The following is a 144,179-nucleotide window of genomic DNA, read 5'->3' on the forward strand; positions in this document are numbered from 1 at the left end:
ACACGACCTTTAAAGAAGTGTTCACAGCAGGCTCTACAGTTATTTGTTTTACACCTTTCTATAAATTCTGCCCCGGTTCGAAAGAGTAGAATGACCGATGCACTTGAACATCCAAGGCTACTTCAACAATCAAGTACCATTAAAAATAATTATGCTTTTAAGCTTCTATTGATGAACACCACAAATTATGAAACAAATGCGTCCCCTGTGCACCTTGGCTTCGTGACTGTTTGTTTCCGTCATGTATGTCTTAACGGACGCCTCTTTCTCTCCTCTTGTCGGCTCAAGCGATAGCGAGGGTCTTCCTTCAGGCAATCTTCATGCCATATGCGGAATAAGAACGTTCTCGCAGAGCTTGTGCTCTCACCATTCGATAACATTCCTACGTGGCACTCGCGGTAATACAGCACGTACTACGTCCGCTGCTATGGACGAGGGTGGCGCTGGTGAACGCTCTCAAGGTTGGGTTACACTACACACAAACACTCCCAAAAGCACGATACTGGACATCCTTCACCATCTTTCTTTTTTAAACTCCGCACTTCGACTTTGCCCATCAAGGTCTGAATTCGCGCGAAGGGGATTTTTGTGCCATGGTAGGTGAGCCGTTGCCTCTGCGACGAACCACACACGACCGATTATTGCTTTGTGTAATGTCAGATGTACTGTTCTTCTGAGATATTACTACAGCGAACAATCAGAAAGGACATTAAGATCTCGCCTTAGAGTATAAGGTTCTTGCCTGTGCTGAAAGACTCCGGGATTCCGTGTGATCTGTTATTGCTTATTGAACTTTTTAGACTGTGGAACAGCCGGATGATGGATCGACTCGCAGAGCCACCTCGTTGATCTAGCTCTGTGTTCAGTGAATAGTGCGCCTTGATGCCTGGGGTTTTTGGTGAGCAGGATCGGCTGCCTGAATCGTTGCCGATTCTTAACGCATGAATATGTCTGCCGCAAGTTTGATGTGCTGGTGGTGTGCTCTGTAAAAGACATGGGAATGTGTTTCTGCATCGCGGAATTGTATGCGTGCACGTAAAGTATTTGGTAGCTTATCGGGTTTGATTTCCATGCAATAAACAAAAAAAATCCGCCGTAGCTCAGTTGATAGAGCACCGGATGCGAAATTCGGAAGTCATGTGTTCGGATCCCAATGGCGACATGTGGTTTTTCCTTCTTACTGCTAACCAATTATATTTAAAAATAATTACCCTGTTAAGCTCCCATTAACGAACGGCACAGATTATTGTTAAAACTCCATCCCGTATGCTCCTTGGTTTCGGTGGCTGTTGGCTTCCGTCATCTATGTCATAACGAGCGCCTCTTTTCCGTCCCCTTTGCTCAAAATCTCTGTGCAGCTCTTTTTGGTAACACTCGTTAAATATTCTTTTGATAATCAGGTGCACATGAAATGAGTTACGTGGACAATTCCAGGACAATAAGCATCCACTCCACCACTGATAGGGCAAGCAGTTTAAACAAGAACATTGGCGAACCTCTTGCAACGCGCACCTCACAAATGGCGCCTAGAAAGACCTCCTCCACCCCTGGTAAGAAGTTCAACCGCTTAAGAACTAGACGCATAAATAAGTCCGACAAAGGGAGAGCACGAGAACCTACATAACGGAAAGAGTTCGATCGACTTGTTTTCTGTTATGATGAGGCCGCAGTAAAAACTGCAAAAATTCTGCGTAGCTTTTTTACATCCATCCTTCAACAGTGGGGAACCGGCAGCACATATTATACTTTGCTGCAAAAAAAAAAAAACATGTGGGTGCGTATGCAAACAAACACAGATATTTCTTTTGCTCAAGCCCACCCATTTGTCTGCTTTGTTCCTCAGCTCCTCTGTCTGCCATCTCCAATATGCATCATTGTCCCTGTAGTTTTCTAGCCAGAATCCGGTATAATTGTCGATAACCTGGTCCATTTTCAAATATTCGATGCTTTCTTTCCCGGCTTCCACGCCAAAACCCGAAACATTTTTGCCATTTGAGAGTGCTTTTCCTTAGCGTGCAAAAATTCTCCGTATTTACCGCCTGACTAACGCCTTCCTTGTCAACGCAGAATGTGACTATATCATCGGCATACACTAGAACACGTACTTCACATGACTGCAACATGAACCCACAAATAAATATTTATTTATTTATTTCATTTATGAGCCCTTCGGGCCATAGGCATTAAAGAGGGGAGTGGTTACAAAAAGAAATACATAAAAAATAAAATGAATGTCACAAAACCTTTCTGCTATTCGTACAATGTTAGCTAGTGCGTTGCAAAAATGCTGGTCATCATTGCTGTCGACGATTTGAGCTGGAAGATGGTTTCATTCACGTGAAGCTGGAGGCCGGACGAAGAAAACAGCTCATAAGGTGTTAAATGATCAGATTCTAACCTGGTGGCGATGATCGGTGCGGTTTCAAAAGTAGCTTGAAGGGCCATTGAGTCTCCCCGCAGAGTGGAATGATAGTACAATTTATGTAGAAGACTGAGGCGAATTATTTTTCTGCGGCACGCTAAATGCAGTAGACAGAGATAAGTTTTCATGCTGGGTACACTTGCGCCACGATTAATGTTAGGTAAAACAATTAAATCGCGGGGGCATTATTTCGAACCAACTCTAGCTCAGTAATTTTTTTAGTGCTGAGGATCTCATATATCACAGCTGCCTATTCAATTTTTGAACAGATAACATTTTAAAGCAGCTATCTAAGAGAAGATAGAATTTTCTTAAAGATGTGGCGCACATAGCCCAACATGCGGTTAGGAGTGTGCATATTGTACTATCTGTGGTGTGACCAGGAGGAGAGGTATGCAGAACTGTGACGCCCAAGTATTTATATTTATTAACAGATCTTAAGAGGACGTTTTTTTTTAAATAGTGCCTGGGAGGAGTGTTATCGCGTCGGGATACTCGCATAACTTTGCATTTCTCAGTGTTTAGGTCCAGGAGTCAGTCGTTGCACTTGTAGAAATATAAGTAAGCTCGCTCTGAATAACGTTAGTACCACTCGGTGATTTTATTTCCGAAAAAACACCGCAATCTTTAGCAAACAGATGAATATTAGATGCTGCTTTGGAAGGAAGATTATTGACGTCAATGAGAAACAGAAGCGGTCCAATGATAGTAACCAACATGAAAAGTGAATCGTAGTTGTTAGCGGAAACAAACTGCGGTCGATTATGAAGAAAATATTCGATCCATTTCCAAATGCTATGACCAATGTTCAGTTGATTTAGTTTAAACAGTAACAGGCGGTGACGTACCTTGGCGAAACCTTTACAGAAGTCGAAGAAAATGCAGTCAGCCTCTAAGACACAGTATAAAAAAAGGTGAAGCTTGTTAGTGAAGCATACAAGTTACGATTGCATACAAGTTACGAAGCATACAAGTTACGATCACATGAATACGATTTTCGAAAACAGTGCTGTGCGGGTGAGAATAAAGAATTAGTGTCGAGAAAATTAACAAGGTTTGTGAAAATTACGTGTTCTACTACTTTGCAGCATGTACTGCTAAGCGAGATGGGGCGATAATTTGCCGGTGACGTTGTTATTCGTGATTTGAAGAATGGAAGCCTATTCCCGATTTTTCACTGCGTGGGAAATGTTAAGGTATCAAGAGATTGCTTAAAAATTCTGGTTGTTAATATAGAAGCACAAGCAAAGACATTTTTTCTTAAATTTGGCATTAATGCAGTTGTAGCCGGGTGACGAATGTAAATTAAAAGCGTCAGTAAGATTTGTAATGCCTGTTGGGACAATATATACAGCAGGCATAACTACATAACTATACTGGTGGGTAGCAGGTAGGTTAACACCTGAAGTATACGAAAAATTCATCACAATGATTTTGTTGAAGACCGAAGCACGTGAATTGCTGGCAGTTCGGTCCCCTGACTTGTCTATCAAAGGGATAGATTGGCCAGTTGGTGGGTATAATGCGCCAGAATTTACTAATTTTTGATAAAAACATGGATGATAAAGTGGTAGAAACAAACTTTTTTTTCTTGTTTTAGTGCTGTTACGTAGGCGTCAGCCGCTGCTTTATGCGCACCCCAATACGAATTGCTGGAAGTTTGTTTAGCGATGCGATATCGGCGCTTTTTTTTTGTTCAGTAGGTATTTGATATGGGCTGTGTGCCATGTGGCCTGAGGGTTAGAAATGATGGTACGGTAGGGATGTATTTATCAATTAAGTCATGAATTCTGGCTGCAAACATATTCCAGTTGGCTTGAACAAACGATCATCCAAATTTTTGAATGTTTAAATGAATGCTGATTATTTGTTATTATTGCATTAAAGTTGGCTCTGTTATGTCGCAAATGGCCTTTTCTTTTCTCGGACTTAGGGAATACGCGTTAATATTGAAATTCATCAAAGAGTGATCACTTATGTTATGAAAGTAAGTAATGGCTCAAGCAATATCTTGCCGATTGGTTAGAACCAATTCCAAGATATTAGCGGTATAAACGGGCGATCTGGTAACGTGGGTGACTAATCATGTAAGTGAAAAAATAGTGCATAAATCTAGGAATTCACTGCCGTCAGGAGAAATTGATATGCGGAAGGAGGTCGGAAATCCCACGTCACGCCTGGAAGGTTAACATCTCATAGTAAAGGCAATGAACCTGAGGGAAAGTTGGTGCTCATTATGTTAATCTCATCATGAAGGTCACTATTGAATGTGCGCTCAGCGGAGGGAGGGCGACAGCATACTCCGATTATAAATTTCTTATGGTCATGAGTAATCGCAGCCCAAACAGTTTTGAAAAGGTTATTAATAGGGACGCACGTTGATGGTATATTCCTCTGCGTCCGTAAGTGCGATCACATCGATATATTGCAAGCTGGTTTGCGTTGGAAAAGACTTCGTTATCACGAACCTGTTACGATAGCCAAAGTTCAATTAGTTCGATTATTTGCGCAGAGCAGTTGTCGATTGACGATGAAAGAGTCGTTTGCTTAATTTAGATACTTCCTATGTATGTGTACAGAATGAATACGACAAATGGTGAGATAAGACCTGTGCCCCTCACGCCCCTATAGGGTGTGGCATATGTCGAATTTTCAAATCCATGCTTAAAGCGATCGCTTTGTGGTGCGATTTCTACGACGCTGTCTGCAGTTGATTTTGTACATGAATGATTTTTGCTTAATACTTACTTGTTGAACAAGATATGAAATTTGGGTGATCCTGGACCAGAACTCTCCTAAAAAAGGACTCGATATACTACAGATGAGAAATGGGGACAATGAATACCCTTGCCACACCGATCGTTGAACCGAAAAGCTGTCACTAATACGGCGTTCACGATTAGACTAGTATTACACATCTTTTACGCCATGCGCATGTTCGCTAGAATGAATCATATAACATTTATGTTCTCTAGCATCGTAAAAAATTATGATGTGAGCCTTGCTCAAATGCCTCTCCACATCAGTCTGGAACAATGCTACTCATGTATGCTCGCCACGGCTACTCAAGCACCTAAGTGTGCTCCTTGTTACCTGTATATTATTAACAATTGGTCGACTTTCTGTGCGGCACCTCTAATGGCGACCGACATTATCTCTGATTTTGGTTTGCAGCCTCCTAGCCAATAGGTTCCTAAGTGTTCGATAATCTACACTTATCAAGCGTATTGGATGGTAACTCGACATTTTGTTTCATCTGTACACTACATCGGTCGTTGCTATAGCTATCGTGTGCGCGCACAGAAGGGGTGAGGGGAGCATGTCGCGATCATATGCTCCAGTAAAAACCTGAGATTAGATAGGACTTAGCATCTGTTTTAATATTTTCTAAAATGATGCTTTGAGACCACCACGGCCTGGCGACTTGATTTTGATCAAGTGGTCAGGAGCCGTAATGACTTCTTTTCTAGTAACTGTCATATACACCATTGTTAAATTGCTTCATCTTTAAATTGTGCTAATAATGAAAAGAAGTCACTGTCTTTCATTTCTGCTATTTTCACAACACTTATACACAAGAGGTTAAAACTCTTACACGGATGCGATAACTGTGAACTGATATTTTGTTTCAGTGTATAAAGAAAGTCACTCCTCAAATCCTTGAAGTCAACAGTATGGCTTTACTAGAGCCAAATTTCGCATAGGGCTGTTTTTATTTCTGGTCATCGCAACTCGTCCTTCTATTACATACGGTTTCATTGATCTGATCTTGACAAGCATACCTTTTTATGTACCCAGCGCCCTCTTCGTAGGTGCTTCATCGAACAACAGCTTCTCTATCTTTGCTCGTATAAGTACGCTCTGAAAGCGTTCGTTATCCGGCGCTTCCACTTATGATTTCGCGGTACATATGTTTTCGCTGCATGCCCTCGGTGACTTGACTTCCTGTTTTATTAGTTCACTGAAGTTATTTTGCAGGAGAGTCTGATCCATTCTTTTGTTGATTGCGTTTTCAACTGCTCTTTGAATTGCCTACATATTATTCAGCTATTTCGTCCATTGACATTTGATGCCGAATTTTATTTGTCAACCAATTTTAATCCCTCCTAATGCATCATTCTCAACCTATGTGGAATCCTCATCGTCCAAAAGCTTATCGTTTAGTTTTCAGAGGCCACAGCTGAACTTTGTTGTCGTCCGCTTTCCCCTCCCAATAGTGAGCCAAAGTGAACAATGGTCACTAAAGAACAGAGCAGTCACATTATCAGTTTGACAAAGGCGCAACAGTTCCAATGGAACATAAAATCGACCCAAACAGGCATGCCTAGTACCTTGAAAATCAGTATACAGAACAGTTTTAGATCAAAAGATAGTTTCACAAAGATCAACCAAGCCGAAGGGATTTATTATATAATTATATGCAATTTTACTGGCATCTCTGAAAGCTTCTTCTTTTCATGTATAGCGAACAGATAACAAGCACTTAAAATCATCAAGAAAGATAATCAGGCGTTCAATGTCATAAAATATTAAAAATACGTTAAAAAATGTGCATCTTGCGTACGGTTTTGTAGGTGCGTAAATTCAGACAATTCGTGATACCAGCAGTTGCAAGACACAGCCACATACAGAAAACTGTCCACCAGAGGACATAGTAACAGCTTTAATAACAACTCTAAAGTTCTGTCGCGCTAAAAAGACGTACCCGGACGCTCTTCTCAAGGCAAGGCTCACGCGAACGCTACATCGGTGTCGAAACAGTTGCACTATACGCTCGGTCAAAATCTCGTTTTCAACCTCCGTCCCCTGTAACGCCACAATATCGAGGTCACGGAGTACGAGATGATACAACTGGCTTTGGCCCCGTCTTCCTGACAACCCTCTAACAATTAGGATTGCTGCAAGCACTACGTCATGAATGGAACCAGCCATCTTCAATAAGCAGGATTAACAGACAGTGCTCTTCTCAAACGGCGCGCTGCTATGCGACCGAGGCACCGTAGAGCCTACTGGTGGAGTTAATCACCCTTCGTGCGGAACGACGACTACGGTTGGTTAAGGCCTCGCTTTTTTTAATTTGCATCTTCCATTCGCGTTCCATCGCAAACTCTGCTCCGTATTGGCATGTGTCATCTCATCGAAGCGTCTTCTGGCAGGCGCCGCCTCCGCATCCACCTTTAGGTACCTCGACCATCAAATAGGGCAGCTAGCAGATGGCAGGTCGAGAGCGAATCTACAACTCAAAGTGTGAATGATGTTAATGTTAGCTAGTGGAAATCCCCTAGCTTTAGTAGATTTTCAATAAAGTGGTAGTTACTCTATAGCATAATAACGAAACCAAAGCGGGAATAAACCCTATTCTTTAAGATGTGTTTTGAATCCTTTAGAGAGCTGTATTCAGTTAGACACTTATTAGCGTTTTTATTTTTACAGCTGAACATACCGTGGATACGGTTTGCGCCTCATCCTAAAATATTCACAGAAAAAGGAAGTCATGAATTGGCGTTAAAGCTGTACAAAAGGTTGATACGCGCCACATTGAAAATGCTCCTTGAGGAAGCGAATAATCCAATTTCCACGGAGGGCATTTCGGATCGGAATACGGTTTACTCTGAAGCCGATGAGGATGAAAATGGAGAAGCAGCTGCACTAAAGAAAATTACATCGGAAATACTTGAAGTCGAGGAAAAGCTTGCTCAAGTAAGTCGTCAGCTTGTTTCGCCTTAAACAGGCTGGTTCACTCTATGCAACCCGTAAAATGTATGCAACCTTAATGCCTGGTAGGGGTCTGAACTCTTGGAAATTATCGCATGCACGAAAGACCGGACATGAAAAAGCATATTGGCAAACGATATGACATGGCCGCATTTGGTTTTCAGCACGTGTGGCATTGGGTTTTTTGCATAAGTCATGCCTGAATAATCAATGTCATTGTGAAAACATCATTATATATTTCTGGCGATCACAATAAACGAGGTGGAAGATTGAGGCTGTGGGTCCCTTTTCATGTCTTGTTTCGTCTGTGCGCAATTCTTTCCGAAAGCATGAGGCACAAACTCGCCCAAAAATCAAAGCTTCTGAACCTTGTAAAAAATTTTAAGGCCAACGTGCAGTGGGTAACAAGTGCATGAATAAGTATTAGAGGTTTTAGTGAAAAGTTATCTCTACCGTTATTGCCCCGGTGACTGCATATCCATGACATCGTTGTGATCTGCAGAAGCAGGAAATACTTTCTTGACAACGAAACTTTCAAAGTTTACTGAAAACGAGGATTAGACCACTAGGTCAAGGTTTTCACAGTAATCAAAATTTTATTTCATACATTATTCCTGAAAAGAACGAGTTGTAATTATCCACTATTGTATTCCAAAAAATTTTTTCACTCCAAATCATCCATCATTTTGCGAAGTCTAAATGTTTTCAAGGTGCACTAGAATTTAATTGCTCAGAACCGACAACAGATGTCCTCTCTTCTCGAGCTACTCTGCGTGCTCCGAAATATTATTTCGTGTTGTCGCATTTGCCAGCGCCTGATTGATTTCAATGAATGCATGCACCAAGGAATCCGCCAGGGCCTCTCCTTGTACCTTTTCGCGGCTAGCCTTACCAAGCACATGCAGCTGCTCCTGGAGTTGCTCAAAGAGATTTAAGCCACAATTTTTCAGTTTTTGCAAGTTTTAAAACCGATACCTCTTTTCGATGTGCCTCATAAGATGGTGAAAATAATGTACTTTCATGTATGATTACTGAAAGGTGTACCAGATAGAGCCTAAGTTGGCACTACTGTATATGACAGTGTGGTGCGGTGATGCATATGACATATCTGAAAATTTAGCAAATGCATGGTGCATTTAGTTCCCACGTAGTTCTTGTCGTATGCGTCATAGAAAGCAGAAGGCGGGCTGTGAGGGTAAGGACGAAGAGGCTGTGAGCAGAAGATTGGTGAGCTAAAGTCGCGTCCAGCACCAGATCGATCGAAACGGGCGTAAAGAGCTGATTTTAAATTCGAGGAATACATTAAAAAGCTGCACATAGAGCATTTTCGCTCTCTGCACAACAATTACAGAACAGACATGTGGGATTGGGATAACATTACAAACAGAAATGAACATGAATGAAATACAAACAATACTTCCAGTACATAAAAAATTCCACCAGGTAGAAATTAGCCTCAGGGGCCAGTAAAAACAGCAACAAGAGATGACAATTTGCTATTGCAACCTAAACATCGAAGAGTGCCTTATCATTTTGTCTTCCAAGGCTTTGTAAGGAAATGTGAAGAACGGGCGCGGGGAGGTGCACTAGTATGTCACACCATACTAATGACAATAGAAACCTGAGCAAAAGTGAAAAGCGCGACGGCTCCAAATGGGACAAGACGTTGGACCCGGCGCGGTGGCTCAGTGGTTAAGGCGCTAGTCTACTGAGCCGGAGTACAAGGCTGCGAACCTGACCGCGGCGCGCGCGTTTCGACGCAGGGGAAAAGCAAAAGGCGCCCATGTGCTGTGCGATGTCAGTGCACGTTAAAGAACCCCAGATGGTCGAAATTATTCCGGAGACCACTACGGCCCCTTTCTTTCTTCTTTTAGACCTCCTTTATCCCTTCTCTTACGGCATAGTTCGGGTGTCCACAGAGATATGTTAGACAGTTACTGCTCAGTTTCTTTTCCTCACAACCAATGTTCCAGTTTTCATCACGCCTTGTCCGTGCGAGGAGCACGATTTGTTCGATAGATGGCTCATGCATACAGGATGGCGTCATGGCACCTACTCGGTGCGTGGGCGATCCCCTTCCAGCTCTAATTCGTGCTAGAGGCCGGAAGGTTAGATGGAAGTGCGAGTATATGGATGGATGGATGGATGGATGGATGGATGGATGGATGGATGGATGGATGGATGGATGGATGGATGGATGGATGGATGGATGGATGGATGGATGGATGGATGGATGGATGGATGGATGGATGGATGGATGGATGGATGGATGGATGGATGGATGGATGGATGGATGGATGGATGGATGGATGGATGGATGGATGGATGGATGGATGGATGGATGCATGTATGGATGCATGGACGGACGGACGGACGGACGGACGGACGAACGGACGGACGGACGGACGGACGGGCGGACGGACGGACGGACGGACGGGCGGACGGACGGATAGATGGATGGATGGGTGGATAGATGGATGGATAAAGCTGAACCCTTTAAATCGGACGGTGGTCCAGTCACCTAGCCATGACTTGGGAAATTTTACTCTTGTGCTGATTTTAGCCACCAATCAGATAACCTTCGCTTGGTTGCTTCTACGCGCTTAAAGTCTGTTTTCCCTTTACTGTCCTTAAACCTCAATGCCTTGGATAATTCCGCCCCGCTGCTTTCCAATGTAGAATGAAGCCCTTTGCAGAAAAGTATCAAGAGTTCAGACGTTTCCTCCTCCTCTCCGCACGCAAAGCACACCGTGTCTATCTCGTGGTACCTGACTCTATATGTCTCAGTCCGCAAGACTCCCGTCCTGGCCTCAAACAACAAAGAGCTTCCCCTACAATTATCATACATCTTTGGCAATTTCCTGCTTAAATATCCTGTATGTTCCCAATGCGAATTTCGTCAGCATCCCTGTTTTCCACAGAGCTCTCTCTGTTTCTTTAACCTTTTTCTTAACCGATATTTTTTATTTGCCCGTTTACTGCGGTCCATATTTGCTTGTAATTTTTCTTGTTCGCTTTCTCCATTATATGTCAACATTCCTTATGTACAGGTATCTGAAAACGTTCCTAGGCCACTTCATTTCCCCTATTTTTCTCAATGGCTGCTTAAATGCTGTCGTACTGCTAGCTTCTCTGCTCTCGAACGACGCCCATCCCATATCACCCTGTACCCCTGATTTGGTGTATTGCCATGGGCTCCCAAAGCTAGCCTCTCTACGCTGCGTTGTTTGATTTCTAACCGTGCTGGAACATCTGGTCTCATCCGCAGGACCGCATTGCCGAAAGTCAGGCTAAGAACCATCACCCCTTTCCAGATCCCTCTTACCACTTCATACCTATTCTAATCCACAGTGTCCTATATTTCATGACAGCTGCACTCCTACTTGCTTTATCCATTTCATATTTCTCATGCTCTGTCAGATACTCAGCACCGTTATTTATTGACACCCCAAGGTACTTGCACTCATCCACTACTTCTAGCGTGAACTTCTTTATTATATGCACGCCGCACTCATCATTAAACATCATGACTGCAGATATTTTCTTGCTAAATTTGAAACTAGTCTATCTGCCTCTGTACCACAAATGTCTATCAAATTCTGCAAATTTTCCTTGTTGCCAGGTATTATCAGTATATCACCCATGTTTTTTACTCGCGGTAATATCTGTTTAATTCATATTCCTTGCTTGGAAAAACAAAGGTTGAAGCCTAGTGCGCACTTCTCTCCTCTCTAGTTTTTTCGCTAACCCTTGCAGGTACAACATGAACAACAAAGCAGACAGGGGACATCCTTGCCTAATCCCCGCTGTATCTATATAGGCCCTGACGTATTTTTACCATTTTATAAGCACTCTTTTGCCTTGACATATATATAATATAAGACTGGCCTTCGGCTTTAGAATCTTCATAGGCTGGCGCTCAACGAAGAAGACGACGAGAAGCCCGAACGCTCTGAAGCTCGTGCGCCGAACGCTCGGTCCCTCGTGCATGCTCTCGACTGAACGCTGCCGCTTGTCTGTACCTGGACTGTACCGCTGGTTGTTCGCGACACTGTTTTGCAAGACGTTCCTTATTACAAGTGGTGGAGGTGCCAACGATCCCCTCGCCCTGGAGCTTCGCACCCGCGCATTGCCTACCGCCTCTACAATGCCTGGGACCGTCGCCCAAACCGCTACCGTCGGCTCTCTTCTGTTCCGGCGCCGCGCGGCAGCGTCACCCGGACATTTTCAGCGGTACAGATGACACGGATGTGGAGGATTGGTTGGCCTCCTATGAACGCCTAAGCACGTACAATAAGTGGGACGACACTGTCAAGCTCACCAGCATTATCTTTTATTTGAGCGACGTAGCCAATCTCTGGTTTAGAAACCACGAGGCTGACATCTCAAGCTGGACAGCTCTCAAAATCAGCCTGACAGAAGCCTTTGGCCGTCCCGCAATGCTTCGCGCCGAGCAACGCTTGAGTAGTCGGGCCCAGCAAATCGGTGAAAACTTCATCAGTTATATAGAATATGTCGACCTCTACAAGCGTGTCAATCCATCTATGAGCGAGGCCGACAAGATCAGAGATATTATGAAAGGCATTGAGGATGATGCCTTCCAGATGCTCGTCACCAAAGATCCCAAGACTGCCCCCGGTGTCATCGGCTACTGCCAAAGCTTCGATGAGCTGCGCAAACAGCGCAAACAGACAACCGCCCTATTTGCTACGCCTGTGGCGTCCCTGGCCACGTGGCTCGTTTGTGCCGCAGTCGTGACCACCGTCCCTGCGATTATAGACGTGAGCCGACGTACGACCTTCCACCGTCGTCCTCGCCTGCATCACACCAGCCGCCTCCGGATTCTTCCTCTCCTTCCTTCGACGCACCGCCACCAGCCCGCCGTCCACGCAGAAAACTAACGGCCGCAGTTGCGGAGGGATGAACTGCGTCGCCAGCGACTCACTGATGACCTGTTTCTGTCCTGCCAATATTATTACCGTGTTCTTTGAGGGAGTCGCCATCTAAGCACTTGTTGACACTGGCGCAGCCATTTCTGTTATCAGTCACACCCTCTGTAGCAGACTCAAAAAAGTGACCACGCCCCTTCCTCTCGTTTCTCTCCGCACCGCTAGCGCTCAGTACATTCGACCATTAGCCGCCTGCACCACCCGTCTGCTCATGGAGAACGTTCCCTACACAATCGAGTTCATCGTTCTCGCCCGCTCCTCTCACGACGTTATCCTTGGTTGGGACTTCCTCTCCTCACATCACGCAGTTATTGACTGCGCCCGTGCTCAGCTTGACTTGTCACCCTACAGTGACGCCCCCTTGGACATAACCAGTGCTGCTTCCGCTACTGTGGTCGTCTCAGAGGACACAGACGTTCCGCCTTTCTCCAGTGCTGGTGCCTCTTTCTTCTGCTGCTCTCTCGCATGCAATTATCACTTATACCCCCTCTTTACGATGCGCTGAGCAGAAGTCTGTTTTGCTGCCTCATGCCGTGCGGACAATTGCTGGTGCCTCAAGCGCTATTTGTGTGGTGAATCCGTTCTCCTGCTCTACCACTTTAGTCCGTGGCCAATCGCTTGGCAGTGTCGCCTTTCTCAATCCCGCCTCAGCATACCCCCTCGTCGATAGCAGGGCCGGCCTTCACGTCAGCGCCATTACGCCTGTTTCCTTCATCAATTATTCTTCTGTCGGTATTTTTCACAACTCCGTCGACGCCGCCCTCACGTCTACCCAATGAGACCAGCTTCTCGCCGTTCTGCAGCGTTTTCACGCTTCATTTGACTACCAGCAACCTTCCTTGAGCCGCATCACCACCGCTACCTATTGTATGGACACTGGAACTTATGCCCTTTGCGCCAACGTCCGTGCCGCGTGTCAGCCACTGAGCGCCGCATCATTGACGAGCAGGTGACCGACGTGCTCAAGCGCCACGTGATACAGCCGTCGCACAACCCGTAGGCATCGCCAGTGGTCCTGTTCAAGAAAAAAGACGGTTCCATCCGGTTCTCCGTGGACTACCGTCGTCTGAACAAGATTACAAGCAAGGGCGTTTACTCTCTCCCCCCGTATCGACGATGCCCTCGACTGCCCTGCAGGGCTCTGACTCCTTTTCTTCATTGGACTTGAGCTCCGGTTACTGGAAGGTGCCGATGGCGAAGGCCGATCGCCTAAAAACTGCATTCCTCATACCCGATGGGCTCTATGAATTTAATGTCATGCCCTACGGCCTCTGCAATGCACCCGCCACTTTCGAGCGCACGATGGACAACATACTCCGGGGGCTCAAATGGCACACATGCCTTTGTTATCTAGACGACGTTGTCATCTTTTCCCGGACTTTTCGTCTCACCTACAGCGCCTTCGGACTGCTCTTCGCTGCCTGGCTGACGCTGGCCTCCAACTCAATTTGTAAACGTACCACTTCGGAGCTCGGCAGCTCGCTATTCTCGGACATGTCGTGTCGAACGATGGCGTTCTCTCGGACCCGGCCAAATTGCGAGCTGTGGCCGAATTTCCCAAGCCCACTTCTATAAAAGATCTCCACAGCTTCGCCGGTCTCCGCTCCTATTTCCGCCGCTTTGTCCGCAATTTTGCCACTATCATCGACCCCCTGACCAAGCTCGTTTCCAACCACGACCTTTCGGCCTGGCTGCCAGCCTGTGATGAAGCGTTTACGACACTCCGTCGCCTCCTGACCGCTCCAGCAAATCTGCATCACTTCGACCCTCGTTCTCCGACGGAACTCCACGCCGACGCCAGTGGCATCGGCCTCGGTGCCGTACTCGCTCAGCGCAAGCAAGGCTTTGATGAATCCGTTGTCACTTACGCTAGCCGGACAATCACAAAAGCTGAAGCCAACTATTCTGTCACCGAGAACGAGTGTTCAGCCATCCTTTAAACAATCGTCAAATTTCGCCCGTACCTGTACGGGTGCCCTTTTGACGTTGTGACCGATCACCATGCTCTCTGCTGGTTGCCCTCTTTGAAAGATCGCTCTGGTCGACTGGCGCGCTGGGCTCTGCGACTCCAAGTGTACGAAATTCGCATTATCTGTCGTTCCGGCCGCAAACATGACGATGCTGATGCCCTCTCACGTTCTCCTGTACCATCTGAGGCAGTGCCTTGTATGTCCACCCTGCCTTCTTTGACGTTTGAGTCCACTGATATGGCTTCCGAGCAACGCAAAGACCCGTGGATCAATTGCCTCTTAGACCTCTTATCTGGCCAATTGTCTCAACCCGCCGCGGTGGCTCAGTGGTTAGGGCGCTCGACTACTGATCCGGAGTACCCGGGTTCGAACCCGACCGCGGCGACTGCGTTTTTATGGAGGAAAAACGCTAAGGCGCCCGTGTGCTGTGCGATGTCAGTGCACGTTAAAGATCCCCAGGTGGTCGAAATTATTCCGGAGCCCTCCACTACGGCACCTCTTCCTTTCTTCTTTCCCTCCCTCCTTTAACCCTTCCCTTACGGCGCGGTTCAGGTGTCCAACGATATATGAGACAGATACTGCGCCATTTCCTTTCCCCAAAAACCAATAAAAAACCAATTGTCTCGACCTCCTTCCCGTGCTCTCCGTCGTTAGTGCCACCAGTTCGCCATCCGAGACGAGCTTCTTTACCGCCGCAACTACCTACAGGATGGTCGCAAGTGGCTTCTCGTCATTCCGACACATCTGCACTCCTTCATTTGCTCTTACTACAACGATGGTCCCTAGTGTGCACATGCCGGATTCTTGAAGATCTTCACCCGTCTACGAGAGCGGTACTACTGGCATGGGATGACTCTTTAGGTCTTGATTTAGACAAAACCTAGCGCAAAAACATGCAACCACAAAGACAGAACAGACGAGACACAAGCGCTATCTCACAACTGGCTTTTTATTGAAGCAGGATGCAGTTTATATACGGTGAAGCTTCAAGGGGAGAGAAGGGTGACATGGAGGAGAAGGTGAACAACGGGAACATCGCTTCGCAAAAAACAGACAGGCAGCCAAAAAAAAGGCTCTTTATGTCCGCTGGTTCGTTCAGTCCTGCACAGCAGGCCAGTGACGAAAATATCCAAATCTCCGACCCGCCACTCCTATGCAGCCGCTGCCTTGCCCAGCGCAGCCCTTCGAGCGTGTTGGCATAGACCTCTACGGCACTCTTCCCAGCACATCAACCGGAAACCGCTGGATCATCGTTGCCATCAACCACCTTACACGTTACGCTGAAACATCGCCTTTACCATCCGCTACAGCCCACGACATGGCATCCTTCATTCTCCATCGCACCATTCTTCGCCATGGTGTGCCCAAAGAGCTGCTCAGTTATAGAGGTCCGGCCTTCCTCTCTGAAGTTGTAGAAGCTTTCCTTCAGGAATGCAACATCGTTCACCGCACCAGCTCCGCCTACCATCTTCCGACAAATGGCATGGTTGGGCTTTTAACCGCACCCTCGGCGACATGCTGGCCATGTATGTTGCTTCCGACCATTGTAACTGGGACCTTGTTCTCCCTTTTGTCACATATGCTTATAACTCCGCTGCTCAAGCCACCACCGGATTCTCTCCGTAATTTCTCCTGTACGGCCGTGAGCCTGCTTGCACAATGGACACCATTATACCTTACCGCCCTGATGCTTCCGAATTTACAACTCTTTCTCAAGCCGCAACTTATGCCGAAGAATGCCGACAGCTTGCCCGGTCCTCCACTTCTCACGCCCAACCGCAGCAGAAAAGCACCCGTGATCCCCTGCACTTCCTCCCGCTTACCTTCCTGACTCTTTGGTCTGACTCTGGGCACCCTCCTCAGGTCCTGGCCTTTCCTCCAAACTTGTTAGCAAGTACCAGGAACCCTACCGTATTCTTCAGCAGACATCCCCCTCAATTACCTCATCGAACCCCTTACGCCATCCCCTGATCACCGTCTCCGAGGCCGTGCCAATCTCCACACGGCCCGCCTCAAACCATACTATGAAACCACCGTCTTAACATCGCCCTAGGCCACCAGAATGGCGCGCCCTTTCGCCCGGCGGTAATTGTAAGACTGGCCTTCAGCTTTAGAATCTCCAGAGGCTGAAGCTCAACGAAGAAGACGACGAGAAGCGCCGAACGCTCCGAAGCTCGTGCGCCGAACGCTCGGTCCCTCGTGCGTGCTCTCTACCGAACGCTGCAGCTGGTGCGTGCCTGCACTGTAGCGCTGGTTGTTCGCGACACTGTGCTTTGCAAGACGTCCCTTACTAATATATATATATATATATATATATATATATATATATATATATATATATATATATATATATATATATATATATATATATATATATATATATATATATATATATATATGGTATATAAAATGAGGGACTCGTTTTGAGAAACTTCTGAAGGGAGCCAACAAACACCGAAACCAAGGTGCACAGAGGAATGTAATATCTTTTATTATATAGTGCTAATCAGTGGGATAAAAATACTTGGATTAATCTATCGCATATACACACACACACACACACACACACACACATATATATATATATATATATATATATATATATATATATATATATATATATATATATATATATATATATATATATATATATGCCCAGTAAGTCCCACATGTCTTGAATAACGTTGTTGTAGGCAACCCTGATATCCAGAAATGCTAGCCATAGGGGCCTGTGTTCCTTTTCTGCAACCTATATACCCTGCGTCAAGGAAAACAGATTGTCTTCCAACCTCTTTTGTTTCCGGAACCCATTGTGTAGCTTCAATAGCACCCCCTCGCTCACCACCAAGCCTGCAGTATCTTTATAGTCTGCATCACCACCCTGTAAAACACAGTTGTCACTGTTATGGGGCGGTAGTTCATTCTCCTTAATCGCCATTCATTTGGGGCTTTGCGATCCACTATCATTTGGTTCACTACCTGTATTAAAGTTTGCTTGTATTTTGGTCCCTGCTTCTTTATTAAAATAATCGGAACACAATCAGGTCCTGTCGACGTGCCACTAGGAACCTTCTTTCCTGCCCTTTCAATCTCTCTTTGCTCAAGTGAAGCAATTGCAGTAACCGGTCTATCCTTCTTTCATAAATTATGTGCAGCATTTCTTTCTTTAAATTTTTCTATCACCCTTATTGCTATGCGTTTTATCGCTTCAGCCTCTTCTAGTCAATTACCCTGATCTGTAAAAATAAGTTTCGTCTAGCATAGTCTTATTACTCATTGTATTTAGATGTATCCAGAATTTTTGAGCTTCTTTTCTATTTACGTTTGACATCCCTTGGGCACCCTTCCTTCTGAATTTCTCATTAATCAATTAGGCTGCTTCCCTTCACATTTTATGAAGGTATCCCATTTTCTGTCTACTTCAGTTTCTGGTCCCCCCTCTTGGAATACCTGTGTTCCCTCGACGCTGCCTGGCGTGTCTCTATCGCTTTCTTGAACTCCTCATCCAACCAGCCCTTGGGTTTCCGTCTTTTCCCTTTTGGTTTGACTCGCAGCTTAGCTAGCTGTGGCTTAAATAATCGGATTAATTTGGTATAAGTGCATTCTGTTCAATTATGCTCAAAAATTAGTTTCTCAATTTATTTGGCTGCTACTTGCAGCTGCTTTTCTGAGTAAAAATTGCCCTCTGATTGTTCATCTCGTTTAAGTTCTAGCTTGGTTTCACTTCGGAAACTCAACTTGATACGTTTGTGGTCACTCCCTAGACATCTTGAATCGTGTTCATCTATGCTCCTAGTCTATATAGATCCTCTGTAACATCAGTGTATAATCTATCTTTGAGTGCAGACTCTCGGCCTCCCACATTATCAGCCCTACAATTTTCTCGGATCTGTTGCATACGACTATATCAAGCCTGCCGCACATATCCAGCAGCATGCTTTCAGTCGAACCTGTGTACTCAGCTAGGTCTTATAAGTGTGCATTCATGTAGCCTAATATAATTATCTCGCCCTGTCCTCCTAGCTCATCGATGTCGCTTGCAATACATTCTAACATTTTCCTGTTTTCCTCTTTGGAATTAGCTCCTGTGCACCGGTATACAAAGGCAAGCAGGGTTTGCTCCCCTGCCACTTTTCCTTTTAGCCGTAAATGTTCTTTGCATCCCAGTTTAACCCTCTGAAAATTCATACCTTTATGAGAGAATGCCCCAATTCCACCTCCCTTTCTGCTGCCCTCTGTTCGATTGCACTATTCCCATGGGTGGTTTGGGTCTCAAGGTGGTTGCTCCATATCTCTATGATGCGTTTCCACTAAACCATAAAGTATTAATTCCTCCTGCCTTAAATGTTGTTCTATTCCCTCCCATTTCAGTCTATTCCTTCCAGCTTGCATGTTAATGCAACCTATATCTGAATTAACCTGGCCCTGGCGCTTGTGACTATTTCTCCTCCTATGGATTCATCCTAATACTCTCCTTGACCTTGGTTCTTCCTTGTCTACACTAGTTCACTCAGAAATCTGAATCCCCCAAAATGCTGTTGCCTGGCAACCTATCCAACTACGCACCGTCTTGCCAGGGGCACCACCGTAGTGATTGCCATCCTGTCCAAAAGGATGGGAGCTCACCTCATACATGTCCCTGTTAATTTCCATTCCATTACCCCGTATCTTAGTCGTCGAATGATTAACCTAATTACACGGTTAGCCTGAACGACCCTCCTTTCCGTTTAGGTAGACTGCCACTGGATCTCTGGCATTGTGCATATGGTCACATGCACACTCTCAGAGGCCTCACTAAGCCTACGCCTCCCCAATTCTAACTGCATCTCGAGATTGTCACTCCTCCCCTTCAGCACATCATTGGGACCACCATGGATAACGACAAGGTGTCCGCCATCCATTTTGTCCCCTACCACCTCCTGGGCTTTGGCCATTGCATCTACCATGCACTTCCCCGACTGGCCTCCACCTACACCCGCCTGTCCGCCTTCACTGTCATCAAAACGCCTCCCTCAACCGTCGCTACGTTCGAGTCACCGACTGCCATAACCCTTCTGCGCTCTAACCGTTCGCTTCCTGACTGCAACTGTTGCTCTACGGATTTCGATAGCTGTCGCTCCCGCCGCCATACGCTCCTGTCCCGCTTCACCGTGCCTGTTTTTACCGCTGCGTCGTCTCGACCCAAAGCCTGTTTCGCTAGACTGTAGGATCGACAAGCCTTGTTCCGCACCTGACACTGCTCCTAACCGGGGTGCTCTGCCGGGTGCAACTTGAGCGCTTTTCCCTGCTCTTCTAGCTCGGCCCGCTTTTCCCGCTCCTCTTTCAGCCCGCCCACAATTCGCTCCAACAGGTTGGTATTAGCCCCCTCAGTCTTAAGCGAGTTGGCGACCTGGGTTCCTAGCTTAATTCGTTCCTCTCGTTCCGCCTTCAGGTCTTCTATGAGGTCGTTAATCCTTGCTGCCCATTCCCGTTTCAACGTCCGAACGGCCTCCTCAAAATGCTTACATAGCTTGCACGCGAAGCTGGCCCCATCTGCCTCGGCTAAGCTCCCGAACTCGGTCTCGTCAAAATGGCATCCACGGTAGCACTCCTGGCACTGCACTTACTCCCTGTCCACCTTGACTTCCCTAGCTTGCCAACCCGTCGTCCGGCCGACTACGTAACTTAAAAGCCCGCCAAAATTCCTACACAAAAACCTTCAGCGCACACACTTCCACTAGCCTTTCTACCCTTAACACGTTTTAAAAATACCGCCCTACAGCATGTACAAGAGAAAATACCAAAATGCACTTAGCTTTGGACGAAGTCGCTAGAGCTCCGAAAAAAAGCGTCCTCTTCCGACGGCGTCACGAGCTAGAAGCGGATCTCCCAGATGCGGCTCGCGCATATTAACCCCATCTGTCGGTTCTCCCAGAATCTGAGACAAGATTGGATGGCCCGACCCCAAGGCACACTCTCATCTCTCAAGCGCGCTGCAGCGCACTTGGCCTCGTAAGTTCGTTGCCGCGGCTCTCCACCGACGGGACGCCATCTGCTCCTCCAGTAGTGCATTGGCCTTGACCACAGTCACTGTGTGCTGCTCGAAGTTCCGAACTTTTGCCGGTCCTCATGCACAGCAAACCACGGAGACGAGCCATCTCGCAGAAAGAACTTTATTAAGAAACTCGGCCGCGCAAGCACGAATGCATTCACTCACCTAATCAATCTTAAGTATATTTCCGCGAATCTTTGCAGTGTTTGTTCATCTTTCACTGCAGCCGGCACGCCGCTTTATCGCTTTGTACACCTCGTACACCTGCTACCGCGTATTTACGGCAGACACAAGGTTATTTCACATGTGGAATCGTGTCTGCAATCTTCGCCTTCGCAGTTTTACGCGCTCCCAGTTTATATGGTGTCGGCCGAGTAAGTGCACATACATTAAGTGCCCACCAGCGCCCTCTCCTGTTGCCACATATGATGGATCATTAATACTATTTTTTATTCGATACCGCAACGCGCGATACTGCACCGGTACTTCGCTTTGAACTATCCCTGCCACATGGGTAATTTCTGTTGACAGCACACACGGCAGTAAGCAAATCCGTAATTTCCGGGAAGCCCACAAGTCAAGCAAGACGCTTCCTCGCCTTCACGCAACCACAATGCCGCCTGCCACTTCGATCTGCGCGTAGAAACTGCCCACCAATGGATATAAACGGTGCACTGTGCGGTCGTTAGGCTGTTCTCGCATCCTCCGCGCTCGCGAGGAGACGGGCGGGAACACCCCGCGGAGAGTGAAAGCGCGCGTAGCACGCGAACACGGCCAGTCAGAGCGCCGTGACGCCATCACGCCCGATCGACGCTTCAGAATTCCGCCGCTACGGGAGGACCACTGGCACTGCTGTCATGCGGCAAACTATAGGTTCAGGCCCCTATAGGTCAGCCCTGTCACCTACTCATTTTATACATGCAGCTGTGCATGCGCAGTTATGCGCATCGCTAACAAGTGGGATCAACGTGCGTCATGTGCGGCCCCAGCGGCGAAGGCTGGCAGGCTGCTCCTCTCTGGTTGCCGCGCGTGCGCACAACTGCTCTTCCACGTTACGTCACGCATGACGCCTGGGGTGGAGTCGCCGCGCGGCGGCGGCGGCGTAGCTCTGATGTAGGCGCGGCGCACCTGCTGCAACTCTCCGGCAGCCGCTCATGCGCACAACTTTCCTCTCCAGACCACAGCCAGCGGAATGCTGTCGCTACAAAAAGGCTCGAGGGATGCGCCGGCGCTCGACGAATGCGGCCGGCGGCAGATACATCTGGAGGCCGTTATGAACACCGGGCAGAAGCTGCACCCTGGCGGCAAAGTTGTGTTACCGTAAATATATGTATAAGGATAAATTCTGGTGTAATCTGATATCTTCATTTCGCGGTGGTTCGGCTTTGATGGGAGGAGTGAAGAGACGAAAGGAACCTGCCTGAATGGCGCAGTCTACAGGATCTTCCGATAAGAAGCGGACTAGCTATGGGACTCATCGAGGCGTCAGCGAGAGACACAATGCTAATCGACCATCTCGGCAGTGGACCAGCAGGCCAAGCAATCTCCCAGAGTGAAGCAGGTTGCTGTCTTGTAGGTCCTTGCGCTGGGCAGTTGTGGGACAGAGCTTGAGCAGGGAAGGCGGGAACCGATGGGTAGGAGGTAGGCAGATGGAACTTGGAGTGAATACCCAGGTAGCACGTGTCAGCGGAGTGTCGGGGTTATCTTTCGCCGTTGAGGTGACGATGTTGAAATTGAATTTGAAAATTTGGGAAGCAGAATTAGCGGTGAAAAAATTGCGGTGCCAGAGAGAGGTCAGGGAAGTGGCGGCCGTTGTAAACAAAGAAGCGGTGCGTCCGGATAATGGGGCGGGCATCGCGGAGCATTTAGAGGTAGGCCAGAGAGCGGTAAACGCGGACCGCAGATAGGAAGGACCGCCTGGCGCCACTTAGGTCGCAGTTCTGAGAGAGGAGGTAGGCTGGAGAGGTGAAAAAGCAAGTTTGACAGTGAAAGTGTATGCGTTGCGACGAGTAGATTAGTGGCTAGTGTTGGGGCACTCGAAGCGCCTGATGAACATAATGACCCGTTAGAGGAAACAGTGTTAGAAGTGGCCGCTCTGGTTCACGGCGGTGACAACAGGGATTGTGTGGGCGCAGTTATGGCAACGAATGTCGCCATAGCATATCTGGGTGCATTGCAGAGGTTTGAAGCAAGGAACGGCCTGATTGAAACTCCCACCGAACTCGAAGGGTTCAAGCAAGCACAAATTGGCGACATCGTGCTGAGGAGTGGGGAAGAACAAGTGAGCGTAGGTGCGCATTTCACAAGCGAAGAAGGCGCACAGCTGAACTAGGGAGACCACGTAGGCGGCCGTTCGCACATTCAGCCAGCTTGGCCGGAAATTCGCCGCGCATAAATGATGCGGGCCGCGATTGGCTCTGTGAGAACAGGTAACATGGATGAAAAGGGACGCACAAGAAGCGAGCGTGCGCTAAATTGGTATAAAGCTGCCGACTAGAAAAGGCGCTTTCTTAAGAATTGCAACGAGTGTTATATGGTGTCCTGTCAAAGTTCGTACGAGGGGAGACGGTTGATTACACTAGCCTTCAGGCGGTACGCGCCTTTCCAGATGGGCAGTAAGGGCGATTGCTTTGCACCAACTGACAGCCCTCCTGCGTAGGGGTTGAGAGCACCCCATGTCATTTGAAATGACAATCGCATGCTGGACATAGTGATGCCAACGCTTGCGATAGGCCGAGGCTAGTATCACAAGCTCCATTAGTAGGGGGGGGGGGGCAAAAGGAGGTAACGATGTCTCCTTGCTCTATTTTTAATGTTGTCGTAGTGCCGGGGGAATAACGCCAACCGCGCACAGATGTTGTGAAGGGTATGATGCATTTCCTGGAGGCACGCCTCACGGTGCCGATGGAGGCGTCGTGCGCGCGGTAGCATCGCCCCGAAGCGCGGACGAAGGAGGCACCGCTCGTGTGTGTATGTGTGTGCGCGCGTGCGCTAGAGCGGCTGAGCTAGCATCCATTGCCACATGACGTTTCGAACTGGCGAGGAGGTCACAGGATGGCGACTGTTGGACGGTCAGCAAAAGGGAGCCGCTGGCTACAGGAAACGGAACCGTCGAAGAGACATCTTATTCCTAGGCAGTCATCGTCAGCAGAGCCAGCTCGTGTGCAGTGCGGGAAATGTGCGCAAGAGCCCCGCATTTTTAAGAATTCGCAGAGCCCGTTGAATCCCTGGCGCGAAGGAACATCTGCGGAGGCGGCGGCCACGAAGAACTCGCAGGGAAAGAAAGTGCTAATGGAGAGAGCGACCAAGAGCACGCTGGCTAGAGGGACACGGAGGGGTGAAAAAAAGGCACAAGAGACGCGGCCGGCGGGAGACACAACTGGAGAGTCGTTTTGAACAGCTGGTAGAGAGGCCGCGCCATGACAGCAATGGTTGCTACCGCAGTTGTATGGATATGTAAATAAATCCTGCTGTAATCTGAAAACTTCAATTCGCGGTGGTTCGGCTTTGTCGGGAGAAAGAGTGAAGAGAAATAAACCTGCCTGACCGCTGTGGTTACCTGACTGGGAATCTTAAACGTGCACGAACATCGAACAACACATGGCCGCTTTTTTCCGTTCTGCATCTATCGAAACGCTGCCGCCGCGGTCGGATTCCAACCTGGGGATTCCGGCTCAGTAGCCGAGCACCTTAACCACTGTGCCACTAATATAATTTCATATCGACCGCGTCATTACTTTCTCTATGACATTAAAGTACCATCGAGGCCAGCTACGTTCGCTAGGAAGACGAAGACGTCGTTCGACCTACTGTCGCCGCAGCTCTGGTTCTTACCTAATTTTGCCTAATTTACCTAGTTTTATTTGAATATTCGAGGACGGCTGCATCTTGAAAGCGGTACTATATGGGAAGAGCACGGCTGCTCTGGCGCCGGCAAGCCTAAAGGAACCACGCCAATCTAAGGAGGCTGGCTCGGAAGATGCGGCCATGGCTTCTCAGGCCATGGAGCGACCAGAACATGGAGACGCCCACCCGTCCGGTGAGACCCCATCGCTTAGTGGGGATAAATAAACGATCGTGGACGGTGACGAGTTAGTGGCCGATATCGCTGAAGTGGACAACGAGGGCTTCAGGTTGGTGAGTGGTCGCAAAGAACGAACGGTCGGGATCCCGGTAGTGGTTGAGCCCACAGAGAAAGGGGTAGATTTAACAGAGGGGAATCCCATCTTGATTTTCGCCGCCATTCAATCACGGCTGGGATCAGCTGCGATTCGTCGTCGGTTCACCATGCACGGGGCTCTTCAGCTGGATGTCTCGACGGAAGAGCAGGTTGAAAAGCTCCTGCACTGCTCTCAGAATGTTGACATCAAAGTTAATGTGCGGTTGCCCCATTCCTACAAGAACCACACCTGTGTTATTAAGGGTGTACAAAAGTGGTATTCAGAACGCGACATACTTGATTATTTGAAACCACAAGGTGTTCTGCACGTGATACGGCTCGTGCGTCGTGTGGAGTCCCCAGAAAAGCAACGGGCAGAAACCCACCAACTCTATTGTGCTGACATTCGCTCCCAACTCAGAGCGGCCGAAACATTTCATCAGGCATTCACAAAACACACAGCTGACGGTTTCAATGAAGCTCCTCAACAGTGTTTTAGATGCCAACGGTTTGGGCACGTGGCCAAAGTTAGCACAAAGGATCGACGCTGTAAGCGGTGCGGTGGAGACCACGACTTTAAAACCTGCAAGGCCGGTTTTGCTTGCGCCAATTGCGGTGGTGATCATCCAGCGAGTTTCGGAGACTGTCCCTTCCATGTGAGCGCTCTGCAACGTCGAATATCCTTTATTGCTGGTCCCAAAACCAAACCGACCGAGATGCCTGGGCCAGTATTAGACGAGTTCCTAGTGTTGGAGTCTGATGTTGTAGCGTTACCCAACAATGTCTCTAAGAGACCTGATTCCTGCAAGACGCCAAAGTTCATTGCGTACGATTCGGCTGTTCGACTTCCAGCAAAAAGTGTCCATGATCCGGTGCGAACGGATCAGAGCCAGACTCGGCGGCAAGGGGGACACTCGTTTGCAAAAGTGAACGAAAAAAATCGGCTACTGCGCCCATGAGTGTGTCATCGTCGGCATCTTTTGTCGATGTTTTAAGTGAGTGCGTTGCGCAACATAAAGAGCTCAAGAATCAAGGTGTGTCTGACCTTCTTCATGTTTTGTTTGGGGCCTTGCGTTCAGATGTTCCAGCGATGGCGCATGGTAGCCTGAAGAACTTCCTACAGCTTTAGCTTTCTTTTGAGTTCCTAAATATCACCTTCTAGCAACACAGCAAAGTGGGCGAGTTGGGACTGCATCATAAGGTACGAAACAACGCAACTAACACGAAGGACCAGAAAAAGAAGAAACACGGACAAGCGCTGACTTACAACTGTCTGCTTTAATCGGAAAACCACATATTTATGATCTAATCACCGCGTCAGAGCCTCAAGTCATCATCACAAACTACAACCTAAACAGAAAGACAAATAACAATTGCTCAAACGTAAGCACCTACAGGCTCCCACGTTGTTCCATCAGCCATATCTCGCGCTTAAACAATGCCATCGAAGTGCTGCTAACACACCAGTCAGCTTCTGTGAAGATATGATACGCCTCTACTACTTCTCGCACTAGTTGCTCTTTATGACGATACAGCACCTCAGTGTTATCAACGTACGGTGTGCACAGGCAGGATTTGCAATGTGCAACCAACTTTAATGAATACGAGCCTTCCAAAGAATTAGCATGTTCTAACAGGCTATCACTGAGGCACCTGCCATTTTGGCCCACGTATAAATGGCCGCACGAGAACGGAATCCTGTAAACCACTCCAACGCTGCACTGCGCAAACTGAGAGCCATGACGAACTCCACACCCTTCTTTGGTGTTACCAATTTATTTCTTGCGGTTCACTAACGCCGGAACCTTGCTCAATTTGTTTGGCGTAGTAAAACAGGATCTTTCTACCAAACTTCTCCACAATCTTCTTCCATCTGTGGCGATTGGCGATGAACATATGGGATCACCGCCCCTTTGTTCTTACTGCATTTGCGATCCTCAGCTCTTATTTCTTCTTTCCTTGCTTTCATTTTTTGAAGTAGCCTGCTGCACGCAGACACTAGTACACTTTCCGGAAAAACCTGCCGCTCTGCAACGAGACCATTGTGTGTCAAAGCTTGAACCAACTTCATGCAAGCACGACTTCCTAGTAGCCGCTCCCAGGCACGCCATGCCGATCCCATTCTTGACTAGCTTGGAATGATTGAACTCAAAATCGAGAAGTGGCTTTTGCGTTCTTGGGGCGTAGCGCCAAAAAACATGGTTCTTTTGAAACTTGAAGTTCCAGTCCGAAAACTGCAGACCGTCTTCAGAAGGCATCTCATAAGTGAACCTTAGTTCAGGCGCCGTGCTTCAAAATACTTTCATGATGTCATTCACCACTTGAGGGCTTGATTCTATCGCTAGCGCCACAACACAGTCATCCACATATCTAAGGATACTCGAAGTGCAATCCTTGAGTTCTTTTTTCAGTGCCCTGTCTACTGCGCTAAATATATATTGCTCTGAACAGGTGCTACGCTTGAGCCTACGCATATGCCGGACAGCTGGACTTATGTGCCACCTCGCCACGCCACCAACGTACTCTGCAGATACACGCTTAATAGCTCCAGGAATGAATCAACTGGAATTCTGCATTGCATCACAAACCGACTCTGGTCGTTGTCTCCTGTGATACATTCCTTGACATGCTTCATGACATTTAGATGTGGCAGCGAGTAATATAGATCTTCTATATCGATGCTGAACGCGGATACAACGCCCAATTCAGTATTCGGTAACATCTTGACAACCTTGACAGAATTTTCCACCCGGAACGGGTCCTTTATGACCAAAGAAGATAGGTGCCTTTTCAGGAATCCTGACACCAAGTACATCTATGTTCCGTGTTCATTTACTATTGCTCTGAAAGGGACATCCACTTTGTGGTTTTCGCGGAGAAAAACACTCCGAGCTGAAGGCCTTTTGTAATACGTACAGCTTTTTGAAGACCCTCTAAGTTTAGCTCTTGGAGTAGGGCGACTGCCTGTGTTTTGCACTTCTTCGGGCTAACTTGTACTTGCTTGAAGTGTTTGTTTACTGCTGCCTCTGTTTTTCCCCAAATAAGCTATCAGGTAAAACTACAAACTTGCCTTCTTTGTCAGCTAGTATAGCTCGAATGTTGTTGGCTAGCAAGTGTTCCACGACGTTTGAAATAGGTGTATGCCTCCTATGGTCCTATGAAGTGTCACTTGCATCCACACAGTCAGCGGCACACCGGAACCCAACTTCTTCCTTCACCTGTCGAGAGATAGCTCTCATAAGAGATAATTTTTATGGCATGCTCAGTCCTGGATCAACTGAGAACTTTGGTCCAAGGCTAAGCAATTTCTCATATTTTTTCTCCAATCATGCACAATCAAGCAGCAGGACGTTTCTTTTTTCACAGAAAAAATAGTTCTTACGAGAGCTATCTCTCCACAAGTGAAGGAAGAAGTTGGGTTCCGGTGTGCCGCTGACTGTGTGGATGCAAGTGACACTTCATAGGACCATAGGAAGCATACACCTATTTAAAAGGTCGTGGAACACTTGCTAGCCAACAACCTTCGAGCTATACTAGCTGACAAAGAAGGCAAGTTTGTAGTTTTACCTGATAGCTTTTTTGGGAAAAAAGCAGAGGCAGCAGTTATCAAACACTTCAATCATGTGCAAGTTAGCCCGAAGAAGTGCAAAACACAGGCAGTCGCCCTACTCCAAGAGCTAAAGCTAGAGGGTCTTCAAAAAGCTCTACGTAGTACAAAAGGCCTTCAGCTCGAAGTGTTTTTCTCCGCGAAAAGCCACTGTGTGGATGTCCCTTTCAGAGCAATAGTGAATGAACACGGAACATGGCAGTACTTGTTGTCAGGATTCCTGAAAAGGCACCTATTTTCTTGGACATAAAGGACCCGTTCCTTGTGGAAAATTCTATCATGGTTGTCAAGATGTTATCGAATACTGAACTGGACGTCATATCCGCGTTCAGAACCGATATAGAAGATCTATATTACTCGCTGCCACATCTAAATCTCATGAAACATGCCAAGGAATGCATCGCAGTAGACAACGACGAGAGTCGGTTTGTGATGCAATGCGGAATTCCAGTAGATTCATGCCTGGAGCTATTAAGCGTGTATCTGCAGAGTACGTTGGTGGCGTGGCGAGGTGGCACATACGTCCAGCGGTCCGGCATATGCATAGGCTCAAGCGTAGCACCTGTTCAGAGCAATATTTATTTAAGCGCAGTAGACAGGGCACTGGAAAAAGAACTCAATTATTGCACTTCGTGCATCTTTAGATATGTGGATGGCTATCTTATGGCACTACCGAAAGAAGCCAGCCCTCAAGTGGTGAATGACATCATGAATGTATTTTCAAGCACGGCGCCTGAACTAAGGTTCGCTTATGAGATGCCTTCTGAAGACTGCCTGCAGTTTTTGGAATGGAACTTCAAGTTTGAAAAAAACCATGTTTGTTAGCGCTACGCCCCAAGAACGCAAAAGCCACTTCTCGATTTTGACTCCAATCATTCCAAGCTGGCCAAGAATGGGATCGGCATGGCGTGCCTGGGAACGGCTATTAGGAAGTCGTGCTTGCATGAAGTTGGTTCAAGATTTGACACACAATGGTCTCGTTGCAGAGCGGCAGGTTTTTCCGGAAAGTGTACTAGTGTCTGCGTGCAGGAGGCTACTTCGAAAAATGAAAGCAATGAAAGAAGAAATAAGAGCTGAAGATCGCAAATGCAGTAAGAACAAAGGGGTGGTGATCCCATATGTCCATCGCTAATCACCACAGATGGAAGAAGATAGCGGAGAAGTTTGGTGGAAAGATCCTGTTTTCTGCGCCAAACAAATTGAGCAAGGTTCCGGCGTTAGGGAAACCCAAGAAAAAAATTGGTAACACCAAAGAAGGGTGTGGAGTTCGTCATGGCTCTCAGTTTGTGCAGTGCAGCGTTGGAGTGGTTTACAGGATTCCGTTCTCGTGCGGCCATTTCTACGTGGGCCGAACAGACAGGTGCCTCAACGATCGCCTGTTGGAACATGCTAATTCTTTGGAAGGCTCTTGTTCATTAAAGTTGGTTGCACATTGCAAATCCTGCCTGTGCACACCTTACTTTGATAACACTGTGGTGCTGTATCGTCATAAAGAGCAACTAGTACGAGAAGTAGTAGAGGCGTATCATATCTTCACAGAAGCTGACTAGTGTGTGAGCAGCACTTCAATGGCCTTGTCTAAGCGCGAGATATGGCTGCTGGAACAACTTGGGAGCCTGTAGGTGCTTACGTTTCAGCAATTGTTATTTGTCTTTCTTTTTAGGTTGTAGTTTGTGATGATGACGTGAGGCTCTGACGCGGCAATTAGAGATTATAAATATGTGGTTTTCCGATTAAAACAAACACTTGTAAGTCAGCGCGTGTCCGTGTTTCTTCTTTTCCTGGTCCGTGTTAGTTGCCCTGTTTCGTACCTTAAGATACGACCTTCGCAGCGAACTTTCTTTCGAACTAATATGGATGGTATTCAACCTCGTGGATTTATTATTCTCCGAGAAGTGCCGTTTTTATTGGAATGGAAGTGCGCTAGGATTTTTATTCGGTTAGCTGAAATAAAACTATTCTTGAAAGACTTGTGTTCCAGTATTGGCCCTGTCGGAAGCTGCCCTGCCAAGCAGGCGATGTTTGACTGGATATGTCGCCCATAAAAACTGCAACATGAAGTCATTATCCTGCAGGAATTGCCGCGCTTTACATAAGAAGAGAAATAAATACCACATGTTTCTATAAGCCTTATCGATCTTTGCACGGATGACATTGAAGTAGCGGCTGTGAGAATAGAGCTCGGCTTTCGAACCCTTTCTATTGTATCCGTGTACGTGTCCCCGCGGAAGAAGGTAGCATTGGATTTGTTTCTACAGCAGTGCTACGATCGCTGCCCAGCTCCTCGAATCATCTGCGGTGATTTCAACGCCCATCGTGCCGTCTGGCGGGACAGGAATAAGGATTCCCGTGGACGCAAACTTGTAGAAGTTATTGACAGTCTGGACCTGTGTGTCGCCAATGACGGAAGCCCCACTTTCTTCCCGCCTCCAGCCTCAGCGACCGCTATAGACCTGACTATGCATTCATCTCACGTCTGCGTGAGTTGGTCAACAGCGCCTGACCGAATGGGAAGTGATCACTATCCGAGTTTGTGTTTGCTGCCGACTTTCTTATGCATGGTCCTAAAATTAGCAATGTGGTCAACTGGGACAAGAACAGAGAGCACCTAGAACGTGTTTCTGGTGATGTTATTGACAAAATTATTTCTAGTTAGCTGGCAGTAACTACGGCGGTCAAGTTACCTGATCATTTTCCGGCCCGCCATTAGAACTGAGCAGCTTTGCACAGCGAGAAGGGCGGAGCACCGACTCAAGCGAAAGAAGGACGACAGCCACTTGAAGGCGTCCTTTAATAGGCCATATTCTGCCATTCCACGGCACACGAACAAACTCTACATTTCGTAATGGGCCTCATTGCGCTAGTTTGACTGTGCTCTCACCGATGACGAGAATATGGCCAGTTGTTGGCAGCCTTGCTGGAGAATCGCGCCCTTCGAAGCCTTTTGGAGCTCCTGCAATACGCAAGGAAAAACCAATTGAGTGCTTGACAGAGAAAATCGCAGACGCACTCGTACGTGCTAATTCTGGAATGGATATATATACACCACCTGCTTCCTCCATGTCTATCATGGACGTCTCGTTCACGCTTCGTGAGCTTCAGACTGCGCTCAGTGGCCTGCGGCGCCGGTGTGCACCATGTCCCGAAGGCAACACCAACCAAATGCTGCATAATCTGCCCCTGGAACTCACGAAGGAGCTCGTCAACTTCAACAATCGGGTTTGGAAGACTGGCGAGGTTCCTCTGATGTAGTTCCGGTACTGAAGCCTGGCAAAGACATGACGGACATTTCCTCGTACCGCCCTGTGTCATTGACCTCCTGTCTAGCTATGTTGATGAAGAAACTGGCAAATGAACGCTAATCGTGGTGGCTTGAGGAGCGCAAGGCAGTGCCAACATGTATGACAGAATGTCGCCGAGGTCTTAGTGCCCAAGATAGCGTCTTAGACTTGGTGAGTCACATTGAACACCAGAGAGCTTTCGGCCTTTCCACCTTATCCATTTTCCTTGACGTTGCAAAAGCTTATGACAGTGTCATTCAGAGCTCAATTTTAACCAGTTTTCAAGACATGGGCATAGAAGCTATATGTTAAGATTCATTTACAAGTTTATATGTTATCGTGCGGTTCGTGTACGGTTTGCACAAGGTATGCCTCAAGGAAGTGTTCTTTCCCCCACGCTCTTTAACGTCGTAATGGTTGGCCTTTCCGATTGATTGCAAAAAATTTGCAGGCAAGTTCGTATGTCAATATATGCTGACGACATCTGTATTTGAATTACTGGCTACCAATACAAGCGATTAGCCCTGATAGCTCCACAGGCTCTACTTGCTGTACAAGCTTACCTTCAAGGTGTGTGATTGTCTCTGTCGGTAGAAAAATGCGGCTTTGTTCTGTGTCCAGGTGTAGGAAGACGTCAAGCGCGGTTGAGGATAGACCTCGGTCACCCTTGCATCCACCATTTCAACCACACGCGTTTCCTGGGCGTCATTATTGACTCCCGTCTACAGTGGCGAAAAGCTGTCGACGCGATTGTTTCATCCTTCTTCAATGGCCAAACTTCTTTAAGCGCTGGTGGTCAGTCGCATAATGTATCAATTACCTTTTAATTTCCCCCTTGGCATCACAGCTTGAACGTCTCGAAGTTGTCCACAGAACGGGCTTAAGAAGAGCCATTTGAGTTCCTCAGGCAGCTGCGAACAAGGCAGTACTTCATGAGTTTCTATTGAAACATCTTAGCCTTGTCGCTTCTGCGAGACTACTAATTTATCTTGGCCGCCTAAGAGAGACGGTAGCTGGGCGATCCCTACTCAAGCGGCTCTGCAAGAGATATGAGTCGAAGGCCTACTTGGCACTTAGTACTCTTAGTTCATTAGGCCTTAATGTCCGAAATCAAAGGAAACACTTGAAACTCCCCCGGTCTTTTCTCAGCCTCGACTGTGAGGTCACAATTCTCCTTGTGAGCGCAAAGCGCAACTCTTCTTTGGCAGCAGCGCGTGCGCTCGTACTTGAACATTTGGAAGCAGAGTATGCCCGCCATCTTCACATTTTCACGAATGGATCTGTGGGCAAGGTCAAACAAGCTTGCGCAGCGGCTTTTTACATTCCTTCGTTGAACTTTGAATGGACTGTACGCTTTACTGCGGTCGTATCCTCCACAACAGCCGAACGATATGCTATTCATTCGGCTTTACGGAAGTTAGGGTCTTGTCCGGCTCAACCTGTTGTCATCATAACTTATTCAAAATCGGCTATTCAGAGGTTAGAGCGCGGATTCCCTACGGAAGATTTGTCTATAAGCTCTCTGCGCTTGGTGCAGAATCTGCGCAACAGAGCCTTTAATCTATGTTTACAATAGGTGTCCTCTCGCATAAAAGTCAGTGGCAATCAGGTGGCAGACAGTCTCGCCCATAAAGCTCTGTCAAGGAATTCAACTACAAAGTACCTCAAGATGGAGAAAATCTCTACAGGAAAACGGTGCTCGATGATATCTGCACTCCATGGAGTGCGCCCCGCAACCCGTGTGTGACCAAGGGACTGAGAAGATCCCGCACGACTCTACTACATCGAATTCGCACGGCCTATGCTCGCACTCCTGCCTAGATGCATAAGACGGGCATGGCGTTGTCTCCGCTATGTTCTTTATGTGGTGTGTGCGGGGATATCGAACATTATATTATGTACTGCCCAGAGAACAACGCGGAAAGGTATGTGATGTTCGCTCCCTTCAAGAAGACAGGAACCCTTCACAGCACAGTTCACGACATTGTCTAACCGAGTGGAAACCAGACATGCAGAAGAGAGACTGCACGCCATCTTTTAACATTTCTGCAGGACACTGATGTCGTTTCTAAATGGTGACAGCCGTAATGGGCTCTGGTCTTCTGTGATTGAATGCGTCTGTATATGGTGTCTTCTGGAGTTGCCGATGTTATACTATGAGTGAATGTGTGTATGGATTGTGGCACTGCAATTGACTATGTTCTACTGTGACTGAATATGTGCATAAATGGTTACTTCTGGAGTTTACTGTGATGTGGACTGCGTGGAGTGATTGTGTGCATAGATGGTGGCTGCGGGAGTGGAATATGTACTATTATAAGTGACTGTGCGCATAGCGCGGTAGATTCGACCTGTTTTAGGCCACTATTAGCATAGAAGTGACGCTACGGTGGAGCAATTATAGGCAGAATAAGCAAGGCTAATCCCACCCGTAGCATTCAACACCTCCAATCAACTCAACGTTTACGAATCATTTGGGAGCATTGCTGTTGAGACTAATCTAAATCAGATATCAAACGGCACCTACTAAACAGGAAGGTTTTTCAGGATGCATCCCTATTTGACGCAAGAATCTTGGACCCAAATGCTAAGCCTTAAAATCAAATATTGTCACGACTACGTAGAATCCCAAGGAGGGCTTAAAGATAAAAACGCTTTTCTGGTCAACCAGAAAGAGTCCTGCGGTTCATTATCCTTCTCTTCCAGCCTCGCGCTCGTAGATCCAGTCGTCATCTTTGGCATATTGTTCTATGCGCCATTTTCCCCCTCCTCAGGAAGCATTGTCCCGATGGCAACAAATGGAAGTAGGGGGTCAAGATTAGTCTGAGTGGTATGGCTTCATACATACAACATTGACGACGTTGTCGTGTTGCTGGCATCGCTTGGATTTCGATAAACAGTCTGGCACCACCTCACACGTTACGTCGGTTAAACGTCTCAGCACAACATAGGGCCCGAAGTAACGCCGTAATAGTTTTTCTTAGAGTCCACGACGGCGAACAGGCATCCAGACCCACATTTTGTCGCCAGGTTGATACAATACATGTCTGTGGTGAAGATTGTAGCGTCGTGTATCATACTCCTGCTCAGTTCTGATGCGCACGTGCACTAGTTGGCTGCTTCCTCTGCGCGCTGTGCGATTTCCTCGGCGTCCTGTTCGACATCGTCGCTTTCGGCATTCAGGAGCAACATGGCATCTAGCATAGTTGTCACTGGTCGCCCATGAAGGAGGCTGAAAGAAGTGATGCGAGTGGTGTCTTGGCGTGCCGTATTGTAGGCGAACGTGACTTGGGGAAGAATTTCGCACCAATTTTTTTAGTCCACGTTGACGTACATACAAAGCATGTCTGCAATGGTGCTACTGAGGCGTTCCATCAATCCATTGGTTGGAGGGTGATAGGCTGTCATTTTATGATGACTGGTGCCGCTGAGGCGGAGAATGGTTTAAAAAACCTCGGCCGTAAATGCAGTTCCTCTGTCAGTTATATTGAGCGCCGGAACGCCATGCCTAAGGGCAATGTTCTCAACTAAGAACCGAGCTGCTACGCCGGCGGCATCCCTGGGCAGAGCATTTGTCAGCGCGTAGCGAGTGAGATATTCGGTGGCTACAATTATTCATCTATTCCCGGCAGTAGACATCGGAAATGGACCCAGGGTGTCCTTGCTAATTTCCTTGAAAGGTGTACGGCACTTGAAAAGGGTGGAGTAGGCCGGCTGATTCTTCAGAGGATGTTTACGGCGCTGGCAGTCTACCGACGTCCGTACATAGTGCTTAACTGTCGCCGTCAGTTTCGGTCAGTAGTATCCGCGCTGTACGCTAGCCAACGTTGGGGAGTAGCCTAGGTGGCCAGCGGTTGGCTCGTCGTGGCACGCTTGCAAGACTTCCGCGCAGAGATCTGTTTGGACGACGAGTAGATGACCGTTCCCCCAGAATAAACTTCTTGCAAATTACGTCGTTGCGAAGAAAGAATGAAGAGCGGCTGCGTACGAAAATCTTAGGCACAACCGAAGTTCGCTTCTCCAAGAAATCAATAAGAGGGAGCAATTCCTGGCCCTCTCGCTGCTGTTGTGAAGGAGTTGTGTCATCTATGACCCCTAAAAAAGAAGTGACTTCACCGGTCATGGCGGATGGTTCGATCGGTGCTCGTGAAAGGCAGTCAGCATCCGTATGCTTCCTTCCGGATTGGTAAATAAGCGTCATGTCGAACTCTTGTAGCAGAAGGCTCCAACGAGCGAGTCTCTCTGAAAGGTCCTTTAAGTTCGTCAGCGAAGAGAGGGAGTGATGGTGCCTAACGACTTGAAAGGAGCGAGCGTACAAGTAAGGGCGGAACTTCAGAACCACCCATTCCACTCCAAGGCATTCTTTTTCTGTTGCCGAGTAATTCGCTTCAGCTTTAGAGTCCTGCTGGCATTAGCAATCAATTTTTCTACACCATCCTGGCGATGCACCAATTCCGCACCTAAACACACATTTCTCCCATCGGTATGAACCAGGGTAGGGGCGTCGTCGTCAAAATGCGCCATTACAGGTGGCGTCTGTAGACGTCTCCGGAGCTCATTAAATGCTTGGTGCTCTTCAGCCCAGCTAAAAAAACATTGTCTCGGGTCAGTGAAATTATTGGCCAGGCAATTCGTGAGAAGCCAGCACTCAATCGACGATAATAAGCACAAGGTCTCAGGAACTGGCGACACGTCTTTTTGTCCGTAGCTGTTGGGAACATTGCGACTGCGAAGAGCTTTTCGGGATCAGGCCGGATACCTTCTTGGCTACAGACGTGTCCGAAGAACTGCAGCTCCTCGTAACCGAAGTGGCACTCCTCGGGTTTTAGTCTTAGGCACGCAGATCGTATGGCCTGAAAGACAGCTAGTAAACAGCGTAGATGGTCTTCGAAGGTGGCCGGAATTACGATCACGCCGTCAAGATACACCAGGCATGTTTTCCACTTAAGCGCCGAGAGCACAGTGTACATCATCCTCTGAAATTCTTCTGGTGGTGAGCATAAACCGCATGGAAGGTCCTTAAACTTATGCAATCCGTCGGGAGTGACGAATGATCTCTTCGCCCGATTCCTCTCATATACTTCAATTTGCTAATATCCGCTTCTCAAATTCATTGATAAGAATAACGTGCATTTCGCAGCCGATCAAGGGAATCATCGATGCAAGGGAGACGGTACACGTCTTTTTGGTCATTTGGCTGAGCTAGCGGTAGTCAATGTAAAATCGGAAGCTACCGTCCTTTTTTAACAAGCCCCACGGGGGAAGCCCAGGGAATCTGTGACGGCTGGATAACGTCGTCTCTAAGCATTTCGGCCACATGGCGCTTAATGGCTTCGCGTCCTTCCGGACCCACACGATAAGGATTTTGTAGAATCGGGCGAATCGCGTTATCCGTCATAATTCGGCGTTTGGTGAAAGGCGTTTGGCAGATTCCTGATTCTGAAGCAAAACAGTCTCGAAAGTGTTCAATGAGATCCAAAAGGCGTTGCCGTTCTAAAGGTGACAAAGTTGGGCTCACGTCCATTATGGTTGCGGCCGCCTTGCTCACTGATCCTACCTGTTGTGGCACAAAATTCACTTGCGCACTTAGGAGGCTGTCGAGAAATGCCACAGTTGTGCCTTTCAAAATTTCCTAACGCTCGTCGCTGAAGTTTCTCAGCAGCACTTCGTTGTGCCCATTGGCTAAGTTGAATAGCCCTCGATCGAGCAATACAACCACGTCGGTTGAGTACCAGGGTGACTGCCCGTTCGGCGACGCCATCGCCGGTATGCGCCACGTCGCACTTCACTTCAACAAGAGGGCAGGATCGCGAAGGTAATGTCACCGGCTCATTGGCAACGCGTAAGGGCATCAGTGGTACTTCCGCATAATAAAGGTATACCTGATTTTTGGTGAAGGCAACGACGTTGTCCTTAAAGCTGATTACAGTTTAATGAAGGCAAAAAAATTGCATGCCCTAGATGAGGTCTTTGCAACAGTCAGAGAGTATAACGAAGCTGCCAACGAACAATGAGTTTCCTATTCCTATGCGGGCAGTGCACTTTCCTGTCGGTGCTGGTAGCTGACACCAATCGCTTCTTATTACTGGCCCAGTCAATTCGGTTTTTTACTTTGCGCAGCGTGTCAGCTAGTTTTTGGCTCATAAACAAAAAATCCGTCCGGTATCCACCAGAGCGTCTACCTCCAGCCCATCAATGCAAACGGCGAGGTCAGGGCTAACAATGTCGTTTGGGTTTCTCGTCTCTTTCGGCATTTGCGGCAGAAGTGCAATAAGGTCAGCGCTATCAGTTTCGTCGTCACGGCTGCTCATGTGGTGCGGCATTTTCGGTGGCATGTAGGCGGTATTTTTGGTGGTAGTGCCGCCGTGTCAATGTGAACGGTGGCGTCAGAATCACGGGTTGCAGTCGGCAGCTGCGGCGGTAGAGAGGGCTTTGAAACTTTTTCACTGGTTGCTACCTCTCCTCGCAAGGTTGCGGCTCTTAGTTTTTCTGGCGAGGACTCAGGGTCTGCCGTCCGCTAATGTCGCGTCGGCGAAGAATAACGCTGTGGAAATGGGCAGCGGCGCCGGAAGCCCTGTGGATCCGCTTCCCTGCTGAGCGGAGTGTTTTCGATTTGGGCAGGACCAGCGTCAAAATGGTGGCGGGCAAAACAGGCGGAAAGGCCTGCTCCTCTTGGCGGTGGCGACAGTACCTATACAGATGGCCAGGTTGTCCGCAGTAGGAGCAGGGTGGTCGGCTGTCATAAGAGCGCCACATGCCAGTTCGGAGCGGTTGAGAGTGGCCGGGAAGTGCCCACTGAGGCCCCTGCAAGAATCGCGTCTGCTGACGGTTCGGTGAGCTCGGTGGGGCGTGGTCTGGCGACAGGAGACAAAGGACTGCCGCATAGCTCGCGGGTTGCTGCTCGTAGTAATGTGCAGGAATTACGGCCGGGTTGTTGTCGGTTGGTGACGCGTGGTATGGTTCGGAAATTGTTTCCGCGTTGTCAACATTCTTTAACACATTTTAGTAACTTATCATGAGGCAGTGTATAGTACACGTCTTTGATGTGGACAGAAAAAGCGCGAAGATTACCACAATTGCCCTACTGCATAAGAGTGTATTGACCAGTTTGGAGTTGTTGCTGCGAAAAACTCAGCAGGTATTAACGCTAGCAGCCTTTTAGAACATTTATCCTTTCATCAGAGGTCCACCTTTATATTGTGGAATGATAAGCCTCACCTTCAAAAAAGAAGATATTTGTATCGGCTCCTTTATTGCCCCGATCTGAAGTGACCTCTTTTTAGCCAAAATTGGCAAATCCGTTATCGACAGTTTAGACAATATGCAGGTTGCCGAAGTATTTAAATACGTTGACGATTTCTTGATTTTTATTGAGAGTGACCACGATTCTTTTGAATGCATAGCTTTTTACATACTAACTATGCTCAGACAAAATTTTAAACCTCTTGTTCTAACTTTTTAAACTGCCTTCTGATGACAAGCTTAGATTTCTTGACATTAGCATCATATTTCACCCCGGTCACACCTGCTAGGCCTACGAAATTTCCAATAGCAAGCCTCTCCTGTCCTTCAAATCTGCCCACTCTAAACTGGTGAAAAGAGCGACAGCGAACCTGTGCTTTCAAAATGCCCTGAAAAGATCCTGACGCATTAGATGTATATAAGTTTTCAACAACAGTGCAGTAGGCTATCGCATGCTGGCTATCCTGGTCATCTTCAGATTTCATTACTAGAAACTTTGCTCAGAAAAGTGAACACTGAGCAGCAATCCTGTGCGTGTATGCCCTTGGAGAGACAGATGGAAAAAATGTCCGTTATTCCATATTTGCATACCATCTCTCACAATCTTTGCCGCATTACAAAAGGGATAGATGTTTCAGTTGTTCTTTCTGTCCCTGAAAAGTTAATGAGCCTATGCAAGGTACACAAATGTTTTCGTCCTGTGTCCAATCAATGCAAGAAGAAACCTCAAACTCCGTTTGTTGAATGGAAGGTAGGTGTGGTGTGCCAGATTCCGCTCTCATGCGGACGACAGTATGTCGGTCAAACTGGTCGCTGTCTCAGGGACCGCCTCCGTGAGCATAATCGCAACGATTCTGATAAAAACAAAGACGGAGAACTTGTGAAACATTGTAACGCATGTGTAAAGTGCAGGCCGTTACTCGGCAAGTGTTTTTTAGTTGGGAAAAGGAAGGACAAGCGCACTCATGAAATTATTGACGCAAAAAATATAGCCAGGTTAGGAAGTGCTTGTGTAAGCATACCTTTCATCAGACTCTCAAAAAAAGAAATTGCTTGCCTACGTTCGCACGGAAATTGCGCATGCTTTCGGGAGACACGGCAATAATGCCTATATAAACTGTGCTTTGTTTCCAATGAATGTGTTGGAACTTAGCGCTGTGTGTCTTCTCGTTCTTAGTCCTTTGTCCTCTTTGCGCTATTGCTCCGAAGTATGAACCCAACGCGAAGTATGAACCCAACACCAAGCCCAAATTTCAACGATGTTCACGAAGTATTTATTTCAAACAATATAATTGGCGCTCAAATTCCGCATGCTGACATACAGCCTCTCAGTGTAGTAATGCAAGCAGTTTTCATTTACTTACAGCGTGACTTACAGTGCTTCAGTCATGGCCTGCCGTGCTTGCTACGGACCGAGTTTTTTCTACTTCTTATTGTTTTACGCTCCCCTCATCCCTCTCCCCCTTTGCACAGTAGTCAACCGGAGCATTTTACTGGTTAACCTCCCTGCCTTTCCTCTACCACTTCTCTCTCTATCTCTCTCTTTCTCCACATGGTCTCCAGTCGCCCAGATATTTCTTTGGCACCATGTGAAGCGGCGATGCCCAGTGGCTGGAGGAAGGGGGCACTATGCCGAGTTCAAGCATGCGTTGGAACTCACGGTGAGCGATAGCGAGGCGTTCTCTCGACAAGCTGCGAAGGCGAGTAAACACCGGAGGTCCCGAAGTCACGATGTGGTGAGTGATCGAGTACTTCACCGGTGACTCTCTGGTATGGGGCTTCGTGAGGTCAAGAAAATGAGCCAGAACTTTCGCATACGGCGAAAGAGGCATGAGAGCGCGATGCCCCGTCGCCGCAGTGGTGGAGAGCATGCCGTTGACGAAGAGGTGCGTGCTGAGATCCATGAGCCTGCAGGTCGAAAGCTAGGTTGAAGAAATTGAGGAAATCAGCCACGAGAACTGCTTACGAAACGTCAGCGATAATGAAAATTCAAGGCATGATGTGGCGCAATACGACGTTAAGCGTCAGGGACCGTTAGCCGTACGTGCGAAGGGGGGAGTTGTTGATCGCTTGGAGCAGAGAGGTCTGTTCTTTGCGACGGCGATCTGCCCAAGAGGCCGCTATGACGCTGACTTGTGCTCCCGTGTCGACCAGAAAACGACTGCCAGTGATATTGTCCGGGACGTAAAAGTGGCGGAGTGTCCATCCACCAGCACCACTTACCACTGTCACTGGCCGGTTGAAGCGTTTCCCGACCAGGAGCACGTGTGTGTGCACTTGCTGGCAGAGCTGCTGAAAGTACGATGGTACCAACAGACAGCTGAGGGCGAGGAGGCTGGCCATGCGTCGGATGGTTGACGGCTCTGAGGAGCACGAAGGTGCTAAGGAGCGCCGGCATGGCCTTAACCTCGGCGGGGAACGGCGTGAGAAAGCGCGAGGACATCGAGCCGCCTGAAAAAAGCATCCAGTTGGCTTCCTATGCTCGCAAGCTGGGAGTAGATGGTAGTAGTTGGAGACGGAGTGGTCACAGAGCTAACGTTGGGGGGCGTGAGTTGCCCACAACACGGTCAGTGAGTTCGGCGAGAAGTCACCTGCAGCTGCGAGGACGAGGACAATGTGTTGGGGAAGACGTTGAAGAAACAACACAAGCAGAAGGGTGTCGTGGTGAGCAGTGGAGTCCCCAAGGAGCTGGCGCATGCGACAGAGGAGCTGTGAAGGGTGGCTGTCACCAAACTGTGTAGCGCTGAAGAGCTGCTGGAGTTTGATGCACTCGGACACGGATTTGCGGTCGATGTGAGCCGCTTTCAAAGTGTACAAGAGACGAGCCGTATCAAGCAAGCTGATGACGTCCACTAACTCCTTAGCGACGTCAGGAGGCGGGGAGGTCACCAGGTGGTGGAATTTGGTTCCTTGGTTGCTGACACGTTGCAGCTGGAAATGCGCCTCAACCTGCAGGAGCCAGGTGCGGTGGCTATTGGGCCTAAATGGTGGCAGGCTGACTAGCTGAAATGAGACCACCGAAGCACCGAGAGTCTGAGCATTCGGAGTCGTGTCCCCGCCGGTAGGCAGGGCTGGAGAACAGCGTAATTCATGTAGGATGGGGTTACGTCTTCGAAGCCTGGTCACCAAATCTGTCGGAGCTAAGGCGAGGAAAAACAAGCTCCCACAGCGTTGAGGTTCGAACTGTTTATTTGCGCTGCGATGGCCTAGCCCTACTTCCTCTTGTCCGGCGCCGCGTGCCATAGCTTGCCAGCCGAGCGCGGCCCAAGGGGCGCTACCAAAGCAAAGGTTGAGCGAAAAATTCGAAAAGCTCCGAATAAATGGCTTCAACAATGAAATGGTGATTTTTGCTAATCATATACTATGAAGAAGGATATTACGTTGCCGTGGGTAGGAGATAGGTTCCACTTCTTAATTATCTACAGTGGTTCTCGACCCTGTTAATTTTCATACGAGTCGTTGAAGAGCCTACTTGAAATTTGTTTGAAATTGTGGTTTAAAAGATATTGCAGCCCCTTTGATTTTGGAGTTCTAATATCGTGATTAGTGCAGTACCGCACTATCAGCAGATATTGAAAATTTGAATCCGCGAATGAGCATCCGCGTGTGCAGCTGCAGCAGGATGAGGCACTCGGAGGCTTCGTTCATAGCATTTCCGAGTAAGAACAACTCAAAATAAGAAATTGTTAATAGGAACAGAAATGAAGTAAACGAAACAAAGCTCGGCAATGGTGATACAAGCTGTTTGATCGGCTGGGTTAGCCATGCAAAATGTAGCCCTAGGTTTGCCGGTCTTAGTCAGGATGTTAAGAGAGGCGCAGGCTTTTCTGGTTGTTTGATGGTGCGATATCCAAAGCCTGTATCCCTCGAAGTGATTCAACGACCAACAATCCCCCGTTCTCGTATAAAAAGTAGGTATCAGGCGGATATGGTGTATTCTAATATTTTGTTTCAGGATAAAGTCAGGAGGGATTGATGTTTTTTTGAGTATTCCCAGCGTTCCTGGATTACATTTGGTCAGAACACTTTTGCCAGTTGACTTCTTCCCTTCAGTGTATCACCACTATTCTCGAGAATGTTCTAAAGCTTTGTCTTGAATCTAGTATTGGGCGCGTTTTTATTCGAGTACATAGTATTTCACAAAGCTTTAGCACCGTGCGAACACGAAGGAACACGCAGTGCCCATGAGTGTGCTTGATTAACTGAAGTAATCGAAAAAGATATGTTCTCCTTTTCCTTTCTTTTTTTAAAGACCCATCCGGGGTTACGCAATTGTCGCCGTCAACATAAAAAGACAATAAAAAAGCAGCACGTCTTCAGGTACATAGGAGATTATGTAAATTTTAAGCGAACAGTGATGGGCAGGTGATGCGACAATATGGTATGGAAGGCTGCTTTATTCTTCAAATGGACGCGGGAAGCAGCAGGCTAAAAAACTAGTTCCGCCTAACGCACGGAAAATTTTAAAGCAAGGGCTGGTGGGATGCTATATGTAGGATGCTGACATAATGAAAGGGGCACGATTTTGCGTTGAGAAACAACTTGTGGCGCAGCAAAAAGGTAGCTATGCGACGATGAACAGAGCGAGGTGAGAATGAAGAAAAGATAGCATGAATCTTGCACGGCCATTTTGGACTGCTTGTAGAACGTTAATGAAGATATAAAGGGGTTTCATACGGTGGAATAATCTTTATGGTTAGGTCGACAGAGTGACTTGTAAGCGAGCAATTGCTCATCAGGTGTGGGGAGGCAGAGGAGATTTCTTAGAAACGCTAATGTTTTGTTAGCTGATGATATCACATTACCAACATACGCAGTCCATTTTAGGTCATTATATAATGTGACGCCGCAGTGTTTAAAACGTTGTACGGATTCTATGAACCCGTTAGCAATTTTCACTAAATGGCATCACTTTTGTTGCGAAGGGTAATAGAAAGAAGCTTGCATTTGCTTGGGTTAAGGGCCATGCTACAATTTCCACACAACTGTCGGTGTAGAGTTACTTACGTGGCAGTAGACTATGCAGTCGTCAGCAAACAGTCGAATACCGCAGAAATCAAACACCAGCCGGTAATCGCAGAGTTTCGGAATAGTTCGCGTAGCGTATACAGGCAGGGCAACAATGGTGCTTGTTGGTAGCGTGGAGTGTAACGAAAAATGACGGCACAGTGCTGGAATTACCAAAGAGCAGGAAAGATTCAATGGCACAGCTTTATATAGCTGCACCGACTGATTTACTCCCGTTTGTTACCACCACAAATATATTGCCGACAAACTCCATATTTCTTTTCCGCTTCTCGATCACATGAAGCACAATAATACAGGATTTTCCGGCGAAGGTGTTGGCCATGTCATTCACGAGAGCAAACATCTGCCTAGCCATTGGCAATTGCCGGTGAATTTACATACCAAGTCATATTTTGGCTGGCGCATTTTCGCTCTACAGAAGTGAAATTAACACGGTTGTTGAATGCTCGCGTCGCCGTTATTGGGTCGTTATTGAAACTAAAATGAATAATGCGTTTAGTCCGAGACATCTGGGACCATTGACATATTTTTACTGCTTTTCACTCTAAGCTTCTCTACATTTTTATTCGTTTGTCTCCTCACCTTTCAGGAAAATAGCCAGAAACGCTTGTCTTCAATAAAAATAAAGTGGTCGCCTGTGCATCATACACAGTTTTTTGCATTTTTTTATTCGTAGCTGAAACATTAATGCCGACGTTAACAATTTCCAGATGTCGATGGAGGCCGTTAAGCAAAACACCCATGAAATAAAGCAAATGCAGGAATGGAAGGAGATGCTTGGTGCAGACGTAAGCCACTACCAGAATGCTCACTTGTTTTTTTTCCGATGCCTATTTTTGGCATCCACTGATTACAGGTGCATCTTTACATGACCCAAATGTCAACGTCCCTCCTTTTCATCAATCGCCCTCCTCCCAGGATTCTATGCAGCATGCGTTGTGAATCTTGTTCATACATTGAGTTGCGAAAGCATTACTCAGGCTATAATCGACACCTGTTTAGGAGATTGCTGTACATCCTCAGGTACTTGATTCCCTCCCGGAAAGGTAACGTGGATATAGGCAAAAAAAAGAGGTTCGTCCTGAGCCCCCTAAATCGCACGTACACAGCAATTCTGGACAGAAGCATTTTTCAATAAGAGAGATGTTTTGAACACATTTTTTCATACACAGATTGATTTCACTACAACAGTCAATATATACGTAGATCTCTCGTCGGCAGGCTTGCATTTTTTGCTGTTATCGTTTTTATTTTCGAAACGTTCTCCACTAGTCTTCTAAGCAGATTTAACTGCTAGATGCGAGCGAGAAAAAACTCTGAAATAAAGATTTTGCCACGCATCGGAAGAATGAACCGGTACCTTCACTAACAACTTCCCAAAACAGTACCTTAAATATTCGAATAATAAAATACTTTTCTCGAAATTCATAGACGTGTCATGTTTAGCGTCCTGTCCACACCACACTGACTATCTAAAATGCGCCGCACAGTAGATCGCGATGGTGACCGTGATGGTTAAAGGCTTTAGATCGCTACCCGCTTCTGTGAAGGCAAACAATCAATTATTTACAGAAAATTTACCATCAGTCAGACACATAGGAGGCTCCAATAATGCAACAAGACGATGTGTAATTCCAGCTGCACTCGAAGTGTTATAGAGACGGGCGAAACAGTCCAGTTGCATGCATAAACGACAGTAGTTTGCGTCAGGGAAGCGCATGGGAAATTTAGCTACGCATTGTAATCATTCTCATCTTCATCACTTAATATGAAGCTTTCTTGTATGTATGGAGGAAAATTACGAATTAAAATGAACAGTTGCAAGAATTCGCAGCCGAAGTTCACTTCTAATACGCTGTAAATGCTGTAGTGGCTAGAGTGTCAGAATATTCGTTCGGAAAGTCTGTCTCGCATATTTGTTCTGGATGGTAAAACAGGCGACAGCTATTATCTCATATTTATTCTACGGCAGTTGCAAACTCGCAGCCTGATATTGAAACACATGCAACACAAGTTGCGGCAAACGACGTGCACGGTCCAATCACACCCATAGAAGTACCCAACAAACTGCTGCAACACGTGTTAGAATAGTTGCGTCTGAGCATGTAAGTCAACATATACTTTTTTTCTACATACACTTTTTTTTTCTACAGTTTCCACTGCAGGAGATCCTAGAAGTGGACACAAAGAGAGCCAATTGCACTCTGGGCAAGGAAACCTCTGTCCAAGTTCATAATTCTTCATATTTCAAACATTTAGTGCAATACCTGAAGTCATTAGACGTGTAAGTTGCGGAAATTTTTTTACGACAGTAACTTTACTCCAACTTCACGTTGCTTACAAAGGATCCCGGCATGAATCCTTCATTTCTTTAAAAGTAATGAAAATGCACTCTATTGTTGCGCCGTTTCAATAAGGCAGGAGGGATATGTTCTATTCGTGATTCTCAGACGGGACGACGGGTATCGATAAAAGAAAATATCCCTAAAAGTTCGCTTTTTTCATTAATGTGAGTATAAAAAACACGGCATTAGCCAGCCGCCTGAGCGGCCTGCGAGTGTGGTTTCCTACAAACTAAATATTGAAAGCCTACCGTCACATAACTCTACAGGTTGATATAAGGACCTTCGTTGAAGCTTTAAGCAAGGTTGGTTTCAGCTAACACAGTTTCGCACCTTCTTCTGCTAAGCAGTGACTAAAATAGCCCTACAAACCTCCTGCCTTCATTACGCATTTTGAGAAGCTTCTTCCTCAGCTGTCCTCTTTGATTTTGCGACTTCTACATGGCATGCGCGTGGCCCATGTGAGAAGGTTCTCCTTAAGGCCTTCTTAAACATATGTGAGGACAACTCCATTGAATTTTCCTCCTAGTCAACATTTTGTGAATTCGCCAATTGAAAGATCTAGCTTGTCGCCGAAATGCACATGCAGCTTGGGAGAGATGCAGCTTTTTAGGAAAGAGAGCGGAAGCGCGGGGCCGTACTGCCTACTAATTTATTTGCCACGATTTTTACACTTCTTGAATAAAACCTAGCGCTTATGTAATGCTTCTATGAGGAAATTTTAAGGCATTAAGCTGACCAGGACTCACTTTTCCGCTATTCCTGGGCTACGGCGAATTCCCACAAAGTGCGTTCAACAGATAGTTCTTACCGCGGAGATGAGTTAGCTAGATTAGAGGTGAGGCAAAAAGGTGGATTAACATTTGGGAGAGTGTCTGCGATCGTCTTAGTATACAAGCCTCTACTCTGGTCATGTCGACAGTGGTAGGAGATAATGTCATATTCTATGGGTGCTACTCATATTCTGTGATTTTGCTTATTTCAGCACGAAGCTGCTCAATTATATAGGCTGGTACATTACGAGAGAAATCGCAGATGTCCTGAAGAGCGATATACGCAGCAAACTTAATGCTGCCCTTGATGCGGCGGACAAGCCAGGGGTTGCACTGACATTAAATTCTGAAAGCTGCATCGAAAAACTAATTGGCTACTACCCCGTAATGGAGACAGGAATCGCATACCTGTACCTTAACGATTATTTTGGAAAAGCTTCCATAAAGAAGGTAAGTGAAATAAGAGGGCCGTTTACACATCCATAGAGCGCAGTCTTTCATACATCTGTTCAAGCGCTTTAAAAATCTGCAACACGGGCACGTTAAAGTCATTAGCGATTGCCGAACGCGAAGGTGTGGAGGAGTGAAAAAGCCTCTCAACTGCTGGCTGCGCAAGATTCATTAGGAATGCTCTACGTGTCTTACAAAGTTCAAAGCTCATCGGCCAAAAAAGAGGAAAGGTGTCGGGGATGACCAATTCTATAGGTGTTATTTATGACATCGGCAGTACAGAAACATCGCAGCGCTTTTTAATTCACCGAAACCAAATTCTAAACTTACTGCTAAAGTGGAGGATAGGCGTTCATACCATGGAGTTCCTGCATTAGGAATCGTTGCAGATGATCCGCAAACAATCTACCTTTATTAGGACTTGGCGCAAGACAGGGTGTAGCACGGTATGCGAGCAGCGACGGCAGGATATTGACGGCACCGGCGCTGTGCTTTCAGTGCTTGCATGACAAGTCAACGGAATCGACGTCGAGTCTCCTTTCGCATTCGCATAGTAGCAGTACTCATAGTAGCATTCGCATAGTAGCAGCATTCGCATAGTGGCAGTATTCCACCTGACAGGGTTAACTATGGCAAGGCAATAGAAGAGCAGTCATGGCTGTATAGACCTACAAAGATGTACGTTTCAGGCGGTGCTACCCTTACCGACTCACAACCATTGAATTTGGCAGTACCACAGCCCTACACTCCACTCTGGTCCTCCCCTACCCCCTACCCCACCCCCGTCCCCTCCCCGCTTCCCTGCTTGTTTCTCACACTCTCACACAAGCAGCAAACTTCTCGCGGCAGCTCTGCGTTAACGGCGCCAGTTCCTGAGAACTGCGCAGAAAGACGTCTACACTACGCGCGTTGTCGTGCTGCACTAGTCACGTGACACCAGCGAAGCGCTCCGCTTCATCGCCGTCCATGAGCGCAGACAAGACTTCGCGCGCTGTCCTTGCGTGGCCTTCCCGCTCTTTCCGTGTGAACAAAAAACTGGGCACATAGTCACTGTTTCTTCTAGTCTCCATTTTTTATTGTTACTGGCGGGCTCGCGCCGAACCCCGAAGCAGCCAAGGGGCGGTGCCGTTTGATGCTGCGAAGTTGCAATAATTTCGAGAAGGATTCAAGCCATTTCGTTATTGTAAAAAAAATGTGTGATTTTTTTTCCGTGAGGGGCACAATGGGCTTCGCCATAAAATCCGGATTTCGGACACAAGAGGATCGACCATCATCGAGTGGGAGGGGGGGGGGGACGTTTGCCTAATACAGTTTCGGAGCATTTCACAGTAGATGAGTGGAGTAGCAGGCTACGGGAAGTGTTGCACAGTATTTTGTAGGCCAGTTGATCTTGATATACGATGAAGGAGAACAAATGTTTGATATGTAGATATACCGGTAAAAAAGGCCCAACACAATTTTTGTCAACTGAATGGTTTATTGCTGCTTCTCGTGCTGTAGCTTGTCACCATGACCCACAATCAAATCGATCACAACTCTTCCGCCTTATCAAATATCAATGTAACCCCGATATGAAAGCTTTTCGGGGCCTTTAGCATTCAATATTAATTCCAGGCTACAGTATTCTTACTCCATAAGCAGTTTAAGTAGCATTACGGTGTAATGCAGGCGTGTGCCTCTGCGGGTTCCACAGAGTATTGTCTCTGCATTGTGCTGCGAGCCCAGCACGTTAACACCCCCACCCCCCCCTAGTAAAAGCGAGAGAAAAACCTACATATGCGGAGGCAGGCGCATCGACACAACCAAAAGAAGGACGGTTAAAGAAAGAGGGAAGGCGGCCGACTCAACAAGAAGACGAAGACTCAACAAGAAGCGTGCGTCATAGACTGATCCAGTTCGGCGCCGCAACACAGCCAAAAGTTGAATATTGGCCCACATATGTAAAAGCATAAAGAACCGTTAGCCAACCGAGACAACCGCCTAAAAAAATCGAAATAATTGACGTGACTGTGGCCCAAAGAAATAACCCGAAATGGAAAACAGCATCGAAAGAAAAAGCATCATTCTAAAAGCGCATTTGGCCTACTCATTTCTTCTCATCGCCCTAATAGTTCATCGCTATCATCACGTGCCCATCCACATTCGCCAAAGCTGTCACCGACTACTGTTTTAGCACTTGTTCAAATTGAGGTTTTTTACCCGGCTCTTATAGAATACCCCCATTGGGTGTTAGGTATTAAAATGAAATGAAATGGATCATATGAGCATCTAACAATTTTTTTTGGAGTAGTTGCATGAGCAATGTTGCGTGGTTTCACCACGTGCAGCATCTGCGCAAGTACACAAGGCCACAAAATAAGCTGAGCTACAGAGTGGGAAAAGATTAACCTTTGACTTTTGCCAGCACTGCTGCAGTTCCCTTGACAACGACAACGCTGCCGCCAGACAATTGCTCGTCGCTGTTCAAGGCAAGATGGATGGGCCGAAGGTACTTTCAAATAGCACTGCTAATCTGAGCACTAGCTCAAAACAGCGGCTTCGCTGTTCGTCCCCTGGTGGATGTGATTAAATAGCAGACTGCCAAGGCGGCAGAATATTATGTAAAAAAATATTTAATCTGCACTTCTCACGTAATGGAAAAAGAAAGCGTCCACAGCAAAGAAAACGACACATCCCATGGATGCCGCCGCTGAATACGTTGGTTAGGGGTTAAGCGCAGGCTCTGTTAAGGCAGCGTTTATGCTGCGGCGAGGCGCGCGCGCGCGCGCGCGCCCTGCACGGCGAAGTCACGTCGGTCAAAGCGAGACCCTCTATACTCCAACTGCGCTTGACCGCCGACGCGTTTGGCGGCTTCGGCGCACTCTGACCGCATTGTCGGGGAGATTGGAGCATGTATCTATTTCGCGCCGAGTGCGCCAGCCGCCGCCGGCCCGGCCAGACTGATTTGGCTCCGCGGCGAGGTGCGCGTTATATTCAATAGCTGCGGCAGTTCGGCGGAGCTGTTCTTTTCGAGCTCGTCTATTTTAATCCATTCACAGTACAAATCTGAAGGTACATGCAAGTTGGCGAGAGAGCCAGATCCAGTGGACCCGTTGGATCAAGCGGAAGCCGTTGAAGCGTCGTGCGCCGGCTTTGGTTTCAAGCCGCGGACTTTAAACGCGACCGCCCTCGAGCACCCATTTGTTTTTTCGGGCAAAAAATAAATAAATAACTTGGCCCATGCAACCGTGGGAGACCTCGACGCTGCCTGCTGCGTCGTGCAACGGCTCCGTTCAAGGAATCACAATCCGTTGGCCCCAAAGCCCCGGCCAGCCTGCGATGGGCACAACGCACCCCTCGCGACTCCCCGCACTGGGGATATGATATTTAGTTTGCAACGGCTGCTCTCTGAGGAAGGGGGAAACTACCCGCCGGCGCCTAACCTAACCGTGCTCCCTCAAAACCATCGCACGCTCTGTGGGGCTGAGGTCGCTGAAATGCAGGCCAGAGTTTTTGCGAGAACTACGTCGTCGGGTTCGGGAACGAGAACCATCGTAACGCTGGCAAGACGCCGGTGCAAACGTAAACGAGGCGACGGTGGCGACCCCCGATAGATGCCTTCAACGTGCGGCGGCGGTAGCTTTCATTTCGGCAGCAGCTAGACCGTACCGCTAGCCGCCAGAAATCACGGAGTCTCCGTTTACGTCGCGTTTCACGTCACTCCGTCCTGTGACGTCATAAGAGTTCTCTGTGTCGTCATAAGAGTTCTCGAGTTTGAATCGGAGCGGCGGGAAAAAATTTTTCAACCTCGAATCGAAATTTCTTTGAAATAAATGCATCTTTCTCTCCCGGACAAGCGTCAACAAAGCCATGAAATGCCGAACTATCAGATATTGCTAACAAAAAAATTTTGATAGGGTTCTCCTCAGTGTCTTTAAACCCCCCGTAAACCTAAACCAAAACCTGACCACGCCCACTCCAGGATGAAGGCCCTACAAATCGAGAACTGCTGTTTTCTTGTACATTTTATGTTAATGGAATGCAGACTTGAGTTATTTGGTGATATAATTTATGAATGCAGCTTAGAAGAAACAGACACCTAGAAGCAGCGAACAAACAAGGATGATGCTAGCCATTGTGCGTTCGCTATTTGTGTTGTAGTTTCTTCTCTTCCTGAGTATTATATTAATGCAGTGTACACAAGTCACATTCCCATTTTCTGTTTGCTCCTTCACATCTGCAGAGGTTTTAAACACAGAAAACAATTTCTGCTAGTGCTAATAGACAGTACATAATTTCGTCTGCAACACAGCAAACACTTACGTTCAGTGCAAGTAGACAGTATGAAATTTCCTCTAAGGAATATTTTTTTTTTTCATTGTTAGGCATCCGACGTTGCAAGACATCTTAGCACTACATTCAAAGACTTTATTACAGAGAATTCTTGGATGGATCAAGATACACGTAACAAAATGTCACAATGGGTAGGTGAATATGTTGTTTTCAGATTTTTATTGACATAGTTTATATCATCTTCTACAGTACCTGAGAATGAGAAGTTCCTACGGAAAAGTATGTGCAGAAAACGTTTTCTTCGCTACTTTTTGTTCCTTGTGCTTAGACTGGACGAAAACATTGTCATCACTTCACGCAAATTATACCGATGCGCAGAAAAAGCCGGGAATTTTGGTCCATATAATTATCAGCGACAAATTGTTATTACTATGGCATGGCGTTTTTCAGTTTACTTAATGAGGTTTTGGTGGTTCTTGATGTGCTTGCTGAATAGCTTCAGAAATTTTGTCGATACGCTAATAACGAAGTTGGCTTTTATTATTATTATTGTTAAACATCTTTTTTCCCGATTTTATTTATTGGTGGGTTGCGTGCGGACGCAAGCTCCTCTAAACTATCCGCCCTGCCATCGGTAATATTTGAAACTTTTTATAAGTGAAAACTCTTAATGTTCTATATCAATATGTAATATTTTCTAAACATTACTTTTAGTCAGATATACCCTAGAAACGTTTTTGTTTCTGTATACATCTTTTCCTCCGCAATACTCTTATGCGCTTATATTTTACTCTATCATCATATCACGTGCTAAAATTCACTTTCCTATCCATGTTCTTTCAACTTTATTTAATCTGCTGCCCCAGCCACATTCCTAATTATTTATTGTCTGAAAAAGACCTTCAATATGTGTACAAACACACTGTCTCACGGGGATTATTCCAGTGTACTGCTACAGCCTGTGCGGCTGCAATTGATTTCACATATTCAGAAGTTTATTATCTGAGAATATACCCTCGAGGTATGAAACTCCTCTATAGCAACGCGCAAAAGAAAGCGTGCACCAGAGTACCTTTATCGTTATTTCCAGCCACCATATTCACGTCATCTATATATGAATATGTTTCTAGAAAAATGCACACATCGTAGTCATGCATTGGGCAAAAACATATTTATACTGCCTCTAGGAAATAGGCACATTAGCGCCACTTAATAAATCCCGACGTAGGCTTTCTTCTTCCATTTTTATTATATGAGACCCATTTTTGTGTTGATCATTCCGCCTTCCTATAATCCACTAAAAGTCTTTATGCTTTCCGCTGGGACCATATGGGAAGTGTAGACAAACCGGGCATAGGAAAAAAATCGATAATGCCAGACTGTTTCCACTACGAGGACGCAGAGGAAAAACTCCAGAGGAGTGCTATTTTTGAAAAAGACAAGGCGCTACAAGCACACGCGTAAAAAGACGAGGATACAAAATACAGGAGCCTGTCTTTCGTCTCGTTGTCGTTTTGTGCGTGTACTTGTAGTGCCTTGTATTTTTCAGAAATTCAAAACCAACTAGCCCGGCAACATACGCTATTTAAGTACGAATGCTATATGAGGATTCTATGGAATCGAATAAGTTTTTCCTAGCAATTACTGTCAGAAAATTTAATTTATAAGATGAAAACGTAGCGTGCACAAAAAGAAACTTATGAAGCAAGCCCAACAACAATGAAGGTGTGGCTATGTTTCAGCCAGTGACGAAACGGGAGAATGTATATTATGAAATGAATTCACGAGAAATCTGAATTGGACGCCAACCTTATTTTCTGTAATTATTTCGGCGCACAGAACTGCCTAAATGTAAGAATAGAGACTCCGAACTGTCGTCTCTGCAGATAACTTCCCTAGATATTTGCCCGCTCTAGGCCAGGTCATGAACACTGATCCGCTTTTCTTCTTACGTGTGTCCTTGGCAGTGCCAACTCTTTCAAAAGGCAGATTGCACATTCTTCAGAGGAGAAATTGAACTGTCGAGGTGTCCGTTGTGACTGAGGGGCACCAAGATAATGTTCTGTCTAAGATTAAATTTAACGTGAATTTGGTAGGGTTTTTGGTAGGCCATGAAATTTTCTAACAAGCAAATGTTATAAACCGTGACTTGGTGGGAAAATGGCTTGAAATTGTTGAATACTACGACTGCTCCTCAGCAATACCCGACGCGTACACCAGCGTAATGCTCTCTTAATCCAGCATATGAGAAAATGTTTTTCTTGCAAAATCTTGAGTAATACGGTGATTGCATGGCGGTAGCCGCACCGAATGATCCCTTAGGCAGCTATGCACGAAGCAGAGAATTGAGACACTATCTCTCAACGCACAAAACCTTGGCACCCTCTCTCAACGCACAAAACCTTGACAACCTCCACGAAGAAGGCCAGGTGAAGCACATAACATCGACACTCTCACAGTGTGCAATGGAACTGGTGGGGCTACGCGCGAAAGCAAGGTGCGCTCGTGCAGTGCATATGCAATACCTTCATTCGTACTTGATGTCACCTGCATGCAAGAGACAAGCATCACACTAGGATACAGCACCTACTTTCTCAGACCGCACAGCTTAGTGGCCACGCTTACGCCCAAAGGACGCAGCAAAGTAACATCACATGTTGCAAACAATCGTTCGAAGTCAACTACTTGCTCTTAGAAATCCTGCCCACCACCCGCTGTTAAGAGAGCATGTTCGTCGTCAGTATAAAAAACCCGACAAAATATAGGTTTCGTTTTATGACCATTTATGATCTGATAGAACCTGCCCTATGCGATCCACCCCATTCACATTCTTCCAGTTATTTCTCTCTCATTGTCCGGATCAGCTGTCACTCGTAGTCCTAAGTATTTCTTTACCACTTCCAGCACCTCGCTGCCAGCTGTCAACTGCTATTCCCTTGCTAGACTGCTGAATATTGCTTTGGTTTTCTGCATGTTAATTTCAACACCCACCGTACTGCCCTGCTTGTCTAACTTATTGATCATTCATTGCAGTTCGCCTCCTGAGTAGCCTAGCAAGGCAATGCAATAAACGAATCGCTTTTTGCTCCATTAACTCTTATCCCCAACTGTTCCCAATTCACGCTTCAGAATACCTCCTGGAAACAGGCGATTATTAGCATTTTTGAGATCGTGTCTCCCTGCGTGACAACTCTTCTTATTGGAATATTCTTGCTGATATTATGTCGTACTATGGTAGCTGTGTACTCGGTATAGACATCTTCCAGTATTTTTGAATGAGCCTCTTCTACATCCTGATTCCGACTGCTTGTATGACTGCTGATGTGTCAATTAAGTCAAATGCTTGCTTTTAATCAACGAAGGCGATATATAGGGGTTCATTATATTCTGCGCATTCCTCCATCATCTGGTTGATAGTGTCAGTATGGTATATTACCGAATATTCTTTACGTAAGCCTATCTCATAGTTTGGCTGATTGAAGTCAAAGGTTGCCCTGACTCTATTTGCGATTACTGTAGTAAATACCTTGAGGGCAGCAACCAGTGAAATAATTTGTCTAATTTTGTTCAAGTGCTCTGTAGCTGCCAGAGCAGCTGAATGCAGGCCCTAATGTGCGTCACGCTCTGTAAGCAGATGACGTCACTTTATCAGCTACAACATGCTCCGAAAGGCAGATAGAGGATGGCTTCCAGTAAACGATTGACGCATTGTACAGATAAAAGCGTGAAAGCGGCGTACAGTGTCTAAGAAAAAATCAGAACTAATACCATTTAAATGCGGTCACGGGGCAAGAAGCCGTAGCTTGGAGCCAGTATAGATGTTCACTTACCCATAACTCAGCCTTTTACACGGAATAGGGCCTAAAATACACCCACACAAATGACCGCTATGCATGGAATATCCGAACCTCTCACACTAGATGGCACGCATGCTGGCAGTCCGGAAAATTCTATACTGATATCCTGAGCCGTGGGTGGCCGCGCTGTACAGCCGAAACCTAGGGGACCAAAGACAACTCGTTTATAAGGTGAAGGAAATAGCTAAGGCCGTAGAAGCCCTGGAGCCATGGCCCCTACTAGTCCTGGAGCCGCAGAGCTCTCTATTCAATAAAATATTTATGATCACCAGGACCATTAGGTAAGCAATTTATCATGCTAGCGCAAACATCTTCGGCGAAGCTGCATCGCTAACACGAATGCTTGAAATGGCAATAGCTGTACATCCAGCTAATATTTTTAAATAAAAAGAAAAAAAATGTGCTAAAATTTTGGATAAAAATTAACATGATGTAAAAATGAGGGCGCGCATGCGTGGCAAAGACGGGGATGACCATGCGCTTCAGCCCAATCGATATCGACACAAATGTCTGGGCTCGACCTGGCTCATGACCTTTCGCCGCTGCGCCTATCGGCCTAGTTCCATTCAATAAACCCTCTGGAGCTCCACAGCCGTACTCTCCCGACACCTGCAATGCCTGACGATCTCTAACATGAAGCCGTGCAAGTGGACTCAGCAATTATCTGTACCAGCTCCCCTGGCCAACGGGACCCAGCCATCTTCAGCGGGACCGATGAGCAGGATATCGAATATTGGCTCACGTCTTACGAGCGGGTGCACCTTTACAGCAAATGGGACACAGCGATGAAACTAAATAAAGTCATCTTTATTCACTGCGTGGCTAACCGGTGGTATCAGAGCCACGAGGTGGACATCCGAACATTGCGTTCAGGATGATGTCCCCAAAGTATTCGGTCGCTCGACTTTCCGGAAACTCCGCGCCAAACAACGCTAGCGAGCATACTCTCAGCATGTCGGCAAAACTTTATAAAATACACCGAAAACGTCCTTAACATATGCAAATGTGTAAACATCCCGAAGCGTAAGATCACAAAATTTAACACATCTTGAAGAGTACTGACGACGACGTCTTTCAGATGCTGTTAGTGCGCAACTTGTGCACCGTTGCTGAAGTCACCTTCTGCCAGTGGTTCCAAGAGCTGCGCAAGCAGAGCATTCTGACTCGTCAGTACCTCAGGCACGTTACCGGGCAGACGCCAGCAGCTGATACCTCCTCGCTGATGCAACCGATCAAAAACTGTTCGAGTAGGAGTGGCGGGTCAGCTCCCTCTCCTGCCCAGCCCTGCAGAGAAAGCTCCATATGTTGCTTCGGCTCTTCGACACGCCATTCAAAAGTACCGAGTCTCTTCTAAACGTCCATTCGTCACCTGTCTGTTGCCGTTCCGCTGATGTACGCCAATATCATCGGCCATCTTCCGCCTCCTGTTGCCGGTCCCCTGGAGTACACAGGCGTCGTAACCAGACCTCGACCGCCTACCTACCCTTTGCTTGCAATACCTGCGCGAGAGGCGGTGCCTTATCTTCGAGCGGCTCCTCGAGTCCGCACTCCCTGGTGCACAATCGCAACCGACGTAGTTGCTTCACTTGCGGCTTTCATGATCATGTGACAAGGCTGCGCCGTCGTCCCCCAGCTTCTGCACCACCTTCTCAAGAACCCGTGTACTGGTTTACCACGGGGAAATATTCCGAGCCTGCTTAGAAGCCGTCCAGTGGTCCTTTTTTCCATGACGGCCCTTTCTACACACCGTTAACCTTCGAGAGGAGCAACTCCTCTCCTATGCGACGTCGCTCCAATATTACTCAAAAAGGTAACTAGGTGCCGCATTCTTCAGGCAAAAACTAGGCCTCCGTTTAACTTTCAAAAGCCTCGTATATTTCCTACTAATCTTATCGAAGTTGCTGTCGAGAAAATTTCGGTCATAGTGCTTGTTGGCACTTGTGCTGCTATTTCTATTATGGAGGAAGAACTTTGTTGCTCGTTAAGGAGGGTAAAGACGCCAATTGCTGTACTATCACTGCGCACGGCCAACGCTGAGCTCATCAATCGTTCGCAGCGTGTACCGCTCGAGTTGTGATTCAGGACTCCCTGTACCCGATAGAATTCGTCGTGCTGCCTTCCTCTTCCAAGTCTGTTATTACTCGCTGAGATTTCCTTTTCCGCCATGAAGCTATCATCCACTGTACTCGATCGGAAGTCGGGTTATCTCTGCCCAATGTACTGCCGGAAGCTACTCCTTCTGTTGCCCGTGGTAAAGCCCTCCATACCAAAGACATCAACTTTTCCTCAGCCTCTTGCGTTCTTGTTCAGTTGTCTTGAGGAGTTCTCAGTGACGACACTCAACTCTTCATCCCAAACAATACTATTCTGCTCCGCAAGAGTCTTCCATTGCAATACGTCGTGTGGCGCACAAAGAAACCAGATGCAGTGCGGCCACACTCATTGGAGAGTGTCCAAGGCGTAGCGTTGGCTGCTGTGCCAGCAAGGCGCCTCCAGCGTTCTGATCGGCTCGCGCTTAATGTTCTTCGTTCTCTTCTCGCGTGCCGCTACGGCAGCTACAAGGTGGCCCTACAGGGGCACCCGCCCAGCGCGAAGGAGTTTGCGCAAGATGAGCTGCACTGAAATAAGTATGCACAAGGAAGCACACACACTAAATGAAAAGGAACAGATGTGAAAGGCCGGTCAAGTTAAATCACTAGTTCCATGTGGGGCCGTCGGATGGCGGTGCAAAATCAGGAGGGCGAGCCTGGCTACTTGGAAGTGGTCGAGATTTGGCACGAAATGTAAGCGCGGGAGGAGTGACCAAGTAGCTGCTACCGCCCAAGGAATGTCGGTTGCCTCGTCTACTGGCTGACATCGCGGATCCGGATTGGGCGGGTAATGGGCTTGATGCAGTCCCGTGGGTGGAGGAGGCTGTAAGTCAGCGGCGGGAAGTGCGGCATCCATGCGATGAAGTGCTTGGTACACGGCGGAGAGGTCGATAACGGCGTAGTCGGCAGCGAGGCCTGAACGCACGTAGTAGCTGGCTGTTGTGCCCGCGACGCAAAAACGTCGCTTGTCGCTGAACTTGCCGCTGGCCGCTACTGTAACGGGATATGATGCACTGAACTGTCGAAAGGCGCGGAGACGGAGCCGGGGTAGGCGACTTATGAGTGCCAGCCGCATTGAAGAGAGCGAACGCTGAGCTAATGGCAGCGCAGTCAGTAGAGGCAAAGGGGGAGTAGAGGACGGCATGGTCACAAATGGCCGTAAGGGATGGTGCAGATGCCACCGGCTGCGGTGAAGGAGACGCAAGGTGGATTCTCGAAGCCTCGCCGAAAACAGAAGCTGCAGTGGTTGCCGCGGCTGTCACGGTTGCACCTGTACGGCTTACGGCGTCAGATGTACAGCAAGCGGCGTGGCTCTGTGCAAGCAGATTATCTGGAGAAACTATACAGCGTCAGGTACGCACGTGGCTGTCGGCAGGAGGCAGAGTGGGCCGCGCCGGAGGCAGGGACGGAGGTGCCGACGAACTTGCGTGCAAGGCAATGTGGTTACACTGGTCGAAGAACCAGTCGAAGAGATGAGGCGCTCGACGAGTGGTACCGCATCCGTTAAAACCGTGAAAGCACTCACGGGAGTATGCGAACTAGACTGAGCTAGAGCCGCTGCTTTGAGCTGTACTGGGTTCTGTTGCTTCACTATGTGGCGGATTGCTGGCAGCTGAGTGGTGGAGTGGGGCGCAGTAAAAACGGAAAAAAGCTTCTTTCAGTCTATTGAACAGGTTGAGTTCCGGGGGCGGAAGGTCGAACTGGTCCAAGGTGTTGGCGGGCAACTTCCACTTGACGACAAGGAACCGCCAAATCTCGGACTACACGCCGTTGACATAGAACTGGCTGGGCATTCACTTGCGCGAGTCAAGCAATGGGGCTGTGTTGGCGGAATGGCCACAGCTGTACACGGGACGGGTCCACGGGTAGGATCGGGGGCTGCTCATCTTGCGGTAAGTCTATGGTGAGGCAGGAACTCGAAGGTAGAGCTGCGGTGCTCCGGTTTTGGGGTTGTTCGGGCTGTCCTAGGTCACCAAATATGTGGCGCACAAAGAAACCAGATATGGCGCGGCCACATTTATTTGAGGGCTTCCCACCGCGTAGCGTTGGCTGCTGTGCCAGCAAGGCGCGTCTAGCGTTCTGATCGGGTCACGCTTAGTGTTCTTCGTAGTCTTCGCGCGTGCCGCTACGCCCACTACATGGTGGCGCTACAGCAGTTAAGCTCTGTGTCCACTGGCCTCTCAATACTATTGGCCTGTAACCCACTTTTCTTTCCTACCATTCTGCTCCTTGGTGAATGCCACAGCAGCAGTGTGCGGCCCTTCACATCAGTGCTCATCCACGAGGTGACTGACGATACACCACACCTCGCCATGAACTCGCTCAGCCCACCTTCTGGGTCGGACCCCTCTTCTAACGAATTTTTCTTACACTCTATCGACGTCGATCTTCCTACGCCGCCAGGGACACAGCTTCTCACCATTATTCATCAGCTCTGCTCTCCCTTCGACGCTAAGCAAGGCCTTTTGGGCCGCGCTTGCACTGTCCCCCTTTGCATTGACACTGGTGCCCACACGCCACTGCTGCGGCGCCTCTATCTTGTGCCTGCCATCAAGAGCCAGACTTTTGAAGAGCAAGTCGACCAGAAGCTTCACAACAGCCTCATTAAGACCTTACGCAGACCTTGACATCGCCTGTTTTGCTAGTGATAAAAAAAGAGCTCCATACGGTTCTGTGTACTTTAACTCCGTCTTAACAGATCCTGCGCAAGGACGTCTGTTTTCTACCACGCATAGAGGACTATGTGGTCTGCTTGCAAGTGGCAGAGCTCTTCCCTCAATTTACATTTTCAGTACTGAAAGCTCCCTATGGAAGCAGTCAATCGCCCCAAAACAGCGTTTGTGACCCCCGACGGTTTGGACGAATTTACTGCGATGCCACTCGGCTTTTGTAATGCCCTGCGAAATTCAAAAAGTATGATGGATACCATTTTGCATTGACTTGACTGGAAGATGTGCCTATGCTACCTCGGCCGCATTGTCTTTTCCTTCGACTTCGACACCCATTTATGCCACCTTAAGCACATCTTGACTTGCCTCTCTGACATCGGCCTGCTGCTAAACTTGAAAAAACTGCCTTCTGCTGCACGTCAGCTGCCCACTGTAGGCCACGTTGTCTACATGCAAGAGATTTGTACATACCTGGGGAAACTTCGTACTGTGGCCGCCTTTCCCGAACTTCCCTCCATGAAAGACGTAGATCAGCTTCCTAGGTCTGTGCTCTTCTTTCGATGCTTTGTTCTCCACTTTGCTTCTATTGCTATTCTCTTAATAGAATGGTCCGACCGTTTCGATTTATCGCTGTGCTTTCCAGCATGGGACTGTACCTATAACATCTTCTGAAACGTCCTCACGGCAGCGGTCATACTTTGGCGCTTCTATTTGAACTCTAGCACTCCTACCGAAGTCCACACGGACGAGAGTGATGTTGGCCTTGGCGCCGTACTCGCTGAGCGCATCCTTCATTTTGATGAACACGTCATTGTCTATGCAAGCTGCACACTTACGAAGGCTGAATGTTATTATTGCGTCGGTGAAAAAGAGGATCTGGCCCACGGGTGGGCTTTGCCAATTTCCGCTCTTGCGTTTATGGCCTTTGTTTTGCTTTCTGATAAATCATAATTTGCTTTGTTGGCTTTCCTCCTTGAAAGACCCATTCGGCCGCCTTGCCAGGTGGGCCGTTAGTCTGCAGGAACATGACATCCGCGTGGTGTATCGCTCCGGCCGCCAGCTTCAAGGCACTGATGCACTGTCTCGCTTCTCACTTCCAGCCGAGATCGCCAGCCTTTTGCACCTCTGACGCCTCCCCATCGCCACTTCACATAAGCGACATACGCTCAGCGCAACGTACCGACCCCTACATCGATTCTCTTCTCGACTTTCGCTCTAACTCCACGGCTGCTTCTCCATCCGATGCTCTCCGCCGCCATGCTTCGCACTTCGAAATTCGTGGTAATCTCTTTTATCGCTGGAACTGCAGCTCAGGAGGCCAAAAGTGTTTTCTCGTTATTCCGGCCCACTTGCGCACGCAAATATGCACCTTATAATAAACTGCACATCTCCAACCAAAAATTTAACTTTAACCCAACTTTTCGAAGCCGACTCGGCTCCTTCATCAGGGGTCACTGAGGGCAGTAGCTAGCGTCTTTTAAGTTCGGAGGGGGGGGGGGGGGGTGAAATAACAGCTGTGTCCCGAATGGCGCGGTGAAGAGGGGTTTTAGGCGGTTAGTCATGCTGGCGCACTGCAGGGAGGTGCTGAATGGCGACTTTTTTTCGTTGCGTTGAAGATCCAAGTCCCTGGGCATATACTGGGGGCAGGTTTCCTTTTGTGCGGTTGATATTGTTCGGGGTGGTTTGGATATGCCAGGATTCCAGAAGGAGCCTCTTGTGGTAATTTGTCTCGGTTCCGAGGATGCGGGTTTCTTCAAAGTTGATTCTATGGCCGGAGTCCTCGGAATGTTCGGCTACTGGATTGCGCTCTCTTGCAAATTTGCGGACGTCGTTCTTATGTTGCCAAATTCTTTCTTTGAAATTTTTGGTTTCACCGATATAGCTTGCGTCACAGTCGGTGCGTGGAATCTGGTAGACAATGCCTTGGGCTCTTTCTCTCGGCGGCCGGTCTTTGGGAACAGGTAGGCAAAGCGCAACAGTGTTTGTGGGCTTGTGCGCAGCCTGGAGACCCGATTTTTTGATGATTCGGGCGAAGCTTCGCTGACACCTCCGACATAAGGTAAAGTGACGTATTTTGGTGGTGGCGTTGGTCTTTGTGCATTGATTTCTTAATAAATGTTGTGTTTTTGTCGTCGAATGGTTTTTCGATTAAAGCCTTTTGGGTAGCCGTTCATGATGAGTTCTTAGAATATCGTGCGCTGTTCTTTTTTTCTGTCAAGTCCTGCGCTGCAGTGTGTCTCAACTCTTCTGACCAGCGTCTTCACCACTGATGCTTTATGGACTGTCGGGTGGTTCGAAGAGAAGTGGAGATACCTGCCTGAGTAAGTTGTTTTGCGGTATACGGAGAATTGAAGGTTATTGTCGTTTCGGGACACGACGACGTCCAAAAACGCAGGGAGGTTTCTTGTTCCACCTCTAGCGTGAACTAAATGTCAGGTTCTACGGAGTTTAAACGACGAAGGAAATTTTGTCTTAAATTTTTTTGTTTACGGCGAACCAGTAGTCGATATACCTGAGGAAAATCATTGGTTTCGGGTGGAATGAGTTGAGGGCTCGTTGTTCGACGTGTTCCATTGTTAAATTTGCCATAACGACAGAGATGAATGCTCCCATTGGTGTTCCTTTCACTTGTCGGTAAAACTCCCCGCTTGACGAGAAGTATGTGTTTGATAGGCACAACTCCAGGAGGCGGCACACCATTTACACTCAGCGGGGTTCATGCCCTGAGCGTGTCGTCGCGTTGCAGGGCGTCACGGGTAGCGGCCACCGCAAGCTTCACGGGGATGTTTGTGAAAAGGGACACCACGTCGAGGTAGACAAGGCATTCGTCGGCCTCAAGGGTGGCTTGGGACACCAGTTCGATGAAGTGACTGAAATGACGGATATGGGTCGCTGTTTTTCCTGCGATTGGGGATATTAGTTTGTGAAGGTATTCTGACAACGAGAAAAGAGGGGAACACCGGAAGTCGACGATCGGGCTCAAAGGGATCCCGGTTTGTGGACTTTGGGCAGGCCGTAGAATGCTGGAGCCGATCTGTTGGTGCTCAATAACTGAAGGTAGAGATGTTGGAAAGTGGGGTGTTTTTCGAATACTTCTTTCAATGTTTTGTTTAGCCTTGCTTGGGTAGTGGTTGTGGGGTCCTTCTTCAGTTTTTCATATTCTTGACTGCTGAGTAAGGTGGATATTTTCTCTTCGTAGTCCCGTCTGTCCAGAACGACTGTTGTGTTGCCCTTGTCCGCTGGGAGGATCACTATGTTTGTGTCTGTCTTGAGGTCTTGTAGGGCTTGCCTTTTGTCCGGATATAGGTTTGATTCTCTGCCGTTTTTGAACGTCTTCGTGTCCCGAAATGACAATACTCTTCAATTCTCCGTATACCGCAAACCAACCCACTCAGGCCGGTATCTCCACTTGTCTTCGAACCACCCGACAGTCCATAAAGCATCAGTGGTGAAGACGCTCTTCAGAAGAGTTGAGACACACTGCAGCACAGAATTTGACAGAAAAAGGAACAACGAACGATACTCAAGGAACTCATCATGAACGGCTACCCAAAATATTTATTCAAAAAACCATTCGACGTCAAAAACACAACATTCGTCAAGACATCAACGCACAAAGACCAACGCCACCACCAAATAAAGTTACTTTACCTTATGTCGGAGGAGTCAGCGAAACCATGGCCCGAATCCTGAAAAAATCGGGTCTCCAGGTTGCGCACAAGCCCACAAACACTGTTGCGCTTTGCCTACCTGTTCCCAAACACCGGCCGCCGAGAGAAAGAGCCCAAGGCATTGTCTACCAAATTCCATGCGCCGACTGCGACGCAAGCAACATCGGCGAAACCAAAAATTTCAAAGAAAGAATTCGGCAACATGAGAACGACGACCGCAAATTCGCAAGAGAGCGCAATCCAGTGGCCGAACATTCCGAGGACTCCGACCATAGAATCAACTTTGAAGAAACCCGCATCCTCGGAACCGAAACAAATTACCACAAGAGTCTTCTTCTGGAATCCTGGCATATCCAAACCACCCCAAACAATATCAACCGCACAAAAGGAAACCTGCCCCAGTATATGCCCAGGGAATTGGCTCTTCAACGCAACGAAAAAATGTCGCCATTCAGTACGTCCCTCAGTGCGCCAGCGTGACTAACAGCCTAAACCCCCCTCCCCCGCGCCATTCGCGACACAGCTGTTATTTCACCCCCCCCCCCCTCCCCTCAATAATTAAAAGACGCTAGCTACTGCCCTCAGTCACCACTGATGAAGGAGCCGAGTCGGCTTCGAAACGTTGGGTTAAAGTTAAACTTTTGGTTGGAGATGTGCAGTTTATTATAAGTGTTCAAACCCAACCAGACAGGCAAATCTGTCCAAACGTTTAGTTTTCAAATATGCACCTGTTTCCACGATGACCCACAGTGCGATCACGCGGCAGTTTTCTAGACGCACACTCGTAACCGGGTGCTCCACTAGTGGCTCGGCATGTACACTTTCGCACTTAAATACGCACGCCCCTGCCTCAGCTGCAACGTCGCAAAATGCCTCCTCATCGTTTTGCTGGACAGTTCCAGCCGCTCCTGTGCACACCACGCCATTTCGACTGCATCGGTAAAGAATTCTAGTGCGCGGTTCCGTACACTGCGGCGGGCAGCCGCTTGGCTATCGTTGCGCTTGATCACCTGAGAAGGCGTGCATTGTCTGCCACAGCGACAGCCGTTGCCTCCTCTCTTTTGCAGCGTTTTGTCCTTCTTCAAAGAGCACCTCGAGAACTGCTTAGCTGCCGAGGCCGCGCCTTTCAGTCCGACGACGTCAAAGCAGTTCTCAGCCAGTGAAATATAATTCATCATTCCACCTCCGCCTATCGTGCGCAGTCAGCGGTCTCACCGAGCAATTCATCCGCACACTCCGGGTTATGTTCTCTATATACGTCGCATCCAACCACTCTAATTGGGATCTTGTCCTTCCTATGAGACTTGTGCACACAATACTGCTCGGCAGTCCAGTACCGGCTTCCGTGCTTTCTCCTTTACACCCGTCATCTGTCTGCTACAATAGATAGCATTCGGCCTTACCAACTTGACATCCCCGAATGTACCCGTTTCCGAAATCTTACTACACGCATAAGACATTGCCAAATCACCGGCTCGATCACGACTGACACCCAGTGTCGCAAGAAATGGCGCCACGACAACGCTCACACCACATCGCACTCCCCTCCTGGCACCTTTTTGCGGCTCTGGATAACGTCAAGAACTCCTAGACTATCCTCGATGTTTCTCGCCAAGTATAAGGGCCCCTACTGCGTGCTGTAGTGCGCATCTGTTAATTACGCCGTAGAACCGTACACCGCGTCTCCCGATCTACGCCCCCGCGGCCGCGAGACATTAGATGTCCAGCGCCTCGAGCCTTAGTACAATGCCGCCATCGCACCGTCGTAGTAAGTCGCCAAGATGGCCCCTCTCCTCCACAGGAGCGATTGCAAAGACGCACATTCGTGACAAAGACGAAGATGACTATGCGCTTCAGCCGCATGGGTGTCGCCTGCAAATGTCTGTGCTCGACCTGGCTGACTTCCGAGTGCTTTCGCCGCTCTACCCGTCCTCCCAGTGCATTTCTTTAAACCCCCTTTTTTACACGGAACACATTTATGATAATTAAAGTGACGCTGAAATTATTGAAAAGTTAGTGAGCCATATTCTGTCCGGAAAGTGCACAATAAACGACATCAAAGAAAGTGGACACCAAAAGATCTGATCAAAACAACCCCCGTCCCTCAAACGACCAATTGTGACAACAGCGTAACCAAAACAGTGTGGTACGATTGGCTTAAAAGGCACTAGGTTTCTGGGATCCCATTTGAAAACAATTACAGGACCGCATGCATTTAAGTCTGCTCAAGAGCGAAAACGCAAAAGCCTTTCCGCTTATTCTTTTTCTCCCGCCAATTTTCATTCTTATATTTTTTGAAATTTTGTTATTTTTATGTCTAATTTGGTCCTTTCTCTTTCATGTTGCCTTATTTTTGTTTCTTCTCTGCATTTTATTTAAGTTTTTATTACCTTGATTTTCCTATTGTTCATTATTCCAAAATAATTAAGTAACTAAATACAATTATTGAACCAAACATTTCCATTTCAAGATCTACTAGTGCGCTACCTAACAGGATGAAACTATTGCAAATTTATCTCGACACGACAATATAATCGTGCCGATAATTTTTGCAGACACCACTTGCTCACGCAAAATAACCCTGTAATGCTTTCGCATTATGAACAGGGCTTGTATTTATGTCGACGGCGATTATAATAGGAAATAAAAGTCACTGTTTGTAAAATTAGGCATTATAACATGAATACGTCCAGTAGATTGATGGTGAAGTTTATTTTCTAGGGCAAATTGCTGAGCCAATGCGATGCTTCTTTTCTGGCGCCTTCAGTGTCTGACCTTGTGAAATGTCAGAAATATGCCGCTAATTTGTGGTTTATAGTTATAGAAAACGAAGTTTTGAGCGAGTTGTCGTGATACTTCAGGCGTAACTGGACCCCCAAAATTGCCTTCACATGGATATCCTTGCGGGCGCTTAACTCAGAGTAGGTTATTACAAGAATTCGCGCAGAATATGAAACCAGCTTACGTCATCGCAGACCAAATAAACAAATCAAAACACACGTGAAAGTAAAATAAACACGTAAGAAAGGCATTGCTTGATTCTAGGCCCGCTATAAAACACCTTACTTTTTGGAGCAGAAAACTTTGTATTCCAATTTATAGACCGCAAATTAAGCATACCTGGCACTGTCGAACCCTTTTCTCTTACGCGATGAGATTCCACAAGCTCACATGGGGTGTCGCCTTTACTTTTTCCAAGAATCTGGCAGTTTCGAAATGTGGCCCACATTTCTTAGAGGACTTGCCATGCGCCAAAAAGTGCACAACTTCGTTGTTCTTTAAATTTTGTTCGCCTTCCCGTAGCATCAGGTGAGAGGGGGAATTTGCAGTGGAGGAGGTGGAGAAGCGAGCTCGTGTCAGCAGGCGCGCGTCATCGGCTCATGGAATGCGGTACGCCACGTAAGCCGAAGTGTGTGCAACGAAGCAAATGGAAAAGCATAAAAAGATTGTAGCTCACCACAAATATAGCGAAGTAAAAATAGTACAAATATAAAACAGAAAATTTTTTGCGAGATATAAAAGCCAGCCTAAGAAGGCGAATTTGTCTGGAGAAATTTTGAGGTAATCGGATAGCAAAAGTGAAAAACACTAAATAAAAAATCAAGAATTTGGGAAATTGAAGGTCATCATCGTAAACTGACATTCAGCTTGTGCAGTCTGTGGAATGAAACCGTTTGAGCGTCTAAATTCTCGTTCCCTTCAAATCTACTTCGCTTACCTATCGGGTAATCTGTTATAGGCTTATCACACAACACATTCTACTCCGATCAACTTAAATAGCTTGGTTTTACCCGCACTACAATTAGCATGAGTTCTCTTTTTAAACCTATGCTGCTCTCACCCTGTCTATTGATGTTATTGTATTGTCACCCATTCGATAGCTAGCATCGCCGCATTCAATTAAAATTTAAAGCTTTTCCTTGCAGCTGGAAGTTGATCCGAAATGATCTGCAATGTTCACATTAAAGTAGTACGTATCCTACACGTGAAGTACACACCTTTACTTCACCTGTGTGTTTCGACTAGATCCGTTGAAATTCAATCTTATTCTGCGAGGTAACTTACATTCTCTTTAATGATGAAAATTGGAAGCTGCTCCAGTAAGAACTGGCAAAACTTTAAAAAAGTGAACGAACCGTACTGACGCACTGGCCTACCTTGGCTTGCTCTACTCTGACAAAAATGAAGATTGGGCGCTAGACTCACGTGTCAGAGGGATCCAAAGCCTCTCCTTGTGACAGGAGCGACCAGAAGGAAGAAGCGTGTTGCATAGCCACCAACATGCCAATAAAGCGTCTCTGACGATGCGATTGATACGTCTACAAGGACCTCCGTGCCACCAACCATTAAAGAATGGCGCGGCTCTCTTGATCACGCGATGGAAAATATGCCAAAGAGATCACAAATAGGAGACCCTTACAATCTTTGAAAGTTCTTTCTGCTACGCAGAGCATATATCTCTTGTATTTAATAGCTTTACAAATAACAGAATGAATTATCAGACGCTTAAAAGCAATTGTCCCCAATTACTTGTCCAATTTCTAAAACTCTACTGCAGTATATCTGTGCACAGGAGGCGTATTTAAATTACTCTTAACAAATTCGAACCCCATTCTGGAAAGCCCGCCGAGATGGCCGTACATGGTTAGGCATGGTACGGAGATATGTCGGCGGCAGGTCGCATTTAAAGCTTGAAACATTTCTTGATGTTCGTAAATGATTTTTTAGACCAGCAACAGTCTGTTTCTGATATTTGCCGCCTATAACCAATTGAACATACCAAAATACTGAGCGCAATTATAAAAATTACCATTCGGAAGCATGCAAATTAATAGCATATTTAATTACTTCAGCGCATTCTGGGTCTGAGCATGTTGTGAGGACCGGTATCAAATAATATAGAGCTTCATTTGTTCTCGGGTGCATGCTTGTTTAAGATACTCAACCCACAACTACAGTTCCGCACACAAAAAGTATTACTCAAGATATTTACCAACTGTTACGCCATTCTTATGTCATACATTACTGGAGATTTGGATATCAAGCCATGTGGTAGTAATCATTTCTTGATCGTACTTTGCGGGAAAAAAATAATTTGACGGCCACTATGTTACAAAATATGGCAGTGCTCGCGTGCTGATTCGGAGAAATAGGTGTAAAATGATCAACAAATATATTGATTATTTTTAAGTAAAACCCTGTGCATATAATTCACAGCATATACTAAATCCAGCACGTGACTTCATACCGCAAACTGTAGGTGTCGCAATGATTGCAAAGCCGTCGTAGATAGAGGGCTTCGATACGGCTAAGAAACAGAATAACACTTAATGTATCTTCGCTATCCAGCAGATTAAAAATGAATAGAATTCATGTGCTACAAATAAAATGGCCGCTGCGTACGGCGAAAAGCCATACGAAGTGTTTGGCCAGTCTACACCACCTCAATATATTGTTACATGGATGCCACTAAGGTGTTCAATAGCATACAAAATACGTAAATGGCAAAATGCGATTCCTATCTCACGAGTTAACACTGTCGATATATTATAGCAACATAATCGTGCACTAGGGGAACATTTGCGTTGAAAATAAAGTGAGAATTCTACTAAACGAAGTTCAGAACTCACAGGAATGCAAGAGAAGTGGCGCTATTGCGCAATAAGAACTTCTGTAGAGAAGGGTACAGTTGAAAAATTACCATATATAAACTTACAGTCGCTCAATGTTGTAGCAAATCTTCAGCATTAGTAGTATCCGAAATTGTGTAAAAATTATTCAAAAACTTATGTGATAAAAGTTTACAGCATACTGGTCCTTGAAAGTAAATTTTCAAATGGAACGCTACCTCCTGTTATCGAAGGAGGCTGAAGTTATCCACATTCTAAAACAAAAACAGAGATCCCGTCTCTCTAACAAATTTTAAAACATTGTCTTTGTCGTCTTGAGCATGAACATTGTCCAAAAAATAATGACGTAATCAACAAACGACTCGAACATTTCCAAGAAAATAATAATAACGTCGACCCCCCTTCATTCTGACTTTCAAGCTGGATGGTCTAGAACCCAAGCAGCACAGGTAAATGGCCCAAGATTGGAAGCGTATTCGCAAAGGCCAGTTTTGCAAAGGACCAGGATGGAACCATCCTTTTTCAATATTGGGCCGATCACCTGTGCTGCTTGGGAAGATATAATTTGATGCTGCCCTTCGCTACATTATCAACGCATTGATACGTGAGCATTTTTACCTCTCTCTATATATTCTGGTCTTGGGAAAGCATATGATATCACTTCGCGTTACGGCATCGTGAGGTATTTGGGAAACTAAGAAATAAATGAGACGTTAAGCATTATGAAGAGTATGAAAGCTACGTGTCTCCTCCGACATTGAGTGCCAAAATAAGAAACGCCCTCCCCATATTATTCGTGCACGAAAATGATGATCCCGAAGGTAGCGCACTGAGCTGTACGCTCTATCTTGAAGATGCATTATTTGCGTGATTTCTTTCCAGTATCAGGTATCTATGCAGTTGAAGTGAATAAACGTCAGATAAGTTTTCGGTCTTGCAATTTTACTATATGTTACAGGCAAGGGAGGTGGCGATTAATCTACTTGCAATGTGAACCGATGCGAACGTTTTCACATTTAATGCTTCAAATGCGGCCTGCGTACCTGCGTCCTTTCCTCGCAAAAACGAGTTCTTTTAGCGAGGCCCTTAAATATGCCTTTCTTGGCAGGCAAGAACCATTGGTAACTAGTGAGAAAAAATTTTCTAGGCGTTATTTTAGATCCCAAGCTTATATTTTTATCCCACATCATGCGCACAGAAGAAAAATGCATATACACTATGACCACTTTAAAGATCCTGTCACTCCATTCCTTGGTCATCAATACAAAATATCTGATAAAACTTCACCATAATCGGGTTTATTCATGTATAGACTACGCATGCCCAGAGTATCATCATGCATAGCATATCAGATGCCATTTCGACACGGTTTTCGCTTGCCTGCTGTCGCCGTAATAAGTAGTTAAGTTCTAAGCTTATATATCATGGTCAATGTGCACACTCTGTCCATCTAGCTAATGCGCCTATCAGTGATGTATGCTCTACAGCGCCAATCAGTTCGGGATCATCCGTGTCAAATCTCGTTACTAAAAACCTCGATACTACGGGTGTATGCCAGTGCAAGAACGCATGTCTGTTCAGAAAGGAAATGTCCGACCCTTCGGGAAAAATATAATTCTGCAGATTTCTACAGGGATGGCTCCAAATGCGCTGATTTTGCTACATCAGCCATTGACGAAAGGTTGTTCTCGAAAAACAAACCTATCAAAATGAATCAGCTGTCTACACAGCAGACTTAACGCGATGGTCTTCACGTGATTCTCATGGCTATGTATAATATTTTCGAACAGAGAATCAAAAAATCTCTCGCATGCTGCTATCAGATCACTTTTGGGAGTGTCATGGAGTTCATAAATACAGATCAACAAAAATGAATCTTTATTGTCGAAGCACTGACGAAATAGACGCAAATCAAGAATCTGGCATGGCACCATCGTTTTTGTCCAGAGATAAGAGACGTGCTTATATTTTCTACAATTTCACAAAGATAACAGACATTGTAAAAAACAGAGAATTACCGAAGCATGCGACTTGGACCAAAAGAACAGACAGTAAACTCAATGCTGCGTGGCCTCGTACGCACAATCAGAAAAGCATAAAAACTGCCCTGGTGTCTTAGCGTTCACAAGACTGAGCTTAGATTACAGATACAAAATTTGCTCACATCTGCTGGCGTGAAGCCTGTATGTAATATATCTGCTTCTAACGACTCTGGTAAGCTTGCTCTCATTGAGCGCAATAATGGGCATGACAGCGACCGGAGATCATGTTTTTCTGAAGTGTAGAGGCAATGAGTTTTACTGCACCCTAAACTATTCCAAAAACGTTATTCACTAACTGTGAAGATAAAAATACTTAACATTTTAAAGAATACAGTTGGCTTTGCTTTAGGCCTCTTATAAATGAACACTTGACATGAGCCTAAAGTTTTAAGCTTTGTATACTCTGCCCAACTTTGAATTTTCTTTTTGAAAAAAAGTTACACCGGCTTCATTGCATGATAGGTGCCTCAATAATATGCAATACCCAAAATTTTTAATTTTGCTGCATTCTGGAGATCATACAATGTCAGTTCTTGGCACTTTTAGGCACCTTAGATGGCTTTGGGCTTGGAAATTCTTATTCATCAGCATTTTCTGGGTTCGTCACTTTATTTGCTACCATAAATTGCAAATCATTCAGCGCTACTACCTCTGTCGTTGGCGTCATGAAAACTGCTCTTACAGTAATAAAAGCAAGAATCCCAGTGCGCAAATTTTCACTGATTATTATGATTACTAATATGCGACCAGGCCTACGATTGCTTATGGCACGCACCAACTACTTCAAAAATTTACACAGGTTGACGGACTTGAATACCACGTTGGTGCCTCGTACAAACTCCTTGACAAAGGATATGTGGAAGGACAATACGACCTCGTAAGTAATCGTGTTCTCAAAACAAGACAAAGAATATTTTTTTCAGTCCTGGTAATTGTATTCAGTATCCAAACTTTTCTTTATGCGGTTCTAACAATTCCACACATGCTTGAGAATATATATAGAGGAATCACTTTTGAGGTATGAACCCTTTAAGAGGAAACACTAGTATATTAAACGCGGCGCTCCCTCCAGATATCAGTAACCTCCTTTCAGTTCGGCCGTGAATTCTTCCTCTGTTAGAAATAAAAGGAAAAAAGTTTCACAAAAGACGGGTTCTTTAAATGAATACCGTAAATCCCGCGAACAAATTGCATTGCGATCAGGCCGAAAAAAAACAATTAAAAGCGCTAATTTAGGAGCCCTGAAGTACAGACGGCGCAGCCGAGGGTGACAAAGAGTACATACAGCCTGCCTGCCTTCGGGCCAGACCAATCCCCCGAGGGCTTGCTATTTGACCGAACCTGCTAGACTGATGTCGAGAACCCCGAGCTCAAAGAGGGAATCCGGCATGACCAGCACTGCTTCTGCCAAGACACAAACGCCCAGCTGCACAAGGCTCTGACTCCCTTACGCACAGGTTCGCTCAACACGCGGCCACACTTTATTATTTATTATTTACAAATGCCGCACGCTCTTTTTGAGCCCTAGCAGGAGTGGTTAAAATGAGAAGAAAAACTAAACCGGCATAAAGGTCGCTTGGGAAACAGCAGCGCTGGAATGTACTGCGATGCGTGAAAAAATGCTAAGGTCGAAATAAAGCAACAATGAAACCGATCAACATCAATGGCACTCAACAAATCGGCTCAAATATCTATGTTTTGAACAAACTCTACAAAAGCGTCAACAGTACAACAGTTTAAGGCCACAACAGGCAAACTGTTGCAAAGGGCGCTCGCACATGGGAACAAAGATTGTTATATGAAGTAAAATTACTCTTTGGTTGCAGTACTGGTCTTTTGTGGTTAGTACGTGCAGAATGTCTGATTGGTTCCCTAAGAACAACTGATCTATATTTTAATATGGCCTTGATAAAGCTGGTGTATGTAATTTTAAGCATGAAAACCGAGCGGCGCTGTGCCACTGTTTGATGGCTCGCACTATTTCATGGGTTATTAACGCTGGACTGGTGTAATTTGAAAATATGAAACGCAGTCCTAAATTCTGAGTACGGTCTGTCATCTTAACAATATGTTTCTGATGAGGACACCATATTAAATCAGCATATTTTAATGTTGGCCCAATAAGTGTTCTAAACAACGCAAGACCATCTTATAATGTAAGATCGCCAGCATCTACACAAATTCATCCTTTCTCGATAAAGTTGTCGCTCAAATCTTATCCAAGCGCAGCGTGAGCACATGAGGGGCAACTTCGGAGAGAAGAGGTAGTCATATGACGATGACAGTTCTGTTAGTTCTAAAAATTACCCCTGGGACAAATCAAAAACAGCACAACCAGTAGAAACAACCTAACATCGAGGAGAAGACTATCACAAAGCTGACGGATCGCATTACTAGATGGCAAAACCCACAAGAGCGTTGAAAAGCGATAAACCTGTGCACTGAGGGAAACTCAGTAAAGTCTGTCTTAGAAAAGTACAGACTTTCAGGGTCAAGCACAAAGCTCGTATGTCATTGCGCACGTTACATCGCGTCGCACCTGCTCGCGTGAAAGTTTCTCACCGACGCCTTCTCTTACCAAGGGCATGGCATTGGTTTCAGCGCCTCTTGCTGATTAGTGCGCCGTAGAACTTCCTCTTGGCCATAATGCAGCACATCAGGTTGATTCAAAAATGGAAGAAGCATAGTAAGGCGCTTGAGATCAGTAGCGGCTCTTCAGTTTCTTCCCGAAGCTTTCGCGGCACTTACGGTCATTCCGTTCTTGGCAAACCTCACACTTCGTTATTTTTTCCTTCGACGAAACCTTACTTTCCACCTGGGGACAGAAGGTATTTTACGTATGATCCTTGACTGGAAGACTTTTCTTCGCTTAGACACTGTGTAGTGCAAGTGCTGAAAGAGCTGGAAATAGCTTGCCGCAGTAGAGAAATCTTCTAATGACTGTGCGCTCTATCATCTCTGCTACCTTATCAAAATGCCACACTTGATGAATTTTGCTTTTCTTTCGATTTTTTTCGCGCAGGAGTTTTATGCTCAAAAAGAAATCATTAGTTGCGATCACAAAGTGCGTTTCTTCCCTCGTCTGGTTTGCGATGAAAGAATGACGTCAGCTCTATCAAGGAGCTCTGTTGCGAGAAGCTCGGGGCTAAAGGACTCTGCTGCTCTGCGCACTTATCCGTAGTGCACAAATAACTAGCATTAACACCACTGGCGTGTGATATTTTCAGGCCTTTCTGGGTCAGCGATATCATTTCATTCGCGAAGAACCCGACGTTATGAAATGACACAGGGCTGAAGCAGCAGCCTGCTTTCTACATGTGGTAAAACACGGAATGGTGACTCGCACTAAAAGTCATGTAGTTCTGTCAGCGATGTGTCTGTGTACTGCAGTTCCCTTTCTTATAATCAACAGTCTGGCCTCTTGAACAGACCCGTACATATTTTACAATGCTCGTACCACTCGTAGAGTTAATCCATGTTGCATGTTGCTTTTCAGCAGTTTTACGGAGAGCTTCTTCCGCAGCCGCTCGTTCAGCCTTTCGCACGGCCCTCTTCTTATCGACCCTGAGCCTCAGTTCTGCGCCAGACACTTCTATCTTTGTTCCTGATATCAGGAGTTGGTCTAACTTCTGAGTCGATTAAGGACACTGTATGCGTGCACACGGGATTGTCGGTTTGTTGCATCGTTGGCGAATCCTGGCAAGCTCAACAAATTGTAATTGAGTTAATGAGTTCATATCCGCTCAGAAGCAACGGATAGAGTAGACGGCGACCGAGCACACATAACGCAGATGTTTTCTGGCGGGACGACTCCAAAAACTGCACGGGATAAGCGCGAGCAATGGCATCAGGGGCACACAAATAGGAATGTCCTGCACTCGGATCTGCGGCGGGTGGGGGTAGCCTCCTTCATAGATGGCTAGTTGCGTTCTGTCCACACGAACACGGATGGTACCTTGGCTGGTAGCGGCGCGGCGATTGGCAGCGAGGCGAGCCTGGCAGGGTCGCGAGGTCTGTGCGGGGGCCAGTTCCTGGACCTCGATGCCCTCCCGGATCTGGTGAGCTGCCTTCGAAACGCCCAGCTCCATGAAGTGACCCACCATTTCCATGCTCACGAGCTGGGCTTCGCCCCGCACACGGTCACTCTTGGTTTTTGTTGGTTATGAACAATCATGATCAGCGCTGTGCGGTCCGTACGGTCACAACAATTCTTGCAGAGGTTGAAAGCCGCATTCAGCCACAGGTTGCTTTTGTCAATATTATTCCATTGTTGGTAAGGTGAACTGAGTGCTATACTTCCTCTAGAGAGTCATCCCTCTTAGCATGCAACTTGGCATCGGATACCGAGGTAGTAAATACGTTCTGAGATTATCTTTGCGAACTCGGCTAAAAACTTTAAAATGGAAAAATTTAACATTGCATGAATTATCACAGAAACGTGCCAAGGCTGGTTCCAGAAGTTTTCAGCAGTCTAAAGCAGTCCTTAGGTGAGGCATTTCATTGAATTATGGTGACTGGCAATATAAAAAAAAAATATGTGCGTTTTCGTGCCTACAACTCAAACCTTTGCGCCCCCTAAAATATGGCTGTACACAAATATACTAGAATGCGATAGATGAAATTGCATTCCTTTGATAATTTACTCGTACTTTGCAGCTACATAGGTACTGATTGCTTGGCGGCATTAAAAGGGGCCGCTCATTTTTACGGTGCGTATATCCTAAGAGGGCAGCTGAGCAATCGCTGCGAAAAGCGGCTACCTTTCTCAATCTGCTCAAAAATTACGGTATCCCCGACTGACATTCTCATATCCAAATATATCTTTCTCGGCGTGTCCACACTTGTTTGCAGTGAAATCCATTTGTCATGTCCGCGTGATGTTAGCGAATGTTTTCTATATATTCGGAAAATAAAAACACTCCTCCAGGGCGTCCAACCAATAGTAAACCCACTCCCTCAGCAACACCACGCCAGCGGTACTACGTATTTATGCGCCATTGGAAGGAGTCGTATAATGCTGCTGACTAGGTAAAGTTATTTACTAAAGCGAAACACTGCCGCACGCCTTATATACACCACTGCCGCGTATAATTTGTCTGTGTTTAAGTACCCCATTTAAGCAATCCTCACTTGTAGTTAGCGGCAGTTAAAAGATCAGCTTTGATAATTCAGTGAATTTGTTCATTCTTCGCGGCGAAAATGACGTTCCGTAGCCGTACGCATCAGACGCGGAGCAATCCTTTTACGAAAACTCGCCTATTTCGCATCATAACAGATACACGCGGGATCAAGCACTGCAGAGTTGTCCAAAAAGCCAAAGCTTTATGCTGCCTAGCACCCCATTGTGATAAAAAAACCTTTGTATCTGTACACTTCTAACTAGTGCACAGGTGGAGAAACGGTGTCGGACTGGTCAGTGCACTGTTTTGCAACCAAGTGAAAGGAACGCACAATTACACTACGCGTTGGCAATGCGGTAGCAATATAAGCTATTGATGCAATTACCGGAAATAACGTCACTTGTTGTATGGTGACGTCACTTACCTAAAACTCAAGCGGTGGACTTGTGAAGAGCGTATGCCTCACATTCGCGAGGTGCTGGGTTAGATCCACTGCGTCGCTGGGAACTCGCCTGTTTTCTAATCAGAACAAGATTTCCCCTGGCCTGGTGCTGGACTTTTGAGGTGTGAACTGTTTTGGAAAACGGTCCTACATAGTCTTGTGACGTTCTTCGTCCAGCCAATGTGCGTATTTTATGACCAACGAAACTTTTTGGCTCGATGAGGATTCTTATGCTAGCGCATTAAAAAACACAATTGGTGCGGAAAGGGCAATTTAATTAGTGTTACACCCTTAAGGTCGAACTTCTTTCAAATATTGAACACCATGTCTGCTTTCAGCGCCCTTTGAAGCAATGTTTAAACTTTTATTTTCTCTTTCAATTACTCTACAATCTCTCATTTATATCTCTCACTGATTTGATTTTTTGTCCAATTTTTCCTCACAAATTTCTGCGCTCTCTAGATGGAATTTCCACCAAAGGGATCGCCGCTTTTACAATACTTCTTCGCCTGTAGAGAAAACATTTTTATGCAGAAAATCAAACTGGTCAATAAAGAATACAGCACAAAAGAGATGTAAGTACAGGTCTGTGAAAGACGTGTCAGTATGACCGCAAGGTTTTATCAATGAGTTATTAAATGATATTGCATATTTTTCGTTCGAGGATATTACCAAAATTATTAAAATATAAGTGTCATATGCTGATGCTAGCAGGATAAGAAATGTTCAGGTGGCACTGCTGCTCCCTGTCTAGAATTGCGATCAACAAATTGCGTATTCAATATGTCTGATTCTAGCCTGAGCTGGCAGGCAGGATCTGACTTCCATAAATGCAAAGGGGCCTGGGAGGCACTATAATATGGTGCTGAAGGACAATTTCGATCATGGGGCGTTGTTTTCTGTGAGCACAGAAACCAGCACAACACTGTGACCTTTAGAGCGCGGCATTTATGCCACCGCTCCTGCGCTCCGCTCTGTCATCGGCGCTGTCGGCGTAGCTGGTTGCAGAATTAGCAGAGTAAAACTTGACCTGGAAAGTGGCTGCCCCGGGAAGATCCCGAAGAGTAGCTAGCATATCACGCCACCTGGCGGGTGGTGTGTTACGCACAGCTGCGTTCAAACTTCGCACTGCTCACTGTCGTAATCGTCTGTCAATTTCTATTTTGAATTTGCTCCCATTTAAACAAAGCGAGGATTTGAAACTGTGATCTCGGGCTCAATAATCGAACGCCGCAGGCACTAGACCACAGGACAGGAGTTTCATAACTATCAGTGCTGATTGCATTCATTTGATAGTGACAAAACGCTAGCCTTCTTGGTACTTTTCAACGTGCTCTCCGAGAACAAAAATTATTTTCAAGAAACTTCATTAGGCGTTTTCTTCTGCATTCTGGCCAGCTAATTTTGTGGCAAAATTTCTTAACATGCCTTACGAAGGCATGCGCCGACACGCCGTCCATGCATATACCGTGCTAGTGCCCTTGATCGCGTTTAATATAAATTGGTTGAGTCGCCCCCCGTACACTATTATGGTGCACAAAATTATTACTGGTAAAGGACGTCGGCAGCCTGCACATTGCAGCGCGTGCAATAAATAAACCATGCATGTCAAGAACACATTTAAGCATTGCGGTGTAGCGCAGAACGGCGAATTCAGCTGTATAATGCACAAGTTCTGAGAGCAAGCTCACGCCAAGTACCGCCTACTGGAATTTGGCCTTGGGCTAGCGTAAAACGTCCAGTACCCGCTATTGAGCGCAACGCGTGCTTGGTCTCGGTTCGCGAGCTTCTGTTGATCCTCAACTTTTATGAATGTGCCAGCGTAAAAAAAACAAATCTGCGCCGAGCAAACCATTTCAAGAAAAGGACGAGCGCAGGACACAGCAACGTAGCTTGAGTTCAGGTTTCATTGCAGCGTCTTAAATACCTATTGTTAGCTTTTTATAAAGTATTAAAAAATTTCGGAGAGTTTTGCCCTACAGTTGGCAAAGGAAAACATTTTGACCGAAAAAGCTTGCTGCATCGCCGCTTCGCATATAGTGGCAATCACAGGAAAAATTTAAAAACATCACATAATGTAGACCGCCGTGAGTTCCAAATGTACGCATTCCTCCACTGTAGCGCAATATTGTACGATTTGTAATGCCGTGATTCAAACTCGAGTGGCAGCCAATGATATGCTACAGCGGATATCACGCCTCATAACAAATAAGTGTCCTTCATATATACGTCGCCTTAAAACCACAAATGAAGCTACGGTAGCGCTTTGGGCAGCTCTCTAAATCTCCGATTACTCACAAAACGGGGCAATGCACCGGCAAAGATTGGTTTGGTTTGGTTTACGAGGGTTTAACGTCCCAAAACGCCTCAGACTACGAGGGACGCCGTAGTGAAGGGCTCCGTATAATTTCCACCACCTGGGGTTCTTTAACGTGCACTGACAATGCACAGCACACGGGCCTCTAGAATTCCGCCTCCATCGAAATGCGAGCATCTGTAAAGAGTCGAGAAGATCGGGTAGGATCTGCAGAGCAGCGCTGAGAAAAATGGTACTAAGGGACACTTACGCAAAACTCCAGTTAGTCACAAAATGCTCGATGAAAGCCCATTTCTATTAAGCATGGCTTCGAAAGCGTAAAATATTTCAATGCGATAGCTTTACTCTTCTCATTACGAGAAAAATCGGCGGTGTGTGTGTGTGCGTATGTGTACTCGCAAATGGTGCAGAAAATCCCTGCTATGGCAAGCAAAATAGCGTGACCTCATCAATCTGCCGTACGACGCCCACAGGAATAGCAGCCCCACCACTTCAGACAATCCTATACATGTTGTTCGTCTATATACACTCGCAACTGGTCAACCTTCATGTCGCCCCAGTTTTCTTGATAACATTTGTTGCGAAATTGTTATAGAACCGCTTGTCGTACAGCGTTCCGAGTGTTATCATACGATTTTGCATTGCATATATGTAGCTTACATGCGCTTATCAAGTTGGAGGCTAGCTTCCGACAGGGATTAGAATCGGCGAAATATGAGCCTTCAATTACATGCCTTCCCAGTTTCTTTACTACTTCCCTTAAGGCGCCGTTGAAGTATCCATCGAGATCTGAAAGTATTCATACGCCATTTCCTTTCTTGAAAAACCCAATTTTCGTATTAATGTTATGATGCCACCGTTCATCGTACAGCGTTCCCACTGATGTCTTAGGCCTGCGTGGGTGTGTGTGGGTGCCTGGGCTTCCAGAAATAGTAGTGCTTTCACATACTCCTTCGTAAGCAGTCTTAAGTGTCTCTCCCGATTTTTGTATTTGGTATTACAGCGCTGTCCGATGGAAATGACAATAGAAGGGCCGCGAGATTATTTTTCATAGCGAACACAGTGCGCAATTGAGAGAGCAATTTTGCAAAATTTTGCTACAAAAGAATATTTTGCAGCAAAAAGGGACCTACCTTTGCAGTGTTCATCACATCAAAACGGTAATACGTGCAGTTCCAAAATGTCCGGGTAGGCTTCCGAAAGTAATTTGCTTGGATTGTGCCACATTCACCCCGAGTAGTCAGTCTCTTGTTGTAACGCACCAGACAGTGTAGGTCCGGCGACAAGTCAGATTTACGTTCTGTTCAGAGTGCAGACCATACCTTGCGAAGGAATGTAATTTTTATTAATTTTCACTCATACTACCCCGCCAGCTACGAATGCATTCCTGTTGAAGCTTTTGACGCTGCGTAAAAATCAATCTTATAAAGAAAATCTAGTGTATGGTGCACATCGAGTGACAATTTTTACGACTGGATGTGAGTAAATTTTTCTGTGTCGAAGAAGAAAACTTCTACAATATGAAGAACGAGACAGTTTTCACTGATGCTTAAGCATGAGCACGAGCACATACTGTAATGAGAAACCTATGCGATAATATTTTTTCTAATTTCACTTAATTTTACCACACTAAAATTTAAGCAGGACTGCTGGGACAATGCTGTGAGACTTTTCACACCATACCAATATGTTTTTCATCTTAATCAGAGACAATTTGTTCCAACAGCACGCTTATTGAAACACTGCTTTCTGCTCTGCCCGAAAGTGCGGCTATTATATGTTCTTTAGTACAAAATCAGGCAACAATTTCACGGGTGTCATCGCATAACAACCTAATTCTTCAGTACTTGACACGCAAGCCTTTCCAGGAGATTACTTCTTGATTCCATCGAAGCATGGAGTGCAGGAAGCTGACAGTCAATGTCTAGTCCAGCTGTCTCCACTTCTGCAGTTACTTTAACTTTCTGCATCGCAGTGCAGGTAGTTTTTTCTTCCGCTTGGTGTGCGATGTTAATGCAAGCATATTAAAGTGAAATAATTTCAGTAGGCAGCCTTCGCCACAGCATATTTGTTGCCGTCCTGTACATGTGCGTTGGGGGCCATAATTCCATTTGAAAAAAGAATACAAACTCCATATTCTTGCGACCATTTCAAGCATACCATTTCAAGAATAACTTGAATAAACTTGTCGCTCATGGTAACTTGAATTCAGTCAAGGAAGCACACCCCACGAGAGGAGAATGAGATTCGTTCAATTACTTTCCCACCTGAGCGGTTGAAAGTGGGACGCTGATAACAATCTATATATATGCAGCGTTTGCTGGGACATATACAACGAATCTCATCATTCCGGCACGACCAGAACTTCCATTAATTTAATGAAATCAGAGAGAGAGACTGTTTAATGAAAAAACAGAGAATTTGGCCGGCGTTTCAATATCGCTGGCGTGCTACTCTGCGTAGGGAGGGGAATTTGGGAGATAAAGACTGAAGGAGAGCAGCGTGAAGAGGTGAAAGGCAAAAAGAAAAAAGGGAAAAAAACGAAGATAAAATGCAGCCGTGAATTGGGTACTAAGGATGCAGTGGCGAGTATTGATAAAACCAATGGAATGATGGAGTGCATAGTCCGACAAATGGGCTGACGAAGTTCACTGCAAGAAGAATGCATGAAGGCAACCTGCAAGTGAATTTAGAGCTTATCGAGATGTCCAATGTCTTTTAAATATGTAAAAAGAAAGTTCATTGCAAGTCTCTGTTGCCTGAAGCAGGCTAAGGGGCCTAAAACTTTGTCCATTGTTAGGGGCACTGGGCAGAGCTTCTGCATGCAATGTTCATAGTACGCACGCTCGTTAGCATACGCAGGGCACTCAAGCAGGATATGTTCCACAGTTTCTATCGAGGCACAGTTGTCACAATGCGGACTGTTCATTTGTCCAAAACGGTATCGCAGGCCATTTGTATATGCAGCATTCAGACGAAGTCGGCGATAAAGTGTTTCGAGTTGTCGAGGAATTCTGGGTGAGAGTCTTGATCTAAGATGTGGGTCGATTGAGCGAAGAAATTGGTACTGATGTGTCGGCAAACTCCATAGCCCATACGTTTCTTCGTACACAAAACTTTTAGCCATTTGGGACGCATCAGATTTCGTGAGAAAACTTCGAATGTATCTCTGATGTTGATGGCCCTTACGGGCCGCTTCATCTGCTTTTTCATTACCCATAATGCCACAGTGAGCAGGTACCCAATGAAATGGTATGCAGTCGCCTGCGGCAATAGCTAAATGATGGACATACCCAATGTCCAGGGAAACTGGCTGGTGATTCGTTTTCTTCAGCAGGTTGGCCAGGATCTGCAGAGATGCTTTTGAATCGGTGAAGATAACCCAACGGCCGGCGGTTCGGCGCAGGATGTAAGAAACAGCTTCCTTAATGCCGTGAAGCTTAGCTGTTGTAGAGGAGGTCCTCCGCTGCAGCCGTGAAGAAAGGGCATGGCCTGTTGAGGGCACATAAAGGCCACAAGAAGTTTCTTTAGTAGTTGAACCATCGGTGAAGATATGGGTGTGCTGCGTATATTCTTCGATTAAGTAGGCGAGAGTAGCTTGCAGAAGTGCTGCCTGTGGCATGCGGCTCTTTGCATTCACACCTGGAACAGACTTCTTCACCTTTAGAGGAGAGAGTGTCCATGGAGGAAAGGCCAGAGGGAGTAGTTTCTGTGGCTGATTAATAGTAGGAAGGGGCAGGAGCTACACTGCCTGGCCAAAGCTAGAGTTGCTGTGAGTTAGGTGGACACGGTGTAGGAAGTGCTTCTTCCCTTGCAGGACATGGCGGAGATGGGTACGCATAGTTTCCTGGGCGGCAATTACCTCTACTGGGAGACATCCTGCCTCCGCTACTGTTCCTGATGCAGAGGAACCCTTTGGGAGGCCAAGACATATTCGCAGGCAGTTGTTCCGTGCGGCATTGAGAGTCTTATTGCTTGATGTAGATAATCTTTGAAGCACTGGTAGACAGTAGCGCAAGGTTCATTCAACGTAGGCTTTTTCAAGCAGAACCAGTGATCGGCAGTTGCTACCCCACCTAGTTCCCGCTATGAACCTGAACACTTGCGATGCTGCAGTAATCCTCTCGCGGAGTTTTTTGATCTGAGGTGACCATGACAGATTATAGTCGATTACAACACCCAGGAATCGCTGAGATCGTACATATGGCAGCGATCGTCCGCCTAGGAGCAGCGGATATCGGGTCATCGTTTTTCTTGTAAACGCCATTGCAACACTCTTTTCTGGCAAGAGACGAAGACCTCTGCAAGCCAGGTACATCGAAATGTGCAATAGCGCTCTCTGAAGACGTTGCTGGGTAATATAGCGCGAACGTGACGCGGTCCAGATGCAGATATCATCAGCATAAATTGTTATGCGGGCCCCTCGCGGAAGGTGTCTTCTTATGTGGATAAGGACAATATTGAACAGGAGAGGGCTGAGCACCGCTCCCTGTGGTACGCCCCTCTCCACTGCGTGAAAGCGTGTTGGACCGTTTGGAGTGGTAATAAAAATTTGTCGTTCTTTTAAATAATGCCCAATCCACTTGTATAGCCTTCCTCCAAGGCCAAGACTGCCAAAGGCTGCGAGAATTGCATGGTGAAAGACGGAGTCAAAAGCGGCCTTGATGTCTAGGAAAACGGCTGTTGGGATGTACCCAGCATGAAGGTACTCCTCAATTGATGAGACGAGGGCGATGATATTGTCAGTCGCAGACCTGTTTTGACGGAACCCGTTCATTTCTTGGGGGAACTCATTTCGGCTTTCTAGGAACCAAGTTATGCGCTTGCAGATCATGCGCTCCATGAGCTTACCTACGCAGCTCAGTGGGGCAATGGGCCGTAATGATGCGTAGCTTGTTGGCTGCTTACAGGGCTTCAAAACGGGCACGTTTTTCGCCAGCTTCCATTCCGTGGGGACCTCACCAGCCATCCAGGAAGAATTGTAATACTCCAGGAGTCGAAGACGGGAGGTGTGGGGTAGCTTTGCAATGGCGTCATAGGTCACCTCATCATGACCCGGAGACGTGTGCCTGTTTGTCTCCGCGATAGCTGTGGATAGTTCTTCCATAGTGAAAGGCAGGTCTAACGCTGGCACTGCCGCCTTTGGGATGCCTGTTTGACCATCTGCGGAGAGTGTCGAATGCCCTGACGCTGCCGACAGCAGCTTGCAGTATTCTTCTGAGACTTCTTTTATAGATTTTTGTTCGTGAAGGGAGAGTGCTGCGAAGGGGTGGAGTTGTTGAAGTGGCGTGCGCATACCTCTAACTATCCGCCAAATATTGCTTACTGGTTTGCGCACATCCAGCGTAGAACAAAAGTCACGCCACTTTTGCCGACTGAGTTTATCTATGTAGCGTCGAATGTGACGTTGTGCCCGTTGGCATGCACGTAGGTTATCGAGGCTTTTTGTGCGCAGAGCTTTCCTTTCAGCTCACTTGCGTATAGCGCAAAGCCTTTGGAATGTGTCATCATTTGAAGGTAGGTTATTATTTTTAGCTGTAATTTGTGTACTCGCCCTCAGGCAATACGCAATTGTCGATGCTAATTCCTCATTGCGAGTTGCCGCAGTAACTCCTCTGCTTACAGCGTCCTTGTATGCGTCCCAGTCTGTAGATTTTATAAGGAATTTCTTTGGGTTCCTCTGCACATGGAAAGCCGATATGAGGATTGGGTAATGGTCGCTTCCACCTGTCTCCAAATCAGTGCACCAGCCAAAGTTGTGGGCGAATGAACTTGTGACAAATGTCACGTCGATGCTGCTGGTAGTCGTCGGGCCTCGGAGGTAGGTGATGCTGCCGTCATTTAATGGCTGAACTGAATGCTTGGAGAGAAGTTTTGCAAGCTTGGCACCTCGGGCACATGTATGTGAGCTGCCCCAAATTTCATTATGAGCATTGAAGTCTCCGCAAATAATATGCAGAGAGGGCGTCCTTGCTATCAAGTCTTCAAGTCTCAAAGCATGAAATGGCGTGCCTGGCTCAAGATATACTCCAATCAGAGTGTACTGTTGTCCGGCAATAACTGTGACAGCGCATACGTATTCATTGTCGCTGTGAGGCGGGACATCAACCGGTGAGGCCGGGATATCCTTGCGAAAGCCAATCAGCAATCTGCTGACGTTATCTGGTCGTTGTGAATGATGGAAATAGTATCCATTGAGTCGGAAGGTTTCCTCGACGCGATTCACAGATGACTATGAAGGGGAAGCGGTACGCTCGCACGAGCTGTCGGAAATCTGAGAGTTTAGAGCGTAGCCCGCGAGCGTTCCACTGGAAAATGGTGCATGTACGAAAGATGTTGTGGATTGTCAGCTGCGGTGAAGTTCTCGCTGTGGAAGCCATGATTACTGAAGTGTGGTATTACGCCCCTGTGGAGCGTAGGAGACCGACACCAACGGCTCCATTGCAAGGACAGCTTCTACTTCTGGGAGTCCTCCTGACGAGGGGTTTGCACGGATAAGAGCCTTGATGGCTGCAAACAGCATCGGAATCAGTAGGCATGTGACATCTTGTTCAGAGCTTCCGGTTTGCTGCCTGCCGCTGATCTTCTGGTCATGTTGTGGCGCCCTAGGGTCAGAGCGAGCGACGCTGTTTGTCGGGTCTTGTGTAGTGCGTTGCAGTAGCTTTGATGAAGGAGAAGAACCAACGGACTTCCCACGCTTCTTTTTTACCGCATCTGCGTAGGTCTTATCAGCTGCTCTGCCACGCTGCGTTGACTGATTCGCGGAAAGAGCTGCCGTAGTCGTGAAAACCACGTCGGGGTTAGGTGGTGGTTCATGGCGCTTAGGGGGTTTCCCTTGTGTTTGCTCTGCCGTGTGAGCAACTGTGGCTGCTTTCTTTTTATAACACCCTCCATAGGAAGCAAGGTGTGGGCCACCGCAGTTAGCGCATTTAGGTTGCGCTCTCGAAGTGCATTCTTTGTGCGAGTGGGGGCCGGCACACACTTTGCAGCGCACGGGGCCGTTACAGTGTCTTGATATGTGGCCATGCTGCTCCGACGTATTCAGTTATAGGGTAACTACAGAACCCCAGCGTTACTCGTTTTGGTAGCGGCGCATCTTTTGCGAATTCCAATATAACTGTGGGACGGCGTACCTCTTTTATCTTTCCACCATCCTGAGGAGTGTAGGCGGTTAGCCTCCTTGCTGAGAGGACACCTTGGTCGCGTAGATATTTCTGCAGATCTTCGTCTGTGTAGGTGACAGGTACATCTTGTATTTTGCCATAGCTTGCCATGTAAGAGTATGGGACTCGGGCCTCTACAGCCACTCCAGCCAGCTTAGTTACCGTGAGCAGACGGTTGGCGGCGGGCAGCGTCGATACTGTAACCATCAGGCTCCCATCCTTGTGAATGCGATGGCTGAGGACTTTTTCTTGAGCGATGCTACAACCGCCGAAGCCACAATGTTGGGGTTGGCTTTCCATAGGCTTCCTCCTTCCTCAGTGGGCCTGAAAACTACAGGAACACCGGTAGCTCTCTTTTTCTTGTACGATACAACTGTAAATGATGCTTGGTCCATGTCCTCTGGATGGTCGGTCAGAGGTTCGTTGCTGGCTTGGTCGTCGCGCAGTCTCTTGTTTGGCGGGGCCTGGTCTGTAGCCGCAACTACAGGGGCCGCTGGACCCGCTGCTGGCGCTGCTGCCATCAGTGCAGCTTGGAGTTCAGCTGGCGGTGATGTTCCGTGTCGGCGTTGATACGGCGCACAGCGCCGAGGAGGTCGCTTGACGTGCTGCTGTCGGCGGCCAGGGACCCCCAGGTCGTCGCACGTCGAGGACACACGCCAGAAAGACTGGAAAACCTCTGAAGTGAGAAAATAAAGCCGAATATTACGAACCGGTGTCAGACAGCCGGCCCACTAATCGCCGTCTTCTTCTTCCTTTAATGAAATCACATTTCCATTGCACAAAGACTGTTATCGACATTTCTGAAGACATGAGCCTGCTATCAGGCTCTACAGTAAATTTACGGACAGCAAGCAGTCGTGTACAATGTGCTGATCTAAATGACACAAGCACAGCTCGAACCGTGCAGATATGTGAAAACAATTGGACTTTCATGATGACGTAGGTAAAACGGCTCCTGGTGCAATATGTGTGCAATGGAAATGTGATTTCATTACACCAGGAGCCGTTTTACCTACGTCATCATGAAAGTCCAATTGTTTTCACATATCTGCACGGTTCGAGTTGTGCTTGTGTCATTTAGATCAGCACATTGTACACGACTGCTTGCTGTCCGTAAATTTACTGTAGAGCCTTATAGCAGGCTCATGTCTTCAGAAATGTCGATAACAGTCTGTATCGAGGCTTTCTCGACACCTTCGTTGGCCATTCTTGCATGTCTCTCGCGAAGATCTAAAAACAAAACCTATTTTAATCCTATATATCTGGATCTTCACAGAAAGTTGATATTTCATCGCGTAGTTGTGGCTGGGGATAATTCCCATTTGAGAAGTTCTTATGGCGCCATGTAAACCACAAACTCGGTCCACTGCTTCCAAATATATGTAGTAATATATGTAGCCGCAGTATATACCCCATGAAAATGAGAGGAAGCTAATAATATTTTAAAACAGAAGAAAATAAATTAAGTGGGAACCGTCCAATTAAGAACAAATGAAAACGGAACTGTAAGCAAACAAGTACGCCCACAACAAAAACTGATAGAAGAAGAGTGAATTTTCGCATCATAACATATTCAGAAATATAAAATAGGTCTTTTATGTCAAGGGTAATTGGAGTTTAGAGAAATATTGAAAATTTTGCATTATCTTGTTCATCACTGCGTATAGAAAGCTGATATCTGAAGAAAGATGGCAAGCGATCGAAAACATCATATAGGATGAGTCAACGATGCTGGCACTTTCTGTCTACTGAAGCACTCCAGTTTCTCTTTTCGGTAACGCTGTACGCTACCCACTGACGCACTCTGTACCAGGTGACACAATCACATATTCTTCCGTGCCCTGGATCTATGTGCCCTCGTACTCCCTGAGTCTTTGTCGAGACGTCAAAGCAGAAATGGACCTCCTGCGCTTAATTTACCTGGCGCTGAGACCGAGGAGAATCCCGTACTAGTCAGCAAAGTGTATCTTTTTCGATTACACAGTATTCTTTGTTGCTTGGAAGCATAGAGGCCCGTTCATCGCTCTGATATACGCTGGCTTCAGCGCACCTTATGTGAGTCGCGTGTTTCTTGCCTTTCATGCTCCGAAGCCTTCAGGGTGATCGTCGAAGCTCTGCACAAAAAATAAATATGTCAAGCACTTTTAACATATATTTCGAGAGAGAAAAGTTCACAGAATAATCCTGAAGTAATAATAATATTAATAATAATAATTGTTTTTGGGGAAAGGAAATGGCGCAGTATCTGTCTCATATATCGTTGGACACTTGAACCGCACCGTAAGCGAAGGGATAAAGGAGGGAGTGAAAGAAGAAAGGAAGAAAGAGATGCCGTAGTGGAGGGCTCCAGAAATAATTTCCACCACCTGGGGATCTTCAAAGTGCACTGACATCGCACAGCCCACAGGCACCTTAGCGTTTTGCCTCCATAAAAACGCAGCCGCCATTACGAAATCTATGATACCAATTTGAATTCGCTTCGACGATTACATTGATACTTGTACTCCAATGAAGGCTTTTACCGAGTGAATGAAGGTGGTGTGGCGAGGAGGCAGGTGGGTGGCGTTCCTGGAGGGAGGGCAACTGTCTTTCGCGCGGCGAGTTTGAATTCGCTCTCGTCGTTGCTCTTTCGTTCAGTTTCTGCGAGGGCTTCTAGTAGGCGAAGTCGTTGTGGAGCGTGAGCTAGGTGTGCTCGTGATGGTTGAGGCTTCTAGAGTGTAGAGTGGAGCGTGCGGTGTGTTGCGCTTCTGGAGGGTACAGACAAAACACAGAGGCGGAAATGTACTACGAAACTAACCAGTAAGCTTGCAGGAAACATGAGCAGAGAAATAAAGAGCTTTAAACGTAACGTGAAAAAATGAGATGGTAAGAACTTGATAAAATTTAATGGAAAAGAAGCACAGTCTAGAAGTATAGAGAAATTGAAGAAGGCAGATGCGGCAGAAATTGTATCAATATAACGCAAGAGGCTGAATCCTACTCTTTGAAGCCTTCTCGGGGGGTTTTAAAACGCGAAGTTGGTCAAAGAAATTTAACCAAGGTTATGGCACATGTTCACATTGTGGTATATCTCTAGAAACAATTGAACATTCTATACTTGAATGTGGCAGTGTCTATTCAGATGTCGATGCAAGCTCAGTTAATCTCCCCTGAGGCCCTAGCGTGAATCTGCAGTACACGTTTAGCAAAATGCGATTGGAAGAATGGTGGCTCAAAAGCAGGACGGTGGTGTAAAGTTAGAAATTCCGGATTAAAAACTATATTTAAAGCAAAATGGCGAATCCATAGATACTACCGAAAGCATTGACTGATTCTTTAAAGAAATATAAGGAAATAAGCCTGAGCGTGGCGGACTCTGGCGCCAGCCTGTTTCAATGAGGACGCTCCTATGACGCACTCGTCCATCAATGGGGTAGCGAGCTGGGTCGAGGGTAGCTTCAGGTGCACGGGTAGCCTTCCACTCAAGGGTTACGGTAGGGCGGTCGATGGTGTGTGGTGCTTCTAGAGGGCAGCTGGCTTTGTAATCAAGTCATTCAATTCCATATAAAGTAAGGATTGACCTATTCTGAACATACTAATATTATCCTTTATTTCAAGAACATATACAAACGCGGTCCTTGCGAAACCTCAAAGGCTTGAGTCGAAGCGTCCTGCACCAGGCAATACAACTGGCATATCCGTCACAAAAACAATCACCGCAACAAAGCGATCGTTCAAAGAATAAAAAAGAAAAGTCACTCTGTAAACAGACATAAAAAAGAGAAAAATGAAACATATCAAACAATACTGACATTAACAGCATTGATTAAGGAGGCACAATTACATTTTATTTCTATTACGAAGGGAAATGCTTCTTTAGTTGTTCGGTTAAAAACCCGTGGCGCATAATACATGCGAATGCGCCTGCCATATCTAGTACGCTCTCTAGGCAAAAAAAAAGCGATCAGCACTGCGGGGATTACGACCGGGAGCATATGGTGTTCAAAAATCGTTTGTCCAGATATATTTAAAAACAGGAGTCTCGTTGAATAGATTAGAAAGTCAGGTATGAGTAAACATTGAGAAAAACTGTATTCTTGGACCCCGTGACAAATCATGCATTTCTGATTTAAGGGTCAATTGCAATATACAATTGACCTTCTTTTTCGAAAAGGCTGAGCTAAAGTAAAAGCAGAATTCCATAGCGTAACACACTATAAGATAAGGCGTACACAATTTGCTTTCAAATATACAAAGCAACACGCGTTAATTGAATACATTAAGCACGGTTATTTAAGATGCTGAGAACAGAATGAGAAAAATGGCTGTTCCAGGACCTTTCTCAGTCAAAGAACGCACCGAAGCACCGTTGAGGCAGGCATTATAAGAACATTTACAATGGGCACAAATTGGTCTGTGCAAAATTTTTTTTAATTATAAGGAATTCGCTTTGCGTAATTATAAAAATACGCTGACAGAGTTTTTTTTATCGTTTAAAAGTTATTAGGTTACTGCTGAACCGTTCAGTGATTTGCTCGCAATAGTGTTGAACATATGATAAGTCTGAGGGTCTGTGTCCAGCAACCAGAAGCATGTCATATGCATACTGGAATAACGGCAATGTTTGCAGGAATGACTCAAATTGTTCGAATAAAGAAAAACAATATATGAGCAAGTAGACAACCTTGCGGAACACCGGATATTATTATTTGAAAATAACCTTAATGTTTACTCAGAACAACGATTTATGAATGGTGGGAATTCACTTATTATCGCTAATCGAACACGTTCTATTCGTGAACAATGAAATATAAGCGAAGTCTGTATTCCTACCACACCTAATTCGCATTTGGAATAGCTGTGGGAATCGACCGGCACATTCTTTAATTTCCGCATCTGAAATAAGCCTTACCTTTTCGAGCAGAGCTGACCACAAATCTTCGAAGAGGGTAGAGGTTGCAGTGATTCGAAGATATGAGAATAATGTTGAGCGAGCGCTATCGCTTAATAAGCGGGCAGCCAGTGGAAGTGTTCCATCATCACATGCGTTTTCGTCAGCCCTTAGGCTGATCGAATTGCGGTGGAGTCGGAGATGTTCCCACATAGTATGCAGGCAAGGAAACTCCTGCATTACGTCTAGTTGCTTTGGCGCCCTGTATGAGGCGACGTGGTGGCCGTTGTTCAAGAAACTTGCTAGGTGAAGGAGATCACCCTTAACTACCCTTAGCTTCGGCCATTGCTGATGATTTTTGTAGATTTTGCGTAAAGTTTGCCATTTCCGCAAAATCTTTCCCTCCGTTATTGCCTTGTGGGGGTGCCAATGTCCAGGCAGCATCCGTCAGCTATTCACCCACAAGTGACATGCACAAATCATGCCCCTCTAGAATCTCCCTCCCACCAACAAAGAACGATCTTAGCCCTCTGGAAGCTCCACTGAACTGCAACCTCGAGAAGGCCTTCACATACAACCCACTCAAATTTTCCCTCCTCTCACTTTCTACACCCTGAAGCCGCCACCCAGCGCCTACGAAACCGCCTACATCTTACAGAATTTCACCCACCTCCATCCACCCACCTAATCCCTCCAGAAGGGCCGGCACCCATACCCATCCACTCACGACAAGCCACGCACCACTGGAACAAAAAAAGAACGGTGATATACTATTCAACGGCGCAACGAAATACGATCATCACAGAAGGAAGATCCGAAACCCATCCAAACTGCTAACGCAGATTTGTCGCATTTTCTACTGCTATCGCCTAGGCATTTTTTATCACATGTCCGCGTTTTCCCGCACATTAACTTTTTTTTGCTTGCCACACAATTTAATATAAGTATATAAAAAACATATTGAACTTGAAAATGTTAACTTGCCGTCTTATAAAAAAAATTACAAATTGCGAACTGTAAAAAGCTCTGTTTGGGCAGGTTGACGGGTGAACGGTCCCTAATTTCGGCAAGAGGCAGCATCACGTATGCGTACATATACATTCATATACACACATATGCATACATATATACATGCATATATACACACGTACAATATCAATAGAAATATAAATCCCCCACATGTTCCTCACTCGCATATTGCTTAGAACGTCTATTAAACAACTGTAAAACACACAGATACAGCAAAGCCAGACAATATTACATTGAAACCGCATACATCAGCAGGAACTCTCTTTTTGATTACGTGAAAAGATGGAAGGTGGCCGAATTATAATAATTGAAATGTTTAGGTATTATCTACATAATGCCCTGCCTTCCCTAGTTTGACCGCGGCCTCGGTACCAACTAGAGCTCAATGTATCTTGTGATATAAGTTGTAGCTTTTATCTGTCTGTAGTTGAGCGAGATTACGTAGGCTGCCAATATTGCTGTAGATTTACAATTTATGAAGGTGACTGAAGCGATATTTGTAGTAAATGTGAGCTAGAAACACACCAGAGTTATCAAAGAAAGGATTTTTCTGGGCTGCGTAAATTGTATTTTTGGGGGAAAGGAAATGGCGTAGTATCTGTCTCATGTATCGTTGGACACCTGAAACGCGCCCTAAGGGAAGGGATAAAGGAGGAATTGAAAGAAGATAGGAAGAAAGAGGCTGCATAACAAGTTATAAGTGTGTCGGAGATATTTGTTCTTTAACAGGGGAATCTTGGGTTGCTCAATACTAACGCAATAATTGAAATATGAATGAAAAAGTGCATTATAAAAGAAGAATTTAAGGCGTGTGGAAAGGGTATATCTTAAACGGCATATTGAACTATTTCAATAATTCGTGACCTTATTGTTACATCTTAATGCTGATGTCTATGCTTGTTTTTGGTTTAAATATTACTTGTTTGGTTTGCTTTCATTACCTTCATTTATTGACTTTCTACTATTCCACTACGGTTTTATACGTATTTTACATTGTTTTACAAGTAGATGAATATCATTTACGGCAAAAAAATATTGGTCTTCTGAGTGGCTAACAAACCCTGCCTGAGAGTTAATATTTACAACGCAATTAAGATAGATATTAAAGCGTAGAGGTAATGTCTGCCCTCTAATGCTTTATTAACTTAATTTATCTTGGAAAACACTACAAGCCACTATATAAAAAGCCTTAGACAAGTCTACCGAAAATGCCAACAACGGTAGCTTTGTTTGCGAACTCTGTTATAATCTTTCTGCTTTAGCAAACCTAGCTTTACAGGTTTGTTTTTATGAAAATGAAATCATTGTGGTGTTAAGAGCTTATGCGTTTTAATAAACTTCGTCATCCTTGGATACAAAAGATTTCAAACTTCTTTGAAACGGTCTGTAAATTGATACGAGCCTGTATTTGTCAGGTTTCGCAGAACATTGCGATCACCGTATTTATAGATCACGCTAACATTGGCAGACTGCATTTTCGCTGGAAAAGTTGCAGCTCCAAACGCACGTTAAAATTATGGACGAATATTCGGGCAATATAACTACGTGTTTAATTCGGCATACATGACAACCGTCAATATCATATCTACTGCTGTTGTTCGAGGCTTTTAGAATTGAGAGAACCTTATCCAGAGCGATAGGCGGTAGGTATATTTGTGTTTTCATTATGAGTGCACGCATACTTATTAGCATGGGAGGATGTAGCACGAGTATTACCGGTACTTCTAAAAAATTGGTAAATGCACCAGCTGGTTTACTATCTAATAATTTTTTTCCATCAAATTATAACTTTTATAAAGACATGCGATTATACATAATTTAAGAGAGCGTTTAACATTCACCAAAGCACACTGTGCTCACGGCATGTAGTATCCAGGAAAGGTAAGTAATATGCTGTGCGTGAATTTAACAATCATTTATGAGCAATAATGAATTCAATGAACTCATTATATAGTGAATGAAGGCGCAAATTCGCATACATGCACGGTTCGGGCCAACAATAACCTTTTATTTTCACCCCGTTCAGATGGCCAGTATCTCCGCTGTCCACAAGAAGCACTTACGACGACTACTACCAATCTTTAGGTGAGGATCTCATTTAATTGCATAGATGGATGTCCTAACATTAAGTGATGACATCTAAAACAACATACGCATTTTAAAATACCACTTCTTAAATTATTTTCAGCAATGCTACATCGATATTTTCATCTGTTCAAAAACATGCAACAAAACATTTCGACTTCAAATCATTTACCACTAATTGCTGGCAACTGTAACGCGCCTTGGCCATAAATAATACCACCTCAAGTGGCTAGTGGCCGTGCAGGCTATGGTTGATGATTCCTTCTCATGGCTATTGCAGCGAAAGGTCATTCTAAGGACAAATGACTAGATGATATAGTTTATTTCTTGCTCCCCTCTAGATGGCAACAAGTGCGCAATTCAGTTTGGCTGGTTAATATGGCTAATTCTGCCATCGCGAGCTGCTAGGCGCAATGAGATTTGCTGGCGCACAGGCGATTGAGACAGCACTGGCGACTGAGAGCTATGCTAGGGAAAACCATATCGGTTAGTAGAGCGTGTTCTAAGAAGCCATATTTAGATTTTGTCTTTTTGAACTGTATAGAACTGACGTAGCAGTCATATTTTCATATGTAGCAGTCATATTTTGCTGCAAGAGCTCTTAGATTCGCTGTGTTGTTTGCGCAGTTCAAAAGACTCAAGCAGGTGAATTACGCACAACTTTCATTAGCCATTACTCCTGGGCAATACCCGACTGTCGTTAATAAAATGTATAACCCACCTTAGATTGTGCTACGCCTCTACAGCATTGCGTTTGATGCTTGCTTCTCATCACGACGGCCAGACAGTCTTTTTTTTTTCTATTTCTCAGAATTCGTGCGTCCTATGATAAAGGCAAAATCATGAAACATGTGCTCGATATCGCCATAGAGCACTTAGGTTAGAAAAAGCAGTAATATGCTGGGATATTGTTTTATATACTACACACCTCCTGCATGCACTTCAAAGTTTTTTGACGGCATGTCCAAGTAATTTATTTAGGCTCACGTTTAGAGCTCCGGGTATAAATCTTGATTAATTTACCGGTGTATGTTCGTCTGTATCTGCGACATTGAGGAGATGAATTCGAAGTGAAAGGTTTAACAAACAACGAAACTTATTTGCAGTTATAGACCATAGTGCTGCTGTAGTAACTTACTGTTATCTTGGTGTGCACAAATTAGTTTTATGCCGCCTGTTACCCCGGGTGACCCACTGTTTTTTGATGTGGAAAAAATTCTCTAATGAATGCTGATTGGCTTCTCTGTGAAGTATTCCGGAAAAAGACGCGTGTAGATGCGCCTCCTGCACGTTAAAGTGCACTAGCCATGCTACTCGCTGGGCAAGGGGGAGTTGCTCAAATAGAATCAAGTCAAGATTATTGCAACTTTTATATGCAAACGTTTAACCTTTTGCGTATTTTCTTACTATGAGTTAGTATTCTTAAATCCACAGGAATATAATCAGTGTTATGAGTTCGAACTAGAGGCTCCAAAAATGTAGTGCCATATTAGCACACCACCCGCATGAACTGGTCGACTTATGGTAGATTTCGCGCATTTCTTGAATTTGCAGCATTCTCAATACTTTGAATTTTGAAGTCGTTTACTATAGCTATTTTACATTTTGTTTCCATTCAACACAACGCTTCATGCTCTATCCCTCAGTATTCCTTTATATTCCACATTTATCCTTGTATCGTTATTTTTATACTTATAACCAAAAAAGTCATGCTGTCAGATTTGGGCGCTACCTTTCGCAAAATGTTTTACAGACTGAAGTGTTGTCACTTTAAGGGTGCTTTCATTAGGCCGCTGGATAGGCCGTTGAAGGTTTAATCATTGCGCACTGTAAAGATGTACCTTTGGGCGGGAATTATTTGCGTTCTTAGAATTTTTTAATTGACTAGCAGCCACAGCGTAAAGCAAAATTTATTTTTATGATAATTATCACGTGGATGAAATATAGATCAATGAACTGAAGTCCATCTCGTGTTTGGGAGGAGACGCAAGCATAAAATGCATCGCAGGAAAGGAGTTTTGCATAAAAGGACGTCGTATAAATGGCGGTAGTGGCACTCCGTTATGGGACAGGTTCTCTACCTGCTTGCAATAAAGGCTCTGTGTGCCGGATATAACGCTGACCTGTGCTTCCGGTATATCCGCCAACTTTGTGTGCACCAAGTTGAACTATGGTATGGCCTTCGCGAAGCATATTTTAGTTGTTTATCGAAGCAACCGCATTTAAGAATGCTTTGAACCCGATTAATGATACTTACTCCTGTCTGATTGCGATAGGTAACAATAGGCCACGAAATAAAGTATATTGTTACCAAAAATTTGGGAAACTGGTATTAGCAGAGCAGAAGTACTGTTATTAGAAAAGCAGAAGCAGAAGGCGCTCTTTCTGTCTCTGTGTCTTCCTGCGTTCGTTCCCTTGCGCCTTTAAACTTTATCTTTGTTAATAAACATGGATTCTTATATTTCACCTGCCTACAGAGATTCCTGCTGGTGCATTGCAAGACACAATATTCCAACTTGAGGCGGCCCTGTAAGTTCGAATTGTTTCGTTTCTCTAAAAGAGCGTTCACACTGCTAAGCTCCCATGCGAGGTTAATTTTATCAACAAATATCTTCAGGTTCTCTAACGCCTAGTCAGCATATTGTCACGTAGTGGTGACGGCAGTCGAAGCAGCGATGAAGACGGACGAAAGGATCTTCTAAAAGAACTGTTTATTGGGCTGACTTGCACCCAAAATGGACTGAATCACTCGGCGGCGGCGAAGCGACAAGCGTGCTCGGCGGTCGTCGAACAGAATGCCCGCCGCGGTCGGCCGTGCTCAATTTAAAGCTGATAGCGAACATTCGAGATAAAGGGCGCAAAGTTACTAGAACATTCCGGAACAACGAAGAATCAGCTTCGCCTGGCTGCGATCAATCGAGATAAATCTAGTCGCGTCTTGCGTCGCAAACAAAGCGATAAGGTGGTGTCGCGGCAAATTTGAAAAACGAATAAACACTGCAAATATTCGCGGCATTACTCCCCTCTCAAAGAAGCATCGACCCGATGCATTAAAACAAATAATGCCATTAGTAAGGGAAAAAAACGGATCTTGCGAAAATAGAGCATGAAAATGCAGCGGCCTTTAGCGCGCATAATACGGCTTCAGACGGACTACATGGACAACTTCTGGTCGTACGCGGCGTCGCTGGTATGCAGTCATTGCGTCAGGGATTACTTCATAATCCAGTTCACCCAGCCGACGAAGAACCTTGTACGGGCCGAAATAGCGGCGCAAAAGCTTTTCACTCAATCCGCGGCGGCGAATGGGCGTCCACACCCAGACTTGGTCTCCTGGCTTGTATTCCGCGTTGCGTCTTCGTAGGTTGTAGCGTCTGGCGTCGGACCGCTGCTGATCTTTGATCCGTAATCGGGCAAGCCTTCGAGCTTCTTCTGCGCGTTGAAGGTAGGCGGCAACGTCGACGTTCTCTTCTTCTGTAACGTTGGGCAGCATGGCGTCTAGCGTGGTCGTGGCATCCCTGCCATGTACGAGCCTAAAAGGCGTCATCTGGGTGGTCTCCTGCACTGCGGTGTTGTAGGCGAAGACGACGTAAGGCAGGATGACATCCCAGGTTTTATGTTCGGCATCGACATACATAGCGAGCATATCGGCGATGGTTTTGTTCAGGCGCTCGGTCAGTCCGTTGTCCTGCGGATGGTATGCAGTTGTCCTCCGGTGGCTGGTTTGGCTGTAGCGCAGGATGGCTTGCGTGAGTTCCGCCGTAAATGCCGTTCCTCTGTTCGTGATGAGCACATCGGGGGCGCCGTGTCGAAGAAGAATGCACTCCACGAAAAATTTGGCCACTTCTGCTGCTGTTCCGTTCGGTAGGGCTTTCGCCTCGGCGTAGCGGGTCAGGTAGTCGGTCGCTATGATGATCCACTTATTTCCAGATGTTGACGTTGGAAAAGGGCCAAGCAAGTCCATGCCAATCTGCTGAAAGGGTCTTGAGGGAGGTTCAATGGGGTTCAGAAATCCTGCTGGTCGTGTGGGAGGAGTCTTTCGTCGCTGACAATCTCGGCATGTTTTCAAATAGTGTGCGACATCGGCAGACAGTCGGGGCCAGTAATACTTGTCTTGAATGCGGCGGAGGGTGCGAGTAAACCCGAGATGTCCAGCTGTCGGCTCGTCGTGTGAAGCCTGTAGAACTTCTTCGCGGAGACAAGTAGGTACAACAAGGAGGTACGCTGTTTTGTTCGCTGTAAAGTTCTTCTTCACAAGGACCTCATTCTGCACACAGAAAGAAGACAGTCCTCGCTTGAATGAAGCGGGGGGTGAAGAAACCTTGCCTTCCAGGTACTCGATGAGGCCTTTTAGGTTGGGGTCCGAGCGTTGCTCCTGAGCAAAAGAGCTTGCGCTGATGGGTCCCAGGAAGGCGTCCTCATCGTCGTCCAGCGGCGGTGCATCTACAGGGGCTCGTGAGAGGCAATCGGCGTCAGTGTGCTTGCGTCCGGACTTGTAAACGACGGTGACGTCAAACTCCTGGAGACGCAGACTCCATCGAGCGAGTCGGCCAGAGGGATCCTTCAAATTGGCAAGCCAGCAGAGCGCGTGGTGGTCGCTGACCACCTTGAACGGCCGTCCGTAGAGGTAGGGGCGGAATTTCGACGTAGCCCAGATGATGGCAAGGCACTCCTTCTCAGTGGTCGAATAGTTAGCCTCGGCCTTAGAAAGGGAACGGCTAGCGTATGCGATGACCTTCTCCAGCCCGTCACTTTTTTGAACGAGAACGGCGCCTAGTCCCACGCTGCTTGCGTCGGTATGAACTTCAGTATCGGCGTTTTCATCAAAATGCGCAAGGATCGGTGGGGACTGTAAACGACGCTGAAGTTCTTTGAAGGCTTCTGCTTGCGGCGCTTCCCATTTAAACGGCACGTCTGCCTTCGTCAGTTGGGTCAGGGGCTCGGCGATGCGCGAAACGTTTTTCACAAATCGTCGGTAATATGCGCATAGTCCGAGAAATCTGCGCACTGCTTTCTTATCGGCCGGCCGTTGAAACTGTTCAATAGCGGCTGTTTTCTGCGGGTCTGGGCGTACTCCTTCCTTGCTAACGATGTGGCCTAGAAACAGCAGCTCTTCGTAGGCAAAGTGGCATTTCTCTGCTTTCAAGGTTAGGCCAGACGACTTGATTGCGTCTAGTACTGTTCGAAGTCTTTTGAGGTGCTCTTCAAAGTTCGAGGCGAAGACAACGACGTCATCTAAATATACAAGACAAATCTGCCACTTCAGGCCTGCCAGCACTGTATCCATTACTCGCTGAAACGTCGCTGGTGCGGAACAGAGACCAAATGGCATCACCTTGAACTCAAACAGCCCATCCGGAGTTATGAATGCTGTCTTCTCGCGATCTCTTTCGTCGACCTCAATTTGCCAGTAGCCGCTCTTGAGGCCCATCGATGAGAAATATTTGGCGTTGCAGAGGCGGTCCAGTGTGTCGTCGATGCGGGGGAGGGGGTAGACGTCCTTCTTTGTTATGTTGTTCAAGCGGCGGTAATCCACGCAGAATCGAAGTGCGCCGTCTTTCTTTCTCACTAGAACAACCGGTGCCGCCCATGGGCTGTTTGAAGGCTGGATGACGTCGTCGCGAAGCATTTCTTCAACTTGGTCCCGGATGGCTTGTCGTTCTCGCGGAGACACACGGTAGGGGCTTTGACGGAGAGGTCGGACGTGTTGATCCGTTATAATGCGATGCTTGGCAATTGGCGTCTGTTGCACCTTCGGCGATGTCGAAAAGCACTCACTGTAGTTTTGAAGCAGATTGCGGATCTGGTCTTGTCTGTTCCGGTGCAGGGCTGGGTTGATGTCGAAAGTGGGCGAGTTCTCTTGGTAAGGCGGATCTTCTGCGGAGGGGTCGGAGAGGGCGAAGGAGTCTCGTACGTCAGATATTTCGTCGTAGAAAGCAATCGTCGTTCCTCTTTTAATATGCCGGTATTCTTCGCTGAAGTTAGTCAGCAGTACTTCGGCCTGGCCATTGCGGAAATGTGCGATGCCTCTTGCGATGCTGATTCCTCGGTCTAGGAGCAACTGCATGTTCCCCTCGATGATGGCTTCAGTGTTTATGGCTTTCGTGGCGCCTACGGTCACGATAACGCTTGAACGGGGTGGGACGCTCACTTCTTCCTCCAGGACACTTAGGGCAACGTGATTTTCCCGAGTTTTCATCGATGCGATGGCTTCGTCCGTCGAAAGCGTGATCAGCTTGGATCGCAGGTCAATGATCGCCTGATGCTCATTAAGGAAATCCATACCCAAGATCACTTCGCGGGAGCATTGCGGTAGCACAATAAAGGTCGCAGGATAGGTATGTCCTTTGACAGTCACTCGCGCTGTGCATTGTCCTGATGGCGTAATGAGGTGGCCCCCAGCGGTGCGAATTTGTGGGCCGTTCCAAGCCGTTGTGACTTTTCTGAGCTGCGCAGCGAATGTTCCATTCATCACCGAGTAATCGGCTCCTGTGTCGACTAGAGCGGTAACTTTCCGGCCGTCGATAGTCACTTCTAGGTCGGAGGTCCTGGCTCTTGCATTGCATGTCGCTCTCGGCGTCGGGTCACGGCTTCGTCGCGTATGCGAGTCACGGGTTGGGCGTGTGGTCGAAGCTCCTCTGGGTGGCGGCGTCGATTTCAAGGTAGCTTGCGTCGTGGTCGAGGTTCTCATTGTGTGCGGCGTCGGTGCAGCGAGTGTCGGTTCTTCATGCGGCGTCGCGGGTGCAGCGTCTTCATGGGGCGTGGTCGGTGGAGGATCTTCGGCGTTTAGCTCGTGAGCAACCTCACCTCCAGAGGTTGCTGCCTTTAGTTTCCCCTACGGGGGCTGGGCGACCTTCCTCGTACCGCGGCTGCGTAGCTGCGGCGTGGCGACGCAAAGCGCGAGGTTGACGGCGATGGTGAGCGCGAAAAGCGGTTCGGCGTGTACTCTTCTCGACGCAGGTACTTGTCGATTTCGTGCGGACGTTGTCCGAAGCGTGGTCGTGTGGCGTTAGCGGCAAATCCTCGAAGACCGATACGTCGGTACGGGCAGTGACGAAGAATATGGCCGGCCTCACCGCAATGGAAGCACAACGGCCGGTTGTCGGAAGTCCTCCAGGCGTCGCATTTCCTGGGGCTTGAGGGTCGGTCATAGGCTGGGCGGGCGGGGGCTGGGAGGCGGCGTTGTGGACCAAGTGGCTCATCTCGGGGAGGACGTGGGGGTTGTCGTTGGGGCTGAGCAGTCCTTACTGCAGCGGCGTAGGTCATGGCCTGGGGTTCTGTGGCCGTCGGGGTGCCAAGTGCCTGTTGCACTTCTTCCCGTACCACATCCATCAGAGTCGCTTCTTGTGGCTGTGGAGAAGATGGCAGTAATCGGCGTAGCTCCTCTCGGACGATTTCGCGGATAAGTTCCCGCAAGCTGTCGCTGGTGGTGGCCGGCGTGTCCGAACGGATTGCACAGGCAGAGGAAGGGCGATTGTACTGCCGAGCTCGAACGTCGGGGGTCTTCTCAATCGTGCAGGCTTCTTGCATAAACTCCTCGACTGTTTTTGGCGGCTGGCGGACGAGGCTTGCAAAGAGTTGTTCTTTTACGCCGCGCATTAAAAACTGAACTTTCTTTTCCTCGGTCATCCCGGGATCGGCGCGGCGAAATAGGCGCTTCATCTCCTCGACGTAACTGCGGACGGGCTCATTCGGAAGCTGGATCCTGGACTCGAGGAGTCGTTCGGCTATTTCTTTCCTCACGACACCGGTGAATACCTTCAATAGTTCTCTCTTGAATAGCTCCCATGTCGTAAGGGAAGACTCGTATTTTCGTACCACGTGCGTGCGGAGCCATCCAATGAGAAAAAAACGTGTCCAATCTTAGCCGCATCATCCCACTTGTTGAATGACGCCACGCGCTCAAATTGGTCCAACCATTCTTCACGGTCTTCGACTAGGGATCCACTGAAAGTTGGCGGCACCCGCGGCTGCTGCAGTATGATCGGTGTCGACATCTTCGGCGAGGTTGCGGTGCTCGTAGCAGCGTCTTTTCGCTGTCTGGTGCGGTCCGGCAGTTTCCCAAACTCAGGCTCCTCTCCCTGGAGACGTCGGCTGGCTCGCTGAGCTGCTGGTTCGTCCTCGGGTGTGAAGCGCTTAGGGCTGGGTTCACGACTTGAAGGGGGCGTCCGGAACATGGAAGGCTACCCAGCACCTCCACCAGATGTCACGTAGTGGTGACGGCAGTCGAAGCAGCGATGAAGACGGACGAAAGGATCTTCTAAAAGAACTGTTTATTGGGCTGACTTGCACCCAAAATGGACTGAATCACTCGGCGGCGGCGAAGCGACAAGCGTGCTCGGCGGTCGTCGAACAGAATGCCCGCCGCGGTCGGCCGTGCTCAATTTAAAGCTGATAGCGAACATTCGAGATAAAGGGCGCAAAGTTACTAGAACATTCCGGAACAACGAAGAATCAGCTTCGCCTGGCTGCGATCAATCGAGATAAATCTAGTCGCGTCTTGCGTCGCAAACAAAGCGATAAGGTGGTGTCGCGGCAAATTTGAAAAACGAATAAACACTGCAAATATTCGCGGCAATATTATGCAGACGTTACGGCGCATTGGAAGTGCCTAAATTTCTGTTAAAAACCATCTCTATTTCCAGCAATATATTATAGGAGTAGCAGAAAACTTGTACACTTATGCGCCTGGTACAATGAACAGCGATAAAACAAAATTGAAGAATTCAGCTATATTTTTGCGTCAGCCAGTGATGCCATGGGCTGCACATAATAATGCCTGAAAACCAATTTTTTCGTTTCAACATTTACTTCATAAGTGATTACCTCCTACCCTCTGTTGATACAAGAGTTCGAATATTTCTCATTTTGGAAAGGTCGACAAGGTTTGCCCTCTCTGTTGCACCGGCATAATTTAATATATATTTGCGGTATTCGAATGAACGCCTACTGTAGAAACATATGAGGCAGTTTTGAGCAGGAGTCCATATTTTGCATCTGTGTACGGGACATAGAAATCATCTATATAGAGCAAATTGCAAAAAGTGCGTTTAACAATTCAACTAACTGGATGAAAATATGAACCGCACAACACGCCAAAACGCATACGACAGTTCTGTCCTCCTGTTCTGGACGAGCAATTATTATTGGAATCAGCGCAAACATTTTGAACTTCATGATCACTGCTGCATTCATGTCTTTGCAATGAATTCATTCTAAATCACTTAGTGAAGGTTGTACACCAACACCAAGATTACAAACAAAGCGAGTGGTTCTCGGCAGGCGAATCCAATTGTTGGTGAAAAATAGGCTTACCGCTTTAGGAATATACGCTAACTAAAGTTTTCGAAGCCGCTTTCGAATTTCGCAGTGCACCTATGAAGTCGTCCATTCCTGAAGAACAAATTTCATCCTCGAACAGGTTGTGGGAACATGAAGCGTCATTTCGAAGCAGATGTATTTTTGAAACACTGGAAAACGTACGCATGGGAGTTTCCCGCAGCTGGGTGTACGGGGCGTAAAAAGCACATGTCAGCAAAGCCTACCAAATTGTATTTGTCGTTTGACAGAGTACCCATGGAGCGCCCATGTTTTGAGTTGGCGGTTGTGATGAAATTTGTGATGAAGTCCGCTTCATCATTTCGAAGTTATCTTTTTTAAATGAACGCGATAAATGCGCGTTATGAAACCGAACATACCGCCAAGAGGTGCTGCATCCGCTGGATGTTTCCCCAAATCGCACATGCTGCTCATGTCGGAAATTTCTGCTGCGCACGCTACATTCCCGCGAAAAATACTGCCGTTTAGACGATAGCAATGTTTACATTGAAGAAAATTCTTAAACAACACGATAAACTAAATTCATACTGTAGCAGACGGTTAGCACCGTGATTACGCAAATAGGTGTCGATAGCAGACCCGGAGGTGCTCGGCGGAACCATCTGCTATTGTGCACTGTTTAATTTCGTGTGTTTTCCGTGGTGTTTCGGAGCTGCCTTTTCTGGTAATACGGTCTTGGCTTTCTAATTTCAACGACAATATTACTGAGCAACTTTACCGCACGCAGAATAATGGCGGATGTAAAGTCAGAGTGCACAAGAAGCTTGCGCGATTTGGGGAAACACGCAGCGGATAAAACGCCTTTTGCGGATATGTCTGTCTTCACAGAACTGAATTATCATAGCGTTGCAAATAAAATGTTTTAAATGACCATACTTACTCATATTCTTGTACAAAGCCCTCACCAACTCTTCACAAACAACGGCTTCGGTTGGTACGCTGTGAAACGAGAAAAATATGTTTGAATTTTTTGAACGTTTTGCTCTGAAGTGTTTCAATGCACCGCGCTCTAGTTCATACCCCTTGTCGCGAATCACCGCCTATTACTCCTAACGGGGTGTGTTAAAGATATGCCGCCTTCTAAGTGACACTTAATACTGCCAAAAGCTCTCGTAGGATCACCTTGGTGGTTCCCCACAAAACAACGAGATCCTAGGTGCACGGGGAAATCAGAAAACTGCTTTGAAAACATTTGCGTTCATGAATTACCCCAGCCGCCCCAGCCGCCAACGCTTCTCGCTTACGTCGCATATTGGAATTGTTCTGTTGAATGTACACACACAACGGACACGTGAAAAAGAGCGGAAAAAATGCATTGAGCCGCTGATTTCTCCAAGCGTATTTATAACACTACGCTATTTTGTCTAAGGTGTCTTCCTTTTAGACAAATAATACCCAGCAGAAAATTTGAACGCAGAACCATTAAAGCTTTTTTGGAACCTGATTGTTCATTTTCTCCTTTAAGTTCCTTTCATGTCGATTCTACCTGTACACATCCCCTCGATGACGGCATAGAACAACTATCGCCCACAAAAGGTTGTTATGCAGGAATACATGTTCAGTTTTATTCACACTTAACACCAGTTTCAATACCAGAAACTAGGACTTGTGTTCCTGCCAATTCAGCTTGTTCGAATCGAAGTTCTGGAACTGTGCCTAAATGATGACAATCTTTCTTTCTCCGGCGGCAGTGAAACGGCTGCACACTAAAGCTATGATTTTTAAAAAAAAGCACCACAGCGAGTTTTCATTGTAAAGAACGACAGGGAACCTCACCCTGTGGCCGCTTGCGCTTTTGTAAATTGGTTTTAAATGAAGCAACTCAACTACTCTTGTAGAAAGATTTACGTTTACTCTTTCTTACACTGGAGTAGAACAACGTGCTTATCAGAGTTGAGCTTGAAACGAACAGACTGCGATGAACATTTTTGTTGTTCCATTTTCAGGTCTCGCACCTATGGATCAATGGGAACACTGATTGCTGAAACTTTTGCTCGTGGATTAACAGAAGCAGGTAGTTAAATCGTGCATTCCTTTTACAGTCTTTCATTTCGAATTACTTCGCATGACAAGAAGCTGAGGGGCAACAGACTGAATCCGCCCGTGTTAGTTTTGTTGCGACAGCTACATTACGGTAGCATTCCGGCCTATCAGCGTGGCGGCGCCGCCACGCTGTCACGTGGTTGGTCAAGTGGTGCGGAGCAGCTGCAGGTGGCGTGGCGCGGTGGGTGATCACGTGGATCGTCACGTGACCAAGTTTCACCCGGCCAGCTGTAGCTAAAAAAAAACTCTCTAAAGCTAAACAATAATTACAGCATTATGCTTGATTCACTCAAGCTGTCTGGATTGTACTTACAAGGTCAACCTTCAGTCATCACGGAGGAGGGACGCGTTTTACTCTACTTGTTTATCTTTTATGTAGGAAAGAACAAGAAATCTGATAAACAACCTTTCGCGCTGCGTGAAAACGAGGAGGCAAATAAATTCAGGGCTAGAAAAGCCCACATATTCGACAGGAGGAACTAGACGTGAGGCTCCTGGTGAGAGTAAAGTGCCATGACTAGTCAACACCGCTGGACACGAAACTATTTATGGCGCTTATCGTAGCCCCATAGGGAAAGATTGCGCCCGGTTAACTCATTCGCTTAGGAATAAAAAAAATCATAACGAACACAATGGCATGGCAACAGGAAAAAAGGAATAATAACAAATCAAAACAAGCGTCTTGTTTCGTCTAAAGTTGCATTGCTGAGGCACCTAGATGGATGAAAAATTGGCGGTAATCCTTGGCTGAGTACTGGACTTCGACATATTCGTTTTTCAAACTTTTCAAACAAAGCAGAAACTTGTCATTGAGTTCATTATACGTAAAACAGGTTATGCTGCGAAGAGTGAAATAAAACCTGATCTTCAGTGCTTGTTGGAAGATGTCTGGAAACATATCAGAAACATCACACGCATTGGCATCGTTAAGGTATTGCATCGTCCAAACCAACTTGGATATAATGTCGTATTTTCGCAGTCGAAACTAAGTCTAACTGCACCACATAACGCAGGTAAATTCTGCGACAATGAGATTTTTCCTCGCAATGCCTCTAGATGACTGCTTTTCTTTTGATTCTGCTGGGTGAATTTTTTCTTGTCGTACCATCAATAGCAATAGCGTGACGACAGGTGTTGCTGTAAATCCTTATTAAATTCTTGCATTGACAAGATCGTTGTCACTTACTTGCAGCGTTGGTGGAAATAAACGTAATATTTTTCACCTAGACCGCCTGAGCACTTCTGCAGTCTTTCAAGTTTAAGGAAAACCGAAACATTTTCTAACGAATGCTACACTTGCTGCGCACAGTGTTACATATGTAGCGCGAAACGTAATTTGTAAACATCTTTGAAATTCATATCGTATTCTTGGTTAACGTTCACCTTAAAGTTGAAAATGGAATACACTAACAATAAAGATATATTTTGCAACGCCTTGAATTCTCTTTCGACGTTAATGCTGTAACCCTACTCCCCCTGCATAATATTATATGCTGACTATATCAATATTTTCTTCAGTGACGCTACCAAAAAATGCTTAGGAAAGTAAAATAGCACTTATATCTCGGAGCTGTCCAGCTGGATAGAGCAACCGGTTAGACAAGACAAGTAAAATTGATACCTAAGCTGCCGAGAAAACTTCCTTGAGCGTGTAGCCTTCAGAGGACCCCTCATTGAGAAAAAAGCAAATTAAAAGCTTAAAGATCTCTGCTCTTTGCATGTACAAAATACTACAATTACTACCAACATAGCTATCACAGAACTACACTACTCACTCTTTTATGCGAAATTCAGCTGTCTCACTTTGGCGCAGAGAACTATGAATTATGAATGTTTCAAGAAATAATCCAAATATTTTGATCTGCAAGACACTGAGCTTTCATGAGAACTGCATGACTGCTGTACGAACGCTGATATCACTACCTGAACATAACCTGAAAGGAGATCAAATAAGTTTTTTAAAACCATTGCTGTATATACATAATATCAGCTGCACACAAAAACTATTCGCATTTGCACTACGTAGGCAACACGTAGACCAAAGCGTGAATGCACGGCATAAAAATCAACTACGCACGGCTATCATTATATTTTCTGGTGATTAAAATAAAGGGTGGTTACTTCAAAGAATTACAGCAAAAATATTTCGGTAAAGTAAGTTGTTGCGCGAGTTGGTCATGACATTCCATAACTGCAGCGCGGCTGAACATTGCCGTACGAGTTAGCACTCTAGAAAGAGAGATGACTGGCATGCTAACGACGATTGATGATATTCCACGGGCACAGATATTTCGATAATTTCATTGCGCTAACGATAACAGATGCACCTTTTTTGACGAAAGAAACCCAACGGATGCAACTGTCAGACAGGACAGGAGCCCTTGTCACAATGGCAACTCCTGAGACAGAGCTGATCGTGATGGAAACCACGCTGTCCACCTTTCACATTCGATGCCAACGTGATTGCACACTCAGTTTCTTCCACCTCGGTGTATCAACCAGGATTAACGGTTCCTCGGTTCCAGCAACCGGGGAGTAACTGCTGCAGTGAGACGAAAGATGCTCACCACATTTTTTTTCTGAATAGGATGTGCTACATCGGAGGAATATGATTACGTATGGAAGCTGGTTGCATCCCGTTAAGCTACGATAATGTGTACATACTATTTGCCTCAAGATTTGACGTGATCCATATTTTTATAAATAAAATGTGCTGCCCTGCCTCACAATTCAGCTGCTTATAATTGTCACCAGGGTACGAAGCATGCTCCTTCTCATAAACATTTAGAATTTTCACTGAATCGAATGCCATTCACTTACACATTCAGTGCCACATTTACTGAATTGAATGTGAAAGAAGTAATTTTCTCCCACACCAGAATTCCGTAAACCTGTGCGGCCGATGGTATACGTTTGTGAGAGGCTCCCTGCCCATAGTGTCTGTGATAAGAGTGGGCGTGTAGCTATAAAAAACGCCTCCGCCCCCGTATCCCTCTAGTGTTCGTTGCTGGTGACTCTACGGAGACTGAGTGGAGTATTCACAGTATATCTCCACCACCCCTCCCTTGCCTTGCTTATAGCAAACATGGCATAAATATTTTTTTCGGTTTCCTGTCGGGTAAAATGCGTTATTCTCGCCACAGCGCGAAAGCAGTACTTTTTGGAGTCAACCAAAAACAGTAATTTTGAGGCGTTCGTTACCTAGTGATAACTTAAGAAATAAAATAAATATTGCAGCGGGTGTGTTTCCAACCTATGGCGGCGCCAACAGATCAGCTTTTCTGGCAATTGCAGAGGACACTTTACTTTCAACGCACCCGATCTCTCGCGGTGTGTAATACCGAGTCGCTCCTAGATAAAACTAGAAGCAAATCCGATTAGCGAAACACAAAGAAAACCTAGGAGCCAGTCAGTCTAAACACTTTCTTTCGCACGTCTGCTCTCTTGAGCTACACGAAACATTTATCACTTTCTTTTCAGTCCACAAAGCTTAATTAAACACAACAGGTGAACGAGGAAAACCTCACTGAGTGTTAAAGACCTTATAAAAAATCGCTACGCGTATTCATTTCGGGTTAAAGGAATAGAATTAGCTACGCCACCGCGTAGCATTATTACGCACACGCAGTTGGTAGTGTTATCACAAAAGGACGACATTTCAGGCAAGTACAGGAAAAGTTGCATGTCGTGACTGCTGTTCAAGGGACACCGTTATGAGCTTATGGATCAACGATGCAGAGCGTCCTTAAAAGAAGCTGACCGGCCCTGTTTGTTTAAAGTTGAATGATGAGCTTTCAAGACAGCTACACGCAATATGAAAAGAAAAAAGTTAAATAAAGCAGCTAAGAATGATGACACCCATATCCTGAAAGAACTAAAGAAATGCGCAATTCTGTCGACCAGAACCCGATAGAACTAGCAGCTTAAAAACTGAGCACCACAATGAAGACATTTTGGGACATGCTAGAATAATGTCTCATCTCAGGATGCACAAACGTATAGCTGACCTCTGCTAGCAGTGCGTGACAAGCTACAAGACTAAGTGCGCATTATTTTGTCCGCTGCACCACCACAAGTGTTTGCACCACCACCACTTTGTTTCTTTGCCTAAAACGTCTGCACTGCATTTACGTAAATTAGGTTAAATTTTAAAATCCCAGAAATAATCTCTTTCTACGCGACTCTTCAAAAAATCACGAAAACAACATCACTAACCAGTCTTATTTAAATTACCTCTTATTAAAGGACGCGTATTGAGTCGTCTACCCGGAAAATATCGTTGGACGGAGACTATGACAAAGCAATTTGAGAACACTCTTCAGTGCTTGAAAATTTGAAGAAAGGAAAACAAGTTAACGGCAAAAAAAGTGCCGGCTACCTCTCAGCAAAAATTTGACGTAAGATGCATTTTTTCTAAATCTTTTGTTGAGTGAGATAACATAAACATCTCGTTGTGTTTGCTAATGTTTCGCTATGTGTAGAAGACGATCATTAGCTATTTGTTTATATATATGTTGCGGCACCATAGGTAACACGCTCTATGTGCCGCTCTACTGCCCCTTAGAAGCAGCGAGGCCCATTTAGACGCCTTACATTTCTAACAGCACAATCTGTGCGCGGTTTTCGGGTGCGCCACTTCTGTTTGGTGCTCTTGAAAAACAAGACATTTTCGCTTAGCAACAGTATAAAAAATGCATTTTTGACAATATAAAAACGGCTGTTTGTAATAAACATATCAAGCTATGAATTCCTAATTACATCATGCATAAATTGAAATTGTAAAAATTTCGCCACTTGATTCCGTTCAATGAGTTCCTGATTTACGCGCCATGTACGGAACATGACACCATAACTGTCAGTCCCACACCAAGGAAATTAGCGAGTGCAGCTAAATATTTGGTTTTCACGTGCCACTGAACTACGCGCTAGATGCGGGAAAGTTAGGGGATACGGAAAAAAATGCTTCAAATTCTCAATCTACGCCTTATGAAGGCAGTGTGACACTGCAGAGAGTACTGGGATAGGCAACGGGTGGTTGGAACTGGCAGCGCTATTTTTCTTTGCGCTTGTGCCTTGTGTGCGCAACTTATGAACGTACACGTTGTTTCAGAAAAGTCAGCCATAAATTTTAAAATATGCTTTCATGATAGAGGTTTTCGAATTTTCGACGCAGAAATACCGGTTTTGGTGGACATCGTAAAACTAGTCAATATGCATAAGTCGTAATCCAGTTAAACTACTTCTAACAGTTAACTTTTTAACCATGAGTGCGGTGCGCCTGGTTTTAACTAGAAATTTGTAGATGGTTCCTCGCCTACGGGGCAGAAACCTGGAGGCTAACGAAATGGGTCCAGCTGAAGTTAAGAACAACGCAACGAGAAAAATGATAGTTGTAACGGTAAAAGTCCGGAAGCGGGCAGAGTGGGTGAGGGAACAGGCGGTTTAATGACACCATAGTCGATATCAAGAAGAAGAAATAGCCTTGGGCAGGGCATGTAAAGCGAAGGCAAGATAACCGCTGGCCCTTTTGGGTAACGGAGTGAATTCCAAGAGAAGGCAAGCGTAGCAGGGGGCGGCAGAAGGTTAGGTGGTCCGATGAGATAAAGTCTGCAGGCATAGGGTGTGCTCAGGTGGAAAAGCACAACGTTATTGGAGAGACATGGTAGAGGCATTTGCCCTGCAGTCGGTGTAGTCAGGCTGACGACGATGATGATAATGATGAGCAATAGTCATATCAGATTTGATAATGCCGAAAATACGATCTGCAACTAGGCTATGACCATCTATGACCAAGTATGACCAACTATGACCCATTCTTGCGAAGTTCAAAAATGCCCCACTGATTGGTGGTCATGTATTGCTTTCGTTACAGTAAGCACCCCGAAAAACATTTCGTAATCCCGCACAAGCAGTGTTATTATGCGCGATAAAACAAGCCTATAATTTTCAATCACCGGTGCAGAAACATTTTCGTACTTCATGGATGTTTCTATTTACGCAGCAAAAAGGAGACGACAGTGCCCTTCGGAAGAAATTTTATGACCATCTTGGTTTGCGAGCCTCGTACAAGGTAACATATCATTCGAAATATAGCGTTCTTTCAGTTCTACAGCATTTGTGTTTATGAAAGAAGGTATTAACGCCAATTACAGCTCCATCACGCGATACGTGACGCCTGCATTTTTCGCAATTATGGTCCTCTGCTTATAAACGATGGTTTATGGTTTATGGGTGTTTACCGCCCCAAATCGATTCAGGCTATGAGGGCCGCCGTAGTGAAGGGCTACGAAATTTCGACCACTTGGGGTGACCAACTGGGTGGCCTGCATCGACTTCCATCAAAGAGGTAGCGTGGGCGGCCCGTTTTAAATCGTTTTGTCTTGCGAAAAACTAAGGAAAACTGGAAAGAAAAAGGCAAAGCAGAAGCGGCGAACCGGGTCAGGTGTAACCTTGTATGATGATTTAACGTAAAAAATTGGCGGTGGTTTAGCTCTAGTTAAATCTAGTTAAATCTAATTAAGATGCGCCAAAACATGAGGGCATCCAATCCTACCGATAGAATAGAACTAACGGAGCTATCAAAGTTAATAAATAAGCGCAAGGTTGACGACATAAGGAAGTTTAATATGGAGAGAATCGAGCATGCTATAAAGAACGGAGGTAGCCTAAAAACAGTGAAGAGGAAACTAGGCATAGGTAAAAACCAGATGTATGCATTAAGAGACAAGCAGGGCAATGTCATTAGCAATATGGATAAGATAGTTAACGTAGCCGAACAGTTCTACACAGACCTGTACAGTAGCCAATGTAATCAGAGCGTTAATGAGAAAGACAGCAGTGCACAGCAATGCGTCATCCCGAAAGTAACGAAAGATGAAATAAAGAAAGCCTTAGAAGCAATTAAAAGGGGAAAAGCAGCTGGGGAGGATCAGGTAACAGCATGTCTGTTGAAGGATGGAGGGGACATCGTGCTAGAAAAATTAGCCACCCTGTATATGCAATGCCTTATGACCTCGACTGTACCAGAAGCTTGGAAGAATGCAAACATTATCTTAATTCAAAAGAAGGGAGACGCCAAGGACTTGAAAAATTACAGGCCGATCAGCTTACTATCTGTTGCCTACAAAGTATTTACTAAGGTAATCGCTAATAGAGTCAGGGCAACGTTAGACTTTAATCAACCAAATGATCAGGCAGGCTTTTGTAAAGGACATTCCACAATAGATCATATTCACACTATCAATCAGGTGATAGAGAAATGCGCAGAATATAACCAACCTCTATATATAGCTTTCATTGATTACGAGAAAGCATTCGGCTCAGTGGAAACCTCAGCAGTCATACAGGCATTGCGTAATCAGGGGGTAGAAGAGCCGTATGTCAAAATACTGGAAGATATATATAGGAACTGCACAGCTACTATAGTCCTCCATAAAGTCAGCAATAAAATTCCAATAAGGAAGGGCGTTAGGCAAGGAGACACGATCTCGCCAATGCTGTTCACCGCATGTTTACAGGAGGTATTTCGAGGCCTAAATTGAATACCTAAATAATCTGCGCTTTGCTGATGACATTGCCTTGATGAGTCACTCAGGAGGTGAACAGCATATCATTATCAATGAGTTAGACAGGCAGAGCAGATCGATGGGTCTAAAAATTAACATGCAGAAAACCAAGGTAATGTTCAACAGTCTAGCAAGGGAACAACAGTTCACAATTGGCAGAGAGAGCCTAGAAATTGTGACAGAATACGTCTACTTAGGGAAGGCAGTGACATCTGATCCGGATGATGAGAGGGAGATAACTAGAAGGATAAGAATGGGGTGGAGCGCATATGGCAAATTCTTGCAGATCATGAGTGGCAGTTTACCAATTTCCCTCAAGAGGAAAGTGTACAACAGCATAATCTTACCGGTACTCACCTACGGGGAAGAAACATGGAGGCTAACGAAAAGAGTTCAGCTTAAGTTAGGGACAACGCAGCGAGCCATGGAAAGAAAAATGATTGCTGTAACGTTAAGAGATCGGAAGTGGGCAGAGTGGGTGAGGGAACAAACACGGGTTATTGACATCCTAGTCGAAATCAAGAGAAAGAAATGGGCTTGGGCAGGGCATGTAATGCGAAGGCAAGATAACCGCTGGTCCTTAAGGGTAACGTAGTGGATTCCAAGAGAAAGTAAGCGTAGCAGGGGGCGGCCGAAGGTTAGGTGGGCGGATGAGATTAAGAAGTTTGCAGGCAAAGGGTGGATGCAGCTGGCAAAGGATAGGGTTAATTGGAGAGACATGGGAGAGGCCTTCGCCCTGCAGTGGGTGTAGTAAGGCTGATGTTGATGATGATGATGATGATGATGATGATGATGATGAAATCTGGAGTAACGCGATAGGTACAGCTGACCGGGTGGAACTTGGTAACGTGATTAATCACGTCACGAACCACGTGATCAGCCACGGCACGGGCAGCTGCTCCGCACCACGTGACAGCGTGGCGGCGCAGCCATAGGGTGGCGGCGCCGCCACGCTGAAGGCTCGAAATGTTACCGTAATGTAGCTACCGCTACAAAAAGTCAGAGGTGAGCTTGTATGATAACCTGACACAGCAGAAGCGCCTGCTTCTTTTCGCACACACTCGCACTCAAGAGATGGGTTATCAGTTCACATGGAAAAATGATGCAGAGTATTTGTTCGAAGGGCTCCCGGTGAACTGGCATTGCGCATCGCCAGTGAAGCTGACTTATCCGAGATATGTTCACTATATTTAGCTACAGAAGCCACTGAGAACGATGGAGCGGAATGAAAATGCACCACGATAGCCCGCCTTTCAATAACATATATTATAATGTGGGTAATTTTAAAGCTCTCTGAAAACTGGTTGCATAAAAAAATAAACTTTTTTCAATGTTTTGCCTAAATTCTCGTAGCTTACGAAACAAAGTTGATGTCAGTACCTGCGTAAATCTTCTCGAACAGAAATTTGATGTTTTAGCATTTACTGAAACCTGGCTCACGAACAGCCTAGACATAGTTAACATAGATGATTACTCAGAAATGTCTGTTTAAAGAAAGAATAAGAAAGGTGGCTGCGTATCATTGTATTTTTGTCGTGGAATTCCTCATGCTTTGATGGGAAAATATTCAGCTGTCGATGACGATTATGAAATTGTGGCTGTAGAATCGTGTGGCATTGCACTCATGTCGGTGTAACGGCCGCCATCACGCACTGTGAATAACTTCTTGGCATATATTGGAAACTTGGCTGATCTGATGCTGAGTTACAGTTGTCAAAACGTCATTAATGTGCCCACACGAGTAACGCAAAACACTCAAACAACCATTTATTTGTCTTTCACAGATTTTCCGTGTCATGAAATACGTTCTGGCGTCTTTGCTTGCGACACCAGTGATCATCCTCTGTTTACATCCTATTACCCCACCCTAAAAAAAGTACTGGGGCAAATCACACTCACAAATATATGGAAAAATCAATACTGAAGCAATCAATTCATTTCACAGTCTTGCACATCAGACCGACTGGTCAGAAGTATATAGCGAAAATGGCGCGAATGAATCCTACAATATTTTTATCGCGAAAGTGAAGAAGTTGTACAACACCGCATTTCCTCTTGTTAACCGCGTTAAATTTATGAAGGTAAAAAGAGCGTTGGATAAACAATTTGAAGAACAGCACAAAAGAAGCTCCTTGCCCGCTTTTTAGAAAGTAAGGGCATAACCATTATACACACGTTTAACGAAATACGAAACAAACTTAGCTCTGACCTTAAGATAGCAAAGCAAGAATGCTACGAAAAGGCCTTTTACTACAAACACAACTCAGAACAAATGTGGAGAACATTCAATAAATTACTGAGTAGGAACACTGAAATCATGCCCAATGAGATTCTAGTCGAAGGGTCACAGCTACAAAGGTGTTTCACTTTCGAACAAATTCAACCAGCACTCTCTGGCAGCAGGCGAGAGCGCGAATTCGCAATACACCACTCCCGACCCGTTAATATTCTTCACCGGCTATCAAGAGCGTACAATTTTTTGAACCCTACAACAGTATCGGAAATCGGAAACTACATAATGCATTTGAAAGACAACTCTGCTGCTGGAGTAGACAACATTAAAGGAAGGCCGAACTGTGAAGGCAGTTCGTACAATCATAGCTCCCGTTTTTTAACATATTTGGGATTTAACGCCCAAAGAAGGTATTTTTCCACAACAGCTGAAGGTTGCAAGGATATCAGTCATACATATAGGAGGTCGTCAGGATGATCTTAAGAACTGTCGACCAATATCTGTCCTGTCTGTGTTTTGCGAAAATTGCAGAAGTTATTAACACCCGCGTGGTAAATGTTTTGGACAAATCCTCAGTCATAGCATATGCACTGAACGGATTCAAAGAGGAAAATCAACAGAGACTGTTTTATTGAATTTAAAAGACACACTACTCAATCATACTGAAAATAAATTGGTAACACTGGGCTTGTCCTTAGACTTTAGAAAAGTGTTTGATTCCGTTGATACCAACATACTCCTTAGCAAACTTCAGTTTTATGGAGTACGTGGTACTGCACTCCAACTAATTCCTAGCTACCTAAAATAGAGAAACCAGTGCACTATAGTTAATGGTATTCGGCTTAATATGTACTGGCGTGCCACAGGGCTCCATTCTGGGGCCACTTCTCTTGATCATACATATAAATGACATTGTCAGCATAGCAGACAATGCTGAAATAATACAATATGTTGAAGACACAAAATGTGATTTTTAGGTGAAACATAGTGAAACAGTAGTTAAAAATGTAATCTTTGGCTGGACGAGCTTTCTATTTGAATAAACATTAATAAATTAGAACTAAGGTTCAATAGAGCAAATTTTGCATCCTTTAAGCCTAAAAACAAAGTTATAGATGCGGAACAAAGTATTATTTTTAGAAATAATGTTAACCAACTTACTGAATCTTTGCAGTTCCTCAGAGCCATATTTAATGAAAAGTTGTTGTGGCATTACCACATAAACTCTATGCGATTGAAAGTCGCAGGCTGCATTGACACCATCAATAAATCTAGGTCTATTCTTCCAGTGGTTAAAAAAACGACTTTAGCTTGCGCTTCTACAATCTCATCTTCACTATTGCCTTCTAGTTTGGGCAGCATATCGGGCACAAGTTTGAAGTCACTCTTTTGTTAAAGAAGAGCGATTAGAGTCATTGCAGGTATTTCATATCTGGAGACCACAGTTCCACGTTGGGGTAGCCTAAAGATAGTTAATATTTATAAGCTAAATACACAGCGGCTCGCCAGTCATCCTCACCACTTGTTTTACAGAGGTACACTTTCATACATCATCACGCTGAACAGCACCAAAAATACCAGCTAAGAGCTTATTTTACCAGGCAGCCCAGAATAAGAACAAATTATGGCTCCCAAACTAGGCTATACCACATAACAGTTCTAAATTCTAGCAGACATATAAAAGATCTCATCCATAAATACCGAACTGAGTGCTTATTTAGGAAAAAAATGAACAGAAATGCTTTTAGTAGAACCCCCTAAACATACACTCGTGAAAATGTTCCTAATCAATGATATACACGACTATTTATTTTGTTTCATTCCTTGAAGTGCCTATGGTAATTTTACCATTGTATTCCGTGTGTGCTAATTGATATGTTACATTAGTGTTATACATGTTACGCTGTATTGCTATGTCAGGTGCTCCAGGGGGGACGGGACTTGTTAGGATTACGATGCATTCGTTACGCAAAAATGGTTACGGAGGGCGCCGTAGAAGTAGGCTGTAGGATGGTTCGATAGGATACCGGTAAGCTATCTCAGCAAATGAGTGATCTCATTAAGAAGCGGTAAAGCATGAAAGTCTAACCCTAAGGAGGAAATAGAACTGGCATAGCTATCACAGCCAATAAATAAGCACAAGGTAGCCGACCTAAGGAAGTGCAATATGGGCAGAATGTAGCATGCTTAAAAGAACGGAGGTAGCTTAAAAGCAGTGAAGAGGGAACTATAGGAATAGGAAAAAAGGGTACAGGATTGCACTTACGCCGTATTAAGAGCAGAAATGCGAAAGGCTTTCCTTTTCCTCTCTTTCTCTCTCCATTTTGCATTTTTATTTGTTATTTTTTCTTTTTTTATTATTCTATAATTTGATTTTCAATATTTTGTGCTTATTTTGTTTCCTAATTTTTTTATTTCTTATTTTCCTCTGTTCTGACTTGTTTTATTTAATAACATTTTTGTTGCTTATCAACTATTGCTTTTACCATACAACTTATGATTGACAGTTGGTGCTTAATACTTTTTTCCACAACTTTCATCCCCCCAACTTCCACCCACAACTTCTGTTCATGCCACACATAAGCGAAGAAACACTTACACCTTAGAAATCAGATGTATGCATTAAGAGACAAAAAGGGTCATGTCATTGTCACCTCTTCGCGCACTTTTGCGTGCACTCCGAGACATCATTATAGCGTGGGAGGGGGGTAGCGGTATCGGTCACAAAGCAGATGCCTTTGACTGAACGTGGCAACCTCAGCCAGAAAACAACTATCAAGTGACAAGGGGAGTTGGTCATTTGGTGCCCAGTTTGGTGTCGTACGAGTACATACAATGCGATTTACAATAAAATGAAACACATGCAAAAGAGCACTCGAACCAAAACACAATGCAAGAAAAGCTTTGCAACTAAATCGCACTAACACAAGAGAGATCCATACAAGCAAAGCACAATTTGTTCGCCGGGCACTGTGGCCGTCCGACGGCCTGATGAACACGAGGGCGCCGTCCCGCAGATTGGCGCACGCTGCCTCGCTGATCCGTGGCTGGTCGAGCGGTGTTCTCCCGGGAGTCGTGCGGGCGCGCTTCTCTGAACTATGAACGGAGACTCGAGCTGACAGACAGAGGGGTGGTGGTGGTCGGTACAATGAATTATTCTGGGGAGAGGGATACTGGTCTCGACGTATGTAGGCCCTTTAGGCATCACTCTTGTGGACCAGAGGAGGGGGAAGGGGATGTGGGGGGAAAGAGGGGGTTGTCGCCGTCGCTTCCATTGGAATCTTTGGCCTTGGGACCCAGTCAGCAGTCGCAAGGAACGTAAGCTCGCAACAGGTAGGGGAGCCGTGGTGCTCTGGGAGTGTGTGCAAGCACCGTGAGGGGGAAGGAGCATCCGTCCACTCAGATCCGTCCCCTCGTACTCGATGGGGCGAAGGTCCAGAGTAAGATGCTCAGGTCAGTCTCCTCGAGGAAGGAGAGGAGGACCTATTGCGCCAGGAGCTGGCTGCGAGCCGGGAAGAGGAGATCGTGCTCCGTGGTAGACGGGAGACCGAGTGCCCGGTATCCCGGCTTGAGTCGTCGCCTGGGGGGTCATCGGTAGGGAACGCCAGCAGGAGGTGGCCGAGCGCCCCGTGAGTCCGCAGGTGGGGCAGGAAGGATAGGGGGCTCTGCCGCAGGCATACAACCTGGAGGGCGTCCACGTACAGCTGATGCGCACGTGCAGGAGGAGGGGTCGGTCCCGCCTGGGCAGCTGGTCCGAGAGCCGGCAGAATGGCTAGTAGGCGGGCATCCTCCAGTCAGGGTGAAGAGATCGTACCATCTGCATGAGAAGGGGGCGGGCAAAATCATGTCGGGAAGCTGCAAATGATACCGGGCACCCATCGGTGTGGGCAGACGTGGCCAGGGCGTCGGCCAAGTCGTTGCCGTCAATGCCGGAGTTGCCTGGCACCCAATTCAGTGAGATTTGGTGGCCCGTATCCTCCAGTGTCTGTAGGCGAGCCCTAAGCACGTAGGTAGATGACACATTGTCATGGTGCCTGGACAGCAGCTGGAGGGCTGGCCGGGAGTCTCAGAGGACTGCGACAGGACGAGGTGAGATGGTCGCAATCAGGTCCGCGGCGAGGTGAAGTCCTGCCAGCTCAGCCACAGTGGAAATGCCCGAGAAGGGCTGCCGGCAGGTCCTGGTCACGTTCAGCTGTGGTGCCACAAGTGCCGCTGGCGCCTGTTCTGTGGCTGGTAGCACCGAGCCATCGGTGAAGAGGAGGGTGGACCCCTTGGTCTCATCCAGGAAGGCAGCAGCGGTCTGATTGAGGGCCGCAGCTTGTGTGTGGCGCTTAGACGTGCCTCCAATGTTCAGATACCTGGAGGGGAGGATGCGTAGGTGGTGGGCGAGAGCAGGATGTCTGGCGGGAGGGCCTAGAAACTCCATGTAGGCAGCGGAGAGCTTGCCCACCCTGGAGTGGGGGCGTCCCGAGAGGCGTGCACGGAAGGCTCTGCCGTCAGGGACATGCTGGAGTCGGTCCGTGTGTGTGAGGCCTATCTGCAAGAGAAGATTCAGTAGGAGCACCGCCGCCTCGGCTAAGGTGACTGGGATATGGGAGCTCCGTGGGACTCCCAAGAGTCGGCGGATCCATTTCCACCGAGTGGTCTCGAGGCGGTGGAGGCGAGTGGTCTTGAGAGTCACCAGGGGAAGGGCATAGAGGATAGCTGATGTGCCAGCTGCCTCAAACAGCCGGATGGCCCAGATAGCAGAACAGCAATTCCCATGTGCCAGGACTTGCTCGGCTGCTCGGCCGACGCGATACAGGTGGAGCAGGAGTGCTTGTCCGCTGGGATCCAAGTGAGGCGATGGTCGATGGTGATTGCAAGGTACTTCACTTGCTGCTTCCAGGGGAGTTTGGTTCCATCAATCCGCAGGGTACGGATGTTCTATGTGGCAAGTGCACCCTGCGAATGAATGAAGAGTGCCTCCGACTTGGTGGCAGAGAGCACCAGGCACCTGGACGCCAGGAAGTGCTGCACCTCGTTGAGTGCTCGCTGGACGGCCTGCCTGGCAGAGGTGATGTGCCTCCGGGAGGCCCGGGCCCAGATGGCGACGTCGTCTGCGTACACAGAGCAGACGACCCGGTGGCGACGACCCTCCCGGATGGTTTTCGGGAAGCCGGTCATGACCAGGTTGAAGAGGAAGGGGCAGAGTACTGAGCCCTGAGGAACCCCGGTGGAGATGGCGCGCGGAGAGCTCAGGGTGCCTCCAACCCAAACTGTATGGAACGGCTAAAAAGAAATGCAGTTAACAGCGCAACTGCCCAGCCACTCCAAGTTCGTCCAGGGCCTGCTCGATGGTGGAGTGGGGCAGGCTGTCTAAGGCTATCTGGACGTCCAGGAGGAACCGGAGGACGAAGTCCCCTTCCTGCTTGGCCTCCTCCAGGCAGTAAACCACGTCGGCGATGGAGTCTGCCGTGCAGCGGTGCCTGCGGAAGCCCGTCTGGCACTTGGAGAGAAAGCGGCAGGTGCTAGCCATCCAGGAGAGGCGATGAAGGGCTACGAACTCCATGGATTTGGAGGCCGCCGAGGTCAGGAAGACAGGCCGGTAGAAGGAAATAGCCCTGGAGGGTTTCCTCGCCTTCCGGATCGGGACAATGGCCGTGGACTAGCTCTCTGGCAAGGTCCCGCTGTCTCAGAAGCTGCTGAAGGCATCCAGGGGTCAGGCCGTCTCAGGGGCGTCCAGTTTTCGCAGCATCTGCTAAGTGAGCCAATCTACGCCAGGACCGCTTTTCTGCTTATAGCAGTAGAGGGCTCGTTGGAGCTTGTGGGGTGATCGGGGCATCACAGAGAATTGCAAAATAACTGGTTACGCATGCCGAAAGGGGGGTCTTCCGGGAAAGGGCTGGGCAGGGGGACTCAGTGCAAGGATGGGACTTGTGAGGCTCGCCATGGAGAAGTGGTCTGCCAGCTGCATGGCCAGTGCCTAGTAGGACACGCACCGGAGTATGGCTGCACCCAGAATAGGGTGACGGCTGGTGACCACCTGCAGGAGAGAGCAGAACAGGCGCCAGGCCCTGGATGACTGCCGAGTGGACTCGAGAGAGCGGAAGATGCCTGCCAAGCTCTCTCTTGTCCTTCGGTTGTCCTGTCGCCGGCAGGCGGCATCGATCCGGTGGTAGGCCTTGCAATCCGCAGGCAAGGACGTCCTCTCTGCCATTCGTTCCGCGCGACGCCTGGCAGCGCGGAGGCTCAGGAGGCGGAGGTCGGGGACAGGGGCCTGTGTAGAGCACGAGACGGTCACCTTGGCCACCTGGGCGCGTGACTTTAGGCAGTTCACAAGTACCCTGCGAAAGAATTGTCATTAGGGAGCTCCCTAAATTGGGGCCACTTGATGACATGATACTCTCTGTCCTTTGGACGTGTGTGGGAGGAAGGGCTCAAGAAGATGGGGAAGTGATCCGTGCCAATTGAGTCTGCCACCCGCTTCCAGGAGTAGCGGCAGGCTTCCGAGAGAAGGGCCAGGTCGATGACCGTGGAGTGGCCTGGGCGGACGAATATGGCTGCCCTGGGCCGCAGCACAGAGACTGGCAGAAGAGACCGCGCCCAGGAGCCTCCTGCCGCGGGCGATGGTCGTCTGGCTGCCCCAATTCCTGTGGTGAGAATTAAAATCTCCACAGATCAAGGCATCCTTGCCCAGGCGGGCATGGCGAGCGGTCAGGCAGGACGGGTCCCAGGTTACACCGGTGGAAACATAGACGGCGGCCACCGATGTGTCCGTGCGGCTCGAGGCGGACGCGGATGGCACAGACTTCCATGGTGCCCATGTCTGGGGAGGCGACATCGAGGACGATGTGAGGAAGGTTGCTCCGCACATAGACGGCAGCGCGGGGCCTCTCCTGCGGGTGGGAGGTGTCCAGGTAGGGGGCTGCACTGTAGGTATAAAGTGAGCAGCTGGAGCAGCTTGCGTAGCCTGTGTAGCCAGTGAGGCGGGTGACATCTGCTGGGACACGGGTCTCCTGTAAGGCAAGTACATCCAAAATTAATGTGCCCTGCATAAAGAGGTCATTGGGGTCGTAATGGCGTGCCCGCAGGAAATTCACACTCCACTGCAGGATGTGCGGCCTTGCCCTAGGACCCTTACGGCTGGCCATGATTGACGTTAGTGGGGCTCTCTCCAGCGAGACCTTCCTCACACAGCCTTCGAGCCCCTGAGTTACGAGGGAGCTGTAGGAGGAGGGACTAGACGGCAAGCCGCAAGGCAGCCGTCACCGACTGCTGGGCGTCCTGGGCAGCAGTCCGGATAGGGGTTGGGATCCGGACAGCAGGGCATGGTGAGGGGTTGGGCTGGAGCTCCATGACTGCAGGGCCTGAGCGTAGCTTTGGCCCCCAGTAGCCCTGGTTGCTGCGGGCCCTGGTTCCCTGTTGGGCTGCTGCTGCTTGCGGAGCTCGGCCATGACTGCGCGACGGGCACCGGGGTTGGTAGTCCTGCGTAGGGCAGTGGTCACCTGGCTCTGCTTTTTCCAGCGGGGGAAGGTGTGGTTCACTACACGGTGGCGCTCTGTGCAGTGGAGGCACCTGGGGACCTCGGCAGTGCAGTCCCTGCGGTGGTGGGAGCCGCTGCAGAAGGTGCAGCGCTGAGGACTCGTGCAGGAGGCGGTTACGTGATTGTAGTCTCTGCACTAGGAGGGGCCCGGCCTTGAGGGGACGAACCACAAACTTCCTTCCGACAACCTGGACCTGGTCCGGAGGGGGGGGGCCAGGGGCTGCGCCAAGACAGATCGTAACAGCGTCGCCAGATACTTAGGATGTCGACGGAGGCTTCAATGGTGTCCGCAATGTCCTTGTCCGGCAACGCTGGTTCCACGCCGAAGATGGTCCCATGTAGCTGTCAGGACGGGAAGCCTCGAAAGCCCTAACCGGGGTGGAGAGGAGTAATTTGATCCCCATGAGACCGGCCAGGGACTCCTCGCTAGAGACGTCGGCAGCGATGATGTTGCGCTGCCGATTGATCTGGACCTCCAGGACTCCAGGTAGTGAGTACAGGTAGGAGGTGTGTTCCTCCTTCAGCAAGTCTCTGAGAGAAAGGGACCTCTGGAGGGGCTGCAACAGCACCGTGGAGAACCGGGTACGTCTCCGAGCCGCTTGGCGACTAGCCTTGCGTTGGACCAGGATCCAACCCCCTCCGCTACGGCGGTTATGGCTGCCTGCTTCAGAAGAGGAGGGGTGAGGAAGGGACAGGCTCCTTAACTCCGCAGCATCTTGGCTATAGGAGGGAAGGAACGAATCAGCAGGGGGGGGGCATCGACGGGGTGCAGCACTGGAGGTCGCAGCACGGAGCTGTTCCTGGCCGCTGCAAGCAGCGACTCCAGGGCGGGTGAAGGGCTCACCAGATCCTCGGGGCTCCCTGTGGAGATGACAGCCGTCACCGTGTCCTGAAGCTTAGACTTGGGGCGGCGGGGTTACTTCGGCAGACGCCCGGGACCCGGGAGTTGTAGGGGTGTTCCTTCAGGAACTGGGCCCGCTGGCGCGTGACGCCCGGCGAGGGACAAGGGGTGCGCTCAGGCGATGAGGGCCTGGAGCCAGAGGGGGAATCCAGGGCAGTGTCAGCCTGGTTGCCGGTTGCTGGAGGTGGGGGTGGGTTCTAGGAAGGACACGAGAAGAGTGGCGGTGCAAGAGCACGCTGGCTCTTATTGTACTTCTCCAGGAGGTGTCCCACCCACAGGCGGAGGTGGCGCAGGAAGAACTCTGATTCACATGCCAGGCTGGCGGACCGCTGGTGACAGGACGTGCGCCTCGGGCTGCGGGAGGGGTACCCGGTGTCCGTGTGATTGCTCGCAAAGTCTTTCCCGATGGTGGTATAGTACTCCCCTGCGCGTTCGAAAACAAGAGACACGGGAAAAAAGGGGAGGGGGAGAAGTGCGCAAGATAGAACGCGGGAGAAAGAATAACACAATGACAAAAGGAAGGGCGAATAATCAATGCGGGTAAGAAATGCGCAAGGAAAAGAGACACGGGAAATAAAAAAAACTACAATTAGAGAAAAAACCGGTTAAGAAAGGCGGTCGAAAATACGCTCGAAAACAAGACACGCCAATGAGAAACGGGTGGGGAATAAGAGGTTAACAAATGGACACGAAAAGTGTGGGAAAAATAGAAAATACAATTAGAACCAAGAAGAGGAAAAAACGGTTAATAAATGTACACGAAAAAACGGCGAAAGAACACGACAACGAGAAGCAGGAAGGGGAATAAAATGAACTGTTAACAAATGGGAACAGAAAACGCAGGAAAAAACACAAGAATGTGAAAGAGGGGAAAAAGGTTAACAAATGGGCGCGAAAAAACGCGCGAAAACAGGAAACGACAATAGAACCAGGAAGGGGAATAAAATGGTCAACTTATATGCACGACAACACGCGGGAAAATAAAGCACGACAATGAGAAACAGGGAAGGAAAATAAGGTTAACAAATGTCAACGAAAAAACGTGGGAAAACAAAATGGGACAATGAGAACGAAGAGAAGTAAAAAAACCAAAAAACGTATAGCAAATGGGCACGAAAAAGCAGCAGACGACAAACAATGAAAAAAGTAGTAAATAAAAGGGTAGAGAAATGTGCAAGAAACAACAAGGAAAAAATAAAAATTTGACAAACAGCAAGCACCCATAAACAAAGAAGATGGGTAAGGAATGCCCTCGGAAGAATGTGGAAAGACAAGAATGACAGTAGCAAAGAAATAAAAAAGCACGAGGGAGAAAGTGAGGACTAAGGAGTAAGTGAACTTAACCAGAGCTAGACACAAAGAATAGCTGATAAGGAAGGGGAGGAGGCAGAGATGTTAATATTAGAGGTGAGAAGGGGGAAAATACGCCAAAAAAACGCTGTGAAGGATTAGGAAGAGAAAAAAGAAAAAGTCTTGCTATCTAGAGGCAGTAACTTCTCGAGGAAGCCGCGTTAGTAGAATGAGTGAAAGGCTAGAAGGAACGGAAAAACCTGCTACTGCGGAGGACTGGCAAGACTTCGGCAGAGGCTTCGGGAGGCACCACACCAGGCGGCTGGGGCGGAGAAAGGGCCTTGGATCTGCCTAACCGGACGAGAAATCCAAAAATCAGGGCACCAAGGCACAGGGCACCCACAATCACTGGGTGCACAAGATGGCGGAAGGCCGCACGCGCCGACGGCACACGCCGCGGCCGCGGAGGGCGCACGTGCAGTGTTGCCAGTTGGTGCGGAGTGGCACAGCAAAAAATATACAAAAATTGTAGCCCGACAATAGCCAACCCTGCAACTAGGCCAAGAAAGCCAAGAGCCAAAAAATAGGCAACGTTGTGGTTACAATATTTCCGTCACAACAGCCTTTGGAAAGTGCTACCAACATTTTTTCCCAAACTTAAACTGCAAACACGATAAACCAAACAGATCACGTGACACAGCAGAGAGTGGAGCATATCACATTTGCGCGAGCTGATATCCTTCAAAAACATCACTACTCGTACCTGGCTCCGATTTCAATTTTTCCAAGAAGAACGTGCTTCCATGAAAATTTCTGCAGCACCTCTCATACTCCTTTAAACTGCATCGCACGTGGTTCTAAAGTATGGGCGCTTGTTTTCTTGCGGTTTTCTGCCCAGCGTTTGACACTGGCACCGACGACTAAGTGACCGACATGTGAAGAAAGAGCGTGCAGCTGTGGTGCGGGTGCAGCCGCGTCAGGTGGTTAGAAATGTAGGACAATTATCACTTCGTACCTCGAGGTCTCCCCACTTGTGCTCAGATCAGGGGTGCGAACGCGAAGAGCAAGTCGAGGCAAGTACTGGTGAAGGGAAGGTACCAATGTCTCTTTTCGACAACTGCGCTCTGAGCGCAATCTCGAAAGCTGGTAGCGACTGCCCCGTTTTCATCTTCACGCACATTAAGGGCAATCCCACTCTCTTACCGGTAAAGAATACAGTAGTGGGCCAATCTTCTACTAAATTACGTTTTCTGGGCAGAGCAGGAGAGGGACACGCACTCTGTGAACGAGGGCTTCTGACTCGGAAGCTGCAGTTTTAATGCAAAGCTTTACTGGCCGCGAACTTGCGATTACGCCGTGGCGGTGCTCCGAGGAATCACATGACGTCACAACGCCCACCTCGCACGCGGATATTTCTCTCTGTTGCTCCCTAGTCACTACTGCACATGCGCAACTAGTGCCACCGAGCCACTGGTGTTCCGCCGCTGCGCAGCGCCGCGCCTTTCCTCAAAGTCCCACTTTAAATTTTCAGTTTCCTCTTTCTTCTTTCCCTCCCTCATTTATCTCTTCATTTACGGCGCTGTTCGGGTGTCCACCAAGATATGTGAGACGGTTACTGTTCAATTTACTTTATATATATGCGCTTCGCCTCAGTGGATTCTAGTCGCCAAAGAGAGGTAACAACGAAAGAACGAAGTGAGGAAGAAACAACACGCTCAAGAACCGGAAGAACGCGCCGCACGACTCAAGAAGCGTCGTAACGAAGATGCGGCTAAAAGGAGTCGTCCCACGTCCCGGAGTGATTTTTCAAATGCGTAACACACCGGTTTGAGTTCTCGAGAGCGTCGGAATGAGACGTTGCGTAGACGATGTGCCGAGGAAACGAAGCTTTCGCAATTCAACTAGGGTTAACCAGAGCTAAACCACAGCCAGTTTTTATAGTTGTTATGTATGGAAGTAGAGAGAGCAAGTACAACAAGAAATTAGCTATGGTTTAAAACTTTGGTTAAACCTGAAAGGAGGCGAAAGCTTCCTTTTCATGGCTACGTTTACAAACGCAACACACACTGCCGAACGGATTGCCTGCAAAGCGTCGAAGCCCAATGGGCCAGCTGCCAACTGGTCACCTGCCACTGTGGGCAGATTGTGATGACGTCAGTAGATCACATGACCTGCCACGAGACTGCACTGATGCTGCCCTCTTGAAAACGCAGCGTAGTGAAGTTCTCGCTTAAAAAAAACTGCGTCAACATCTAAGCAAACTTAGAGCACTCCTTTAAACACGTTTCGGTTGCCAATCAGATTTTCTGGGGGCGTATAGCCCAATAATAGCCACAACGACAAACCGTCTAAAAAGCTGCCAGGAAAAAACATTTAGTAGCCCAATTTGGCTACAAATAGCCCAATCTGGCAACACTGCGCACGTGCTCGACGGAGCGACGCCGCGCGCAACTGACCGCACCAGCGGCTAGATCGAGACTGGCACGAGGCGCCGAATACGGGACAGCGAAAAGCCGGGAAGCGAGCGCCCCGATGTCTGCTCCCTTAGAATGCTCCCGAGAGACTGACAGACGGAGGCACAGCGGTCATTGCAACGCGACTGTTTGTTCTTCGCGCCAACGCGGGGACGCACATACAACAGTATCAACTGTACAATTTCCTTCTTTGTCGCGCCGGGCACGCGTCCCCGTTGGTCAGGCGCGGAAACCGGTTTCCCGAACATTCCAGGGCCTTCTCTTGATGAGACGCTCCGGGAGCGGGAGCGGAGGTGAGAGGGCATCACTAAGCCGGTCAGCCCTCTTCGTCGACAATGATTAGAAATAACTCGGACATTCTCGAATAACTGAGATTCTCAGATTGTAATGTCACGCAGTGGGGATAGGGGAGTGGAAATAATGGAAATGCGCAGCCCTATAAATGTCTCCTTATGTGGGGACCACCGCAACGGGGCTTAGCGAGGGAGAGAGAGATTAACAATATATGTGAGAGGAGCAGGGTCAGGAGAGGGAGGGGAGGAGGGGAGGAGGGGGACTGGCATAGGGACGCGGGCGAAGGTTTGAAGTACTAGATATGCTAGTAAAAGTTTGAGTGCACTGGTTTGTGCCCCAGCCCCACACTTGAGGAAGAGAATATCACTCAGTGAAGTGGAAGGGAGACCGAGTTTGCGAAACTCCTCTCTCACGGTGGCTCGAGGTTGGGCGTATGCGGGGCATTCGCACAGCGTGTGAGAATGTGTTTCCGAGGGATCACCGCACTGAACATGCATAGGACTGGGATCACCGCTTAGGCGATGCTCTCTGTCCGCCGTCCAAACACAGCCGACAGGCATTCGGAGCAAGCAGATGAAATCGCGGCGAGCGAAAGCCCGAGCGTCCAAGGTAGATAATGGTTGAGCGGAGGCGACGCGCGCGTCCGGGTGGTGAGGGAGGGCGTATGGGTGAATAATAAGACACGCGGAGTCGTGGAGAAAAACGTTTTCAGTGGGGGGCACAGAGAGTTGATTTGCCTCGCGAGCGAGTTTATCGTTGCTTCATTTCCTTCGATGCCCACGTGAGATGGGATCCAGTGAAAGGCGACAGTTGAGCCACGTAAGAGTAGCTCGCCTAGCCTCGCAATTAGAGTGAGGACAATTCTGCGACATTTTTCTGGTTGAAGAATGGTTTGTAGTACTGAACGAGAATCAGTCATGACAGCAGCCGCACAGGGGTGGAGCAAAGAGAGGAGAAAATCAAGAACGAGTGTGACACCAGCCAGCTCCGCAGCTGTGCAAGAAGCTGGCGTACGAGGCCTGCATTGGGAGTGGGCGCCAAAAGCAGATACAAAGCAGGCGGTCGCAGCCGAGCTGCCGCTTTCAAGGACGGAACCGTCCGTGTATATCACTGTGCATTGATTCAGCTTCTTGTTGATAAACTGACGACGCCTCGTATAGGAGGGCACAATGGGGTGAGCGTTTTTCTGGAGTGATGCCAGGGAGTTTAAGATTGACATCAGCCGGCATGAAAGAGTGTGCGGGGGGGGGGGGTGAGGGGGGTTATGCGATATGCAAAGGGCGATGCTGCACCAAGAAGCTGAGTGAGGAGTTTGGCTGCTCTTCCTGCACTTGCAAGTTGGTTGTTGCGTATGTGGGCAAGCAGGCGGGTGCACTCCGGAGCGCGAGTCATGCGCTCTAGTGGTTGAGAAGTTTTGGTAGCTCTGAGCGACAGAGGCCACGAAGAGATTCGGCATAGGTTGCAGCGATTGTAGAGCTTCGTAGAAGTCCATAAAACAGTCTGGCGGCTGCTCTATGATCGGTGTCGAGAGCGCACCACCTGCAAGGTGCGAGTGACACAAGAGGGATGGCATAGAGCACTTTTGGGGTGGCCATAGCCTCATATAGGAGGAAACAAAACGGGTGTAGCACCATTCCCGCGGCCGAGGTCCTCAAAACTATCGGTGGCGCGTGCGACCATGTTTCCTGAGGCACCGCTCGGGCTTCCAAAGTGGAAAAGGGCGTCACGACACACAAGGTTATGCGTTCTCAAAGGTTCCTTTCCCACTGTTTTACTTTTCTTTACGGTGCGCGCGGGTGTGGCTGCTTCCGCGCTGCGCCCTTTATTTTTAATATGCAACGAATTGTGTGACACTGCCGCCCGTTTTAAGAATATTGTGCAACAATATTGCTGCACAAAATTCGCCAAACTAAATATTCGCGCGCACAAGCTTGCGTTCACAACCTCAATGGGTCAGTTCCGTCTGGACCTCAGAGGGGAGCGGTGTCTCCAGCATCTCCTCCCGAGACGTGTTCGCCCCCGACGACGACACCGTCTCGCCTCAGCCGCTCCCCCGGCCCACCCTCCTGCCCGCCCTTCGAACTTGAGCAGCGTGGGCGCCCCGCGTCCCTACTCCTAGAAGGCCTTCCTACCCGCGGCCACTTTGGCGGCCGGGTAATCCTCGCCCGCCGGAAGAGCCTCTTCGGGCTGTCGCCGTGAGCTGCAGCGGCGCGGACGGCCATGTTCCTGAAACCCCCAGCAGCCGGCACAGCTGACGCTCGTTCCACCACTTCGATGCCTGCTGTGCTGCCCTGGACGAGAGCGCAGCTTCCCTCCTGCGCTGCGCCCTCCCCGCGCGCACTGGTGGGTGCGGGACCCCCGACGCGCCGCCTTCCACGGCGGTTTCCAGCGTTCCTGCCCTGCTGCCATCCTGATGCAGCCACCAGCGGTACGCCCAGCTCCGCATCGCGCGCTCCTCGACGCCACCGCTGGTCCTCGTGCGCCAGCCGACTGGCGCCCCGGCTGTCGAAACAGCCCCTACGCGCAGCGGGAAACGGCGGTATCGAGCGTACCTTGCCGCGCTGCTGCCCTATAGCAGTTCATCGCGGTTTGCACCGGCCGCCACGTGGAGGCCTCCTGCAGACAGCCCCGGCTGTCCAGCAGTCCTCGCGCTCCTCTAGCCAGCTTTTCGGCTGGTCCGGGGTCAGGGCCGCTTGCTTCCTGCGAGCCGCCGTCACGCGCGCGCCAATCCCAGCGCGCGCCGTTAATCCTCCTCTTCCCTGTTGTGGCTGGCGCTGCTGATGTGGTGGGCCCGCTGCCCTGGAATGCCGAGGACGAACTACCGCCGCGCCCCTGGATAATGCGCAGTGTCGACGGTGACCATATGGACGGAGACGGTGTTTCCATACAAGCCACTTGACAATTGTCGAAATGCGCTTAAATACACGCCGCAACACGGGAACACATTAACGGAACATTCCTAACAGAGAGCACACAAATACAAGGCATGCTTGCGCCTATATTTCCACATCCTGCCTACATGGGCTCGTAACAGGACTGTTTGCCTCAAGCTTTAAGTCTCACTTGTGCTTCTCTTCCGCACATGACTCTGCACTTTCTTCCTGTCGCGAACGCCTCTCTTTTTTTCTTTCTACTGAGGTTTCTCTTCCTAACGCGCTTTTGGTGCCGCTTCCTACTCTTACTCATATCTGGTTTTCCGCCCAGGCTTCGAGCCCTTCTGTTCCTGTGGTTAGCGCGTCTGTTGCGAACAAATTTAACGTCAGTTCGCTATGAAGGCTCCCCTTCTCATTCCTTCTTTTTTCTTGGCGTGAGCTCTTATTTTTTAGCTTGCGCCTCCAGACTGGGTTCTAACTGTACGCTGGGTTGTTGCGTCTCAGCTATTTTTTTACGTGCAGCTCCCATGTATCAGAATCAGTTGTTTTCAGGCTGCCTCGATTTCTTCCTGGTTTCTTTCCGACCTTTCTCCGAGGCTCGCCCTGGTCGGTTCGACCTGTGTCGGCGTTGCACGATTCGCATCTCTTTCTTTTTACTTTCTTCCTCATTCTTTACGGGGTAAGCCAGTTTCGTTTCCACATGCGTCATTCGAGATGCGTTCTCGCAATGAATCCAATAGTTCAGACCTTTTCTGTTCTTTCTGAGCTGAATTTCCTCTTCTTTCTGAATTGTCTTCCTGACTCTCCCTCGCGCACACTTCTCTGAGCAGGGTTCATTAGACATAGGAGACATATTGTCCTCACATGCACTCAATTCTTCAGTTCCTGCCTTAAAGATAACTAATACGTTTGGAATATGCTGTAGGATATTTATATTGGATTTTAAACATATTTTGTACATATAAATGTACTGAAAGTATACAGGAAAAATATTTTTATAAATTTAGGCTTTTTATTAGAAATATATTCTTAAAATTTCCCAATACTATGTCACCTATGCCATATTTCGAGCACATTTCAAATACGTGATAAATTATGCAAGCGATTTTAGCACCTTTTCAGTGTATTAGGAGTGCACTTTCGTAAATACGAAATAAATTCGCCTTAAGTGTACTTGAATTTTAACAAATGAGGAGTCATTTTAAACATATTTAAAGCACACTTTCAGCTGCCGTAGAACAATCTAGTGCTCGAAATTTTGTTTCGGAAAATGATATTTGCTTGCTGGAAATGTATTTAAATTGTACTTTCGTAAATACGACATTAAATGGTACAAAGTAAATTTCAATTATAGCGAATGAGCTTACCGCCTAAATACACTTGATGCACACTTCGAGCTTCCGTTGAACATTCTAGTGCTCAAAATCGTGTTTGGGGAATTTGCATGTTGGCAATGCATTTACAGTCTACTTTCGTAAATACGAAATTATTTCGTCCAAAGAATACTTCAATTCTAACATGAAGCTGTCGGCGTAAACAAATTTTCAGCACACTTGAAGCTGACGTTAAGCAATCTAGTGCACGAGTCGGGTTTCGGGGAATCAAATTCACATGCTGGCAATGTATTAAAGCGTCCCTTCGTAAATACGAAATTAATTTGTCCAAAGCATACTTCAATTCTAGCAAATTGGCAATCCGCGTAAACATGTTTCCAGCACACGTCAAGCTACCGCGGAACCGCATCGTGCTCGAATCACATTTCGGGAAATACATTTACATGTTGGCAAAGTATTAAAATCTGGTTTCGTAAATAATTAATTAATTCGTCCAAAGTATCCTTCAATTCTAAGAAATGAAAGTTCGCGTACACTCGTTTTCGGAACACTTAAGCTGCCGTGGAACAACGTACTGCTCGAAATCACATTTCGGGAAATAGCATTTACATGTTGGCAAAGTATTAAAATCTGGTTTCGTAAATACTAAATTAATTCGTCCAAAGTATCCTTCAATTCTAAGAAATGAAATGTTCGCGTACACTCGTGTGCGGCACACTTAAGCTGCCGTGTAACAACCTAATGCTCGAAATCACATTTCGGGAAATATCATTTACATGTTGACAAAGTATTAAAATCTGGTTTCGTAAATACTAAATTAATTCGTCCAAAGTATCCTTCAATTCTTAAAAATTAAATGTTCGCGTACACTCGTTTTCGGAACACTTAAGCTGCCGTGGAACAACCTAGTGCTCGAAATCACATTTCGGGAAATAGCGTTTACATGTTTGCAAAGTATTAAAATCTGGTTTCGTAAATAATAAATAATTCTTCCAAAGTATCCTTCAGTTCTAAGAAATAAAATGTTCGCGTACACTCGTTTGCGGCACACTTAAGCTGCCATGGAACAACCTAGTGCTCGAAATCACATTTGGGGATATATCATTTACATGTTGGCAAAGTATTAAAATCAGGTTTCGTAAACACTAAATTAATTCGTCCAAAGTGTCCTTCAATTCTAAGAAATGAAATGTTCGCGTACACTCGTTTTCGGCACACTTAAGCTGCCGTGGAACAACCTAGTGCTCGAAATCACGTTTCGGGGATCGGTGAAAACTCGCCCTTTTCTGTCGTCATTTCAATTCTGATAACTTCTATCAGGAAAACAATCCCAATTTTTTAAACTACGTGTGGACAGCGTGAGGGCATTATACCGGCAAGGGCGCCAAGAGCACCTCTGGGCCCGATCGTGACAGCGAAAGGTACCCCGTCTGGCAAGGCCGAAGGACTGCCATAGATGCCCATATATTGTTGGTTGATATTTCGACTCCTCATCGATTCCTGACGCAAGTTAAGGCTAGCAGTTCGGTTCTAGATAGCACCCTGATTGGGGGCATACAGTTTTTGCACAAAAAACGCCTCACCGGGCAAAATTTTGTGTTGTCTCTCAGAGGTATATATAAGGCAAGCCAAGTATTGCGGTTGTGGGCGCAGTTCCTTCTTGCCGAGGTCACCTTCTGTCGAAATTTTTGCTGCGTGGAGGCATCTTTCCCGCTCAGGTCCCGTCAAGTGGCATTGTTTTGACATAACTTCTACATGATGCTTATATCAGGTTCAGTCATTAGTTCTGGTGTTGACAACGTTTATGAGTCCCATCCAGTAAATCCTATTTGCACACCTTTTTTGAAGCCGTAATGTATTTTATGTATATTTTAAGGATATTTTAATGTATATTAAATACACTAAACGGGCAGAAAATGTATTTTTGATGCATTAGTAAGAATATTAGAAATATTACTCCTAACTTATTGAAAAACATTGGTATTGCAATTTAAGCACAGGAGCAAAATATGCAAATCTAATATGAACTTAATAAAATGTGTTAGAAATGCATTTTAGCACAACCTTTTTTCTCTAAGGGCTTCCTTCGGTTAGTCACTTCAGCTCTCTTAGTTCAGCTCTCTTCAGAACTTTTTCAAGGACTAATTCTGCAACCTGTCTCAGCTTCATTCCGAACCCTAGCTTTTGAAATCCAGCAAATAATCTCTGCTTGATGAATCTCGCTCCGCTTCATCGCGGGACCTCACAATACCGCTATTCTGCTAAACAGTCGTTCGCGACCTCTTCGTAAACTCCTTCCGACTCTTTCTCCATACTCTGTATTTACAAAGCATCAAACGTCCTTTCGCGGATGTCAGAATATGTCAACCTTTTGCACAATTTACCGTGCACTCCCAGACCGAATTTTGTGACACCGGTTAGTGGCTGTATGAGTGGTGGTTTCCCGCGAGTCGAGCGGGCGCACTTCTCGGAAGCTTGAACGGTGTCTCGTGCTGGACAGCGGCCAACGGCCTTCATTCTTAGGCGCTCTGCGCGTCTGTCCGTTCTTCGCGCCATCGTAGGCGCGCACATATCCAGAGTATCAACTCTACAATTTGTTTCTTCTCGCGCCGGGCGTGCGTGGAAACCGGCGTGGAAACCGGTTTCCACAACAGTGCAGTTGCTGCTCGCGATAGGCCGCCGCCGGCGCGATATCGAAGGGGAGAGGACATCACTTAGCACGGTTAAGGCTGCGCTCTCTCTGTCAACAATGAATAGAAATTACTCGGACGTTCTCGAATCTCGAGCAATCGATAGTGCGATCGGCCATGTTTCTTTAGGCGCCGCGACGGTGAGCAGAGTGGAAGGGGCAGCAGCACACAAGGTTACGCGCTCTCCGGGGTTCCTTTTCCACTGTTTTAGTTTTCTTTACGGTGCGCGCGGGGGCGATTTTTTTACCGCTGTGCCATTTTTCTGTGTTTTTGAACATCCTACAAATTTTGCGAAAGTCATTAGCAAGATCGATTGGGTAGTTAAAGTAGCCGCACAGTTCTACTCAAATATATAGAGCAGCGAATGCAATCAGGACGTTAACGAGGGACCTAATAGCACACAGCAGCGCGCGATTCCGAAAGTAACAAAAGAGGAAAAAAGCCTTAGGGAGCAATGCAAGCAAGGGGGAAAGCCGCTGGTGAGCATCCGGTAGCTGCAATTGTGTTGAAGGGTGGAGGGGAGATTGTGCTGAATAAACTATTCATCCTGTATATGCAATGCCTCATAACCTCGACTGTACTTAAAGCTTGGATGGATGCTAACATTGGCTTAGCTCTATGAAAGGGGAGGTCAAGATCTCCAAAATTACAGTGCGATCAGCTAACTCTCCGTTGCCTTGAAGGTGCTTAATAAGGTAACCGCTAAGAGAATCAGAACAACTTTAGACTTCAATCTATCAAATGATCAGGCAGGCTTTTGTAAATCATACTCGACAATGGACCAAATTGACACTAACAATCAGCTGATAGACAAAAGCGTAGCATATATCCAACCCCTATATATAGCCTTTATTAATTACGGTAAAGCATTTGACGCAGTGGAAAGGTCAGCAGTCATGCACAGGTTCTAGAACCAGGGCGTAGAAGAGCCTGATATGAAATGCTGGAAGATATCTACAACGACTGCGCAGCTGCCGTAGTCATCTATAAAGTCAGCAATAAAAGTTCAATAAGGAAAGGTTTCAGGCTTGGATGCACAATCTCGCCAGAGCTACTCATCGTCTTTTTACAACAGGTATTCCATGGCCTGGATGAGAACAGCTGGGAATTAGATTTATTAGAGAATGTCTAAAAAATTTCTCGATTCGCTGATGTCATTGCCTTGCTGTGTCACTCGGGAGATGAACTGCAAAGGATGATCAATGAGTTCGGCAATGCAAAACTGTGGGTCTAAAAATTAACATGCAGGAAACCAAACTAACATTTGGCAGTCTCGGAAGGGAACAGAAGTTCACAATAGGTAACAAGATGTTGGAAGTGGCAATGGCATATACTACTTATGGCATATACTGGCCGCTGATCCGGATCATGAGAGGAAAATAACTAGAGGAATGACAATGGGGCGGTGCGCATATAGCTGATTCGCTTATATCATGAATGGCCGTTTACCAGTGCACCTCAAGAGAATTGTATACGACAGCTTTATCTTACCAGTACTCGGCTGTGAGGCAGAAACGTTGAGTGAAACGAACAGGATTCGGCTTAAGTTAAGGAAAACGCAGAGAGCTATGGAAAGAAAAATGTTAAGTGCAATGTTAAGAGTCCGGAAGCGGGATGAATGGGTGAAAAAATCTACGCGGGTTGACATCCTACTAGAAATCAAGAGGAAGGAATGGCCTTTGGTAGGGCATGTAATGCGAAGGAAAGGCAAGATAACCGCTCGTCATTAAGGATAGCGTAGTGGTTTCCAAGAAAAGGCGACCGTAGCAGGGGGCGGCAGAAAGTTAGACGGGTGGATGGGGTTACGAAGTGCGTGGGGATACAGTGGCCGCAGTTGATAAATGACGGAATATTGGAGAGACATATAGGGGAGAGAGGCTTTGCCCTTGCAGTAGGTGTAGTCAGGTTGATCATGATGATGATCAATGCATACGACACTAGGTGAAATGAAACAAAAACAACTTGTTCTTTACAGAGAACACATGCTACGCTACCATTTGGTGTTTAACTCTACTTTGCTGCACCAAAGAAACAATCAAAAAGTTTTAGTGAACTCGGTATCAGTGTTGGCAAGCATTGTCTATGTAAACTTAGTGTTCGTAGCGTCAATTCAAAGGACGACGCGAAGAGGCCAGCAGTGAGCCAGCATCCTGACATTTGCTGGTAGCGTTTCAATTTTTTCTGAACAGAATATTTTCTTGAATGATTTTGTTTGCAGCCTTCTTTTCAACTAAGCAAAGCACTGGATTTTATGGCAAATCATCGTGTGCAGCCTCAGGCATGTAAGCAACACTAGGTCACGCGTTGGGATTTCCAGAATAAAATTTCCTTATTTTAACAGGAGTGAGGGATAGGTGTGGTGTTGAATTAGTCTCCGTAATGCCGCAAGGCAACACAAGCTACATGATGAATATAGATCTATGTTTTTTTGTGCTGTTTAGGCGTATATTGCCCTAAATACAATGTGCAAAGGACAATGTGAGCAATATCAAATTTCCGACGATGCAAGTCGCCTCAAAGCCTTTTTCACATCATACTCAGAAGTAAGTTGGCACTTCATTTTATATCCATCCCATCACTTTCAACCGATTAGAGTTCACAGCGAGAACAAGACTTCCTACCCTTGCTGCTGCTAAGCTCCTCATCCTTGGCCCTATTATGCCTCTAACTTTCAGTTCTTTTCTGTGCTTTGTTTATCCGGGTGCCCAATAGGCAACAATGAAAGCCCACAGGTTATGTGTTCTGGTCTATCTGAGATGACCATGCTTAGAGTCCGTCTCTGATGTAACCAGTACTTTATATTCACTTAAGCTGTCTAATGTGTTACTTACGCCGGAAGTGTAAATGCATACCTTGAAAAGCGGCAGCGCTATAAATAATCGACCGCAGGTGACCATACCACATTGCCACTTGCACCTCATTATTTCTGCAACAATCCAGGAAGGGCGCACCACGACTTTTATTCTCAACAACAAAACTTCTACATTTTATGGTTTGTCCCTAAGTCAAAAGGGTCTGAGAGATGACTCTTTCAAGCTCCGACCCATACTTTAAGAAATGCTACCCGCCCTACAAGGTTCACGCGCGCTTTGATTCAACAAAGAGAACGCGTTGTGGTAGTTACTCATTGTAATATCACATTAATTTTTAGAAGAGGGATGTAAGCGAGTTTCATGTTACACTTACTCAGTCTAAAACAGAAATCTCATCTGCAGCCCGTCTGTGCTAAAACCGGCTGATACTCCTACCACCAGTAATGCGCTGCAGAATTCTGCCAAGAGCTTCTTGCTGTGAGACAGGCATCATTTTGACTGGCAGAACCCTCTTTGTAGTGGCAGCATTCTGGAACTCGCCTGTGGAGCAGCTATAGATTTATATTGTAGATAGGATGTATAAACAGGCATTAGCTAAGTTTCATGTTGCAGCAGCACGGCGTCATAGTCCTTCCAAAAGAGCTTATAATTTATTGAACCTGCAGCACTGTAAGGAAAAGGTTACTATTTGAAGAGAACGGTAGAACAGCTATAACAAGAGACAAGTAAGCAGGTGCAGTTTGTTGAAATTTTGTCATTAAATAAAATGCTTGTTTCAGCCGGCTTCCGCCCTAAGCGGTAGGCTATAAAGTGTGAGCGGTAGCCAGCTAAAATATCAGGCGGCTAAAGAGTGTAATGAAAAGCGGAAAAATCATGAAGAGCGTCTATACAAACCAACAATTTTGTTTCTAGCCCATGCGGATGGCACGCAGCATCAAATTTTGTACTGGTGACCTATCATCTGAATAAGGGGAATTGCAAATTCAAATGTGATAATTCACGGGAGAAGCCAAACTAAATCATGTATTCGATGCTACTTCCTTGTCTCATAATTGTTGTAGTATCAAGAAAGTGCAAAATAAGTTATTCTGTATTACATAGTGATAATAGGACTACGGCAGGCCGACGCAAAAGTGTACTGAACAGGGTACTTGGCAAGGGAGTTGTTGAAAAGCAACAAAAAAAATCAACTTAGAGCCTAGGCGAGGGTTGCAGTAACCAATTGAAGCTGATGAACGTTGCTGCTTCAGGAACACTTTATATTTTTACGTTACACAGTTGCGAACCGAAGCGGACAATGTTCTGTCGCTGGGCAGTCGACGACGATAAAGACGATGCAGCAGCTAGTGCTAGTGCTGGTTTCTGGTGCGCCTCCTGTGTATGGCATAACATTCTGGCTGCTGAACTAGCCTCGTAACATATGGTGGAGGTTGTGCTGGGTACTACAACACGCCTTTGGTCTCCGCAGCCATCGTCACATTGAATCCATCGTTCCTATGCCGTCCAACACATTTCCTGCCACTGCGTCAGCCCCAGAAGCGTCAACCGTTGTCGTGGCAAAGCCTCGTGACCCGGGCATTTTATGTGGCGCCTACGACGTAGATGTTGAAGACTGGATAGCCATGTATGAGCGTGTGAGTAAGCACAACCGCTGGGACGCGACCCTCATGCTTGCAAACGCCATCTTATACTTGGCGGGCATGGCGTGCGTCTGATTTGAGACGCATGAGGAAGACCTTACCTCTTTGGACACCTGTAAACAGAAGCTCCACGACTTGTTCGGCAAGCCAATTTCACGCGAGCTCGGCGCTAAAAATACCTTGCTTCTATAGCTTAGTCGTCCAAAGGAGTTTTACGTCTCTTACATCCAGGACGTCCTCGCTCTTTGCCGTAGAGTAGACAGCGCCATGTCAGAGACCGACAAGTTTGCCACATACTCAAGGGGATCGCTGACGAAGCTTTTAACCTAGTCATTTGCAAAGGCTGCGCAACGGTCGACTCCGTCCTTCAGGTATCCCGGTATTTAGCAAGCCGAACACTACCGCATTGCTCCCCGTTTCGACCGCCTTCCGAACACGGCGGCGGCATGCTCCTGCGAACACCTGCCAACACTGCAACAGCCGTCCCATCTAGCCAATTTAACCCGAATTGTGCGGGGAGAACTGGAGGTTGACTCCCTTCGTCTTCGCCCCTCAGCCGCCTGACGCCACGGTTGCTCTGATCCAGGCCGTTGTTCGCCAGGAGTTTGTGAACGTGGTCCTCAATTCTGGTCTGCCCTGTGTGTCGCCCTGCACGCCAAGCATGACTCCGCTGGTTGCTGCTGCTTCACCAACTCCGGGCATCCCGCCGCGTTACCGCTACCGGAATCCTGTGGACTGGCGAACCTCAGACGACTGGCCTATCTGCTTCACCTGCTCGCTTGTCGGCCACATTTCCCGCCGCTGCCGCAGCCGTTGGTTTTCCCCACCTTACCCTTGCTATAATTATGATCGTCGTATGGACTACAGACTTACCTCTAACTATGATTGTCGCGCCTACAACGGACCTCGTTCTAATTACGATCGTCGTGCCGACTACGGCCCACGCCAGATGTCTCCCCGTCCTGAGTTCTCACGCGCCAACTACACTCTGACCCTGCGCAGGTACAGCCGCTCCCCTTCACCTCAGATTCGTCATTCCCGTGCGCCGCAACTTCAACGCCCGTCCACTCCGCCCTTACCTGGCTCTCTTTTGGAAATCTAACCAATGCGGCTCCTGGCGGTGACGCTGCATTGACGACCCGGACCGAAAATCCTGTGTTGACCCCCGCTCCCCGCTCCAACCTTCTCGATATCTGCATGGACGGAGCACCAGTTACGGCTCCGATTGACACTGGCGCTCAAATTTCTGTCCTGACTTCCTCCTTTCGCCGTAATCTGAAGAAGGTTGTGACACCCGCTGTTTCCAAACCCGTTCTTGTCGCCGAAGGCAGTGCTGCTGCCGTTGTTGGAATGTGCGATGCGCGTGTTTGCATTGGCGGTCGTACTACAGCCATCCTTTTCACAGTGATCGATCACTGCCTGCACGATATGATCCTCGGCATCGACTTTTTAACGACGCACGCGGTGTTAAATGATTGCTCCGCTGGCCTTCTTCGTTTGGGCGTGCCGCTCTGCTCTGAAAGCGCCGATTCCAAGCCTGCCCCCTTACGTGCCGCTGAATTTACTCGCCTGCCACACGATGCTGCACATGTTCCAATGTGTCCGGTTCCCCCCGTTCCTTATGGTGCCTACGTGCACGTTGTCCTTCAGCGAAATGCCATGCTTCCACACACCGTCCTTACTGTCATCGGTAACTGCACCTACTATAAGATTCTAAACTTCAGTCTCTCTCTCAAGTTTTATCTTGTACAATCGCACTCGCTGAACTACTTCCTTTGGCCAAATGCACACTTTCTGTTCTCGCAGCTGAGCCTCAATCTGGTCTTCCTAATCCCCGCTCGGCCGCTTCATGTCCCGACCTTATTTCTACAATGATCGCGGCGGTCTTGCCATCTGATCACGCGAACACGATCTCCACACTGTTAGTTTTCTAGTGACGTCTTCGATTTTGGGAAAAGTTCTCTCAGCCAAACTACTGCCGTGACCCATTACATACATACGGGCGATGCCAGCCCCATACACAGAAGGCCCTATCGTGTCCGCCTTCCTGAGCGCCATGCCATCCGGACGGAGGTGGACAAGATGCTGGCGAACAACATTGTCGAGCCTTCTAGCAGTCCGTGGTTGTCCCCTGTGGTGTTGGTCAAAAAGAAAGATGGCAGTTGCACTTCTGTGTCGACTGTCGCCATCTTAATCAAATAACAAAGAAAGACGTCTATCCTATTCCGAGAATTGGTGACGCCCTCGACTGCCTACACGGTTCCAGCTATTTTTTATTCTATTCATATCCATTCAGGCTACTAGCAAATTGCTGCTGACGAACGGGATCGTGAGAAGACAACCTTTGTCACCACCGATGACCTGTACCAAATGAAAGTCATGCCTTTCAGCCTCTGCAACACACCTGCCACCTTCGAGGGTATAATGGACTGGCTCCTGCGTTGCTTCAAATGGACGACGTGCTTGTGCTACGTAGATGACGTTGTCGTTTTCTCCCCAACTTTCGAAAGGCACCTACACCGCATTTCTTCTATCCTTGCCGTTTTCCGCCGCGCCGGTCTCCAACTGAACTCCCAGAAGTGCTGCTTCGGCCAACGCCAAATTAAGGTTCTCCGCCACTTGGTCGATGCTTCTGGTGTCAAGCGCGACCCTGACAAAGTTCGTGCCGTCCGCGAGTTCCCCACCCCGCGTTCCTCAAGCGATTTCCGCAGTTTCCTCGGGCTCTGCTCGTATTTCAGCCCGTTTATCCCGAACTTCGCCGACACGGCCCATCCCCTTACAACACTCCTAAAGATGTGCCTTTCTCCTGGGGCCTTGACGAAGCTCGCGCCTTCGTCGCACTTGTTGCGGCGGTCACAGCTCCACTATCGTGTCATTGCCTACACCAGCCGCCTGCTATCTCCCTCTGAACGTAACTCTTCCATCACTGAGCGGCCTTGCACTTGTTTGGCCATTAACAAAATTCCGCCCTTATTTGTTTGGGCGGCCCTTCTGTGTAGTTACTGACCACCATCCCTTGTGTTGGCTCTCCTCTCTTAACGACCCCACAGGACGACTGGGTAGCTGGGCCTTGTCCTTGCAGGAGTACACATTTACTGTTGTCTAGACGTCCGGCCAGTTGCGCCAAGACGCTGACTATCCCGCCATCGTGTCGATCTTCCTCGTTCCTACAACCATGATACCGAAGATTGTGTTTTGTCCCTCTCGGACTTTCTACGCATCGGTGACGAGCAGCGCCGTGATCCATCTCTGCGCCGTATAATCGTCCGGCTTCGAAGCGTTCCTTCCGATCCTGCTCTGCGCCTGTTCGTGCTGCATCACGATATTCTGTATCGTCGCAATACGCACCCTGATGGCGCCGACGTCTTGCTCTTCGTCCCGACGCACCTCCGCACCACAGTCCTTGCCCAGCTTCTTGACGCTCCTACTGCAGGGCACCTCGGCGTGTCCCGCACGTACGACAGCGTGCGCCGGTGGTTGTTCAGGACTGGCCTTTACCGCTCTGTCCGTGGTTACGTTGCTGACTGCGATCAATGTCAGCGCCGGAAAACGCCCCGGTTCCCACCTAGTGGCCCGCTTCAGCCCAATGACAATCCGACTGACCCATTTTTTCATACGGTCCTCGATCTGCTCGGGCCACTTTACATCAACTTCCGGAACCAAGTGGATTGTCGTTCCGGCCGATTATACTGCAAGCTACGCTACCACGCGCGCTACCCCCCCAGCTGTGCTCCGATGTCGCCGACTTTCTTGTTTATGACGTCGTCCTGCTTCATGGCGCTCATCGTAATCTGCTTACAGATCGAGGCCCCTGCTTTCTTTCCAAAGTATTTTACGATCTTTTCCGCTCCTGCTCCACCCGTCACAAGTTCACCACGGCCTACTGTCCCCAAACAAACAGCCTTACTGAGCGCATTAACCGCAAACTGACGGACATGC

General features: G+C 47.0%; 1 protein-coding gene and 2 long non-coding RNA genes across 3 annotated transcripts; all 3 read left to right on the plus strand.

Moving 5' to 3' along the window:
• The first annotated feature begins 7,948 nt into the window (after positions 1–7,948).
• On the plus strand, positions 7,949–47,856 carry LOC144103362 (uncharacterized). Its single transcript, XM_077636103.1, has 5 exons — positions 7,949–8,122; positions 45,115–45,192; positions 46,558–46,688; positions 47,732–47,758; positions 47,841–47,856. The coding sequence occupies exons 1-5, from the start codon at positions 7,967–7,969 to the stop codon at positions 47,854–47,856; spliced, it is 408 nt and encodes a 135-aa protein (XP_077492229.1). The 5' UTR covers positions 7,949–7,966.
• Positions 47,857–47,931: 75 nt separating this feature from the next.
• Positions 47,932–73,033, plus strand: LOC144104958 (uncharacterized). The gene is made up of 3 exons (XR_013308667.1): positions 47,932–47,969; positions 52,334–52,432; positions 73,000–73,033. It is a non-coding gene; the product is annotated as an uncharacterized LOC144104958 (long non-coding RNA).
• Positions 73,034–95,164: 22,131 nt separating this feature from the next.
• On the plus strand, positions 95,165–106,580 carry LOC144104622 (uncharacterized). The gene is made up of 3 exons (XR_013308597.1): positions 95,165–95,226; positions 97,704–97,755; positions 106,512–106,580. It is a non-coding gene; the product is annotated as an uncharacterized LOC144104622 (long non-coding RNA).
• The last annotated feature ends 37,599 nt before the right edge of the window (positions 106,581–144,179 follow it).

This window comes from Amblyomma americanum, chromosome 9, assembly GCF_052857255.1.
Source record: "Amblyomma americanum isolate KBUSLIRL-KWMA chromosome 9, ASM5285725v1, whole genome shotgun sequence".
NCBI classification, from domain to species: domain Eukaryota; kingdom Metazoa; phylum Arthropoda; class Arachnida; order Ixodida; family Ixodidae; genus Amblyomma; species Amblyomma americanum.

What these genes read in the sequence shown, in the direction of transcription:
- LOC144103362 (XM_077636103.1), top strand. Translation starts at nt 7,967, where the DNA reads ATGCTCCTTGAGGAAGCGAATAATCCAATTTCCACGGAGGGCATTTCG. An exon ending in AGGAGATGCTTGGTGCAGAC is followed by an intron (nt 45,193 to 46,557) that starts GTAAGCCACTAC and finishes TTTTTTCTACAG; the next exon opens with TTTCCACTGCAGGAGATCCT. An exon ending in TACCTGAAGTCATTAGACGT is followed by an intron (nt 46,689 to 47,731) that starts GTAAGTTGCGGA and finishes TGCTTATTTCAG; the next exon opens with CACGAAGCTGCTCAATTATA.